The sequence below is a fragment of the Acomys minous genome (genome assembly GCF_964271855.1).
Source record: "Acomys minous genome assembly, chromosome: 17".
Lineage (NCBI taxonomy): Eukaryota > Metazoa > Chordata > Mammalia > Rodentia > Muridae > Acomys > Acomys minous.
The window spans coordinates 19,560,496-19,682,391 of NC_140500.1; the positions used below are offsets into that span (position 1 = coordinate 19,560,496).

At 44.4% G+C, this 121,896-nt stretch overlaps 4 protein-coding genes across 7 annotated transcripts; 1 reads left to right on the top strand and 3 right to left on the bottom strand.

Moving 5' to 3' along the window:
• Positions 1-21,222: 21,222 nt before the first annotated feature.
• Positions 21,223-30,136, bottom strand: FGF6 (fibroblast growth factor 6; the record flags this gene model as incomplete). Its single annotated transcript, XM_084766674.1, has 3 exons — positions 21,223-21,417; positions 28,656-28,759; positions 29,791-30,136. The coding sequence occupies 3 exons, from the start codon at positions 30,134-30,136 to the stop codon at positions 21,241-21,243; spliced, it is 627 nt and encodes a 208-aa protein (XP_084622800.1). The 3' UTR covers positions 21,223-21,240.
• A 22,533-nt stretch (positions 30,137-52,669) lies between these two features.
• On the bottom strand, positions 52,670-59,614 carry LOC311588117 (small ribosomal subunit protein eS10-like). The gene has a single exon (XM_084765597.1). The coding sequence runs from the start codon at positions 56,956-56,958 to the stop codon at positions 56,488-56,490; it is 471 nt and encodes a 156-aa protein (XP_084621723.1). The 5' UTR covers positions 56,959-59,614; the 3' UTR covers positions 52,670-56,487.
• A 10,194-nt stretch (positions 59,615-69,808) lies between these two features.
• Positions 69,809-105,349, bottom strand: FERRY3 (FERRY endosomal RAB5 effector complex subunit 3). Of its 3 annotated transcripts, none has more exons than XM_084765585.1 (14): positions 105,216-105,349; positions 102,802-102,996; positions 99,281-99,426; positions 97,320-97,501; positions 94,113-94,212; positions 93,892-94,013; positions 89,949-90,055; positions 89,448-89,645; positions 88,553-88,681; positions 85,650-85,724; positions 80,571-80,773; positions 71,847-71,904; positions 70,900-70,967; positions 69,809-70,141 (listed from the first exon to the last, which is right to left on the bottom strand). In XM_084765585.1, exons 2-14 carry the CDS (start codon positions 102,977-102,979, stop codon positions 70,049-70,051), a joined length of 1,659 nt encoding a protein of 552 aa, XP_084621711.1. In that variant the 5' UTR covers positions 102,980-102,996; positions 105,216-105,349; the 3' UTR covers positions 69,809-70,048. The 3 variants fall into 3 exon arrangements, with proteins under 3 accessions (XP_084621711.1, XP_084621713.1, XP_084621712.1); XM_084765587.1 differs by lacking the exon at positions 105,216-105,349 and adding an exon at positions 105,078-105,209; XM_084765586.1 differs by lacking the exon at positions 105,216-105,349 and adding an exon at positions 105,062-105,201.
• A 208-nt stretch (positions 105,350-105,557) lies between these two features.
• RAD51AP1 (RAD51 associated protein 1) lies at positions 105,558-120,534 on the top strand. 2 transcript variants are annotated; one of them, XM_084765596.1, is made up of 9 exons: positions 105,558-105,749; positions 109,244-109,299; positions 110,319-110,457; positions 113,278-113,387; positions 115,691-115,777; positions 116,194-116,349; positions 117,385-117,549; positions 119,116-119,268; positions 119,856-120,534. In XM_084765596.1, exons 1-9 carry the CDS (start codon positions 105,733-105,735, stop codon positions 119,999-120,001), a joined length of 1,029 nt encoding a protein of 342 aa, XP_084621722.1. In that variant the 5' UTR covers positions 105,558-105,732; the 3' UTR covers positions 120,002-120,534. The 2 variants fall into 2 exon arrangements, with proteins under 2 accessions (XP_084621722.1, XP_084621721.1); XM_084765595.1 differs by having other exon boundaries at positions 105,559-105,749; positions 116,191-116,349.
• The last annotated feature ends 1,362 nt before the right edge of the window (positions 120,535-121,896 follow it).

Genomic DNA, 121,896 nt, shown 5'->3' on the forward strand with positions numbered 1-121,896 from the left:
AGGAGCATTCCAGCAGTCCCTTGAGCTCAGAGGGAAAGTTGAAACTCATTATGGTGTAATTACGGGAATATTGAGGGCCTTTCCAATGCAGCCTTGGAGTCCACATATGGGGACCAGATGGACCTCCTGCAAGCCTGAAAAACAGCATTGTCCCCTCACAGCTGGAAGTCATGTCAAGTGGTATGCCCTGCCCCCAGCACAGATAGGTGCTCAGTTTTCCTGCTTGTAGAATGAGGCTATTGGCAAAGATGATCAGTTCTCTGTGCAGGCGCTGGATCGTGTTCCCTGGGCAGTTGCTAAGCCTAACAGAACTCAGGACCAGCTAGGAAAAGCCCTTGCTATACTATGCACTTTGAATGTCTCTAAAGACCCACATGCTGGTGGATTGAGCTTCAGAGTGGTAGAGCCTTTAAGAGGCGGGGCCTTGTGAGTCCCGCTGGTGGAATGCTCTTGAAGGGGACTGTGGGACTCCAGCCTCTTTTCTCCTTTGGGAGCTCAAGAGTGAGATGACTTGCCTCCATCATGGGACACTGCCTCATCACAGCCCCCAGAGCATTGGGTTGACCAACTACTGACTGAAACTTCTAAACCCATGTGCCCAGTAAACCTTTTCTATCTATCTATCTATCTATCTATCTATCTATCTATCTATCTATCTATCTATCATGTACAGTGTTCTGCCTGCATTTACACCTGCACGCCAGAAGATGGCACTAGGTCTCATTATAGATGGTTGTGAGCCACCATGTGGATGCTGGGAATTGAACTCAGGACGTTTGGAAGAACAGCTAATGCTCTTAACCTCTGAGCCATCTCTCCAGCCCACCTTTTCTATTTATAAGTTGATTGTCTCCGTTATTTGATACAGGGATGGAAACCTGACGAACACATCCTCAGGGGTGGCAGACATGCAGTTGAGGTTGACACAGTAACCTCAGAACATGTCAGCAGTGTGCTGTCACTGGAGCTTACCGGGGATGGATGCATGGCAGTGCACACATACACTTCTTTCTCTCCAGCCTGTATGAGGCTGCTGATGGATATTTGTTTATTTCATAATTGTCAATTGTTACTGGCATCAGTTATTCAGCTTGGTGCTATAACAAAAATACATGACAGAAGTAGCTTCAGGTGAGGACAGTTGATTGTGAGGCAAGTTTACAAAGATTTCCGTCTGCAGTCTTGGGAGCTCCATTGGCCCTCAGCTCATGGTGAAGCAGACAATCATGGTGAAGGGAAAAAGTGAAGGGCAAGAGGCAGTGAGAGTAAAAAAGAGGGGCCTGGGAAGAGATTCTGGCCCCAGTGGCATGCTCCTAATGACCTCCTTTCTTCGATTAGGCTCCACATTATGAACATCCCAAAATAGTGGCACCAGGTAAGGACTGAACCTTTAAACACAAAAGCTTATTTGGGAAGAGGCTATAATAACAATCAAGGATGTTTTTTTTTCCGTTTTAGCTTTTACTAGTTCAGTAAGTATAAGTGACCCTTGTGCGCACACACACACACACACACACACACACACACTGTGGCTGTAAGTATCATTCTTCCCTGGGTTTCTACACCTTCTAGTCCCATTCCCCCTCTTCATCAGGCCTTTCTGGATTGTTGGAAAACCAGCCTGCTCTACCTCAGCATCCACATTCACAACACCCAACGATGGTATCTTTTTGTTCAAGACCACATGTGAGTTGCTCTTTCTAAAAAAGACTGGGGCAGGGGCAGGTCTGGATTTCAAGATCCAAGACCTAGCTGCCATTCCCAATCAATACCCCCACAGGCAAGCCTTGGGCCCTGTTTCCATGAGGGTTGTTTCTCATGTGGGGATGTACATGTGAACATTCTTCCTGTGACTCTGGAAATTATTTTAAACAGAAAAGCATAATCCAATTAAGAAATGTGGAGGCTGGAGAGATGGCTTAGAGACTAAGAACACTGACTATTCTTTCAAAGGTCCTGAGTTCAATTCCCAGCAACCACATGGCGGCTCATTACCATCTATAATGAGACCTGGTGCCCTTTTCTGGCCTACTATATACTCTATAAATGATAAATAAACAAATCTTAAAGGAAAAGAAAGGTTTGGTAATTTAGTTAATGGGGTAAACAAGAAACTTCTAGGAACAGCTTCGTAGACCACCCAATTGACCATCTACCACATTTACTAAATAATTACCCTTTATGTGGGACGCTGGCCCCATCACTTTCTTTGGGCATCAAAGAGAGACTAGTGAGCAGAAACAGCCATGTCTCAGGGATAGCCTAGATGTCCTGCTCTTTGGCACTGTCCCTATTTTCCAGAGAGGAGGGCACAGCTCCACCTTTGACCCATACAAGCATCTCTGCCTGTGAAACTGGTAGTGCTTGGACATGCTCAGTGTATGTCTTAGTTAGGTTTACTGTTGTTGTGAGGAAACACCATGACCAAAAGCAGCACGGCAGGGAAGGGTTTCTTTGGTTTATGCTTCCATATCACAGTCTATCACTGAAGAAAGTTAGGACAGGAACTCAAACAGAGCAGGAACCTGGAGGCAGGAGCTGATGTAGAGGCCATAGACTGATGTTGCTTTCTGGTGTGTTCTACCTGCTTTCTTACAGAACCCAGGACTACCAGCCGAGGGGTGGCACCATCCACAGTAGACTAGACCCTTCCCCATCAATCACTAATTAGGAAAAGGTTGTAAAGTTTTGTGTAAAGCTTGATCAAGTGAGCCCCACCCCCGCCCCCACCTGCATGACTCTAGCTTGTGTCCAGTTAACATAAAAGTAGCCAACACAGTGTGTATGTGTGTTGGGCTTCACATGGCTGGCGTCTGTGTCTTCCCAGTCACTCCAGCAAACAGTCTTGGTTACTGTTGTGTGACACACACTTGTATCTCACTTCCAAATCCACATATTAACCAGATCTCCCATGTGATGTGCATCTGAAGATTGAGTTTGAGGAAGGAGATTAGGGTTCAATGATGAAACCTTTACAATGGGATGAATGCTTTTACTACAGAGGAAGAGAAGACTCAAGGTCTCTCTGAAGACACAACCAAGAAGAAAGTCCATGCCAAGACCCTTACTATGGCGGCATCCTCATCTCAGCTCTCCAGCTTTCAGAATTCCATTATATAAACCATCAGTCCGTGACATTAGAGTCCGTGACATTATATGGATAGTCTCCATATAAGTGAGAAACTAAGGCTTGGAGATGGTCATTATAATAACTTGCCAAAGCCAGCCTGCTGCTTTCCTCCTGCATTCTGCATGCAACACAGCTGAACCTTGTTCTGAGCCCTGTCCTTAGTGCCATTCACTCTACGTGTGGCTGATTGATCTACTCGGTCATGGCTTTTTTCCCATCCCTATGCTATAAGCTCCTTGAGGGTTGCCCTTTGTTTTATACTGCCTTCCATTATATCCAGGTGAAGACCTGTGAACAGATATTCTAGCTCCCTGATTCCAGAGAAAGAATCAAAACACCAGATGCTACCTTGACCCTCATTCATTTGTCCTTACGTGATGCACATTATGCTGGTAAACTGTCATCTTCTGCTGTGCTTGGGCTCACTAAGAAGCTGTCCCTGGAAATGGGGCCACCTCCTCACACTTGAGACCCCAGTATATTTGTGTCAAGTATCCTTCAAGATCCCTTATCTGGGGATGAGCCTCTGACTCAGTGACAGGAAGGGAAGAAAATAACAAAACAGCTCAAGAGTAAGGACACCACGCCTTACTCCATCTCCACCAGATGTTACTGTGGTTTACCCAGTGATGGAAACGGGCTGCGGGGAGAGTGAGAAGCCACCAGTCCAGCCAAGGCTCAGCCAGGAATTCCAGTAACTGCCTCGACTTCTCTGGTTGGTGCTTGATGAATTTTGCAAGTGCCCAGTTGGGTGATTTCATCTTCTTGCTATTGTTTATTCTTTTCTTTGGAAGGCTTGCTTGAGAAGACATTGCTTCACTACGTCGTATGGATTGGGAACATCAGCTGACTGCCTTAAAGAGGCTTCCCCAGTTGATTTCTGCTGGGTGTTCAAAGTGCAGGATTTGATATATTGCACGGTTTCCCCCATCTTCCTCTTGATATTTATTCTTTAACTTTTGCTTGTTAAGCTTTCCATAAACTTACTCATTCAAAACCAAAAGTATGGCTATGGTAGATCATCCTGAGGACCGCACAGCACACTGTGTCATTTGAACGCTTACGTACGGAAAAGTGAGTATTCTCAAAAGATACTAAGCATCGTAATCTTTACCAACTGTGGGTTTTTTAATTAGAATATTCCATTCTACGTATATGGGTGTTTTGCCTGTATGTATGTCTGTGCACCACATGTGAACAGAGACCTTGGAACTGTCACCGAGTTGGAGCTGGGAATCACACCTGGGTCCTCTGGAAGTGTGATTAGGGTCCAAAACCGGTGAGCTACTTCTCCAGCTTTGTTCACCACTTGTTTTTACATGGTTCAAACTGTATCTTCCCATCTCATGACATCACAGGAATAATAAAAGGCAGATCTGTTTCCTGAAACTTGCCGTTTCTGTCAGAAAGAAGATGAGTATCTTTGACTAGATACATAAAAACTGAGAGCCAAGGGAGTGGCTAAAATGCCCAGAGTCTGACAGCCGACACCTGTCAAGGTCAAGACTATGAGTTGGGCCTCCCAACAAAGCTAAAGCCTTTCAAACCTGGGTAATTGAGACAGAAGTATCTCGGCAGAGCAAAGCCTTTCCTCTGTTTGGGGCCTGCGTTATTGTAGTGTCTCCCCAGGCCCTATGTGACAGACAGCACTTCACCTCAAATTTCTACCCCCACCGATGACAAAACAGTAAGAACAAACATTTTCACAGTGCATTTTTTTTTTTGGTGTTAGGAATGAACTTGGGGCACACCCTAACCCACACCTTACAAGCAAGGCCAGTGCTCTACCACTGAACTACACCTCCCATTTCCCCAATTGGATGCCTCGATCTCTTCTTCTGTGAGATGAACGTTCGTGTGTGTGTGTGTGTGTGTGTGTGTGTGTGTGTGTGTGTGTGTCCGTGTATGTATGCATTCTGATAGGGAAACAGGGCACTGCATGGGAGAGCAGGGGGCCCAGTGACCTAACCCTAACCTCAATTGTTAGTAAGGTGTTGGACGAGGAGAAGATTCTCTCTGCCCTCAGCTCAAACAGCTATCTTTATTGCTTATTCTTTTTATATGAGATACACAGCAAGCAATGATTCTGAAATGTAGGATATGCATTGTGCCACTGGTGTTATTGGGGACCAGTTTGCACTTACTTGAATTCCATAAAGGGTTGCATCGATGGCTGACCTGATCTGACTGTTGCTTATGGGCCACGGTCTGTTCTAAGAAATTCAGTTTTAATTCATAGGACGGGTCCATGAGGAAGCTACTTAATGAACACATCCATCTTACAGATAGGGAAACAGAGTCTCGTAATGAAGAGACTTGTCCAAGAGCATATATATCTAAGAAAGGATATTGCTGGGACTTGGACCCAAGGGGTCCGTGCCTGACACCTGTACTCTGTTCTCCTCTGTGCCTGGTTCCCCTGGACACTGGGACTGCGAGTGCATGGTATTCCCTGCCCCCTCCCCTCCCATCATAGGAAGACAACAAAGGAATGGTAAAAGGTGACAGCTTTGAGTGAACCTCTTTGCTTAGAAACTTCCAGAACAGATGCTTCACGGCAACTCTCAGGAACACCCTAACGACCACGATCTCAGAAGGCAGTGGTGTTTGGCTTGGGTTCAGACTGAAGGGAACATTTCAGCTTGCTAGCCCCTGTCAGTCCCGCCTCCCCCAAGCCATAAGGATTCAATGTTCCCCCTGATTCCTAGAACTGTTTGTTGGCTGAAAGAGAGATACTTACCATAAACCACAGCAGAGGGACCAAAGGTGACAGGAACCCTGTGTTATCTTGTGGCCCAGCCAACATCAGGCACCTAGTTACTAGGCTCCCACAGCTGTGCAAGGCTTCCCCCCAATAGCTTCCTTTTGTATTACTCACAGCTCCTGTAAGCAGGGGGCGGGGCCTGTGGGGAAGGGATGGTCTGTGTCTGGAGTGCCTCTGCGGCAGAAAGCCAAAGGGGTCTTAGGACTTCTGAGCTTTGCTGCCTGGACGAGAAAACTTGGCAGTCCACAGAGGCAGCTCAGAACCCGAAGTTGACTTACCCATCGTCATTCATGGACCTTATTCACGGATTGGCTCAACAAATGAAAAGGGTTCTTTCATGCCCTGGTTGGGAGCATTGGTTTTCCAATCTTTTTTTTTTTTTTTTTTTTTTTTTTTTTTTTTTTAGCTAAGTCCTATAGACTCTCAACGTATCTGCCTGTTCATCTAGCCTTCCCGTGCAGGTTTTTCAGTGAGCACCTGTCAGTACCAGCCATAGCTTGGGGATGGCATGATACCCAGAGAACTCCTGCCCCGGAGAGACAAGCAGAAGAAAGTGTGGGCAGGCATATGAAAATCAAGAAGGTTGCTCATCTTGATTTAAAATCTAGACTTTCTATTATGCAATATTATGCACCTATATTTTTTTTATAATTCACTTTAAAATGTATTTATATTGATTGTGGAGGCTTCAGAGGTCCTTTTTAATTTTTGGCCCTCAGGGATAAAATTTCTCTCTCTTCTTGTCCATCCTGGTCTTGACTCCCTCCACAGGATGCGGCTGGACTAGCACACCCCTGTGGCCTGGGAAAAGGGCCCAGATGCAAGGTTGGCCCCTCCTTGTAGCGATCTATTACTAAAAGGCAATGGCTGTGGGCATATTGGATAGTCAGTGGAGAATGACTCCTCACAAGGGACAGTTCCTGTTTTTAATATATCTGTCTGTGTATGTAAAGGGTGAATTCCCATACAGAAGTGGAATGTTTCTGTAAGCACCCGTGCTTATTTGTGGGGAGGGTGGCTAATGAACTTTTATGTCTGAGCAGGACTTGCGTTTATTTAGTATATTTGGAATCCAGTGATAAGAGTCAGGTGACTCCTCAAGATGCTATGACAGCCCCCCCCCCCCACCCTGCACAGGTGTTGGCTAGAGCTCCTCTCTCACCTGGGGAAAGGCAAGTGCACGCCCCACTGAGGACCCTTGGCTTGAAGCAGATTCTAGTACGCTGAGGTCCAGAAATCCTGCCCTTCCCATGGGGCAGAGCTCAGCAGAGATGCCGAGAACCCCTTCCTGGAGATGCTTCCAGCAAGCAACCTAGCCTCAGGGTAATGACGTAAGGCTCCTACAGTGCCTCCCTCTGCCAGGAACCCAGGAGGGCTGGGTTGGTGGAGGCTTAAGGATGGGTCAGGATGACAGAGGGAAATGCTTTGAGGGCATTCTCTGAGTCCTGCCCGACTCTCAAACTGGGTTTCCATGACTTGAAATTCTGGGTACTAAGCCAAGCAGGGATCATTTCAATGGTGTGTGAGAAAACCCTCAGAGCCCCTCTCTAGCTGCCCCTTGCCAGCATTCCAAAGTGGCCATCACAGAAGCGGCAGGAGGCTGCCAGTATGGTTATGATTCCGGGGCTCTCAAGAGCATGTTAGTCTAGTCTCCCTCCCATCATTCACGCAGCAGATAATTTCTGTAAATGCTGGTGACACGGGGTGGGGGGGGGGGTACACAGAACCTAGGACAAAGGTACCAGGAATGTTACATCTTCTCCTTCCTTCCTTCCTTCCTTCCTTCCTTCCTTCCTTCCATTCTTCCCTCCCTCCCTCCTTCCTTCCCTCCTTTCTTCCTTTCTCTGTCCCCCTCTCCCCCCCCCTCTCTCTACACACACACACACATACACACACACACACACCAGGCTAGCCTTGAGCTCACAGAGATCCTCCTACCTTGCATCCAGAGTGCTGGGATTAAAGGAGTGCATCACCACACCTGATTCTTCAAAAGATAATTTAAAAAATTAATGTGTATATATGTCTATGTGTGAGTGCAGGTGACTGTGGAGGTCAAAAGAGAGCACAGGATTCCCTGAAACTGAAGTTATGAGCCAACCAGCATCGGTGCCGGGAACCAAACTCAGGTTTTGTGCCACAGCAGCAAACACTCTTGACCACTGAGCTGCCTCTCCAGCCCCATGTTTACCAATTTCATGGTTTCTCTTCTCAGTCTCAATGAAGCTGAGGGACTAGTTGACTGTCCACCAGCTGTGCACAGAGCTGAGATTTGCATTGAGAGCGGCTTGCTTTCACATAGACTGAAGTAGGAAAAGCTAGCAGAGGGCGAGAGACTGCTGATGACATGAGGAGACACTGAGAGGTCTTGGGGAAGACACAAGCCTCCAGGTGGATTAGGATTCTGGATAAAGAGTGAATGGTTTCAGGCCCTTTGGGTGACTCAGCAGATAAGGACATGTGCCATGAAGCTTGACCATCTGAGTTTGATCCCTGGGACCCACATAGTAGAAGGAGAGAATTGACTCTGGAAAGCTGTCCTTTGACTTCCACATGTGCACTGTGCCATGCATGTACCTAATGTACCAATACCCACACCCAGATAGATAGATAGATAGATAGATAGATAGATAGATAGATAGATAGATGCAACAACAATTTCTAAAAATAATGACTAATTTATTTTATCATTAATGATAATAATAAATAATAATAATTGCTATTGTCATAAGTGACATGCTCTTAAGTAGCCCAGGCTGGCCTAAATACATGGCAGTAACTTATTGGTGGCCTTGAGTCTCCTCTTCTCTTTTCTGCATCTAGCAACCTGACACGAGCAGCAGGAAAGGCTGCACGGTAGGTGAGACCAGGGATCCTGAAGATGACGATGGTGAGGTTCTAAGTACGGAGTCTGCTTCCCACTTCACCAGCGTCATGTGTGAGGAAGGAAGCTACCAGCCGGGTGTGAGGGTGGCTTTGTTGGATGTGAGAAGAGGGCTTTGGATTCCGTCTGCAGCTACATTGGTGGATGGGCCTTGCCATCACAATGGAAAAATCAGACAAGGAAGTACAGATGTGGTAGGATCCTCCCTCCAGCGGCCGCTTAGAATAGGCAGGCAGTTTACAGAGACAGGAAGTGGAATGCTGGTTGCCAGGGACTGGGGAGAGAGGAGCCATTAGGATGACTTAGAGGGCACAGAGTTTAGTATGTGGTGGTAAAAGAGTCATGAGAAGGAACGGTGATGGTGTCTACACATGGTAAGTATCTACCCGATGTCACCGCCAACTTGTTGCATATATAAGTATTGCATTACTACAACAAAATACCCGAAGTGGTTAACTTACATAGATAAAAAGGTTTTGTAGATCATTGTCTTTGGGTTTCAAAGTCTAAGGCTGGGCAGAGTTGGAGTCTCTGTTGGTTTGGCCTCTTGTGAGGACGATGGATAATGGTGGAAGCCAATGGGAGCGTGAGGCCACACGTCAAACAAGAGCCTGGAGAGGGACAATGTGTAGGACTGGATTTTCCAGAAAAGTCCTCTAACAAGAAGGTCTACTTTAGGATTTCTTGCTAAATCCCACTTCCCAAAGGTCCTACTGTCACCTGCAGAATCACCATGATGATCAAGCCTCCAATGACACTGGCCCCTTGGCAGACACTTACCAAACCATTGCTGCCTTAAGTACATATTTTACCCAGGCATGGTGGAAGCACCTAAAGTTTCACCCACATCTAGGAGCTCAGGACCAGCCTGGGTAGCACAGGAAGATCCAATTTCTGTTTTAAAAAGGGAATCCTGTCTTGTATGTATCTATCCAGAGCAAAATAGAAAGCTCCAGACGGGGCTGCAGCCAGCTTGCATCAGGTTGCCGTGGTTGTGAGAAATACAGGATCACAGAAGCAGACGTCTTCCCTGTAGCTTCATATCCCTGTCACTGGGCTAAGAGCTCAGTGCAGCCAGGACGAGAGATGCTGATGGGACTCAGTGGAGGCCACACTGCAGACAGAGGCTCAGGGAGTCTCCGGTCTCCACCCCAGCTCATTCTTCTGCCTTACAGGGATGAGAGCATCAGCCTCTGGCTCCCTCACCCCCCTCCACCCCTGCTGCGATGAGCTAATCTCCAAAAAAAGCCTTCAGGCTTCCCAGCAAGATGGTTTATAAATACAGCATCTTCTTGCACTCCAGGATTCCAAGGTGATGGGCAGATCACCAGACATATCCAGATGGCGTACAAAGGGTCCCAGTATACTTATATTTAGTCCCGGTCATATAGCTCAGATCACTGGCTCCCTCCCTCCTGATTGCACAGGAGGAATCTATGCATTGTCTGTGACTCAGGGATCCATCCTAGGTCTCAAGGCAGAAGCCTCATGGATTAACGTGGGGCTTGGATTAAGTAACGATTTTTTTTTTAATCAGCACTCTTGGTACATCCCCAGGTCCCTACTTTGGGCACTCCATCTCTGCTAAATTCAGACCAGACACAGTTAACTGCTGATCAGACAAAACCTTACAAGGAAGCATCAGGAACAGACCCGGGAGGGCGGTGAGTCACGTGGTGACGGGTCTCCATTTTCTCTAGTAACAAGATCTGACTCATCAGCTTTCTCCCCTGACACCGCAGCAGCACTTTGAATAACAAAAATCCTATGTGCGATGAAACTCACAGCCGACACAGCTCACCTACACATTTATAAATGCTTCAACTGTGGGAGAAAGAAAAAGCAAGGAGCTCAACACGCTCTAGTTCAGTGCCCTACATGCTTGAGCACAGCTACATTTCAGGACAACGGAAGCTGTGAGCGGTGGCACACGTCGGTAATGCCAGTCTGGAGACTGGGTCCTCAAGATCTGGAGGTCCAGGACAACAAGGGCTACAGGAGAAGGTTGTCTCAACCAACAAGGACAAGAAGACCTTGGCTTTCACAGATACGCACATGGAATTACATGGATCCTTCTGGTGATAGGAAAAACAAGACAGTTTTCTGCTGAAAATTATCTACATTTTTTTGAAATAAAGGTTAAATAAAAGTGTGTGTGTGTGTGTGTGTGTGTGTGTGTGTGTGTGTAAGAGAGAGAGAGAGAGAGAGAGAGAGAGAGAGAGAGAGAGAGAGAGAGAGAGAGAGAGAGAGAGCCTCTGTTAGTTTGACACTATGGTTGATATATAAATATAATTTTTATAAAATTGTAAACGATTTGAGAGTCTTGAGTAAGACCAACGATCGTTCCCCCTCCATTCAAGATCTAGTTAGAAAGTTCTGTGTGCAGTGACTTGAGGGTGCCTCATGTGGGGCGGATTTGACCCTGTCTCAGATTCATAAGCAGGTGGTTCAGTCATGTGACCTTCTGAATGCTGAGCAGAGTGATTCTTCATCACGGAGACTGAACTATCCTGCAAGAAGACAAGTTATTTTCAGCCTCTGTCACTGACCATCGCTGTCCCCAGTTGCTGTGACACCCAAACACCTTCCTCAGAGCACCTAAGGGCTCCTTTGAGTGTAACACGTCTGTAAGCACCCAGCACTCACAGCGTGATCTCGTCTCTCTACCCTCACTTGGGTTTCTTTACTTTGGAGCAATGAATGCAGGTAGAACCATCCTATCTTGCTGTGCTGAAAGGACCAAGTCAGCCAGAGTCCACTGTGAGGCGACTTCAGATCATCACACCATGAGCCTACTCTCATTCTTGCTCCTCCAGTGGCTGAGGTTTCTAGAAACATTTTTTTTTTTAAAAAGCATGTGGTCTCATCAGATCCGCTTATTGATTCTGCAAGGCGGTGGGGTAAGGATCCAAGCCATGCGGAAGAGATGACACCCAGAGAGCTCGAGCTCATATGAGATTCCGGGGCTTGTCTCCTTGGCAGCCTCTCGTGATGTATAACCATGTTGTGCCAGGAGGTGGACCAATGGATGTGCCTACTTTGTTAGAATGGAAGTTCCAAGAGCACAGGCTTCTTGGCGACTCTCTTGTTCAGCGTTCTTCATGAGCACTTTGTCATTATTTTAGAAGAGTAGGTGGGAAAAAAGGTAAACATTTGCTAAATGAGTTAGCACCTTCTGATCTTTTGTTCTCTTCGGGTCATGTTGCTCGATGACAAACACCCACAGCAGCTCCCCGCTGTCTAAAAAGTAACTCGAGGCCTCCGAGCTCTGTCTTCACCCCACATTGCTTGTACATTTATCCACACGTATCGCTCATTCTCTAAGGCAGGGCTTCCTAAGCTGAGTCTCATGACCCAACATGGAGTCATATAACTGAATGGGGAGTTATGAAAAAAAATTTAGAATAAACAAATTCTCAACACACAGCGACTAAAAAAAATAATAATAATTCAAACTCAAGCACGGGAGCAATCTGAAGTGGGCATGGGAGCACTTACTTGTGAATCATGAGCCTTCACCACAGCCTTGGTACCAAAACACAATCTCCATATGTTGAACTGCTCATGCTTGTGAGTGCTACCTGAATGCCCCTTGGCTTAGATTCCAGATTGCTATATATTATAGATTGCTTTTTTTTCCCAGCACATACAGCTCTGTACCTTATATAAGCATAAAGGTTTAATGGCAGAGAACAGACTTGTAGTTTCTTACTATCAATACTCAGCAGCACATATCAACACTTTTGAGATTGGATTGAGTGAGACAGGCAAGAACAGTCATCTCATTAGCGTGAAAATTAGCTCTCAGCCCTAATAAATGGTAAAGTCATATCTATGCCTGTGCTAGTTTGATTTCTGTTGCTGTGATTAAAACCCGTTCTGATCAGAATCAACTTAGGGCAAGAAAGGGTTTAGTCAACTTCAGGTCACAGCCCATCACTGAGAGAGAAGTTAGGCAGGACCTTGAAGCTGAGAGTGTAGAGGAACAGGATGCTGGCTCGGTCCACTCGTGGCTCATCCTTAACTATCTTTTCTAAACAGCCCAGGACCACATAGGGACAGCGCTGCCCACCATGGGCTGGGTCCTCCTGCATCAAAACTCAGTAGTCAAGGCAATATCCACTGGCACACTCACAGACCAATCTGAATAGGCAGTTCCCCAGTGGAAGCTTTCCGATCAGATAATTTTAGGCTGTGTCAGGTTGGCACTTAAAGCTAACTAGGACAATATCAATGGGTCATTTTAAAATAAATGCCCTTATGAGTCATCCTCATGGAACGTTTTATCTGAACACCTATTTTATCTATCCTTCTCTGAACTACGCTATGCCACTTGCCAAGTATAATATGGAATTCTCAACATGTGACCTTCACATGGACTTATGAGGCGGGCACCATGATCATCCCCATTGAAGAGGAAACTGAAGCTTGCATAGCTTGCCTAGGACCAGGTATCTCTAGAATAGTCCCTCAAGTCTCTTACCACTGGTGTCTTTCAGCCTTTCCTTGAGCCTGAACGCCCCTTTGCTGGGCCTGCCGCACAGGTTAGGGTCCTTTCGTCTAGAATGCTTCCTCTTCCTCCCAGCTCCGTGCCGTATACAAGTCACGTCACCATCTCCTACCAGCGAGTGCCCTTTTCTTCAGCGAGTTGAAGCGGACTCTTATTTTAAGCACCCCTGAGCTCTTTCTAGGTGACAATCAAGCCCGCCACTCACTTTTGTGGCCGCGTAGGCGCCAGCCAGAAGGATTAGTTAGGAAACGGCCACTAGGGGGCAGAACCAGCGGCTAAGGAGGTGAATTGCCCTGACTGGGGCAAAGGAAGTGAGGCTTGGAGAATTAAAATGCATTTATTCAGGAAAAATAAATGTGTTTATTCACAGCAGTCCTGTGAACTTATGAGGAAGAAGGTTAGGGGAAAAACACACTTTGGTGGAAGTTTTTGGAATTTCTAAAACGCTTGAAAAGCATGGGTGAATTCAGTATTTTCTTATGGACAGCCTTTTATACTTCATAAGATGCTTACGTTTTCAGTTTTTCAAGTAGGATTTTATCAACCAACTAAGGAACTCACAACCCTTTTAGTATGTGTATGGAAAACATACATTTATATCTGTATGGATGGTTAAAAAGAATCAACAGTCTTTTCCACAATTCTCCCCCTATTTTGGTTACCTCTCTTATTTCTTATTTCTTCCCAGTTGCTGCGTATGAATTTAAAATGTTTTAAATCTAGAATTATATGAGTTGGGGCTTCACGGAGAAGGCTACAGAAGAACCACAAACAGTATTCAGTGGCCCTATGGATCCACCCTTAAGAATTCACAGGATTTACCTATTGCGAGAGTCAGACAAGCATTGTAAAAGAAGACGTTTTTAGAAGAAATTGTTTTAGGAACTTAAGAGCCTTGGAATCCCTTCAGGAAAGAGATTTCGGCAGAGCTTGTTGGCCGGGGAGTGGGGATGGGGTGGGGGAGGGGGTGGGCTTGACAGGCATCCCCCACCCCAGGGGGATGAGTGCTGTTGGCTGCTCTGAAATCCCTACCTGTGAAATCCCACTGCTCCAGGCTACACTCATTCATGGAGTTGGTTGGAGGAGTTTCTGCCTATTTCCTGGAACCTAGCTTGGATTTCTGCTAGTGAGCATGACGGAGGCCCTGCCCAATACCTTTGCCTAGGGAAGTACCACACACGGCAGAGAAACATCAGTTGAAGTGGATTCTGATTTTAAGCGTCCCTGAGCTCTTTCTAAGGAGGCAGAGTGAGGGGAAAGGTCCCACGGACAGTAGAGCAACTGGGTCATAGATGTTGTAAGCAAGGGATTGCCAGAGCCGGGAGCCTCTGAGTAATCTAAAGCTGCTCTTAATGATAGAGTGAGGTTTAAGCATTTCTGTAGCCCAGAAAGCACATGCTCATCTTCCAACAGGCCTGCTCAAGTGAGGGCCTCTCTCTCACATGCTTTCCTTTCCTCCCAGACAGTATCGATTGGTCCAGGGGAGGAGACTGGAGGAGATGGAAGAAAGCAGCCACAATCTCCCTTCCTCCTGGGGGAGTCTTGCTGTAAACGAAGACCAACGTGCATCGCTGCACTCTGTTACCTGGATTTATTATTTCTGACTTTCTACTGCATTTTGTAGCTTGGAGGATGCCACAGCTTTCCAGATAGCCACGAGGGAACAGACAGTTTGCCAGGCTGCCTACTTTCGCATCCATGAACACTAACTTCACTGGCTGAAAAAAAAAAAAAGGAGTGAGGAGAGACAGAAATAAAATTGTTCCACAACAGCACTCTTCAGCTGTGCCTGTCCACGTGCTAAATCTGTTTTATGTATGGAAGGGTGAAGGGAGCTGTGACTTCTGAGCCACAGTGGCCCTTGGGAGAGGAGATTATGAGTGGATATTAATTCTTAATTTCTGAGAGTTTTAGCCAGCTTTCCGGCTTGGTGACAAACGACCTGAGATAAAACAACAACAACAACAACAAAAAGTGTACTTTGACAGAGTCTTCAGTCCATCACATATATGGGGGAAGTGTGACAACAGGGTCTGCTCCCTTTGTGGTGGCCAAAAACAGAGAAAAGGACAGAACACACCATTACCTTCAAAGGCACACTCTTCAATCCTAAATGTTCTCTCCCACTAAGCCCCCTAACTATTTATACCAGAGAAAGAAGCCAGGGCCTTGCGCACTCTACTCAAGTGTTCTACCAGGAAGTCACGTTTCCAGCCCAGGTCCCATCCCAATGGTACCACAGGCTGGTGGGCGAGCCTTTAGCAGAGTGACTTTGGGGGACATCTAAGAGTCAAGACATCAATAAATGGAGCTTTCTACATTTTTGACCAAGGACATGTCTTAATTTTATAATCAGGACAACAGTGGGCACAGAGGGCTGGATTTACTGGCTGCTCTTGCAGAGGGACCATAGCAGCTCCCAGCTGTCTGTGACTACAGTTCCAGGGCACCCAGTGCCCTCTTCTGGCCTCCAAGGGCACCAGGCATGCACATGGTACATAGATACACATGTAGGAAAAAATACCCATAAGCATAAAATTAAAAAAATAATCTTCTTAGAGGACACTCCCTCTCTCTTGCTTTCCAGGCTCCTGCCCTCAGTCTAACACCCTGAGACTTCAGCTTTCTCCAGGATGGATTCTTGGATTCACTTGCGTGAGGTCAGGGCCTTGCTCTAAGCTCCTTACAACACTGGAACGTCTTTCATACCCTCATTACTGTTTGCTGGAATTGTTTCACATCTGCCTGCCTTGTCAGTCTGTAAGCCCACATAAAATGTGTCAGAATGACATTCCAAGAGTCCAGCGTGGCTTCTGGAGCACAGTAGGAGGTTAGAAATATGAGTTGCATGAATAAATGCAGGAACATGCCAGCTACCATGGGGTTCTTCCAAGAGTGTCTACGTGTATTCAGAATTCAGTATTGCTCAAACAAAGGCATATGTTCTTCTCCCCATGTGATGAGCACAGGATGACGCAGGCCAGAGAGGGCATCGCTGGCACAAGAACATGCAAGGGACACAATGGGACTGATGACAGGAGGCCCAGGAAAGGCATGTGTGGGTAGAGGGGCTTACTGTCATTGGTCTTCCTTGTGTTTGTCTAATACTATGAAAGGACTTTATAACAGAGGATGGCTCCCCTTGCTCAAATGCACGACAGTTCCATTCCTCCCAATAGATAATAATTTTCCATGCCAGACCTGCCTGGGGTCATGTACTAAGTATGGGCTCCTGAACCCCCTTCAGGAACCGTCAGAGTCTGTGGAGTGGATTTGGGGCTCTACAAGGCAATGTGTTATTTGGGGCTTTTTTTTTTCTCCTCATCCAAAATATTTTTAGTTGTCGCAATATTTTTTGAATGACTTGGTGGGTGGGGGAATGGAAAAAATTGGGGAGAAAAGAAGGATTTTCTTATTTCCTCTTCCATCTCTTCTCCCTACCTCCTCCCATCCTCCTTACCAAATGAGGTTTTATAAAAAATATATATCTATTTTTATTTTATGTGTATGGACATTTTGCCTTTATCTATGCCAGTGCACCGTGTGCATGCAATGCCCTTGGGGCAGGAGAGGATGTTATCTTCCCTGAAATTGGTGTTACAGACAGCTGTGACGTGTGCATGCTAGAAACTGAACCCAGGTCCTGCTGGAAGAGCAAGCAGCAAGTTCTCTTAACCAATAAGCCATCTCTCCACCCTGACATGAGTGGTTCTAGGTGGGTGAGTGTGTGGGAATGGAGTCAAGGCACAAAAATACTCATAACTTAGATGAAGGTAGGGAAGGGGCTATTGCCTCCTTCTCGGCTTGGTCATCTTCTTTCACCTTCTTGGACCACTACACTATTAGTAGTAAGAGCAATGGGCTCCCCGCAAGCTCATCTACCTTGATCATCCACAGCACCTGGAACCTGAATCTGCCTCCCCACCCCCACCCCCTCATTCTGGCTCCCAGTAAAGAGTAGACAATTGACACAAAACTCAACTACAACCCAGAGATTCGTTGTCAGTTTTAATAGGAGGGGAGGAGTCAAACAGTTTAGAGAAACGTATAAAAAGACCTTTAACTTCTTGCTGGAACATGTTCTGGTTTGTGCATAGCACATACATATTTTACAAAAAAAAAAAATAGAAGCATCACATTTCACAAGCACATGACTGAAGAGCTTCCGGGTTTCCCCCCTACTGTCCCTGCGGACAGTTCTGCACCAGGACCCAGCCCGAGGTCCTTAGCAACGAAGACAATGAGAACCGTGTCTGAGGCTGGGGTTTCAGTAGTTCGTGAGGTATACAAACATGGGTCCGTATTGGCTTGTCTGCATGCTGCCCTGGAGTCGGGACCTGGCTGGGTGTAGCCGCTCTCCTCCTGTTGAAGGAAGAGGCTCTGTCCACTCAGACACAAGCGGAGTCTGGAGATTGCAGGTTTTAGACAACATTCCTGTCTTTGGTGTTTCTCAGTGACCTGAGTGACTGGTTCATTGTGGGGAAAGATGGTAGATGTAAGAGTCATACAGAGCCACTGTGCAGAGGCCTCGTCACCTGTTCTGTGACAAGCGCCTTGGAGCTTTCTTTAGGGGAAATCGTAAGGACAGATGGTTGCAGGAGTTTTCTGGATTAGCTATGTTCGAAAAAGGGACAGAAGAGAATCTCAGCAGAGATGCTATCCCGGAGTCTTGGGGACCACCAGCCACACATGGCGACTGGGTTTGCCCCAGGGACCACAGCACTACTGACAAAGGGAATGGGCGTCATGGACTCTTCGACGCCCTCCCTTCCCCAGAACTCACAGAGTGAGAGCCTGGAGAATCTGTAGTCTTAGGGGAGAAGAGCGGGCTGGAGGCCATGTGGGAAGAATGCCGAACTTCTCAAGCTAGGACTGGGGACAGGATCAGATTTCAGGTCTGGGCCGTACTCTGATGCAGATGACAAGAAAAGCCCCTTTCTTCCTAAAGCATAGAGGGGTTGTGACCAAGGGCTGGGAGCACTGTGCGAGGGTGAGTTTGTATGTTGGAGAAACTTTGGGATGTGGCAAAGCAGAAGTCCGGGAACGTTAATGACTGGGCATTAGTTATCAGAGTGCCTACCGTCTTCCAAGGGAAGGCCAAAATATATCGGAAGTAGGAAGCAAAAAGGTGTCAGAAGGCTGCGGAACAAGGAAATGATCTGCCTGCATGTCTGTGTACCACACGTAGTGCGCAGTGCCCTGGAACCAGGCGAGAGAGGGAGGAAGACGTGAGGGAATTACAGATGATTGCGGCCATCTTGTGAGTGCTAGGGACTTAGCCCGGGCTTTCTGGAAGAGCTTCAAGGGCTCTTAATCACTGAGCCAGCTCTCCAGCCCCACCCGCATGGGTTTCCATAACACACACCTGTGAGAGGATTATAAGCAACAGCCTCAAGGAGGGCAGATGACCAGATGGGATGTAACATACCATCCCACCTCACCCCCCCGCAGCCCCTGACACCCCACCACCCCAGGCATAACAGGAGAGAAGGGATCAGCAGCACCCTATCACTGACTTTTCTTTTCTGCTCTTGTCCCTTACCTTGCCCGTGGATTGGGTTTGACTTGTGTAAAGCCTAAGTCACTTCGGGTCAAAGAGCAACCTCCTAAGAGAATTTCTTTACATAAAAAGTACCAACCATGCATTGAACTGTTACGGCATAATCCCAGGGCCCTAGAGACCCCAGCTTCTTGCGACTGATGTCACCCAGAAAGTCCTTGTGCCCGTGTTGTTCCCAGGCAGGTGAACACCCGGCCAGCTCCATCCAGGCATTCTGTAGCTTCTCTTTCTTACCCTGAACATAAAAAATGGGAGTGGACAGCTGATGAAACTCCTTGTCGAGTTTTGAGCAACTTCACGAGCCTCAACAAAGAGACGGGAAAGCGCTAGCAGCCGGCGGTCTTGTAGTCTTTCTAGATTGCGTTGGCTCAAGGGATGTGAGCGTGAAGATCTAGAAAGGAAGACAGGAAGGGAGGGAGGGAAAGGAGCAAGGGAGGCTGGGGATTGGCTGTCTTGAGCCTTAACATGTTTTCTCCTATCCCCTATAACCGTCCCCCTGGGCCCAGCCACCCTGCCCTTACAGTTCCATCAGGAATGAACACACATGAAATTCCGAGGACCTCATTTCTGACAAGCCTTGTCACACAGTTAACAGCTGGCAAAGATGTCTTAAAAGGAGTGTGGCTTTCTCCTCCCCAGATGACGTGAACTTCAACATCCCAGCAGGTAAGATGGACCAATTTTTCTTCCCCTTATGCCTGATCCAAGACTTGGTTCTTTCTAGTTTCCGTTCAAAGCTTGAGGATGTCCACACGGCTGAGCTCATACCATCCCATGAACTCCTGTCTCTTCAAGCTCTGGCCTTGTCCTCCTCATCTCCCACAGGTCCGTCCTGACACTTTCAGGGTAAAGGAGGGAGGCAGAATGGAGTCTGTCTCTTGCATTGCCAACCCCTGTCTTCAGCTCAGAGTCCCTGAGTCCAGATCTGTCTTTAGGGAGCGAATCTACGAATAGAGAGGTATGTTGAAGACAGAGGTATTTGCAACAGGTGAGGGATTGTCTTGCAGGTCAGGGCTCCCAAGAGTAGCAGAGGGTGTCAGGTCATTTTGTAACATATGCTGAAAATATTTGTGCACTGATACGGCTCTCTCTGGTGTCAGATTTAGGAGCATTCCAACAGTTGAGGAATCTGCGGGCTCTAGGCAGACCACATTTATAGTCTCTCAGGGAACCACGGTTTTAAAATACTCTCAAAGGACAAGAGGCAAGAAGGCATTGTAGAGCAAGGAGCCACTTCAGCTTGGCTGCCTGAAATCCCGGGATTATCGCGCCTTTCCTACTGTAGTGAGAAGAGGGGCACACACTGGAGGTCAGAGCGCCCATTCTACTGCATCCAGGTGGCATTGTGTCTGTAAGATTAGGAGGGGCGAGGAGGAAGTGAGAGTATCGGGTGAGAACTTGGGCGAGTTTCCTGGACATAGTTGGAGAGGGATCACCGTGGCGAGTCCAAAGCCTCTGGACTTCCTTCATGCCCTAATTTGCACACTGCCCTTCCTTGCCAGGGAGGTTGCCATTATTAGGATCCTTGTCATCCGAGGTTAAAATAAGACCTGGTTCAAAGCGAGGAAACGTTGTGGGCAGGCAGCCTGGTGCTGGCCCGTTCTTGGAGCCACACACAGCTTGAAGCCCTTCAGGCAGAATGGCTCTCTACAGAACACCCAGTCCCTCTGCCTCCACAGATCTCCCTAGTGCCCCCAGACACTGTTCTATTACTTTCTTCCAAGGAGGGGGTCCCCTCTCCAAGCTCCCCTAACAATGCATTGTAGTGTCCCCAGAGCCCCAATGGGCATGGCGTTCAGGGTGCCTGGTTACTTTTTTTTTTTTTCTCCTGGTAGCAACTAGATTTTCCACTCCACCTTCCTCCCTACACATAAAAGACAGCCGCTCACTGTCACTCAGACCACTGGAGCGATTCAATGCCTCTGGATGGATAGATTATCAGAAAAAGGCAGAATGGGGCACACCTCAGTCCTGCTGACTTGACGGGTGATGTTCAGGTAGATTCCTGCAGCAATGATGTCAGGAGAAAGAAACTCACTATTCTGTTCTGAGAATCGACACAAAGATGTATGGGTATGCATTGACACATGCATACTTCCGTCTTGGCTTTTACTTAGGCACAAGGCCACGTGCCTCAAGTATCATCTGTACTGTCTCTTCTCCGGTGAGGTAAAAGCACAGGATCCATTCTGGGATGTCAACTGCAACCCCCTCAGCCATGTGGGTTACAGGCCGTGCCGTCCAGTGGCCAAGGAAACCAATTCATCTCTTCCGGCACGAGATGAGCCAGACTCAGAAGTCACAGGGTACGAGCATAACTGTTCTCTTGTGTAAGATGCCAACAGAAAAGATGCCGCTGCCAGCCTGTGTGTGAGCCTTCATCCTTGGGTCCTTATATCCTGGGGAGGAAGTGAGTGACAGTCATGATTGGGGAGACCTTGCTGCCCCGCTTTACCCGTCCATGTTTGCTCAGTGCAATGTAGGTCCCTCTGTACAGGTCTGACTCGTAGGCGTTGTAATTGTTTGGGAGGAGGGTCTCTCTGAACTTGCATTCCTCTTGGAAGCTGGGCTGTGAAGATGAACAGACAGCAGAGACCCAGTGATGATTAGGAAGTGCCAATACGTCAGCTGAGCCCCTCAGAAGGGGGCCTTTCTGCCACGTCCCCTCCCTTCCCTTTGTAAAAACATTACGGGGGGGGGGAGGGCAGGGAGGGAGGAGGAATATGCTGTAAGGAGGGGAAAATGAGAGAATTTAGAATGCAAACTGTGTGAGCGCTGGGGGAGCTGGTGGGATAGTGGGCGGAGGGGCAGAAGATTGGATGAGCTCTTGAGTCTTTCTTTCCTGTGTTGCCTCTCTTTACCTGTAGCTCCTCTACCCAATGTCTGGAACCCCTTTAAAAAAAATAAAGGTTCCTTCTCAGCTTCGACTTTGAGCCCAGAAGGTGAGTGGAGCTTCGTCACCCACACCATTCTCCAGAGCCACGTGGGATCTGAGATAGTAGCTTTTTTTTTTTTTAAATAGAGAAAAAGAACCTGGCTCCCAAGGGAATTAGAGAGCTATAGTGCAAGTTGGCTTGTCCCTCTCTGGCTACCATGTGGGCATATACATGTGCACCTGAGTGTATACACACACACACACACACACACACACACACACACACACACACACCAGCAACCACAGCTCAATGGCTTCTCCCTGGTAGCAGAGATAGTGTCCTTTGACTCCTGAAAGAAATCTATGCGCCTCCCCTCACCAGCAACAGGGACACACAGGTGTCCCTCCAGGTTGCTCTTATGGGTTGATAGAGAGTCCGTCATTGGTACTCTAGAGCCCTTTGGGCAGATGCCTCTCACAGGACTTAAACGGCATCTGGATCCTACGGACATGTATTTCTTTCCTAGCAGACTCCAAGCCCTCCTTGGATGAAAATCCCAGGGATCAATGGTCAGACTGAGACAGAAAGGTATTTGATATTTTAACTGATGATGCTTCAAAGTGCAGGGACCCTCAATGTTCTTTGGTGTATAACATTATTATTTCTATATAGAGCAATCCACAGTGTCTCCTAGGATTTTTTTTTAAATGAGGATAGCATGATCAACAATTCTTTTAACATCAAGGTTCTGATGTAATTTGCCATATGTGTACAAAAGTTTCTAATAGCAAAAATCCCCCAAAGTAAGTCTCTATTAAGAGGGGAGCATTTCAAACTAAGGCACCAGCCAAGGACAATACAGGTGGTAAACCTTAAGCCCCTACCCAGATCTAGCCAATGGACAGAACACTCTCCACAGTAGAGTGGAGAGTGGGATATTACTTTCTCACATACTCTGGTGCCTCACTTTTGACCATGTCCCCTGGACGGGGAGACCTGGTGGCAATCAGAGGAAGGACAGCAGGTTACCAAGAAGAGACTTGATACCCTATGATCATATAGAGGGGGAGGTAATCCCCCTCAGGAACAGTCATAGGGGAGGGGAATAAGGGGAAATTGGGAGGGAGGGAAGAATGGGAGGATACAAGGGATGGGATAACCATTGAGATGTAACAAGAATAAATTAATAAAAGAGGAAAAAAATGTAAAAAAAAAAAAAAGAGGGGAGCATTTGCCTCCATTGTGACCAAGGTACACTATAGGGGTGCTTTAAGCTATGCAAATAAAACCTTTTGCACATTTGACACTGAATTGTCTTGAAGACATATTACCAAGCAGAGATGTTCAGTTTGGACCCATGTCTTGCAGAGGATTGGGGTTTGATTCCCAGCACCCACAGGGTAGCTCACAACTGTCTAACTCCAGTCCCAGCAGCCCTAACACCCTCTCCTGGCCTTGGAGGGCATCAGGCACACAGGTAGTGCACAGACATATATGCAGGCAAAATACTCACGCACAGAAAATTTAAAAACACCTTGAACCTCTATAGTGTGACCTTTTTAAAGCTACCAGTACATACACTCATGCCATACAGATTAGTCCCTGAATGATCCACAAGGAACTGGTCACACAGGCTGCCTCTCAGGAGGAACTCACGGGCATCAAGACAATAGCGGGGTAAGATTTAGGTCCTGTGGGGATCTTCTGTGCTTTTCCCTCCCTCCTTCTTAAGTCATTCTCATGAGTTATCTACCCACATAAACAATTTATTTAAAGTGGGAAAAGAGTTCAGGGTACAAAACGGGCCAGGAAGTGGAGGGAAGAGCTTTATCAGGAGTGCTGGTCTCTCGCCATGACGCAGCCCCTTTCCACCCACCTGCTTTCCCTCTGTTCTAACTTTGTATGTCCCCGGAGAGGAGCTCGCCCAGCCAGTTTCCAGGAGGATTTATTTCTGATCTGGATGGTGGTTAAGGGAGAGGTTTCTGGGTGTTGTTTGCAAACTGGTGAGAGGAAATCAAACCTTTGGGTGGAGAGCAGGGCAGAGGAAGAGGAAGGGGGCGGCTGAGCCACTGGTTGAGGACTATGGGCACTGCCCACATCCCACTATCTAGAACGAGTCCAGCTAAGAAGCAGCATTTTCGAAAACATCTGCATCAAGTGTGGATGCGTATACAGATTGCCATGCACTTCCGGAGGTTCTGTGCCCTTAAAGTCAGCTGATTGCAAACCAAAAACATTTTAAAAGAAGATTGCATCTGTATCGGACATGCCCAGACTTTTTATTCCCTAATAAACTGCTCCCTAAGAGCCCTAGAACAATATGTATTTATGTAGCCTTTGCATTAAGTATTAAAAGCAATCAAATGGTGGGTTAAATGTGTAAGAAGATGCACACAGGCCATACAGAGATGTTATGGCATTTTTTTTTAATGAGGCACATGAACACCTGGAGATTTGGGGATTCAGGGGGCTACTGGAACCAACTCTTGGAGAATAATCCAGAGAGGCTACAATTTACTTTGTCCTCTGCTCAGCAGACATTTTGGCAGGGGCATGCTGGGAATGGAACCCAGAGTTTTGTGTGCTAGACCAACTCCCAGCCACACCCAAGCACCGCTCAGCAGATTTTGTTCAGTCAAGTCTGTCCCATTCCCCCTGGTTGGTTTGTTTGTTTTCGTAGATTGTTTTTGTTTTTGTTTTTTTCTGGGTTTGTTGCTGTTTTTGTTTTTTAGTTGACTGCTTTTGTTTTCATTCTGTGCTTTCTGTCAGCCTGTCTTCTCTCCTTGGCTTCCCAGAACTCTCTACAAACATGAAACAGGAACAGAGAGCTCAATTTCTTTAGGAGCCTCCTGACTGCCCCAGCTCCTGTCAGTCCCCACCCTCCAAGACATTCAGGTAGTTTGGGGGCTTGGGGTATGACATCACCATGGTGCAGTTCACTGACCGCATGGATGGATCACCTCCTGGCTTCTGGCTGATGGCACTTTCCACAGCACTGTGGGGGTGCTTAGGGCCCAGCCTCTGTGTCTCCCCCATCACACTCCTGGGCTTTGGGTTCTCATGGCTCAGGAACACTGGTTCTTTGGCTTGGTGAGGAAGGCCCCCAGCCAAGCGAACACCGTGTTAATAAAAGCACTACCGTATATTATTACTTGAACAAATGAAAATAATTCCACCAGATCACATTTCCTGAGCCTGCCACTCTCAAGCACCAGCGTGACAATGCCTTGAATTCCACGTAGGGCTAAGCGCAACCAAATCCATTTAAAAAGAAATAGCCTTCATCTCTCCCCTAGTGCAAAGGCATTGTGCAAAGTAAAAGCATCCCTGGGGGGCTGGAGTAAAATACCTCTGGTAGAAATGGTCCCAAAGCTTGGAGGGGCAGCTGCCACACCCATCCCGTTGTCTACATGCAGAGCTAAGCTGTCTGTCTTTAACAATCTTCATCCCCTATGTACTTTGGCCACATGTCCTTATTACTCCCAAGCATACGAGGAAAGGGAACAGGAGTGTGTGTGTGTGTGGGGGGGGTGAAGTCAGCTTCATGGTCTGTATGCCACTGTGCTTCTATTGATTAGAAGTATATAAACATGGTATAACCGTGTGCAACGTGTATTTTTCTAAGTCAATGGATGGCCACAGAACCACCCCCAGGAGGGGCTCCTTGGTGGCTTTCTGGACTTTAAGGGGAGTGAGAATGTTGGGTTCCCTCATTCTGCTCCAGCCTAAGCACAAGATAGCAAAAATCCAGGCTGAGAGAAGAAACTCCAGTGAACTTGCCCAAAGTAAGACCAGCCGCTAGAGCGCAGGACAAGGCAAGCACTGGGAACTCACTCTGGAGAGCAGGGCGGGGCAGCAATAGGAGGTCTGGTCCCTGTCTGCCCTGCCAAATGCACTTTCCCCCAGGCTTTCCGTGAACCATCTGCAGAGCCTAGAGATGCACATAGCTGCAATTAGAAATGATCATAATGAGTGAGTTAACCCAGAAGCAGAAAGACTCAAATGGTATATACTCACTTACATCTGGACACTAGCCCAAGGGGCATGTCCCATGAAAGTCTTCACCTACCAGGAAAGTGGGACAGAGGGGAGGACATCCTATTGGGACTCTAGGTGAAAGAAGTATGGAAGAATGGGGAAATAGAAGGATCCAGAGGGTCCTAGAAACCTACAAGAACACTATGACGGGCAGATTTGGGCCCAGGGGTCCTGCTCAAACTATGGCACCAACCAAGGACAATACGTGCAGTAAACTTCGAACCCATACCTAGATCTAGTTTATAGCCAATCAGCACTCTGCAGGCTTCCAAGAAGCTTTGCCAGTGCAGTAGCAGGGCTGCTTAGTTCATCTGTGGAGAGAGCCTAAAACTGCCTCTGGGTTCTGGTGCCCCTCTCTCTCTGAAAGAAGGAAGACCACTTCTAGGTAGCTCGTCTTTGCCCTTATTATCCCGCCACACACGATGGCTGCCTTTTTTTCCTCCTCAGCCCCTTTCCCCTCCCACCCCATGAGAAATGCCATTTAGAGGTTATAGCAGCTGATCTACTGAGGGAGGAGGCAGCTCAGGGGGGCTTAAAGGGAAATAGTGTGAATGAAATCACCACCCAGCAGGAGTCTTCCTGGCTCCTGGGATCAGTTGGCAATTGTTTTTTTAGACTGTGATAACTGCTGCCCTCGGTGGAGGCCAGAGAGGGGATGGTTCAGGAGCATCTGGTCCCCAGCCACACACAAAGCATCAGGTGCCCTAGCTGGGGCACTGCTGTCCAACCAACCCCACTCTCTGGCCCTGGGGTCTAGGAAGATTTCCCACTGGAGCACGTGCTCCCAGGCTCCTGGATATGGAAACAAGAGCGTCTTCTCTCAGAGAAATCCCCCTTCTCCCCAGCAACTGCTGTTTAGCGAGCACCCCAGATCCCCTTAGAACCACTTGCCTGATGAGCCTGGGTATTGCACACTTCAGAGAGATTTGCTACAGTGAGAGGGTCTACCCCATGGGAGCATTTTCTCTGATAGTCAAAATTTATGTTTCCAGTCCTCAGCCTTTTTAGAAGCAGAGAGTCCAAGGGGGGAGCAGATGTATTTACTCTGTGCTTGTGACTCTCTCCCTTGTCATAACTGAATTATTTTCTAATTGAGAAACAAAATCTGTTAATTACGGTGACACAAGTAAGTGTTCATATCATTTGGGCTTCTGGCAGATTTGCCTGCTAAAACACCTCATAATGAGTCCTAGAGCCAGCTGTCTCAGATCTCCTGGCCGGTGGGGTTCTGGGTGCTACCGGAAGAAGCTCTTTGGAAGACTCGCTCCGTAGAAGGATTGAGCATCCTGTTCCACCAAAGCCTTGGGTGCTTGGTGCTTGGTGCTCGCAGGCTGCTTCCTGCCCCGCCACTTTCCCAGAGAGCCATACAACCTGAAGGCCTTGTCTTCTCTGGCTGCTCACTGGGCACAACTAACTTGCTTCTATGTTCTTCATAGGCCATAGAGCCTGGTAGCACACCCACACCTACCTGTGCCTCAAAAAACAAAACAAAACAAAAAACAAAACAAAAAACCCAAAACAATAAAAAACAAAACCCAAAAACCAAACAAACAAAAACCCAAAACAACAACAAAAAACAAAAAACAAAAAACCATCCCACAACCTAAAATCAAAGCAAAGCAAAAAAAGAACTCTGAGCCAGACAGAGTGACAAGTCTGTCTGCACCCCGGCCAGGCTGAGTCCCTGAAACAGATCCTGTAAATCCATGCATCTAACAGGTTGCAAAGTGAGGGGTTCAAGGGGGTGTCCACAGAACTGTGCTGGAGACACACTGAGTTTAGCCCACACCATAAGGCAACTTTGAGACCCTTGCTCTAAAAGTTGGGAGGCAGAGGCTCTCTCATGATCCCGCTCTTGTATTTCCCAGACTCCTTTGCTGGAAGATGTCTCCAGGAAAGCAGCACTTGTAGTTCTTCGGATTGGCTGTTCCCTTTCTAACCCTCATTTTGTCCCACGCAAGGGACAGGAGTAACAGGCTCTACACTCTCCTCTAGTGTATCTGAGGCTCCTTTTCCCTGTACGCACTGCCCCTTCGCTTCTTTTTTAGTGCTAGCGGTTGAACCCAGGGTGTAGCACACGCTAGGGAAGCATTCTACCACCTAGCTAGATCTGGCTTTCTTGTTTCTGTCAAAAGACCTCTTGGTTCTATCAACTTCATAGAATATTTTCCTAACAGATTTTTGAAATAGGCCCAGAGCCCTGGAAGTGAGTGGCTCAGAGAAAGCAGATGCTTTTGGCAAACACAGTCAATGCTCGCCCTTCCATCAGAGGGCCAGCATTTGCCTCTCAGCGTTCACCCTCTGCTGGGAAGTATGACTGTGGAATATCAGAAAGGCCGGGGGGGGGGGGGGGGGTAGGCCCGGTGCCTGCTGGGAAGGGTGACCTAGGAAGTTACTAGCATAGGTAATGAGGTCAGAGACCAGAGGATGTAAAACTCAGGTGAAAGTCTCTCAAGGCAGCAATGAAGAGGCAGGCCTCCTGCAGCACTCCATCCGAGTGTCTCCTGGAGAGCTGTCATGGTGGCAGCTCACCCAGGCTGACCCATAGCCCTGCCTTTCTGGGCCTCTCCAGTTCAGTGGCTCAGACCTGACAGTGAGTTTGAATGACAGCTTTATGTCAGAATGTAGGCTTTCCTACCTGAGAGCTCTCTGAACCCTGGCTTCTTTAAGGGCAAATGTCCTGGTAGGTAGGGTTGGGAGACCTGCAGGCCTGTACAGAGGCTTCACTGGGAAACAGAGGAAGCACCTTGCCAGCAAGAGTGTCGTTCACAGCCCTACTTTCTTCTTAAAAAAAAAAAAAAAGACTCAACTCTGAGTGTTGTGTGTGTTATTTTCAATGGCATGAACTCCCAGCTTTGCGCAGCCCAGAACTTTCCCTCCCTGAGGAACTCACCGTTGTGTATAGCCTTCCTTTACTATTCATGGCAACGAAGAGGGCGCTTTTCACACCAAAGAGGCTTACCACACCTCGTTCTACCGTGGAAATTTCCAGCAGGCCTGGCAAAGAAACAGAGGACACACACTCATGCTCATGTAAGCTAGAGAGGTACCCAGTTGTCCCCCTTCTAGAAGCTCATCATCCTCTCCATCACTTCTGTCCTTCATCTCTCTAATCTTGCAACATCCCTTCACCACACCAGGACATCCTGCCACATCCTGGTGGCACATTCAGTTCGGCGTGGAAGAGTTTGACATGGCAGTCCAGGGTCACAGTGGGCACTGAAACACCTCTTTAAGGCTCAGCTTTGAATCTGGGCTTTCCGTGAATCTGTCACTTGAGGTCCTTGACTGGGGTGAAAAGGAATGGAGGTTGGGCAGGGGCTGGAGATGTAGCTCAGTGGTAGAGTTCTTGTATGGTATTCCCTGGGTCCCTTGGTTTAATTCTCAGCAACACACACACACACACACACACACACACCAATCAATCAATCAATCAACCAATCAATTTTGATTATCATTATTTAATGTCAGTTCTACATGCTTCAGTTCAGTTCTCAAACACCGAGGGGGAGCCGGATGGCTTGCCTGGAACCCTACAGCCCTTACCCTGCCTTGGCTGGAAGACTGCCCGTGCAGGCACCTGAAGTTAGAGGAAGGCACGGTGAAAAAGATGTGTTTCAGATGGGCATTTTCCAGACCACTTGCCCTTCCCTTTCAAAGAGGACAGCTGAATAGAAACGTGTGGGTTTAACTAGGATGGAACATCATAACTTATCTCCCCTGCCAGTGCAGTTCTGGCTTTCCAGGCTGGTGGTTCTCGGTGGTCTTTCAGGGCCATAGGTAGGATCACTAGTACTGGGACCACTGGAGTGGTTATCTGGGATGACTGGTAAAGACACCAAGATGCCTAGGTCTGGACCTACTGAGCCTGCAGGACAGGGTGGGATCAAGTCATCTAAACATTGCCCAGCACGCGTCCCCTTTAGAGTGCAGCCCCACCCACCAGCGCAAAGGCCCCCTCATCTTTTAACTCTGCTTGTGCCCAAGCCAGCAAGCACCCCAACTGTCTGTCTGCTAGTGACACTCACTGTAGGGGTTCTCCTCGTGCGTCCCACTGATCCGGCCGTCGGGGGGCACCTGGAGGTGGAAGCCAATGCCCACGTTGCAGTAGAGTCTCCGCTGCCGTTTGATGCCCACCAAATAGCCACTTTCCCAATTCACACCCGAAATCTCTCCAGCTAGCCCAGCTCGAGATCTGGACAAGAGGGTGCCCCAGCCTCTGGAGTCCAGTAGTGTGCCGTTGGCGCGGGCGCCAGCAGGTGAGGGCACCACCATGCCCACTAGGACGCCTAAGAAGACGAGAGCCTGCAGCGTGCCCTGAACACGTCCTGCTCCCCGGGACATAGTGATGAACAGCCTCTGTCCCAGGGCCATCCACCTTGCCTCTCAGGCACGTGGTCAGAATTAATGGCCCTAAAAATACCGCCCTTCTTGTTTTTCTCCCCTCGGCATGGCGGCAGGGGCTTATTTTTGGAAGGCAGATGAAGGCTGCTGACATGAAACCAAAGCCTGCTGCTTCAGGCACTGAGGTTGAGAGCAGAGGGACCCAGGCTGAGCTGCGGCCGGTAGGGACCATGGCTTGGGAACGCTCTCTAACCGGTCCCAAGGTGATTCTATTTGCTTTGACCTATCTTTACAGTTCGGTAACCCGGCCCTCCCCTCCACCCATCATCACCCTGACGTCAGCCGGCCCAGCTCACTTACCCGGGCCTGTAACTTTAACCTGCTCCTGGGCCTGGCTGCCTCCCCAGACCCCCACCACCCTCCCCACTCCCCAGGGATTCTGTGAGCCACTGTCATCCCAACTATGAGGCAGGAATGAAGTTAGCAGAGAGCATCTCTGTGGGAGGGTGGAGCTGGCTGGAGGCCCAGGGAAGAGGGAGGCAGAGGCCACCCAGGACCCAAATTGGGCAGCAGTCCTTGGCCCCACCGCACTGGCTTCCTTATTTAGAGGGCAAAGGGTAAAGAAAGATAGGGAAGGCGTGGTGGCAGGTGACGATGGTGGCCTACAAGTGACTCTCCAGACCTATTCATGGAAAGAGCTCATGGCTAAGGAGGGCCCACCTATCAGAATGGTGCATATTGTGTACTGGGCGTATAGGAGAGGGGTTGGCCAGCAAAATGAGGGCTGTGGGGGGAAAGGAGGGATGAAATTTCCCTCTCTTGCTCACAGTTCTGGCCATGGCTTTCATCTGGAGGTGACAGTGCTGTCAGGCCACCCTCCTGCTTCAGCTCACCTTTGGCCTCTCATTGATACCATTCCCACTTGACAGTTGCAAAAGTCGAGTCGTAGAGAAGTTACGTGGCTTGCTTGAGTTACCATGGGCAGAGAGTAAGTGGCAGGACCAGAGCTCACAGATTGTGCACAGGTCCAAAGCCTGTTCATGACATTGCTCATGAATAGATTTTTTTAGTGACCACCACTTATTTTCCTTGTTATATACCAAGTAGACATTGAATGATTATTCCAGTAAGACAAAATGATTTTTTTTTTTTGGCTTTTTGGTTTGTGTTTGTTTTTGTTTTAGACAAAGCCTCATCTATCCCAAAAAATAGCCTGAAATTCATAGTGTAGTCAAAGATGACCCGGTCTTCATTTCCCCCAGAACTTGTATTACAGAGGTGTGCTAACAAGCCTGGTTTTCTGTGGAGCTGGGAATTAAACTTGGGCCTTCATGCATGTAAACAAGCAGCCTGTCAGCTGACCTGTATCTCCAGCTACAAAATGATCTCTCTGTTTAAAAAGTACTTATCAAATGTCTCGGAGAATTTCTGTATTTTCAGCCAACTTGAAATGATCAAAGCATTTAAATTCTGCATGTGGGGGGGGGGGCGGAATCTGTGTGTAAGCATGTGCATATGTGTGTGGGTGCCCAAGGAGTCCAGAAAAGAGTGTTGGATCCCCTGGAGCTGAAGTTACAGGTGATTGTGAATTCCCCAACATGGGTTCTGGGAACCAAATCTGAGTCCTCTGAAAGAGCGGTAAGTGCTTCTAATGGTCGAGTCATCTCTCCAGCTCTCACAGTTAACTTTTATAAGGCTAATATTACACTAAAAACATTCACATAGTTACTCCTACATTCAATTTATTTTCCCATATAACATTTAGGTAGAATGTGTGTATTACTTGAGGTTAAAAATCATTTAAACAGGGATATAGAAAGAACCCTGGGCTGGTGAGATGGTTTAGTTAAAACAAAAACAAACAAACAAACAAACAAACAAACAGGGCTTGCAACCAAACCTCATGACTTAAGTGTGATCCCTGGGCCCCACATGATAGATGAGGACCATGGCACATGTGGGAGTGCACACATACACACACCACTACACTAAATGAATATATGCAACAAAATGAAATGCTTACAAGTGGCTATAAGAAGGACTCACATCTCTGAGAGTGAACTAAGTTAACAAGGGTCAGATGAAGAGACAACTTGAGTTTAAAATCTAGTTTCCTTCTACACCTCGTCCTACAATCCAGTTCTTAATCTGTTGGTGGAATGCCAGTGCAAGAATAGCAAGGGATATGTCTTGGGGAGGGAATTGGTACCAAGGATAGTTTTGCACGTAGGTAGCATCTGATCCAAGATCCTGTCCTGTGTAGGTCAGGCCTGGATGCCACTTCACTTACATGCGCCCTAATCTGCGTGCCACGTTCTCACTGAAGGCCGCTGGAAGCCTGGACACGCTCCTCTGCACGTTCCATGGTTTAGAGACAGCGGAGTACCTTCCCTGTGGTCCTGAGTCTCCTACCCATGTGTGGGGCTAAGCCTCCTGCACATGGTTGTCTCTGTCCTGTTCAGTTGATTGATGCTTTGGTTAGCATGGTGTTTACTGCCGCCTACATTTGCCTTCTTAGAGCCCTTGAAGCCTTTGTTTACCACGTATGCCTTCACAGGAAGAAATTAAGGAAGGGCTTTTGGGACTATCCTTCTGCAGAACAGGAGGGTTTCAGTAACCCAGAGATTGAAGAACTTCACTTTGGACTCCCAGCTTGATCTCATAGATTGATCTTCGGCATGTGTAAGAACAGAGGCACACTCTTGCTGAAGATCAGCTTGGAATCCTGTGTTAACTACACTCCTACCACCTTGGAACCAGCATCCTGGTTGCTTGCTGGATGGTTCAGAGAACGCTATGGTTTGCACATAGCATGACCTCTAAAGCCTGTGACGCCATTGGAAGATGGAGGAATCTTTAAGAGGTAGGGTTCAAGAGGAGGAAGTTAGGTCACTAAAGATGTGTTCTTGAAGGAGACATTGGGATGACAGTGTCTTCCTGCCTCCCTTTCCCTACCTGTACCCTGGACACCATGAGGTGAACAGACCTTCTCCACGGTGTGCCCCCACCATATGAAGCATCACGGCCTAAAACAACAGAGACCATGAGCAAAACCAAAGCTTTCCTTATTTTAAGCTGACCAGCCCAGGTATTTTGTTATAGTAACAGAAAGCTGAGAAAGGCAGAGAAGTTGGTTTGAAACGAACTTCCTATAATTACTGAGGTGCTATTTAGTGAGGGCTAGTCAGAACCCCTGGGGTATTCCTTAGAACGCATCCACTCTCAAAATGAAACAAAAATACTGAAAAGCCCACACTGTCGCCCAGTCACATGGGTGCCCCTCCTTGGGTCTACCTCATTCCTCGTTCCTTTCTGTTCAGATGTTGCATTGTAACGCCATTTTATAAAGCAGTGGGCTTCGTTACAGGGAGCCCTGAATGTAAATTCTAATGGCACCCTTTATTGGCTGTGTGATCTTGGGTAGGTTTTGGACCTCTCTGAGCCTCGTTTATTCTGATCTGAGGAATTAGGTGTTTTTTTTTAAATAGTGACTAGAGTGGCACATGCAGGGAGCATTGCTGAGCAGTGTAGCTCTCAGCCGACCACTCTCTGAAACGCATTGAAAATCTCTCACCCAATTAAGGATGGACAAACTCCATCTCTCATCTCAGGGCATGGGATGGAGTAATACATCGGCACCCAGTGCTTAACTGCTGCCCTCCAGGCCACATGCAGTGATGTCTGTTAACATATGCAGGGGCAGGCCGTCCAGATTCCTAAAATATTCTGAAAACCAGTAATAGCCTTGGTGTCGTTCCCCTGTTAAATATAAAACTTAAGTAACCCATTCTATTAAAAAGCCTCAGTCTTATTTTTATCGGGTGATGTGATGGGGCCCCCCGCTGTAAATGCACCTCCTGTGCCTGTCTCTATAGAAACCCCACTCTGCTCAGATAGCCACATAATTTTCCTTAAGGCTAATTAACCTGACAACTGCTAGGGCGGCTTGGTTTACCAGATTTGCACTTGACCCTTCACTCGGGCTTAGGGACCCCTCTGGATAAGAAGTGATAAAGAAAAGAGCAACAGGTGGAGGAGGCCTCTCCTGGACCCCTCTTTCACATAGTTGCTCAGCAGCCTTTGGGGGCTGTCAATCACTCTTGCTTGATGAGGCAAGACTTAGTAGGATTGAGTGGGAAAATGTCCATGCGTCTCTTCTTCTGTGAGCGGGGAGCAGCACGGGACCACGGGGAGGCTCAGATCAAGAGCTGGCCTACACCAACCTGTCATACCAGCTGCTCAGGGGACTACCTCTGCGTAGCGTGCTGGCTGCCCTGAGGACTCTGGTTTATTACATAATATGAGTCAACAACTCCCCACCCCAGGAGTGTCCAACTAGGGAAAGCACAAGCTGCTTCTGAGAGCCGTGCGTGCGGACTGCAGAGAAGTCAGCTTATTTTGTTTCCCACAGTTCCCTCTGAGAAAGCAGCATTACCTCTTCAAATGTCTGCTTGGAGAATTCAGGAAACTGGCAGGTAGAGAACAAAAGAGCGGTTTGCGCTTTCTGCCTCTCTACCTTCCGCCTTGGTCTCTGGGTTTGTTCTGTTAGGCCCCCTCTTTGCTCTCCCCACTTCTGCTCAGAGAGACACGTATCCCCTGCTGTAGGTTGCTCACAGTCTGGACACACACGTAGAGGTGAGGGTTGAGGAAGGAGCCCTGTTTTTATGGCTGAATAGAGGTGGGCACTTGGGGACTCGTGAAACTGGTGACAGGAGACTTTAGGAGAAGGGTCTGTTGTCCTGCGGCAATTCTATTCCACTACGCTCTTCAGTTTTCTGGCAGAGCTCAACCAGCCCCGGGCTTCCAGGTTACAGCCTTCACCTAAATCCCCTGATTGCTGTTACCAATTCACGTGTGATGTCACCCATTGCAGATCAGTTCTAAGGGATTTCTGGAGGTGTGCCAAGCTGGCCTCACGTGTGCACCTGAGCCAATGACTGCTCTTGCCTGGGGCCTGTCATGGGGCTTCTGTTTGGACCGCACACACCCAAGATCTGACCACAGCTCCATCCTTGAAGCTCCCTGAGGCCCGTGAGCAGGTACAAGGCATCCTTGAGCCACGGCGGCTGGTCTGTGTCTCCTTTCTAGGCAAGTAAACACAAATGGGCCGTTCCTCGTGTTGCTCCTACAAGAGGTGGTACAGAGCGGAATTTGATTTTCTGACCTCTTCCTGCCCATCAGAGGGCTGTCTTTCAATGGGCCGGACTCATCGGCGTGAGATCCCTTTCTCTCTATGATGCCTTTTATTTTATTTTAGTTTTTAATCTCAATAGGTCCCGCAGTCCCTAAACACGGGGTCATTGTCCTGACATGTCAAAATATTGATGGACAGTCAACTGGAAACGCTGCTCTACCCATCATTCCCTGAACTTGGGGACGTGCCAAGGAAGAAGACCTGGGTGTTCCCCTCCGTGGTGCGGCTGACCACATTGTTTCCCCTGCTCCACCTCGGAAATCATCTGCTTGGGTTTGCATGCTGCGGGATGCATTCCTTCAGCCGGAGTCTCCATCTGGTTGTGTCTCTCAGGGTGATTGACATCCAGCGCCCGGTTCTCCGATCTGATCTCTGCTATGGTATGTTTCTCTCCCCTCGCCCACTGTCCCCCTCCTCACTATGCCCCGGATATAATTCGCCGATGTGAACGGGTCATCCGGTGCGGCTGGGGGCAGCGTGTAAGGCGCAGCGCCATGATTGCGCTCCTCAGCTGAATCTGCAAAGGGGCCAGAGGAGTCAGATGACTTTCTGGAGCTACACAACATAAGGGACCTTGGCTCCGCTCAGAGTTCGCGATTTCTCAGGTTTGCCTTTCGTGGTCATCATCATCTATTAATACCTCATGCGTGCTGAGGCGGGCATGCCCCCTGCCAGCCGCCACGAAGAGTTATGTAAAAACCCTCGTCCCTCAGTGGCAGGCTCCCCAGTGTGGCACAGAAGACTCTCATGCCCTGACCTCCCCTGGCCTCTCTGGCTCTATCTCCTGCTCCCCTCCTCTGGGAACGTTTCCTTCACCCACCTAAAATGGCCTTCTGCTCTCAGGCCCACTTTACGCTGTTCCCGCCTCATGGCTCTGCTCAAACTAGTCTCTTTTTGCTGACGGTTGGGGTCCTATCCTGAAAGGCATGGCAAACAGTACCTTCGGAAGCAATCCTTGCCATTCCCCCATGTGCCTCTAGCTGTTCTGTGCGTGTTCTGTTCCTGTTCCCCTTAATCTCACCTTGTGAGTGGTTTGTGTACCTCTCTGCTGTTGCCTTTACCTGACTGACGGTAATCACGTGAAGTGTTCTCTTTGAGAGTGAACTCCAGCAGCCAGGGTGTACTCATCCTGTGGATACGCAGGACCACAAAAAAAAAAAAAAAAAAAAAAAGGCTCATGAGCCACCTGCATAACTTGAAGGCTTGAAGGATTGAAACTATGGATTTATTTAGATCAGTAATACCAAATAGTGGAGAAGCCCTCTATAGGAGGGAGATTGGAATTTGGGGGCTGGGGGACACATTAATTTGAAAAGCACATTTTCAACTATAGTTATTTGCATTTTTGTCATTAAACATGACGCTGGGAATGAGAAGAGTCAAGATAATCAAGAATACATGATCGCTTTTTTTTTTTTTTTTTTTTTTTTTAGTAAATGGATTTTTTTTTCAGGCACATGTGCACAAGGCCATGCCAACCACAACTCTGATATGGATGGGGCATGGGGTCACAGAGTCCCACCCCTAGGTGAGGAGCTGTTGGCTATTGCTGGCTTCTTGGGGTGGGAGAATCCATTTTCTTCAGAGATGTGGCCCCAGAGAGGCTTCTTCACGTTTCAGTAGCTGGCCACATACCTGATACACACGGGCAGCACTAAATGGCTTCAATGGGTTTTGGGGGGACCCAAGAAGGAAAAAAGTATTAGATCAATAGAGAAGAATTTTGGGAAAAATAAGGAGTAGATATTATTTTTTTAAAAAAAAAAAGACATGTACAATATCCTCAGTAAAATTCTCTGTGGAGGGGTGATTGGAATGTTGGCGTTGGTGGGAGACATCAATATGAAGAACCTCACTCTCACTAACAGTATTATTTGTACTTTGCCATCAAAAATAGTTGCACTAGGATTGAGAAGAGTCAGGATGGTCAAGAACAGAGCATTCCCAAGACAGGAAGAGAGGAGGAACACCGGAAATCATAGAGTGGGTGACAGGACAGGTGACACTGCAGAGAAACAGAAGGGCAACTCAGCAAAGAGAAGGGACACAGAGCTCCCTGCAGAAGGCTTATCCCCAAAGTGCATCAGATAGCCCCTGTGAAAAAGGCCTCTCCGCTGGTTAATCCATCCACTCTCAAAGCCTCAAATCACTGTTAAGATAGTAAGTCCTCTGGTGGGAGGGGTCAGCATTGGGGGAGGGGAGTCTCCCAGCTCAGAGGGCTGTGGCTAGCTGGGTCATGAGAGAAAACGTACTGTTTAAAAGTGAGTTCATCTGAAAGCCTGAGCAAGGGGGGAAAGTCAGAGAGCCAGAAGTCAACCCACCACAGCCCCAGGGTGACAGGAAGCAGTTAGAGTGAGCAGGAGGGGAAGTAGCTGGCAAGCCAAATGGTGCAGGTGTCAGGAGGCTCAGCCCAGGCAATGAAGTTTCCAGAAGGAGGAAAACTTGCCCTCAGAGGCTGAGTACTGACCTCATTCACTTGAGAATACATTTGGAATCGGATAGCCTTGAACATAAGTGGTCGGCAGGCAACCAAACCTCCGGGACCACTTATCTGCCACAGGGCTCTCTGAGGACTGTAAACTCTCTGCCAGCTTCTTGACATTCATGATGTCAGCCCTCCAGCAGGATGCTTTAATGCCCAGTGGGTAGTGAGAGCACAGAGACAGGTCTGCCTGCAGGTCTCCGTACTGTGGTTGCTTCCCTGAACCCCAACATATTTGACGTTCTATCCTCAGTCCGGATAGAACATTCGCCACCCTAAGGTGTATATCCTGGGAAATCTCATGAGGTTGGGGAGACCAGCCCAGCCAACAGACGACAAAGTGTGCCAACAGAGGTCCCTGGTACACAGAGCAGGGATGTTTTAGAAGTGCAGACAGCTCTGGAGGACATTGGTACTTGTCCAGCACAGACTTAGCAACAACAGAAAATGCAGGAAAGACAGAGGCTGAAGGTTTAACTGGCCACGACACCCATCCACCTGGTAGGCTTCCCTTTCAGAGGACTGAGAAAAAAAAGGTCATCTCAACCCCACATCTTTCTCTTTTTAACCCCTTACATAGCCTCATTTTTTTGTTTGTTTGTTGTTATGCTTTTAATAGTACTTGATTTTTTTCTTACTGTTCTAGAAAAGCCTTTAGGGCAAGGATGATGGCCTGATGGATAGAGTGCTTGCTGTCCAAGCACTCATATCTGATTTTGGATGCCCAGAACCCATGAAAAACAAAAGAAAACAAACAAACAAATCAAAACCCAACAAACCCACCAGGTGTGGCAGTGTACAGCTGTAACCCCAGGTCTGGGGAGATGGGCAGACACAGGCAGAACCCGGGGGTTTAGCTAGCCAGAAAGCCTAACTAAATAGGTGAGCTCAGCTTCACAAGAGACCCTATCTCAAAACATAAGGTGGAGAGTGAGAAAGAAAACTACCTGACAAACTGTGTAGAGGGCATGTGCTCCCACATACACATGTGGACATTCAGGCATGTGCACCCACATACACCACACAGAGACACAGTTTTGAATTTGAATTTCTTGTAGTCAACGATTTTTTTGTTGCATCTACATTTTTTCATTACTAGAGGTGGTGGTTTGAGTGAGAGTGGCTCCCATGGGCTCATAGATTTGAAAGACTGGTCACCAGGGAGTGGCACTATTTGAAAGGATTAGGAGGTGTGGCCTTGTTGGAGGAAGTGAGTCACTGGAGTAGGCTTTGAAGTTTCAGAAACTCAAGTCAGGCTCAGTGGCCCTGTCTTCCTGCTGCCTGTGAGTTCTGATGTAGAACTCTTGGCTACCATGTCTGCCCTCGTGCGGCCATGCTTCCTGGTCATGAGAATAATGGACTAACCCTTGGAAGCTATAAGCCAGCCCCAATTAAAGGCATCTTTCCTTTATAAGAGCTGCTGTGTCTCTTCATAGTAATAAAACACTGGGAATACATTTTTTCCTCTTTAAAAAAGTTATTCTTCATAGCACTCTCCACTCTTATTTTTCTTTCTTAAGCTAGTTCTTGGATAACTCCATATATGTATATACTGCATGATGATTACCGTCTTCCAACTCTCTTTAACCTCCCTCCCATCCTTATCAACATCTTTACCTCCTTACCTGTCCCTTTCCTCAGAATCATGACTTTGGTTTTGCTGTGTGATGCATCTAGTTTAACCAGCATCATCTCTGTGACCCCTGGATTGGGACTATCCACTGGAGCTGGTAGAGTCATCAATGGGTCCACGAGTAAGGCAATGATTGTCTCTTGCCCTGTATCTTTCTGTAGGAACTGGTTTATCTCTGAGAAATAGGGTTCTCTGAGTCCCTCCTTCAATCTTACCTGGCTGTTGATGGGCCCACTCTTGTACAGACCCAGTGTAGGCATCCACAACTGCTGGGTGTTCATGGTTGCAATGGATGTGTGTTGCCCGGAAGATGGCATTTCAGTGTTCCTCTGTGGGTCCTGCCTCCAGGTTCCTGTTTTGAGCGCCTGCTATGAGTTCCCTTAATGACAGATTGTGACCTGGAAGTGCAAGCCTTTACATTTTCCTCCCTAAGTGGCTTCCAGTCATAGTGTTTCATCAGAGCAATAGAATAAAAACCAGAACACTATATATGGCTGAAAAGGCTCAACCTTAAATCCAATGTGAGATAGCCCTAGAGACCCCTAAAACAATACAGACTCTTACGTCTTTCTTCCCACCCTTACATCATTGACATCCTCTTTCACAGGGTTCTCTGAATTTTGGAGGGAATGATGCAAAGGTCTTGCTCAGGGCTGAGCTCTCAACCACCATTTATTCTCAGTGTTTTGTGCAGCCATAACTGCATTCATTATAGTTTACTTGAAAGCAGCTATTCTGATTAAGGTTGAGAGAGGTAATTCTCTATTGGCTTAAATACACACACACACATACACACACACACACACACACACACACACACACACACACACAGGAGAGAGAGAGAGAGAGAGAGAGAGAGAGAGAGAGAGAGAGAGAGAGAGAGAGAGAGAGAGAGAGGTGGTTTAAAACTAAGTCAATTTATAAACACAACAGAATGAAGTTACCTCCTAGGTCTTATCATGTGCTTTTAAGTGGTTTTACAGACAAGATAGATTCCCTTCTGTGAGTGGGCCTTAAATCCAATCAGAGAGTGGTTGGTTAACTCTTAAACACTGGTGCCGTTAATCATTAATCAGGGAGGCACATCTTTCCTGCCACGTTGGTACCCATAGTTCACAGGGTTCACAGCTGAGTAATACCATTGATGCTATTTCTCTACCAGCAGGCTATACAGCACCTTCAGACACTATGAAGACGAACTGGCATAGAAGAGGCCTCAATCTCACTTCTAGCTTGATTTCTGTATCTCATGCAACCAAGGGGTCTTTCATGTAGTTCTAGTGAACATCAAAGAGGAACAGTGAGAGTCCAGATTGTCTTATGGGTCTCTAGGGCCCCCTTGGCCAACAACTCATAAGGCTATCCCACACCTGGATTTTTCAGCCATACCAAGTGTTCTGGTTTTTATTCTACTGCTCTGATAAAAAACTCTGACCTGAAGGAAAGAAAATGTGAGGAGGAAAATGTAAAGGCTTTCACTTCCAGGTCACAATCTATCATCAAGGGAACTCAAGGTAGGTGTCCAAGACAGGAACCTGGAGGCAGGAACCATGGGGGAACACGGCTTACTGGCTCACTCATATGCTTTTGCTTAGCTGCCTTTCTTAGATAGCTCAGGACCACCTGCGCAAGGAGTGGTGCCATCCACAGAGGGCTGGGTTCTCCTACACCGATGTAGGCAATCAAGACACGCCCCCATAGGCATGTCCATAGACCAACCCAATAAAGACAATTACTCAATCAAGACTTTTTCAGAGGATTCTAGGCTGGATCAAACTGACAGTTAACACTAACTAGAACACAGGGTATCTTACTTCCAACCCTTTTCAGGATGGGAATGGGAGTGGAGGTATAGCTACTAGATTATAGTTTTCTAAATGGATGTTTCATGCCCTTTTCAATTTGGTTGGCCCTCCCCAAATATTCTGTCTTCTTTATTCTCCCACCAACTCCCTACTTATACCGTTCCACACCATGACTGTGGCAACTCTTATAAAGAAAACATTTAGTTGGGTCTGGCTTACAGTTTCAGAGATTCAGCCCATTGTTATCACGGCAGGAAGCATGGCAGCCAGCAGGCAGACATGGTGCCAGAGAAGGAGCTGAGAGTTCTACATCCTCATCAGCAGGCAGCAAGGAGGAAACAGTTTCCTCGGGCATGGCTTGAGCATATATGAGACCTCAAAGCCCTCCTCCACAGTGACACACTTCCTCCAACATGGCCATGTGTCCTAATAGTGCCACTCCCTGTGGCCAAGCATTTAAACACATGAATCTATGGGGGGTGGGGGTGGGGACCAAACCTATTCAATCCATCAATACTCTCCCTGGCTATCCTCTTTTGAGTCCTCCCCACTCCCAGTGGCTTCTCCCTATGTTTCTGGACACTTTGGGAACTCTAACTTGAGTACACAGAATTAGAGATTCAGAACTAGGATCCACATATAAAGGAGAGCACATGGCATTTGATCTTTATGCCTGGATCACCTCACTCAGTATATGCTTTTCAATTTCATTCATTTAAATGTACACTTCATAGCTTCACTTTTTCCTTACAAGTTTAATAAAATCCCATTGTGTATAGTTACCATATATTTCTTAATTAACCTTTACCACTTGATGGACTTTCAGCCTTATTTCCTGTCTAGGATGTGAAGTTCTTTGGGTATATGCCCAGGAGTGTTATAAGTGGGATTCTAAAAAGTGCTGAACATTATTAGCTATCAGAGAAAACTAGAGTTGCTTTTGAGATTTGGTAAGATTGAAGAAGAAGAAGAAGAAGAAGAAGAAGAAGAAGAAGAAGAAGAAGAAGAAGAAGAAGAAGAAGAAGAGGTGCTCGTGACAATGTGAGAAAAGAGAAACTCATTATTTATGGTGGTGCAGACTGGAGAAGCCAGTATAGAAAGGTTTATAAGAATTTCTTTTAAAATCTATGAATAAAACTACCCATATTCTATTGTTGGCTTCATGACAGGCTTGTGAATATTCCTTATGTTTCTATTATGTAGAATAATCTGAGGAGCATTGATTATAGTTTTTATTTTAAAATCTTATAGAATTCTGCTATGAATCCATCTGAAATTTTCTTTCTCTGTATGTGTGTGGGGTGAGGTTTTTTGTTATTTCTTTAATATCCTTGCTTGTTAAGGGTCTATTTAAATTATTTATGCTATCTTGGTTTAACTTTGGTGGGTTAGATGTATCTAGAAACTCAAACATTTAGTTTAGACTTTCAAACTTAGTGCAGTATAGGTTTTTAAAAAAAGGACCTTAAACTGAGCATGGTGGTGCATGCCTGTAATCCTAGCCCACAGGAGGCAGAGACAGGTGTATCTCTGTGACTTTGAGGCCAGCCTGGTCTACAAAGTGAGTCCAGGACAGCCAAGGCTGTCAACAAAGAAACATCAGAGTTAAGTATCACCACAGGGTGAATGGACAACTTGAACAGGGATCTATAGACTATTCTTTTCAATAGCAACAGAGTATCCATTCTTCTTCATGGGCCATGGAACTTTTTCTAAAATAGGTCACATTTTACCTCATGAATCAAGTTTTAGCAAATAAAAAGCAGCTGGAATACTTTCCCATGTCTCATCAGATCATAGTAGAATAAACTGGGAAGACAAGCGTTGGGGAGATACTCAGTCAGCCCAGTGCTTGCTGCACAAGCATGAGGTCCTGAGCTTGACCTGCAGCATCTCTCTGTAAAGGCTAAACGCAGCAGCACATGCCCTTATTCCCTGGAGCTAGGGAAGAGGAGACAAGCAGGTCTCTGGAGAACTCTTGCTGAATTGGTGAGCTCCTGGCTCAGTGACAGACCCTATCTCAAAAAGTAGGGTGGAGAGTGACAAAGGAAACAAGTCAATATAAACCTCTGGCTTCTGTGCTCACTGGAACATATACACGTACCTCCACTGCACACAGAAGAAACAACCCAGACGTACCATATTTCAACAATAAGAGAAGTCACAGAAACAATACACATACTTTAAGATTTAACAATACACCTTTGAATAGTCAGGTCACCGAAGAAACCAAGGAGGAAATGAAATGTGAATTGATAGATTATTTGATTAATCCTCACAGATTAAAAGAAAAATGAAAGCTTGGCTTATGCGATCCTTCAGAATGCAGGGAAAGCAGTTCTGAGAGGAAGCCTTCGAGCTGTGATACTTGCACTGGAAATCAGAGACTCCAGATAAATAAGTTAAAGGTACATCTTAGCAAAGGTCTCAAAACAACAACAACAACAACAACAACAACAACAACAACAACAACAAGCCTACATCAGAGCACCAAGCAGAGAGAAATTATGAACAAGACATTAGTGGAAGGGAAACTAAAAAACAACACAAAAGCCAATGAAACAGTTCTTTGAAAAAGAAACAAGATTAACAATATTCACCCAAACTAACCAAACGACAAAGTGAGACGGTCTAGATCAATAAGTGACAAATGAAAAAGTTAACATTACGACAGATACCATCAACACAGCAATTGTTAAGAAATGCTTGGAAAATCTTCCGCATCCTGCAAAGTCCAGAAGAAATGGACAAATACACACACACACACACACACACACACACACACACACACACACACCTATCAAAATTAAACCATGAGGGTAAATACAACGTAAACAGATCCACAAGGGGCAACACATAGTAATAAAAAGCCTTCTAACGAAAGAACGCCCAGGCTACACAGGAACTTATTATAATTTTTAAAAAATATTTTGAGACAGGGTCTCACTGTGCAGCTCCACTAGCCTCCAACTTGCTATATTGACCTGGCCTCCAATTCACAGAGCTCTGCCTAACTCTTCCTTACTCTGCCTCAAGAGTGTTGGCATCATGGAATATTTTGTTTTCTCCGTCAATGGTTATTGATAGTTTTGCTAGGTAAAGTAAGAGAGACTTGATACCCTATGAGCATATACAGGGGGAGGAGGTCCCCTCAGTCACAGTCATAGGGGAGGGAAATAAGGGGAAAATGGAAGGGAGGGAGGAATGGGAGGATACAAGGGATGGGATAACAATTGAGATGTAATATAAATAAATTAATAAATATATTTTTTAAAAAGAGTGTTGGCATCTTTAACAAACAGGCAAACAAACAAACAGTCCCAAAGTCAGGACTGACAACACTGAGTACTGGTGAGGCTGTGGAGCCACGGCGAATCTTGTCACTGCCAATAAGAATGCATAGAATCTGGCAATGAACCCAAATGAATTGAAAACATGCCCGCACAAAACCTCAGTGTGGACTATTATCTCACCTTCATTAAAAAATTTTCAAGACTTGAAAGTGGCAGCATGCCCTTTAGTAGGTGCACGGATATAAATCATGTCACATCCAGGCGATGGACTGTTAACTGAGAAGAAAAGGACACCTGGCTGTAGAAATACATGGGAGAGATGCAAAGGAATACTACTGCGTGAGAAGGTGATTATTCAGAGCCACACACCGTACTATTCCACTAGATGACATTCAGAAAAGGCAAAACCATGACGGTGCTCACAAATCAGCAGTTTGTAGGGGAGCGGGAGGAACGCGTGACTAGAGAGAGACCAGACCAGACCTATAGACAGTGAAGCTGTTGGGCACGATGACGGAAGGGTAGACGCATCTCTTCACTCTCTGTTGAAGGTCATAGTACACACAAGAGGGAACCCCAGTGCACACCATGGCTAGGCTTCAGGGAGTAAAGTGCCGGTGATGTCCTCATCAGCTGCAATAAATGTTCCCCCTCTGGGATAGGAGGAGGATGGGCAGCACGCGAGCAAGGGATTCTGTACTTTCCAGGGAGTTTTGTAGTCAACCTTAAACTATTATTAAAAACAAACACCACATTTATAGCCTAGGTGTGATGTCTCATGTCTGTCATGCTAGCACTTGAGAGGCTAGTGCGTGTGAATTGCATGGATTTGAGGCCACCTGGGCTACATTGTGTGTGTGTGTGTGTGTGTGTGTGTGTGTGTGTGTGTGTGTGTGTACATATATGTGTACAAGGTACATCGAATGGCTTTTAAAAAGTGGCAACAAACAAAAAAACTTAAAAACAACTGAAATAGTCTCTTATATACAGAAACACAAAGATGAAGCTGAAACTGGACTTTCAGGGCTACACAGAGAAGGATTTTGGACATCAGTTTATAGGTACAAATTGTCGTATTTGATTTTAAAACGTATGCTTCTTAGAAGAAAGTCACTAGCCAGTGTTGTCTAATTGGTGAGTTCCAGGCCAGTAGGAGACTGTCCCAGAGGAGCTGGAGAGCGTATCTGAAGACAAAGTCCTCAGATTGCCTTCTGGCCCTCACACCCGTGGGCACTCCCACACGCAACAGCCATTGCTGAGCAAAAATGAATAAATAAGACCATGTTGTAATGAAAAAAGGTCGAATAACCAAGAGGTTAGTTACACTTGAAAGTAGAACTACAAAGCACATGAAACAAAATCTGACACAGTTGCAAGAAGAAATTGACGGCCCCACACGTAGAGTGACAGATTTCCATGGACTCAGAGACCTACTGCACGAGCAGACTGAAAATTGGTAAGGTTGGAGACAGCCGAAAGGTTAGCATCAGCCAGCATTCAAGGGCGCATAGAGTGCCCCACCCAACAACAGCAGGTGAGGCATTACTCTCACTTACCCAGGCCAGATGAAGTTAGTGTGTCTTTGCCTCTAATATCTGTACCTTGTTTTTGTTTTGTTTTTTCTTTCTTTCTTTCTTTCTTTCTTTCTTTCTTTCTTTCTTTCTTTCTTTCTTTGGATGCTACTGTGAATGGAATTATTTTCTTACTTCAGGTCATTCTTTGCTAGTGCATAGAAATCCAACTGCATTTTGTGTATTGATATTGTATGCTATGTGAGCTCATTTGTTGTTCTAATCGACTGCAGCACTCTCCTGCAGAGTCACATCCTCTCCATAAAAAAACAGGCATTCCTCTTCCTATCCAAACTGGGTGGAGTTCTTTTTCTTGCCTCAGGACTGGTTACCCTTGGCTGCAATGATGTCTGGAAGTGGTGGGAGCAAACAAGCTGGTCTTGCTCCCAGTACAAGTGTGAACACATTCAATCTTGCATGTTAAAAAAGCAGTATTAGTACAGGCTTTACATGGATGCCCTTTGTGTGTTAAAAAAAACTGTATTAGTACAGATTTTACATGGATTAGTACAGATTCTGCAGAGCTAAGTTAGTTCTAGTGGCTTTTGAGTATTTATTAACAGCTGGTATTAGAACTGATTTCTTCCTAAATTATTGCTAAGATAGGTGTGCTGGTTCAGTTCACACCTTTATTCCCAGCACTCAGAGTACAAATTGGCTTTGCATACAGGATTTGTGGCTGCAGGCCTTACACAGCACGGGGAGATCCTGAGTCAAGGCAGCATCAGCGTTGTTAAGAATGTCTAAATCTGTGATTATGAGGAATGTTGGTCTGCAATCGTGATTATTGTCATAACAGGTTTCCAGGAAGTTCTAAAATGGTTTTCCTGAAGGTAGACATACAGATCAATGGAGTACTGGCAGGGGTCCAAAAATAACCAAATATTTATAGCCAGTAAATGTTAGACAAATGTTAAACATGCAATTTCAACAGAGTAAGTGTAATCCTTTTAAAAAAGTGATTCTGAGACAATTGCCGTTAGTAATAATATAGATTTAACCCTTAACTCAAAACATGCATAAAAATTTGATGAAGTAGACTTTATCACAGCCAAGCTTTTGTGTTTCAGAGGGAATTATTAGGAAAGCAGAAGATGTGGGCCACAGTGGAGCACACTTGTTACATCATTGTCGGGAAAAACAAAACAGAAGCAGCTTGGGGGTAAGGCCAGCCTGGGCTACAAAACAATCCCCTGGGCTGTTTCAACAACCCCCACTCCAGCTGCCAATCATGACATATTTGTCTGGGTGTTTACCATGGTGACAGGAAAATAAAGACTCATATGAAGGAAGATATATAAGTGACCAAAAAGGAAATAGAAAGATGTTCGGCATCATTAGTCATTAGAGAAATACAGATTAAAACCACAGATGGATACCTATTCTCATCCATTGAGACAGCTTTATAAAAAAGATAGATATTATAAGGTTTGTGAGGTTATGAAAAAGTTAGAACTCAATACACTGCTGGTGGGGATGTGAAATTATGCAGACTTGAAAAATACTCTCGTATCTTTAGTGGTTCCTTAAAAAATTAAATACCAATTTACCACGTGGCCTAGCAATTCTACACTTATATTTGCCAATTAGAAGTGAAATGTATGGGCCACACAGGACTTGTGCTTCTCTGCACTTGACAGCACTCACAGTCAGCTCACAGTGGAGACAAAATAACTAGCAATAGGTAAATGAACATGGCAGATGCTGAGAATACAAGTTTTTCCCAAAAAACTATTATGAGATATCGATGGACATGAAATAGTGGAAACATCTAAAAATCATGATAAGTGGGAAAAGCTAGGCCACAGTCTCAAAAAATCGCAATAAAAATGGAATAATTTTGTTTACATGAAACATCCTTAAAAGGGTGATGCGGTGATAGGAAGTGGAGAGTGACTATCAGGGACAAGGACAGGAGGAAGCGCAGCTACAGTAATGGGCCGTGAAACATCTTCGGAGGATAAGAATTATTTGAAAATGGAGTTGTGAGTGAGGAAGGTGACATGGCTGTGGAGAAAGTGTTCACACACAAAGGGCAACCTGTTTGGTCCCTGGAATCCATATGACCATGAAAGGAGAGAACCCGCTCCGTATTGTTGCCTCCTGACTACAATATCACTGCATGCAGACCTCCCACATGTATTACATACACACACATAATAATAATAAATTATAATATAATGCAATGTATTAAATATAGATTTCTTAATTATATAAATATATAATTAATATGTAAAAGTATATAATATAATATATTAATAAATAATAATAAATATTGTTAAGCATTAAAATTGAATTGTGGGGATTGTGGCATAATTATGAATTCACTAAAACCCCAACTTTTACACTTAAACAAGTAAACCCTGTAACATGAAAATTAGATTGCATTAAAACTATTTTTAAAAGTCCAAAAGGGTTTAGTAAAAACATTAACAATAAATTATTTTAAAAGGGAGAAATCAAAACAGTCATGCCAACTCTGAAAGAAAACAAAACTGAGTTCAAGACTTCTATGAAGCCATAAAAATGAAGAGTCCATTTTATTGGTGCAGGACATACAAATAGGCATCTAGAAAGATGGCTTGGCAGGAAGAGTGCTTGTTGCTTTTGCAGAGAACTGGAGTTTAATTCCCAGCACACACAGGGGCAGCTCACAACTGTCTGTCACCCCAGCTTCAAGGGATCCAACGCCCTCTTCTGGTCTCTGTGGGAATATACATACATACACACACACACACACACACACACACACACACACACACACACCACCACCACCACCACCACACCACACTAAAACATAAAATAAAAATACTGGAATGTCCGGTAGAGCAATGAATGCAGCTAGATGCAGTTCAGCAACAGGCACTCAAGTCTAGACAACTGGTTCCAACAACGATCTCAAAGTAATCCAGTGAATGATGTCAGGATAATACATGTGTATGGCAGGCACAATACTGCACCAATATCCTTTCCAAAGATGGTGGTGCTTTACTCCTAGAACTGGAAATTTGTTACATTGCATTGCCCAGAAAGAGGGAGAGCATGTATCAGGACTGGTGAGAGCTAAGTTAGTTTTTACCTCTCCCTGTTATGATGCTATAAGTCAACTTCTAATATTGTGTCTGCTGATCACTACCACCTCATGGCTATCTCTTGATTAGTCTCTCCTAAGTGCAGAATTAGGGCTGAGTTAGGTGACGAATAGAATCTGGTAAAGATGATGACAGATGACTTCCCAGGGCAGCTCATGAAGGGTGTTTCAGTGTCTATCTTGCCTCCTTGGATTGCTTCTCTGGGGGAAGTAAGCATCACGTTGTAAGGACACCCAAGCATCCTGGAAAGGCTCATGTGTAGTGGTGCTGAGGCATCTGGTCCATAGCTCTGGCCGTCAGGCAGGCGAAGTGGAGCATCTAGGTCCTGAGGAGCCGCGGGGAGGGGTGGGGACTGTAGTCTGTCTGACCTACAACTGTTCTGTATGAGAACCTATGAACAGGACCACATGACAAAAGTATTATTGAATTTCTGACCCTCAGAACCAGTAGAGACAATAGACATTTAAGAATCTGATGATGGAATTTAAGTCATGAGGTTTGGGATTAATTCACTACACAGAAACAGCCACTAGAGGTTTGGATTTCTTTTATGTTAGGGTTCCAGTTTTACTCATCAGTTCATGATCAGAATTGCTTTTCTTACACATATCCATGGTTCTAAATTTAGGAAAGGCCCCTAAATTTGTCCACAAATTAAGATGTTTACCCATGTCACAGACATAGATGAGGGGAGTAGAGGGGGAAGCGGGAGGGAGGGAGGAATGGGAGGATACAAGGGATGGGCTAACAATTGAGATGTAATATGAATAAATTAATAAAAATTTAAAAAAAGATGTTTACCCATGTCTTCCATGGCCATGAACCCAAATACCTCAAGTTGTTTCTTTCTCGGAACAGCATTTGTGTGTCTCTACCTCCGCCTATTATTCCTCTGTCCTCTATGACTCAGAACTTATTCTAAAAGCCTCAAGATTTTTCAGAACAGTCCTAATATTACGTACCTTGAAGCAGAATTTAGAAAACTATGGCCCACCAGCCAAACCCTACTGATCGGCAGAACTGAGTAACTGTAATAGAAGCCATAGGGCGTGTGAAATAAAAACGGCTGACTACCTGATCCCCTACTGAAATAACTTACACCCCCAGATTAAGGTTTCTAGTATTTAATACTGCATGCTACTCCCACTTGGGATGTCTACTACAAAATTCTTGGAGATGACCAGTCTGAGGTGTTCCCGCACAGTAGCATTCACCACCATCATCACCTGGAGAGGCTTTTTATCCTCCAACCTCTCCCAATCACCAGTCCACCTTAGCCCAGCTCACTGACATTTTTCTGTTTCAGTCATTCGTGCCTTTTCTATCTACATTGGACATTATGTCAGTAGGAGGGTGTAGTTTTCTATTTTTTCCTTCTTCTCCCCCCTCCCTCCCTCCTTCACTTCTTTCCACAAAGAATGAGTGACATGACAAAACATTTAAATTTTATTTCTTATGGACAGTGCAAAGAGAGCATTTGGATTCTAAACACACACACACACACACACACACACACACACACACAGAGAGAATCACAACGCAAAACCAGAGCCAAGCAAGTTTGGCATGGAGCTGTCATCCCCTGCTACATAATCACGGAGCACTCTCGGCTCTGGCCCTGCAAAGAGGAAGAGGAACAAGGGCAATTCCGGCTATTACAGGCTCCTGGGCACCAAATGAAACATTGCTGTAAATTGTATATAATCAGCAAGGAAGGCTTGTTTCTCTGTGGTTCTGAATGGGACTTTTCCTTCCTCTTGTCTCAGAGGGAAAGAACTGGTTTAGGCCATTCTGGGGGAGTTTCATCTGGCAGAGATGACCAGAAGTCTCTCTGGATCTTAGCAAGGCCCTTGTTCTATAATCAGGATCTGTGCAATGGAAATTCTGTGTCTCTTCTCTTATACCCAAATCTCCTTTCTCCCAACCACACAATTTTGGTCCCTAGAACTTAGCACACCAGCCATGAAATGATAGAGATTTTCAGACGGTTGAAAGTGATGCGTACACAATACGAACACCTGCTCATCCCACACCACTTTTACAATGGTGCCTACATAGTCTCTGCCCCGAGAGCTCACCACTTTGCAGGGAAGTCCAATTACCTATAGGAAAATGCAGTTGTAAGGGTATATATCTTTAAGAAGCATGGAGTTGAGGAAGATGTATGACTGAGTTCTAAAAATATTCTATTTGTACCAAAGCTTGTACCTCGAAGTTATGCTCCTAGCAACGACCCTTCTAGGGGTAACTAGATGTTCTACAGGGTAGTGACAGTGGCAACTGGAGGTTGCTGAGCTCTTGCAAGTCCAAAGTACATGGCAGGAGTCTTCAGCAAATCTTGATAGCCCTATAGAGGTGGGATGCTAAGAGCAGACTGGGAATCCCACTTTCCCTGTGGACACTGCCTTTCAGAATAAAGAAGAGAGCTACATCCACCAAGCAGCTAGAAAGCCAGACAGGGTAAAATAGACTTACGAACTGTTAAAGACAGTGAGCAGAAAGATGGAGCCACTGTCTGGACATGAGCGAGAGACAAGAACTGAGGCGCACAGACAGGGTGTCTGGAGGAAGGAGAGCGGGCCTAGGACAGCAACCTCTTCCGCTTCCAAGACTGGGAATGACTTAATACATATTTTATGCTCTTTTCCTTATTAAGTATATATATATATTTAAATTTTTTGTTCTGATCTTATTATAGATGTGTATTATTTGATCTATCAATTATATAATTTCATTGGTTATTTTTGGTCATCATTTTTATCTCTATAATGTTCTCATTATGGAATCTACTTACTTCTCAAATTCTTTCCACTATATCCTTCCCTATTGCCCCTCAGTCATTTATTTTTAATCTCTATATAATCATAAAATATCTGTGTTTATTTCGAATTTCATACCTTTTAAAAGAATTCTTCGATCACTATTTCCCTTTAGTTGTCACGATTGCCTCAGAAACAAAATCCTAAAGGCTCTACCTAAACCTGTTAGAATGAGTAAGCGAATCCAGCAAAATTGTAGGATATAAAACTCACTCATGAAATTAGAAAGACAGCTATACACAAATAATGAACCATTTTAAGAGGCAATCAAGAAAATAATGCTTTACTGGCCGCATCAAGGAATGTAAATTAGTACCACCATATGGAAGGCAGTGTGAGTCCCCAAAGAACTGCAAACAAGACCTGCTGCAAGGGTCACCAATTCTACTTCTGGGCAGATATCAAAGGAGATGAAACAGTGTGTCCAGGAGAGACCACGCCTATTGCAACACTATTCATAATAGCCAATGCAATAAAATCTCCCAAAGTATTCATCAAGAGATAAACTAGAGTAAATAGTACACACACACACACACACACACACACACACACACACACACACACACACACACACACAGAGTGGGATAATCAACAGCTTAAAAGAGAAAGTGTCTGAGTTACTTTTTTATTGCTGTGGTAAAATACTACGGGCAAGGCAAATTACAGAAGGAAGTGTTTGGGTTTAGGGCTCCAGAAGAGTAAGACCCCACCACCATCCATCCCAGCGGGGAGATGAGGAGCCAGATGGGCACCCCAGCTGGAGCGTTTAGCTGTGGTCACATCTTGAACTGTGTGCATAAAGCAACAGGGACAGCTGGAAAAGGCACAAGTCTTTAAATTTTGACCACCTCCAGTGACACATTTCCTCTAATAAGGCCACACCTCCTAATCTTCCTCAAACAGGGACCACCTGTTCAAATACACAGACTTATTTGGGGGGGACATTTGCATTCAAATCACTATGGAAGGATTTTTTTTACACCATCTAGAGGATGTTATACCAAGTTAAATAAAACAGGGAGGAAAGACAAACATCACATCGTTCCATTTACATTTAGGATCTAAAACGTGTTAAACTCATAGATGCACAGAATAGAACGGCGGTTACCATGGGCTGGAGAACAGTGGAGGATTAAGAAGATGTCAAAGAAAGGATGTAAATTTTAAGCTAGACGAGAGGAGTAAGTTTCTACCCACTGTACAGTGTGATGGCTGCTGTTAACAAAGGGGCATTGACAATTTGGGGTGCCGCTCAGTGGCAGAGCACTCAGCTGGCATAGCTGGGCAGTAAAGTCAGGCACCGAAAGACTAGAAAGTGCCAAGAGTAGTTTTAAAATATTCTCATCACAAAAGAAGGCAAATTAATTGCATATTAGTCAACTTGGTTTGGCTTCTACAGGGTTTGCATATATTAAAACATCACATTGTACATTATAAATACTTGTAATTTCATCATTAAAATAATTTTTTAAAAGTTTTCATTTTTTACCATTTCCCCTTGCTTTCTGTTGTTTTGTTTTTGTTTTTGTTTCCAGACAGCATTTCTCTGTGTAGCCCTGGCCGTCCTGGACTTGCTTTGTAGACCAGGCTGGCCTCGAACTCACAGAGATCTGCCTGCCTCTGCCTATCTACTTTCTGCCTTTATAGTCTGAAACCCTTTCCTAACATTGTTTCCACCTGAGTTCCTCTTTGCTACAGGATTACACTCCACCTCTCTCTCTCTCTCTCTGTGTCTCTGTCTCTGTCTCTGTCTCTCTCTCTCTCTCTTTCTCTCTCTCTCATGTATTTCCTTCTTGTTCATTCAAGCAAGCAAGCACTTTGTGTTGGTTGATCCTATCAGTTTGATGGTATTTAGAATAACCTAGGAGACGTGCCTTAGGCACATCTGGGAGGGTATTTCAAGGCAAGTTTAAGAATGGGAAGACCCCTTCTGAATTAGGGTTGCACTGTCCATCCTGTGAGCTGAGACTCCAAACTGAATATAAAAGAAGAGAAAGTAAGTGAGGTGCTAGCATTCATCTCCCTTTGGATATGATATGACCCGTGGCCTCAGGTTACACAACTACGCCTTCTTCATGATGAATGGTAGAGCCAAAATAAGCCCTTCCTCCCTTAAGCTGTTATTGTCAGATATTCTGTCACACAAAGGAGAAACATAATTAATATATGCCATGTCAGTTAGGGTTACTATTGCTGTGATGGAACACCATGACCAAAGCAATTTTGGGAAGAAATGGTTTATTTTGTTCACAATTCCATATATACAGTTCACCACCAGGAGCAACAAGGGAAGCAACTAACACAGGGCAGAAACCCAGAGGCAGGAGCTGATGCAAAGGCCATGGAGGAGTGCTGCCTATTAGCTTGCTCCCCATGCCTTGCTTGCTTTCTCAGAGAACCCAGGACCATGAGTCCAGGCATGGTACCCCCAACAAAGGGCTGGGCCCTCCCATATTAATCATTACTTAAGAAACTGCCTTCCAGGCTTGCCTACAACCTGATATTATGAAGGCATTTTCTTTGTTGGGGTTCCTGACCCTCAGATAACCTTAGCTTGTGTCAAGCTGACGTAAAACTATTTGGCAAATGGACCCCTTGGCAACTTGATCATGAACACATCACACTGTTAAGCCACAACATTTCCTTTCTCATTCATACCCAAGCTCTGACATTAAAAATATAAATAACTTTTAAAACTCAAAGTCTCTTAACTGTGGGTCCCTGTAAAATAAAAAATAAATCCAATAATTTCCTACTTCAAGAGGGAAGAACCATGGCACAGTCACATTCAGATCAAAGCAAAATCAAACTCCAAAAGTACATACAAATAACTCAATGTTCACTGTCTGGGATTTTTCTCATAATCTGGGCTCCTCCAAGGGGCTTGTGTCTCCCACCCAGATCTGCCCTCTGCAGCACACACAGCCTGTCTTCTGGGCTCCGGCTGCCTCTACTCCATCGCTGCTTCTCATGTTGGTGGTCATCCATGGTCCCAGCATCTCCCAAATGCTTGGGTCTTCTGCTGAATTGGGCTGCACTCTCACCAACAGCTTCTCATAGGCTCTTTTCATGGTACCAAACCTCAACTTCTTTGCACAGTCCCTTCAGTCCTGGGCTTTCAACTGCCACTGAGGCTGCACCTTCACCAGTGCCTCTCCTAACCTGTTACAGCGCCAACTCTCAGTTGTTCTCCATGACCCTTTCATGCCTTCAAAACCAGAACCACCTGTGGGACTCTTACACTACCAAGTTCAGCTGTCAGCAACAGAGTCTCTGTGTGCTCTCAGGAAACACTTCTCAGATTCCATCTCAATGGTACTGGTCTCTCCTCTTCCTCCTCCACTTTCTCCTCCTCCTCCTCCTCCTTACTCCCACCTCCTCTTCCTCCTCTGTTTTTTCAAGATAGAGTTTTTCTGTGTAGTAGCTCTGGCTATCCTGGATTCAGTTTGTAGACCAGGCTGGCCTCGAACTCATTAAGACCCGCCTACCTCTGCCTCCCAAGTGCTGGGATTAAAGGTGTACACCACTATGTCCAACTGCTGGTCTCTTCTTAATCACAACTAATTTCTCAGCTCCAACCAGCCAATCAAGTGTCACAGCAAAGCAAAGGTTTCACTTTAGTAATTCTAATATCTCGTCAGTCACAGCTGATGCTTCAGCTCCAGCTAACCAGAACCACAGACTCTTAATTCAAAATAACAAACAGCCCCGATCGTCTTTAAATTTCACAAGGCGGGCCTCCATCTTCTGCATCGCCCTCAACATTCTGATCTTCCAAGCTCCTACAGAGCAGCTCACCGAGCACTGAACATTCAGTGGCTTTTCTTGAATAAAATCCCCCAAATCCTTCCACAATCATCCCCAAAACAACAAGGTCAGGTCTGCCACAGCAATACCCTTCTATCCTAGTACCAACTTGTTAAGGTTCCTGTGGCTGTGATGAAATTTTGGAAGGAAAGGGCTTGCTTTGCTCACAGTTCCATATAACAGTTCCCATCAAAAGCAGTGAGGGCAAGAGGAACGCACACAGGGCAGGAACCTGGAGCAGGAGCAGATGCAGAGGCCACAGAACGGTGCTGCTTACTGGCTTGCTCCCCATGGCTTGCTCAGACTGCTAGAGAACCCAGGACCATGATCCCAGGCATGAGACCACCCACAATTGGCTGGACCCTCCCACCTCAATCACTAGTTAAGAACTAAACTAAGAACCTGAAGGCACATCTTTTCTTGAGCAGTTCCTGTTTGATGCCACTTCCGGCAATCTCTTACACTAGCTTTAAAAATAAGCCTCAGTGATTTCCACAGTGGCTGCACCGCTTTGCACTCCCAGCATGAGGCATAACCTTGGCCAGTTCTGGAACACAGTCTGTGTATGCTCTCAGGAAACACTCTGTTTCCTGTTCCTTTCCCAACCTCACCAGCACTTGTCTTTTGTTTTGTTTTCTTTTTTTTTTTTCTTTAAAGTTTACTCGACACAACACATTCTCCAAGTTCACTGAAGTGGCTGACTATGTCCACGACCAAAGCCACCTCTAAACTGAAATTCTGTCGCTGAGCCAGTCCCAGCCTTGGCTTTCTTGTCAGCACCAGGGGGCATAGCATTGCTTCTGTAGGTGTCTCTGTCTGCCTCCCCTCTTGTGAATCCTGCAGGATGCTCACCCTCTGGACCTTTCAGCCAAGGCCTGCCAGTCTCAGGATGGCTACGGCACCGGGTGGTGGGCAAGATCTCCAGAGGTAGGTGGAGGTAATCTTGAAGATACTGGAGTCCCTCATTTGTAAGGTACCAATAGAAATGTCTCCAGGCAAATCTCCAGCCTTGAGATTTGGCCTTCATAATGTGAAGGTTGGGCATATTCTTGTCTGCCAGTTCAGGGTGTTTGGGTATATGAACATCTTTCTTGGCAAGCATCACTTCTTCCTTAAAAAGGAGTTCATAGATGGCAATCTGATTCTTCTTAGTCATCTACATCATGGCGGCTCATCTTTTGTGTTCTTAATCTTAACCATTCTGTGCATAAGAAAAAAAAACTCAAGTGATAGCACATGCTAGCGAGGATGTGGAAAAAGGGGAACACTCCTCCATTGCTGGTGGGAGTGTAAACTTCTACAACCACTTTGGAAATCAATCTGGTGCTTTCTCAGAAAATTGGGAATAGTGCTACCTCAGGACCCAGCTATACCACTCCTGGGCATATACCCAAAAGATGTTCCACCATTGAACAGGGACATTTACTCAACTATGTTCATAGCAGCTTTATTTATAGTAGCCAGAATCTGGAAACAACCTAGATGTCCCTCAACTGAAGAATGGATAAAGAAACTGTGGTACATTTACATAATGGAATACTATTCAGCTATTGAAAACAGGGAAATCTTGAAATTTGCAGGCAAATGGATGGAACTAGAAACGATCCTCCTAAGTGAAGTAATCCAGACCCAGAAAGACACACACGATATATACTCACTTACAAGTGGATATTAGCCCAACATAGATGTCCTCTGAAAGACTCCACCCAGCGGGGGATCAGGACAGACTTTGGGCAAGCGCTGAGAGTTGTAAGAAAGAGTAGGGGAAATGGAAGGTCCAGGAGAGAGCAGGAGCTCCACAGGAGACATCAAGGCCTGCGGATCTGGACACAGAGGCCTGCACAAGCTGATACACCAGCCAAGGACAATGCATGCACAGAACCTAGACCCCCTGTTCAGATGTAACCGTTGGACTGCTGATTCTCCACGTGGGGGGGAGGACTGCTGCTGAACCTCTGACATGCACTCTGGTGACTGCCCCTTGGCAACAAAGCCTAGGGGGCACACAGAGGAAGGGGATGCAAGCTATCCAGACAGCTGGGGTAGGAGCTCCCCCCATCAGAGATCTAGGGGAGAGGAACAGGCAGAAGGAGAGAGGATGGGAATGGGAAGAGCGAGGGGATAACAATCGGGATGTGAATAAATTATAATTAATAAAATATATATTTTTAAAACCTTAACAATTCTGACTGAGATAAGATCTCAAAGTTATTTTAATTTATATTTCCCCGGTGGCTGAGGATGATGAACATTTTAGAAATATTTCTTATCCATTTGTATCTTTTCTTCTGAGAACTTACTGTATGGGTCTGTAGCATGCTGTTTCATTGGGTTGTCTGCTTTCTTAGTGTTTAGTTCTTTGAGTTGTTTGTGTATTGAAGACATTACTCCTCTGTCAGAGGTACACCTGGCAAAAATTTTGCTCCTATTCTGTAGGCTGGCTCTTGTGACAATTAACAGTTTCCTTTGCAGTTACAGATGCTTTTTAATGTCGCAAAGTTCCTCTTGGTGACTGTTGGTCTTATTTCCTGGGCAACCAGATTCCTGTCTAGGAAGTCCTTACACAAGCCTATATCCTGAGGTGCACTTCCCGCTCTCTATTAGAAACTTCAGAATTTCACCTCTAACGTTTCATGTCTTTGGATCTACTTAGGATTGATTTGTATAAAGGGTGAGAGAGAATGCTTGGGTTTCATTCTTCTACATGTAGATATCTAGTTTCCCAAATACAGTTTGTTAAAGATGACCAGACTAGAGCTTTATAAGACTACAGGCTTTGATTCAGTCCACTGGGGAATGGGGCCTTATCTCCAAGGCAACCAAGTTTGTTTCTGGCCATGCATTTCTGGTTTCAGTGCTGGAAGTTTCAATGATTTCAGTGTCACTTGAATGTATGTCACGTATGTGCCATTCAGTAGAGCCTGGAGTCTGGTGGTGGCCTATCCCATTGGCTCAGGTCTGAACACCTTTGGCAGGGTGTTTAGGAAGACTCATGTTGGTGCAGCCCTGGGACAAGCAAAAGATTCATAAACAGTGTAAGGGATGTCACCCAGTGGCTCCTTCCTGAGATTTCCTGCTACTTTGCTTGAATCTCCCTTTTTATTCTTCTAGACAGATGCCAGGGGTCTTTCCCTAGTCAGTTGTGTCTATCTTGTGGCTGCTGATTTCTTGCTTTTCTTTGCTCCTTGTCTCACTTTTTTTTCCTTGGTATAAGAAAGCATCTTCTATTCATTGGATAGTCACTAGAAATATTTTAGGTCTTAGATTAAATGCCATTTCCTCATATCCTCATATCTTCATATCAATTACATTACTTCTGTTATTTTCTCATGTAATAGGTCATAACTATAACTATATATGTAAGCATTTATTAATTTACTATGTCTCTTCTACTAGATAGAGGTAAAATATGTCCATGTTTCTACTACCTACCTTAGTCATCCTTATGTAATTTTTTTACATAGTACCCAACAGACACTCAATGAATATTTATTTAATGCATAATGCTATTCTTTCTTCTACCCACACATGTTTGCCCTATCCCCACAAAGATATGGAGATCCTCAGGTTAAAATATCTCTGCTCGGAAGAATTAAATCCATTATTTTGTAACTTCATCTTTGCAAAGCATTTGCATATATGTTTTATCCTTCTGTGGTTCTATGAAACAGAGGACAGGAAAAGATAGTAGTCATACCTTGTAGACTTGGTCAACTGAGATTCAAAGAAATAACATAAGTTGTCCAAGGTCATAGGTAGCCCTAAACAGAGTTGACGGGGAGAAACAGAATGGCTGCCTAGCTAGGTAAAATGTAAGCTGTTGGCTGTCTGAAAACTGATTGTTTTCTGGTGTCTATTTGAGAAGATGTCATTACTTTTCAACCTATTACTCAGGAATCACCATACTTTATTTGATTTAATACAACTTTTTAGAGATATTTCTTCAAGTTTTATCATAAAGGATCTACTTGTAGATTTAGGTTTTATTTTCTTTTTGGGTTTCTACCATTTTCTGAACCTAAAGACAGAAGTCCATCAGTTCTAGACAACACTTAGCCACAGTAGCTTGTCTAAATCCTCTTCCTGGACCCAAATATAATAAGATACATAACTCAAAATATGTAATGGGGAATACCAGATGTTTTAAAGAGCTGTACAGTAAAAAAAAAAAAAAAAAAGATGTTAAACGTCATTAGGGAAACACATGAGAACATGTCTATCATCCTGGGTATAATAAAAAATATCTTAACTAAGAATTTAGACTGTAAGGGAATGGTAAAATATATCCCACTAAAATGTAAAACCTCTGTGTAAAACAAAACCTAGCATAAACTGAAAAAACAACACATAACTTATGAAGAGGGGTTTGCAAGGATGATTACAAAAACTTAACCTTCCAGGTACAGAAAAGTGGCGATAAAGGCAATTAGAACAACACCCTCCAAGAAAAAATAAGTACCAAAGACTCACTCATCAATCCTCAGAAGTAAAGATTTCTAAGTGCCCAATAAGCATGCTTTGTGCTGCTCGGCTCACCAGGACCCAGAGAAATGCAAAGCTGACTATCAGGGAATACGGTTTTATATCCTCAGAATAATAAAACTCAAAACTCCTACTTACTTCACACAAAGATTTATGAAATGGGAGAGTGATTTGGTGCCATCCCTTGAGTTTAATTTAGAACATATATACCAGATTTGAAGATGCCGATACTCTACAATCCAGAAAACCTCCTTATAGGCCCTGGAGAGACTCTAACATACGTATAACACAGCTGTTGTAGCACAGGGCAAAGTGGCACAAAAGTAGACACAACCTCATGGTCCTCATGGCCAAAGAATAGAATAAATGAAGACGTCAGTTGGGCCATAGGCCTGTAATTCAGAGTACTCAAAAATAACACCTCAGGCTGAGGATAAACCTCAGTGATAGACTGCTTGCCTGCCTAGCATGTGTGAGGCCCTGGGATTCCTCACCAGTACCCTCCTCATCCAAAATAGCTGCAACCGAGATTAATAAAGCTGCTAAACCTAATTATACATTGGGACTTAATAAAGCAAACAGGGTAATGTGAAGACAACGGAGCTCTCAACTGCCCTTCTCACAGCGACATGTGATAGCGCTCCACTGCTACAGCACACCCATGAATATGAAGAGTGACAAAATCGAGACAGTTCTGAGGAGAGAGGCTATAACCCAATGACGTAAAACTACTCCTGGCTCCTCTCTTCATCTTATGTTCTTGGCTTTTTTGTTTGTTTGTTTGTTTTGTTTGTTTCGTTTTTGTCATGTGATTATCCAGATACGGAGCCTGCTAGTCCACCTCTTAAAACATGCTTTAATCAACAGAATGTGGTAACAAGCAATCGTGTGTCAGTTCTCTCTTTTTCGTCCCAACTTCCACTACATGATTAAACTGAAGGCTGAGACTTAGTGCAGGAAAGCTGGGTACGTCAGAAAGTCAGCCGTATATCCCCACTAGCCAACCCCAAATGCCAAGCCAAGGTCATCAGTTGTCCACAGAATCTGTGGCTGACTAGACTCATAAATAAGCCAAGGAGAAGCCTAGAAAAACTACTAATGTGACCCACGGAACCATAAATCATAAATGCTTATCAATATCTGATACAAGAAGAAGGGAAGAGGGCCAGCCTGGATCTATGCTACTTTGTGTGCTTTAAAAGGGTCATTGTCAAGTGCAGTGGTGGTGCACATCTGCAATTCTACCACTTGTGACGTCCAGGCAGGAGGATTATGAGTTCTAGGCAAGCCTTGGCTACACAGCGAGACCCTTAGCAGCCAACCAATGAAACGAATGAACATACAGCATAAAGGGGACCTTTACACAAACACAGCATAGCATTATGGTTTAACAGAGGGGCGCGGTTTAACGGTATGGTTTAACAGTAGAAGCGTGGACATGGGTAGGTAGGTAGGCTGACAACTCCGATGAACTTTTCTACATTTTGGAAGCATTTTATAATAAAGTAAATTCTACCAGAAAATGCTACACTAGGGGCTGGAGAGGTGGCTCAGTGGTTAAGAGCACTGGCTGCTCTTCCAAAGGACCTGGGTTCAAATCCAAGCATCCAACATGGCAGCTCACAACTGTCTATAACTCCAGTTCCAAAGGATCTGACAACCCTCACACAGGCAGACAGACATGGGGGCAAAACACAAACATAAATAAAATAAAATAATTTTAAAAAGAAAAAGAAAATGCTGCATTCATCAAGATGATCCAGATGACTCTTGGAAAGAACCAAGAGCAGTTACCCAGTCTCTGATCAGCTTGCCACCACACAAAAAGCAGTCTAGGACTAGGTTCCTGCTCTCACCCCAGGATACCCTGTCTCTTCCTCCCTAGCACTTAATTTTCCTGTTTCAGCTGCTCATCTGCAAGGCAGGAAACATCCAATCAGCTCACCAACAAGAGAACTGCAAGAGACAGCCAGGGCTGTGTGTCAGGACAGCTTCATTATAGCAGTTACGTGGAGAGACTTTAAACCCCCTAACTACTTCATCCTATTGTTATGTCTAAAATTTAGATTCACCTGACAGAACTATGCCAGTCCTTCCTGCTCCACTCAAATACAAAGTTAGTCACCTACCCTGTGACTTCCTCCTGACATTCTAACCTGACCGACCCTTTGTATCTGAAACTTTCCATTACTGACACAGGTGGTGCTCTGTGTGCCTGCCAAGAGGATTTGGGCTTGACCCACTGAGAATAACAAGGGCTTTCAGAGGATGCCCACTCGGTGCCAGAGAAAGGCAGGGCTAAGCCCACTGCTCTCAATGGATTTGACATCTCTTTTGGGCCATGTGTTGCTAATGTTTCTATTTTGACTCCCACAGCACTCTTGTGTTTTACTCTGCACTGGTTGTCTATCTTGGTCATATGTTGGCTGGTACTTTGAATTACCATGTGTTCTTTCACCAACTCCTTGAGGACATAGTGTTTTCAGCGACTTAGTAGCCCTCCTATCTAGTGAGAGGAAGGAAGGAAAGGAGAAAGGTCAGACAGGAAGGCAGATAGGAAAGAGGAGGCAGGCAGGCAGGAAGGAAGGATAATAGCAAACATTTATAGAATGACTATATGCCAGGTACTTTGCTCATATTTGATCCTTCCAACTACTCAATGAGGTGGATACTATTATTAATTTCCATCCAGCTCACCAATGAAAATGCATGCTTAGGAAGGGTAGGTAATAGGCCTAATGCAACAAGCCACGGTGCAAAAATTGGACCCAGCCTTTGAACTAGGTTTGGGAGCTCTTCAGGCAACGTTCCTGATTTCTGACGCTATACTGTTGCTTGGATTAGAGACTTTTGAATGTGATGAGCTAACAGGAAAAGAGGATTCATTATAAAGGGAAAACGAGAGAACTCTAGAAAGGATGAGAGAAAGACAGAGAGATACCAATCAATACATCTTCTTCCCGTGTCTCATCTATGACAACACCATTCCTGCCGGATACCTAAACATCTCCTGAGAGGAGCCGTTGGCTACGTCAGTGATGAGTCCTAAGTGTCCGTTTCTGTATGATAAATGTGGTGGGTTGAATGTTTAAGAAGCAGCAGTATTTGAAAGGATTAGAAGGTACGGCTCTGTTAGGGGAAGTGTGCCACTGGGAGTTGAGGGTTCAAAAGCTCAAGCCAGGCTCAGTGGCTTTCTCTTCCTGCTGCCTGTGGATCGGGTAGAGGACACTCAGCTCCTCAGCACCATGTCTGCCTGCATGCCCCCATGCTGAGAACGGATTAAACCTTTGAAACAGTAAGCAAGCTTCAATTAAATGCTTTCTTTTTATAAGATTTGCCGTAGTCAAGCTCTCTTGACAGAGAACCTTGGCTAAGACAATAAAGGTCCACAGATGGCTTTTATGTGTCCCTTGCCTCTGAGAGTTTCATTATTCATAGAAATCACCCTCACCTTCCACGGTTGCTGCAAGCACTGCATTAGTGAATGCCCACCACTACTTCTTACAGAAATACCAAATTATGTTCCTGCGAGCATCTGGCCACATTTCCATCGCACACACCTTCATTGGTGTATCTGTTTAAATTCACTTTATTTATTATGTACTGTTGATTCATTAACATTGAACTCTTGGCCAGCATTCTATGCCATGCCTTGTAAAGCATATTTGACATATGGTCTTCATAGGGCAGGTAACAACTTTCTTATGCTTAGGAACACTGGACAGCACTTTAGCACTGTGCTTTTGGGCCACTTAAAATAGCAAACTAATGGAAAGCACAAAAATGCAAAAACCACAGCACTAAACAGACCACAAAAGAAGCTTTTCTTTATATTATGAACTGAAACAAGGTAGCAAAGTGTCACTCGGCCCATAAGGACTAGGAGTGTGTATATTGAGCAACCTAATTTGTTTGCTCCTCTGTGAATGTTCACAAGTGACTGAAAGTGCTGCCAAAGGTCGTGTATTTCACTCCACTGGGATTTTACCTCACGTGTATTAATTACTTTTCTATTGCTGTCATGAAACATCAAGACCAAAAGCAACTTGGCTACAATCTATCATTAAGGGAAGTAGAGACAGGAACCTGGAGGCAGAAACTGAAGCAGAAGCCATGAAGGAACACTGCTTACTGACTTGTTCTCTGTGCCTTGTTCAGCTAGATTTCCTACATAACCCAGTACCACACGCTCAGGGGTGTCGTCACCCACAGTGGGCTGAGTCCTCCCACATCAATGACTGATCTAGAAAATGCCCCACAGCCCAATCAGATGGAGGCAATTTCTCAACGGAAGCTCAGTCTTCTCAGATGACCCTGGCCTGTGTCAACTTGACAAAAAACCCTAACAGACAAAATCCAAAAAACCAAAATACCACCATCACCAAAACCTAGCCAGCAGAGTTTATAATCTTGCTTTGATAAAACTATTACCTTTGTTATCTCTGTCTCTCTCTTCCCATATGTTGTGTCCATACCGTATGCACCTGTCCATTCGAGAGGTTTCCCTGCAGTGGGTACAATGATTTGTCATTCTCTGCCATATTCCATTGAGACACGGTCTCTCAGTGAACTTGGATCTAGCGTAATAGCCAGCAAGTCTCAGAAATCCTCGTCTCTACTCTCCCTGGGTTAAGGCCACACCCAGCTTCCAACTCAGGTGCTCGAGCCTGGCCGGCCTGAGCCTCCACCCATTGAGCCACTCCCCAGTCTCTGCCATTAGAGACTCTCGCAGGTCCCCAACACTGAAGTGAGTAGGTAGGTTCACAAATGTGGGCTCTGTGATTAGTGAGAACGGACTGTATGTGGCACGAGGTTCAGTCAGCTCTGAGACTGATGCACCAGGAAGTGCTTTCCTATGGGAAAACAGGAAAAGCACATCTAGAGCAACCCCAAGTGTGTGGTACTAACCTGAGCTGTGTGTCTTCGAGAATGATGCCACAAGCACATACTGGATCTGGAGGGAACCCCAAAAGAGAAGACACTCATCTGTTCCCCAACCCCTTCTGTCTGCAGCTGTGATGCCCATTTGGGGTTCTGTGTATTAGCTATGCTTTAGGGTGCCACCGACATGTTAGTTTCTGATTGAGCAAAATTTCCTTGAATTCTATAATGACAAACCTATTTTATAATAGTACGTGTGACAATGACACAAAGACAGCCTTATGATAATACCATGTCAGCCAGCAATCAGAACTTCAGTCTCACAGACTGCTTAAGCAATTTCAGCTGTGTGCTAAGCCTCCACATTTCAGAGCTCTGTGGGGACCCTAGCAGGAAGGTTGCTGAGTGGTTAAGAGACAGAAAACCATTTATTTAAATGGTTCTGAAGACAATGGGTTTTTTTTTTTTTTGAAGACAAGTGTAAAACAATCCTACAATCCATGTTTCACACTCATGATAATGATTTTTACCTTGCTGTGGTTACTTTGGGGCAAGGAAGTACAATGGAACAGGAGAGAAGCCACAGAAAAGCCAGTGTCCCCGCTGTCTTCTCTCTCAGGACCCCGGAGACAAGAGTGTTCCTGTGCTGACGAGATTCCTGCCTGTGAGAAGTGGATGCAGCTGAAGTGACATAATTGATGGCTCGTGCTGTGTCAACAACAGAACTGCAAACTCCTGGGCCAACAAGAGTCTTCTGCTGAAATTCCTTTTCCATGTGTTTCTTCCATTTTGGTCCCAGTGTCCTGCTGAGCCCCAGCTGGCGCCACACTTGTAGATCAATGGAAAGGTTATAGCCTCCTTTGCTCCACTTGGGAACAGGTGGGGAGGGCAGGGAGGAGCGATGAGGAATGGAGGCCTGGGGCTCGGCATTCTGGCCTCAGTTCCAAAGCAGTCTGAAGGCCTTGAGGACCTCAGCCATCTATCTTAGGAACATTCAACTGTTTATACAAACAGAAAACTATGTTCACGGGACATTCCTTACCCGTGCTGTGTTAAGCACACCACCGCCACACAAGACTTGACGTCACTTTCTCAACACAGTGCACTGTCTGCAATTCCACCCAGAATGTTTGATATCCTTTCTGTTATCAGAACTGCAGATGATTTGAATCTGGAATGCGGTACAACTGGGTGGAAGAAAATTTAAGAGCTGTGGCCTAGTCGAAGAAGTTAGGGCTGCTGGGGCACCTTTTGAGAATACTCGCCCCGTTTTTTCCTTCCTTTGCTCTGTATCTGCCATGGTGTGAACAGGCATCTGTGACCACACACCCCCACCTTAATGTTCTGTGCTACCACAGAGCCAAAGCACTAGAGCCAAGTGACCATGGCTTACTAAGCTGGTTGTCTCATATACTCTGTCACAGTGACAGAAGATAACACATCTTTCATGAAGTGCTCCCCTCAAAGAAGCCTATTAGAAGGCTTGGTTCATGACTCAAATACAAAATTCCAGGCTCCCCTGATCACAGCATGATTAAAATCCTCACCATTTAACTCCATGGATTTGTGTCTAAGTTGCAGTTGTGATGTATTTTGTGTGTGTTTTCATCACTGATATATAACACTGTAGGAACGGTTTCCCCCAATCTTATTGCCAACATATGTTGGCAACTATGTAACAGCACAAACTGAAAACCTGATACTCAATCCACAGGTCAAGCTGCACTCTATATTGCCATTAAGTGGAAGTCCCAGTTTATAGGTGTCTTAGTAAGACAGCCTTGAGGTGATAAAGAAAACCGGTCAGTAGCATTCACCAAATTTCTTTGGATGCAACACCTCCAGCATCCTGACAGATGGATGTTCCACCTTCAAGCTGCCAGCATACCCTTAAATGTTTTCAGTCGTGCAACACCTGTAGAAAAGACCTTAAGGCCTTTTTGAATGCTCCCACTCCTGGCTGGGATTCACACATGCTAGAAAAGCCTCCTACCACAGAGCTACACCCCAGGCTCCGAATGCCTTTTCTTGATCCCATTAGTCTACACCCCAGCTAGAACTGTCAGTTTAATAACAGAACTAGTCTTTGATCCTGATCTGTCCATCTCTGGTTTCTGTCTGTCTGCCCTGCATCAGAATCAATTACAATGAGAACAATGGTGCTTGAACAACCAGTTTTTCCAAGGAAATGGGGAATCTCCATATGTGGTACCAAGCCCCTTGGCAAAGATCCTGGAAAAATTAATGTCTAGTGGTCACAGTGTGGACTACGTCTTCCATCTCTTCCTTGAATAGAAAACCAAGAGACATTCCTCCATGGAAAGCATTCTATCTACCAACAGAGCATCTGCCATAGTTCTGACATTCTGGCATACTAGGAGAACACTGTTTTTGTTTTCATGAAATCAAGAAATATCACTTTATCATGACACCAAAGACTCCACATTCTATCTTACTGACCAGTTTAAAGAGTCATAATACCTAGAAAGAAGAAGCGTCTGCTTTTATGGATCTCTTTGTGTAGATGTCTGTGTGTAGATGCCTGTGTGTAGATTCCTGTGTGTAGATTCCTGTGTGTTGATTCCTGTGTGTTGATTCCTGTGTGTAGATGTCTGTGTGTGGATGTCTGTGTGTAGATGTCTGTGTGCTGATTCCTGTGTGTGGATGTCTGTGTGTAAATGTCTATGTGTTGATTCCTGTGTGTGGATGTCTGTGTGTAGATGCCTGTGTGTGGACGTCTGTGTGTGGATGTCTGTGTGTGGACGTCTGTGTGTAGATGCCTGTGTGTGGATGTCTGTGTGTGGATGTCTGTGTGTGGATGTCTGTGTGTGGATGTCTGTGTGTGGATGCCTGTGTGTGGATGTCTGTGTGTAGATGCCTGTGTGTGGATGTCTGTGTGTGGATGTCTGTGTGTGGATGTCTGTGTGTGGATGTCTGTGTGTAGATGTCTGTGTGTGGATGCCTGTGTGTGGATGCCTGTGTGTGGATGTCTGTGTGTGGATGTCTGTGTGTAGATGTCTGTGTGTGGATGCCTGTGTGTGGATGCCTGTGTGTGGATGCCTGTGTGTGGATGCCTGTGTGTGGATGCCTGTGTGTGGATGCCTGTGTGTGGATGTCTGTGTGTGGATGCCTGTGTGTGGATGTCTGTGTGTGGATGCCTGTGTGTGGATGTCTGTGTGTAGATGCCTGTGTGTGGATGTCTGTGTGTGGATGTCTGTGTGTGGATGTCTGTGTGTGGATGCCTGTGTGTGGATGTCTGTGTGTGGATGCCTATGTGTGGATGCCTGTGTGTGGATGCCTGTGTGTGGATGCCTGTGTGTGGATGTCTGTGTGTGGATGTCTGTGTGTGGATGTCTGTGTGTGGATGTCTGTGTGTGGATGTCTGTGTGTGGATGTCTGTGTGTGGATGTCTGTGTGTGGATGCCTGTGTGTGGATGCCTGTGTGTGGATGTCTGTGTGTGGACGTCTGTGTGTGGACGTCTGTGTGTGGACGTCTGTGTGTGGACGTCTGTGTGTGGATGTCTGTGTGTGGATGTCTGTGTGTGGATGCCTGTGTGTGGATGCCTGTGTGTGGATGTCTGTGTGTGGACGTCTGTGTGTGGACGTCTGTGTGTGGATGTCTGTGTGTGGACGTCTGTGTGTGGATGTCTGTGTGTGGATGTCTGTGTGTGGATGTCTGTGTGTAGATGTCTGTGTGTTGATTCCTGTGTGTGGACGTCTGTGTGTTGATTCCTGTGTGTGGACGTCTGTGTGTTGATTCCTGTGTGTGGACGTCTGTGTGTTGATTCCTGTGTGTGGACGTCTGTGTGTTGATTCCTGTGTGTGGATGTCGTGTGTAGACGCCTGTGTGTTGATTCCTGGTTTTAGATGCCTTTGTGTGGATGCCTGTGTTTAGATGTCTGTGTGTTGATATCTGTGTGATATTGTAAACACCTTTTTAGAAAATGTAGTCACTACTGTTAGCAAATATCTTACATACTGGATACATGACCAGCAGCCTCTGAGGAATGAGCACCCCAAAGCCAATTTTGAAAAAGGAGGATAAACACCAGAGAGAGAAATTTGAATGTAGCTTCTGCCATCAAAACGGGTGGAGAGGAATGGTGAAACAGAGAAGGTAGGGGAACGGAGAAATGAAAACGATCCTGGTTGTCAGTGCTGCTAAGGTCTATAGTGATGCCAGGTGCGGGTTTAGACTAAGTTACATCAGGCCGGCAGAAAAGAACACTCTTTTCCCAGCCCATGAAATGTTATTAATAGTCATGGGCAAGGTCACAGAGGGGAGGTGAGACAGCAGTAAGGAATTCAAAGCCTTCTCTGCCTTTAACTTATACAACCTTAGAAAGAGTAGGTTAAAAGCCAGAGTTGGAAACAAGAGAATCTAAGACCCCCAGCACATTTGTCTGGTGTGCTTGTATTGCTACAAAACACTGTCACAAGAAACTTACACTTACAATGTACACTCACATTCTGACTTGACAAAGTAGAAGGAAGATTTTACTTGTCTGCCTAATTATGCTTGTAGCTCATATAGGACTTGTGCCTGGGAAACGTCGGCAGTCTCCATGGAGATGTAATGAAATGTAAGTGGCTGTGTTCTATGAACACTCTGTTTTAACATTACCATCCACTGACAGGAGACATAAGAAGAAAAAGGAGGTGTTATTTCATGAAGGGATCGAGTAAACGCTCTGGATGGGAGCTGTTCTCTGGGTTGTGCAGTACAGAGAGTTCTGGAACGTGTGATAATGTACACATCATTTAACAGGTGGCTTGGGGTGTGAGTCCCACTGGGCACCTTTTGCTTGACAGGCTCCCAGCACAGTCGTCTCTTCTGGAGAGTTGGGAAACCCTCTTCTGTCAGTGCACCAGTGTGTGAGGCTTTAGTGCTTGGAGGTCAGTGTGAGTGTTGAGGAGACCCGGAAGATCTGGGGGAGCATGTTACTCAGCTGATAAAACATTTCTTCAGAAATACTCTGTAAGAGGGAAAAAGGGGAAAAGGTTTGCACTTGTTAGATCATCATTGACATTTTCAGTTTTTCAAAGTCTTTTGAAACCTAGATCTTGTTCTAGATAGGGAACATAATATGTAAAAATTATCTTTCATGATTGATTCAATTTCATAACTATAGATTAGGCTGCTTTTCTGGTTCCAACCCTCTGGGAACTTACATTCTATCACGTAACGATTCTGATTACTAGAGAAACCCCTAGTTGACAGCAGTGTGAGTAGAAATAAACTTCGCTAGTTTTGCTAAGTTCTCAATAGAATTCAAAATCATTGAGAGTAGCAGCACATGCCCCAATCAAAGCACAAGGCAGGGGCAGCACTGGGCAGGGGCAGCACTGGGCAGGGCAGCACTGGGCAGGGGCAGGCAAATCTCTTGAGGCCAGTCTGGTCTACACGGTGAGACTGTCTTAAAAAATGGAAGACTGCACCATCTGCTTCTGTTCTTCCTGTGTCCCTCTACAGTCTTTATAGCAGAAGGGAAGATGAATCAGTCACGTTCAGCTTGGAGGTTAAAGATCTGCAGAGCAATGGGTGCTCACGTGCTTGACAGTACACCAAGTGCCTGGATGGCATCCAAATATATTTCTCCCCTTAAAGTCAGGGAACTATACTCTGTTATATAGAAGAGTTTAGCATGACACACTCGGCTGTGCCTTTGAGGACGTGGGATCTACTGAGACAACACAGCCATGGGCTGGGCTGGGGTCTGCTCAGATAACACACCTGTGGTACCAGAAACTGCACTGTCCTAGAAATTCCTCCATCCCACGAAGCCATCTCCATCATGAAACCTGAAACAGAACAACAGGCTGTTGTGATGTGAGCTCTGGCCTTGGGTCCCACAACTCCCTTACTAAGATGACAGGGAACTTAATTATGGGCCTCATGTCTTGACCTCTTAGGTAGCCACATGTCCACAGGAAAGGCTAAGCCTCTGGGGCAGATAAAGATCCACACTCCCATTCTCTGTGTCAGAGAGGTTTAACAGTCTTGTCAACACTCTCAAAGGCCTACATGACCTTCATAGAATGCGGATAAACCAGATGATGAAAAATTAGTTCAGCACATGGCTCTATTTTTTTTTTTAAAGAAACTAAAAGACAATCAAGAGCAGCCAGGATCTGCAGTGTGTAAGGAGCATGCCTCTGTGGTGGTTTACATGAACCATCAATCTGATAAGCTCTAGAACCACCCTGGAGACTCTCTGCATGCCTGTGGGGCTCACTGGGTGGGATGACCTGCTCTCAGTGTGGGTGGCATCGTACCATGGGCTGGAGTTCTAGACTGCATACATAGAAGAGAGCTACCTGAGAACCAGCATTCACTGCTCAGTTTCTTGCCTGAAGATGCAGTGTGGCTAGACTCCGTTCCCGCTGCCAAGTCTTCCCTACTGTGACAGACTGTAACCTCAGTCTGAGCCAAAAGAAGCCTTTCTTCCTTAAGTTGATTTTGTCAGGCACTTTGTTTCAGCACCATTTGCAGTAACTTATGTTTCAAGACAACTAGAGGTATGTTTATTTGTAATTGGTAAGAGATAAAATGATAAAGTCTATTATGAAATATTTGACTGAAGCAACAGGAACAGAAGCAACTTCTCTCTTTCCTTTGCTCTTCTTTCAATAACTGGGATGAGATTTACACAGTAGCTGCTAAGCAGAGCCTATGCTCACCTTTGACACACTTAAATACAAGTTCTGCTCTTCTTAAGCACCAGGGGATAGTCATTTCCTAAAAACAAAAACAAAACATATATATAAATGTTTTCAACATAATTACATATAAAAACAAAAACAAAACCCATATCATCACAAACGTTTTTTATAATGTCAGATCTTTACCTGCAATGTTGTGTGTACATATTTTGGAAAAATCCAGGCTAATCATCCCAGCTGGATTCCCTTGGTTTTTAGACATACAACTCTTCCAGCCAATATCAAAATTCCACCAGAGAACTCCTACAGCTGATAAACACCTTCAGCAAATTGGTTGGATACAAAATTAACTCAAAAAAGTCTGTAGCCTTCCTATACACAGATGACAAGCTTGCAGAGGAAGAAATTAGGAAAACTACACCCTTCACATTAGCCACAAGCAATATAAAGTACTTAGGAGTTACTCTAACTAAGCAAGTGAAGGACTTGTTTGAAAAAAATTTCAAAACTCTAAAGAAAGAGATTGAAGATGACATGAGAAGATGGAAGGATCTTCCTTGCTCATGGATCGGGAGAATTAACATAATAAAAATGGCCATCCTACCAAAGGCAATCTACAGATTCAATGCAATCCCTATCAAAATACCTACACAATTTTTTAAAGACATTGAAAGTTCAATTCTGAACTTCATATGGAAAAACAAAAAACCCAGAATAGCTAAAACAATCTTGTACAATAAAAGATACTCCGGAGGGGTCTCCATACCTGATCTCAAACTGTACTATAAAGCAATAGTAATTAAAACAGCATGGTACTGGCACAGCAACAGGCTGGTTGATCAGTGGAATCGAATCGAAGACCCAGATATGAATCCACACACATATGGTCACTTGATTTTCGACAAAGAAGCCAAATCCATTCGATGGAAAAGGGATAGCATCTTTAACAAATGGTGCTGGTCTAACTGGATGTCTATGTGTAAAAAAATGCAACTGGACCCATATTTGTCACCTTGTACAAAACTCAAATCCAAGTGGATTAAAGACCTCAACATAAAACCAGAGACACTAAGTCACTTAGAAGAAAAAGTGGGGAAGAGCCTGGAACATATTGGCACAGGAGACAACTTCCTGAACAGAACACCAACAGCCCAGACATTATTGTCAACAATTAATAAATGGGACCTCATGAGGCTGAGAAGCTTCTGTAAGGCAGGAGACCCTGTCAAGAGAACAAAGCGACAGCCTACAAACTGGGAAAAGATCTTCACCAACCCTACATCTGACAAAGGTCTAATATCCAAAATATATAAAGAACTCAAGAAATTAAACACCACCAAAACAAATAACCCAATTGAGAAATGGGGCTTGGAACTAAACAGAGAATTCTCAACAGAGGAATATCAAATGGCTGAGAAACACTTAAAGAAATGCTCAACCTCCTTAATCATCAGGGAAATGCAAATCAAAACAACGCTGAGATTCCAGCTTACACCCATCAGAATGGCTAAGATAAAAAATTCAAGTGACACCACATGCTGGCGAGGATGTGGGGAGAGAGGAACACTCCTTCATTGCTCGTGGGAATGCAAACTAGTACAACCACTTTGGAAATCTATCTGGTGCTATCTCAGAAAAATGGGAATAGGGCTTCCTCAAGACCCAGCTATTCCACTCCTTGGAATATACCCAGAAGATGCTCCAGCACACAGCAAGAAAATTTGCTCAACCATGCTCAATAGACTATACTTATGGGATGCAAGTTGATTTAATGAGCCTAGCAAAGAGGACTTAAAAAAAAAATCAAACGTATCTGTGAAATCTTAGTCAACTCGTGATACAAGAACTTCACTAAGCATTCACTGTTAGCACGGGAAATTCAACTGAACTGCACAATAACTACTGCAAGGGAAATAAAATGCTTAATTTACCATATAACAGATTATCACTAAAGTATGGCAATAAACAAGTAGCTCTCTGCAGACACCTGTTGGACCAACTCATTGTCTTCATTTTAACTTTTAGTCTTTGGCCAGAACACTCATGGACATACCAGACTATGCCCACACGGTTTCTACTTTACACGGCATGTTAGTGAGCATACCACTTTAAAGTCTATTTCTTTGCACCATCACCAGAAGTATCTTCTCATTCTGTTATCCTTTTGTAACTATAAAAGATATTTATTATTTTATTATAGTGTCCTGGACTCACTTTGTAGACCAGGCTGGCCTCAAACTCACAGCGATCTGCCTGCCTCTGCCTCCCGAGCGATGGGATTAAAGGCGTGCGCCACCACGCCCGGCCATTATAGTGTTTCTTAAACTTTTAGCATTCAGAATATTTTATACTTTAAAAATTACCAGACCTTTGTTTATGTCGATTATATATCCTCACATTTATTTTGTTACACTTAAGTCTGAGTTTAAAATATGGATTTAACTGAAAACCAGTGATAAACCTGTTTATGTTGCTATACAACATAAAACACATTTTAATGGAAAATAGCTACAACAATTTAGAAGAGAAGGTTGTTTCTGGAACTCAGCTGTCTGTCACTTTGGTCTCATGGTCCCTGTGTCCTGAGTCTCTGTGGGTCTGTCCTTAAGCTCAGTTCTTTTGTGGGTTCTTACTCAATGTCTCATTTCCTTAAGTGCACATTTTTACTTATGATAAAGTTACTAAAAATCACATGCATGAATCAAAGTCATAACTGAGTTTTTTGCAGAAGAATGAATTATTATTACATGATTTTTAACAAAGCACTTGCTTTACATATCTACATATGTGTATGTAACAGTATCACCTGAGAGTAATTTGCTTTATAATCTACAGAAGAACTTATTAACACCCGGTAAAGGTCAGAAAACAATTAATTGTGAGTTGTGAGGAAAGAGCTCTGAACAACGCCAACATAAAGCACGTGTTAACCGCCTGCATCATCGGTAGCGCTGGTAACCATGGAGGACTGCAGAGCAGCTGAGCGGAGAGGGCCTAGTGGGCTGAGTGGGAGTATATGGGAACGCATTCACAGCTTCTCACTGCTCTTCTCATCCAAAGAGCATCACATTTTATCCACTAATGCCATGTTTCCTTGCTGCTTTTTATGAGCGATTAATATATGGCCCAAAGCAAATATCTGTGAGACAAATTAAGAACTTCACACTCTTCAGAATGCTGCAAATTAAGTTTCATCAATGCTACTGAGAAGACATAACAAATACCAACCCATGATCCCAGCATGGATATAAAGTGTGAGCCAGTCTACAACACAGTCTAATGTGCAAATGATCCACACTGTCATACACAACTTATTTTAACCCATTGTTGTTTAGCAAAACGAGTCTGAAAAGAAATGCTAGGCAGTTACTCATTTCCCCCAAATCTTTCATTTATCTATATAGCAATTCCATCTCATAAATAAGGTTGATGTTTGCCAGCTTTATTCTGTCATTTATTTTTTCTGATTAAAACTAGTACCTAAGCTGGGTGCAGTGGTGCACTCTTGTAACCCCAGCACTCGGGAGGCAGAGGCAGGCAGATCTCTGTGAGTACAAGGCCAGCCTGGTCTACAAAGCAAGTCCAGGACAGTAAAAAATACAGAGAATCCCTGTCTCAAAAAACAAAACAAAATAAAACAAAAACAAAAAACAAAAACTAATATCTAAGGGCAATGGACAGATGACTCAGCACTTAAGACACTTGCTGTTCTTGTAGTGGACACAGGTTCAAGTTCCAGCTCACGGCCATCTGCAGCTCCAGTTCCAGGTGTCTGACACCTGCTTTTGACCTCAGGTGACAAGCATGCACATGGTGCGCATATACACATGCAGGCAAACGCTCACATACACAACATCTCTCTCTCTCTCTCTCTCTCTCTCTCTCTCTCTCTCTCTCTCTCTGTGTGTGTGTGTGTGTGTGTGTGTGTATGAGAGAGAGAGAGAGAGAGAGAGAGAGAGAGAGAGAGAGAGAGAGAGAAAGAGAGAGAGAGAGAGACATGCTCACTGCTTGTGATCATGGCATGTGCAGTAGTTACACAAGAAGCTCACTCCCAGGAACACAATTTAGACCATACTGTAGGTGGGACAGGCCTAGCAGGACAAGCAGCAGTATCAGATCGGCAAAGTGACTAAGTCTTGGCAACAAGTCTTAGTGACTACACCAAAAACCAAATGGATCAAATGATACACTTTGAAATTTGGAACCAAGTCAGAAAACTGGGCCATGCTACTATACTATATATCAAAAATAGACATTGTACTCAGAATAGATACTAAAGATCTAAAACTAAAATTATTTCTCAATTTAGATTTTAATGCAAAAAATATCTTCTACCTAAAAGTTATGACCATACACGGACACTTGCATCTTTGGATGAGGGTTAAAGTTGAACTACTGGAGATTTTGTTTGTTTATTTTTTGATTTTTTGAGACAGTATCTTGCTACATAGTCCAGGCTGGTCTCAAACTTTTGGCAATCCTCCTGTGTCAGCCTATTGAAGGTTATAATTACAGGTGTGTGGAACCAAGCCTAAGTCTCAATATGTCATGCTAGGTTTCTACTTTATGTCTCCAAAGTAAGATACAAGATTTTCCGTGTTCATGCACCAGTGGGAAGGATTACAAGATTATTCTTTACTTTTCATGCATGTGCCTTTAAGAAATTTGAAACATTTTTATAACTAAGTTTTATAGCCATCACAGAGGGTGAAAACATTGCTTTGGTTTTTTGGGGGAGGGCCAGGGGGCAAGATCTCACTATGTAGGCCTGGCTGGCCTTGAACTCATAAAGATCCAGTGTTGGGGTTGATCTGTGGCTACTGAGTATTCAAATGTTAATCATTTGACCCCTAGATCTTCACTGTCCTATGAGCAAATTCTCACATATCCAAAATAACATGGTGTAAACCGTGCATCCCAAATTATCCCTGATTGGCAATGAAAGTTGCCCACACCTGAGCTGGGTAGAGGAGAGATAGGCAGAGCCAAGGTTCTTGGGCTTTGGGGGTCGCAGAGAGACCACGAGGAGGAGAGAGAGGAGGAAGAGAAAAGCAGGTTGCCATAGGTTAACGTGAACTAGCGTGGCCAGGAGGAGCTTGCTCTGAGGATTGGCATGACGGAGAGAAGCAGCCCAAATGGAAAACACGCGCAAATATCTTATGGGGATTTTGGTTGCGAAGTAGAGAAGATATCTTAGAGGGTTGATATCTGCCCAGCTGCAGTGCATTGAGGCTTATTAAAAATCTAACAGGTTTCTGTGCCTTTTATTTATATACTAGCAGGTTAAAAATTAACTGCTGCCTCAATAATTATATACATCAATATTAAATATTAATAATCATTCAACCATCCAACTGCCTTTGCTTCCTGAGTCCTGGGACTAAAGATCTTGAGTTTGTTTCTTATTTCTTAACATTAAAAAACAAGGCTATTACAACTACTTTGGAAAATGATTTGGCCGGATCTGTCAAAGCTACTTATAAACATACCCAATACTCAATAGTCCATCTCTAAGTTTATTTATAATAGAATCGTCCAAAACACTGTTCACAGCAGCATTATTTAGTAATAACCAGAGATTCAAGAACCTGCACAACTCACACTTCTATATCCTTGGCTCTGCCATCTGGGTTTGTAGAATAAACTTCTTGACCTTGAATGGATGTTTAACTTTAACAAAGAAAATCTAGAAACCACCCAAACGTACTTAAACAGTAGAATGGTTAAATAATTGTCATCAAGCCATACCATGTTATATACAGGAATGAGAAAGCAGAATCCACGAGCACAGCAGGAAGACAAGGACGGGCCTCTCAGACAATATGGAACGACAGGAGCCAGAGCCAAGGCACTGCCCCGCACATGCGCTGATAAACAATCAGTTCTTTCTGTGCAGGGTGGCTCCTGGAGGTCAGACTCAAGTTTTTAGGCTTGGCAGCAGGCACCTCTATCCAAAGAGCCATCTCCCCAGCCCTCAGTCCTCACTTTTAAGTGAACGTCACAGATACTCTTGTACAGAAAAGGGTTTAAGTAGCTGGGATTACATAAGCAGCTTCCAGGGTACAGGAAACCTTCTGTTCTGGGTATGATTTGGGCACGAGTTGCAAGGATGTTCAGACAGATAAAAGCCATAGGCCCCCAGCCCCACCCGAGGCTGGTTTTGCTTTTCATATCTTCTTTCTTTTCAAGGTGCAAACAATTCCACAGTTACCCTGCCTGTCATGGTTCTCAAGGAACACTTCAGACCTCACCATTACTCTGACACCTTAACGTGTGGCAAGCACGTCCAGAAATCCTGGATGAAAAACACCATCTGAAAACATTTTGGGATCCCTGCACAAAGCCTCTATACCCTGGGCTGTAAGCCTAGGACACACACCTCTATACCTCGGGCTGTGCCATCTGAGTTTGTCAAATAAACTTCTTGACCTTGAGGCTGTTTAAATACAGCAAATGGGAGGCCTGTGGCTCAATCTACTTTTGTGAATTAAATTGGACACTTCCGAAGCAAACTTAATGTCCTGCAGCTGGCTCTCGCAATTTGAAGGGCAGCTTTTGTAATGCCATGGGAGAGGGAACACTGTCGGATCAGATGTCTGCAAGTCAATCTGAACTGAGTGACTTTTGGAAACAGTGTTTTTGAGGTTGTTTCCCACCTACGTATAACCATTTTTATAAGCTGGTTAACCAGGAATCCAGCTGCAGGAATGTCTGGATGTTTCCTTGTGGCAGAAACTCATCACAGTTGTCACTCCCTAGAGACCCTTTTATAGATGACTAGTTAGTGAGGACCACTGAAACATTTGCCACAGAACTGAAAGTTTACAAAGCGTTGTCCGCCTCTCCTGATGGAGAGAGTGGAGCTGGAGGAGTGAGTGAGTGAGAAACAGGCAAGTGTGGGGCTGCCCCCACAAGGTGCTAACACAATCCTCTTGACTTAAACAGTAATGTGCTCTCTGAGCGAAGACCCCAGACTGGAGTGTGAGCTGGAAATCACCTAGCACCCCCACTTAAATGGAATGAGTACAAGAGTAAAGTGAGCCCTTTGTAATACGCTTAGTGCTGGGGGTGGGGAGGCTTAGTTCTTTATACTCTCTTCTATAATACAGCATTTAAGCACATTTTTATTTTGGTAGTAACTTTTGGTGAGGGATGATTTTATGTCAACTTGACACAAGCTAAATTCATCTGAGTAGAGGGAACTTCAATTTAGACATTGCCTCCATAAGGTCTTGCTATACTCAAGCCTGTAGCGAATTTTCTTAATTCATGATTGATGGGGGAGGGCCCAGCCCATTGTGGGTAGTACAACCCCTGGGCCCGTGGTTCTGGGTTCTGTAAGAGAGCAGGCTGAGTAAGCCAGGGGGAGTCGGCTAGTAAGCATCACCCCTCCATGACCTCTGCATCAGCTCCTGCCTCCAAGTTTCTGCCTCCTTTCCTGTCTTCCTTCAATGGTGAACAGGGCTGTGGAAGTGTAAGCCACATAAACCCTTTCCTCAAACCCTTTCCTCTCCACGATGCATTGGGCCTGGTGTTTTGTCACAGCAACGGTAACCCTAGCTAGGACAGTCATCAATGGCAAGCTTCCTTCCAAGCATTCGATCTGCAGAGCTGACAACAACTTTTTATAAACGCCTCTGGCCAGGATAGTGGTTCACATGTGTGATCTTGGCACTCTGGAAGCAGAGGCAGAGGTTCTAGGCCTTGTCATGAGTTTGAGGTCAGCCTGGGCTACATAATGAGTACCAGGCCAGCCAAGGCTACAGAGCCTTGTCTCAAATAAACAAAGGAATGAAAATATATAAATACCCACACTTCCTTCACCCCTCCCCCAAATAAGACAAAACAGTGCCCACGCTGAGAGGCTGACCGGCAACTCTGTATCTGCTTGTTTTGTGGAAGGGCTTATTTACTTATGAGAGGAAGTCCCCCAAAGGGATTTATTTGCCCATACTGGATTGCAGCTCATTTGTCCCTTTAGCTTACTGAAGTTGAATTTTAGCCTTTGTTTAATTTTTACAACTTATTCCCTATACTTAGTTTTCACAGGAGTGAGGAAAGCCAGCAGAAGGGAAGCAGCCACAGTAGGTGAATGATTGTGCCACATCTTAACTGTACATCAACAAGACATCCTTGAGAAGGTGCTAAGGCGAAGCTGGCTTCTTCTTGCCATCTAGAGTGCCTGTCTATTGCCTACTGGTGCATATTCAGAAAATGCAAACCTATCTTAGCACTGGCCAAAGCCAAGTGTAGATGTGAAGGTAAACGAACTGGTTCTTAAAGTAAAACCAGAGAAGGAAGAGGGCATGGAGGGGAAGGGTGGGGAGGCAAGAGGCAGGGAGGCACATTTCTTATGCAAAGTAAAAGATTCTCTAGAATTCCTTCTTTACTGATATCAAGCAACACTATTCTTTTCTGAGCATTACTCAACATATCATATGTCACTCAATTCAACTGACCCAACAGGAGATACAAAAGTCCACCAGTTAAAAGTCACAGCTGGCGTGATGGCACGTGCCTTGAATGCCAGGACTCAGGGAGGCAGAGGCAGGTAGATCATTGTGAGTTCGAGGCCAGCCTGGTCTACAGAGAGTCTAGAACAGCCTAGACTACACCTTGTCTTGAAAAACAGAAACAAAACAAAAACAAAAACAAACAAATAAGAAAGTCACCCTCTGAAATGTACTTGTTAGCAGTGTTGCCATGCACCACGTTCACTAACGGCCAGGGATCTCTGCCTACCTCTGACATGTCATGCACCAGCAGGAGAGGGATGCTTATCGTTGTGATGTCATGGGTACAGCAAACCTTGAGGATATTTCGGAGTCCCATGATAGCAGGATCCCGAGCAGTGATATTTCCCGATTTCACGTTGTCATCCACACAGAGATGGAAAGCCACGTGGATTTCCGAGAGATTAGAATGACGTGTAATATAAAATTCTCCTGTGAACAACAAATGCAGCCATGATTTTCAAAAACTCGAGTCACGCTCACCCGAAGCTTTATAAGTAGCCATGGGGGAAGCCAGTGTGTTGACTTCATCTCAAGAAGCAACTGTGATCATGGCTCCTCATTCTCAAAGAAAAGCAATTAAAATAAGAGATAATAGCTAGTTTGTCAAGAGAGTTACAAAGTGACATGAGGTGACCCCTGGATTATAGATAAATGAGAGTTTATAATCTCTATTCAACATAAATGCTTAAAATGTGAAATTTTATGTGTCCAAAAGTTGCCTTCCTGCATCCTGTTTGCTCTCACATCTCAGCCAATTGGCCAATCTCTGCTTATCAGTTTCTGAGATCAGAAATACAGAAATTGCACTCAACCCCCTTCTTAATTATCTAACCCCCCCCCCCTGAGCTCTTTGCTCTTATTCCTGCATGACTGTAAACCTACTTCTTCACGGACCCAGATGACTCAAACACACCGTGTATCACCCTCTCACTCAAGCACATTCAGCAGGTAAAAAAAGCCAGCTCTTTATGATGGCCTACCGGCCTTCCCAGCTCAGACAAGGCCTGTTCCTGCAGCGCCCTTGCCTCACCTCTCCTCTTTGACCAGCTCTTCAAACCCACGGAGACTTTTTGCCAATTCAGGCTGATGCCTACAAGGCTTTGCTCCAAGCTCTCCAAGATGTGACTCCATCAGTCACATCTCAGACCAAATTTCACCCCTTAGAAAAGCCTTCCTCGGCCATCCTGATACAGGGCTCCTCCACCTGTCACACACTTCTTATTTCCATTCTGTTTTATTTTCTCCTTAACAATGACACCCTGTCATTTACATAAATTATGCTAAAGGGAGTAATGTTTATGGTTTGTGGCTAATGAGAGCTTTTTCTAACTCTAATAATCCATCTCTAGCACACAGAAAATTCTCAATAGAGATTTGTTGAATGCATGAATGAGTGATCTGCCCTCCCAGAAGTTTATGGTAAAGCTTCTACAATTAGCCCTTACCTTCAATTTCATTCATCCTTGCCTCTAATTATACTGGAGATTTATTTTTTAAATCTAATATATTTGTATTTAAACATTCTTACTAGGCCCCTCCCAAGAGCCAGTGTGGAACAGTGGCATGGCTATGAAGTTGAGCCTGCTGGAGAAGTCCCTGGACTGATGAAGGGAACACACAGGGAGCTCTAGGCAAATGACAGACTGTATAGTTCTTCAAAGCAAGAATGGCCCATGCCTTACGGTACTGCCATCTACAGCAACCCATCTGGTCAAACAATTCCATATGGGGTATTCACTGGAGTACCACAGAAGGAAAAGCAATGTTACTGACAGCTGGACTACATGACCACTTGAGCAGATGGACACACCCATAGACAGGGATGTTAATTCACATGCGAAGATAGTCTACCTTGCAGTATGTGACTTCACCTTGGGAAATATCCTACTGTACTGTGACTGCCACTGCCTTAGAGTTGTTGACCTGACAATTCAGGTAAAGGAGAAATATCTTGCTGGCTTTGTCACATCCAGACATTAGGTAACACATGTCTAGTATTGTCTTCATCAAGAACAGACCATAGATGAACTCCCATCGGAAGTTGCTCATGTGTATAGAAGCATGGCCTGAAGTATTTAAGAGATGTATACTCTGTACTAATACGCTAGACTGCAGTGTAATAGTAGTCATTGTGCAATTGGTAGACTTTTTTAAAGTATAAACTCATATCTGAATGTTTTACTTGCCTTTTCATTGAAATTTTGCAGGGGTGTAAAAATTCAATTATGAAAAACAGTTAAAACAAGTTATATATTGCCTTGCTTATATAGATGAAATTTACCTTAAAAGTTACAACTCAGTGGCTTAATATTACAAAATAAGTTCATCTATCTGGCTACTTATTAGCCACTTCAAGTCTTAACATTCATTTTCCTTTTATAAACACTGATGGTATTTGGTTTATTAAAATCAGTGGTCTGGGCTGCCCACCTGAGGCCAATGTTAATGTCTATGGTCCATGCTGCCCCCAAGGGTCATGTGATGTCTGTGGCCCTGCTGTGCTTGGAGGCCGTGTTGATGTCTGTGGCCCATGTTACCACTAAAGGCCATGGGAATGCCCACGTTCTGTGGAATGCCAATGCTCTGTGCTGCCACCTGAGGCCATGTGATGGCCGTGGCCCATGCTGTAGACAGAACCCAGGTGGAATCCATGAACCATGCTGCCACTGACTGTAAAGGGCAAGGAAGCTTCTTTTGCAGTAGTGTCAATGACTGCAGACTCACAGTTGAGAATGAGAGACATGAAAGGGCTTCAGTGACAGCTCCCACAAACAAACAAACAGTCTAGACAGGAAGCCATGGAGGGGAACTCTAAAAATTGTGATAAGGACGCTGAAGTGTAGCTGTTCACAGTTGATGGCTTCTGGGGGTGGGGAGGGACTCAGTTTTCATTAAGGGGCTGGGCCATTGGGAGTTTGACTATGCTCCAGTGTATATGGGCAATAAAATTTGGACTTGGTAACATTTTTCTCTTCTTTTTTCTTCCTCTTGTTTTGGGGGAGGTCACAAGAGTCAGGTTGGACCTGGGAGGACTGGAAAGTGAATGTGATGGGTGCATTATGTGAAACTTCCAAATAGTCAATAAAAATATTTTATTAAAAAAAACTAAAAAGAAATCAAGAATACAAGAAGGGAAGCCAGATGTACTACTTTTCAATATTTGTATGAGATAGCAAATGTTTTTTGGGAAAATATAAAAGTACTTTGGCCAGGTGAGTGTCTCAGTGGATAAAGGCATTTACTGCCAACACTGATGACATGTTTGGTCCCCAGGATCCACGTGGTAGAAGGAGAAAACTAACAACCACAAAAATCCTCTGGCCTTTCCATGTGGCACCGTGGCATGTACACACACATGAACACAGACAGAATGCAGACAAATATCTAAATAAATATAAAGCACTTAGTAGGCTTCTGCACTTTAGCATCTTTTGTTACCAGTGTGTATGAGCTGTACTTAAAGATGCCTCTCACAGGATGTGGCAAAGACTTCCCTCTAGACACAAACCAGCTAACAAACTAGAGGAACACAAACAAAGGCCAGGGACAGAGCTTGAAATAAGCTGGCCAAAGAGAAAGTGAAAAGGAACCCGTGTGGTGGGATGGCAACGAGAGACGCAGGCTGCTCGTCAGAATGGAGCAGACCGTACGAGGCAGGGATCCTCAGGGCGTCCTAACTGCCTGCAGATGCCCAGCGGAGGGACTCCCAGCACTGGGCTTGGGCTGCGGCCAGCACTGAGGGAGGACGACTTAGTGAGCCAGTCAGGTGCTCCTAATCCCCAAGCTGGCACGGCTTTGTCCGTCCTCAAATGACTTGCCTCTTGGTCTCACTTTACCCATTAATAAAATGGGGGCCAATTCAGGTGCTGGCAGTAGTAACAAGTTACTAAGCTACCGTGGAGAAGGGTCGGGGTTGGAAGTGAAGCAGACCTGCTGCTCTCTCCAGCACTGTAGGTGAGGCTGCGAGCTCACTTCAACTTTCTCAGCCGGCACCTTGTGCAGGAAACGTGGGAGTCAGGCCTAACTGCTTTTCTACGAGGTTCCTGTGAGAACCGGATGACCTAATTGTTAAGTACCTAGAGCATAATAAAGCAACAACTATTCCTGGGTTAAGGGGAAAGAAATAGGATAAAAACATACTGTATGAAAAAACATTTTTAATTAAAAAATGGAGATATTTTTCACCTCCCGTCATTATAGTTACTATGTTGGCTATGGAAATTCAGACGCTGTCAATATAACAGACAGTTTAATATCTCTTTCCTAACTCAGACTTAAGGCATATCATTCCTTGTTCAGTGGTAAAGACACTAACTCATAGGCTTTTTAAAAGGAAGGAAATAAATAGAACAATAACAAGATGTAGGCACTTCCAAAGCAGTAACAGCCAGCACACGCCTCAGAAGCCACAGTGTGGTGGCTCGGGTCCACAGAGAACAATAGATAAATGGGCTCCTGGTCCACATGGGGAGGAAATGGCTGTGGTGATTCTAACATTATCCACGAGGGCAGGAGATGCGAAGGTGGGAGGAAACATGGAGGCTGACGACCACAATCGGATGGGCTATGCCTTCTAAGATGAATACAGAAATGGGAATGGCTTTTCCTTAAATTAGTGACATGGCCTGCATGTTCAAGATCTGAGGAAGGAAATGTGAGGAACTACCTAAAAGAGACTAGGAAGCTATCAAGGAAGGGCTATTTTTGAGACTATAAAACCTACCATTATGTTTAAGAGTTCACTTTACAAAGCACAGTCAGGGCTCCCATGTGGTGCCTGGGCATGGGAATGGCCATAAGAACCAGCAAGTGAATTCAGCCAGACGGAGGACTGAGAGCTTGCGCTCCAGCTGTTAAGCGTGTTCAATAAAACAGCGTGGGAAGACACAGAGGCAGAAAGGTGTGAGGAGAGATGTGAACAGACGTCTACATCAATGGCCCTGCTACAAGTTCAACCACCTTCATCTCTGTGCACTACTGCTTATATTTTAGAGTAAAATCGCCTCTTTGTTCATTCCTAAGTAACTAAGAATCTGTGACTAGGAGATGATTAGAAACATAATCATGAAACTTTTATGTGACTTTGTGGGTTTTCTACATGGATCGAGAAGTCATTTCCAGTATAAAGATGAGGCCTTGCATTAAAGGTCTGTGACCATTTGTTACACAGATACAAGTGCTGTTTCAATGGGACATCTGGGAAAACATTTTAGACATGAATATAATAAAAATGCATGTTTCAAATCTACTATTTTAATGTGTGTGAGTATAAGAAAGCTGCAATTTAGAACAAAACAATACTTACCAGGTAAAATATTTAAAAAATTTCTCTCAGTGTTCTTAGATTTATCATCACTTCCTCCATTTTGGTTTCCAGAATCTATTCATAAAGAAAATATGACATGAAGAAATATTGCCATGTATGAACTTATATTACCCCTACTCTTCTAAAACAATCACAATAACAAAAGTGTGGTATATGTCTCGCTGTTCCTGGCATTCTGCTCCAGGCTTCACATGCAAGCCACAATTCCTGAGCTCCATGACCTGGCCTACTCCCCTCCTCTGCTCTCTTCTCCCCTCCTCTGCTCTCTTCTCCCCTCATATTCTTTTTTCTTACCTGGAAGTGGACTCGGGGACTTGCAAACACTAAGTATGTGCACTAGAATTTAGCTACATCTCTTAGTTTCATATACAAGAGAAGAAAGGCTTCGGTAAGTTGTTCCCTAAGTAGGGGTGCACAGGGAAGAGGTGGGGCCAGCCTCGACCCCACATGGTTCGACCACAGTGGAGTTGCCAACACTCTAGTTTTCTTCTGAGAGGTCAGGGCACTAAGTTAGCTGCACATAAAATAACTTCATTAGATAGCTGTGGTGTGGCCATCTTTATTTTTAGCCTCTGACTCACTGTTGTTGATATAACCTGCTCTGGACTACACAGACAGCTAGCAACACCAAGGCTCATTTTATATTCAGCACATTCTTCAAATTCACTGCTTCATCTGACACTATATACAACTGATTTCAGCAGATGGGTGATACTGTTTCAAGCAGAACTTTTTCAGCCAATGGTTTTTGTGGTTGTTGTTTTTGGTTTTTCAAGACAGGATTTCTCAGTGTAACAGCTCTGGCTTTCCTTGGACTCTCTTTGTAGACCAGGCTGACCTTAAACTCACAGTGATCTGCCTGTCTCTACCTAGATTTTTTGGTTTTTGAAGCATGATTTTTTTCTTAGAAGGATAAATGTTGGGTAATGAGAGGCATTTTAATTAACATACATTATTAAGGCTGAACACATTATTTATGTGAATGTACATATCTTAATAGAAAATACATCTGGATTTTATAAGAATTCTCTTGTCACAAATACAAAATGAGTACTACCTTTCAAAGTAGCTATCTTCTAGGGGCTATTTATTTACTCCAGATGAATAAAAAACTGTTTTGGAATCTATTTTGAAATGGCATGCCATATTAGAAAACAGTCAGACCTTTAAATTACTGAACAGTATACACCAAAACATTAACTCTAATATAGTATCTGAATGCTGACAAGTTGATGTACTTTACTACATCACATAAGCACACACATTTTATGAACTAGTAGAGAATCATAGATAGAAGGCTCGGAACTGTTTGTGTGCTCATTTTGTGTAACAGAACAGAGCCTGGCTGTTGACATGCATTGGATAAGCAGTGGGTTACAGCACAGACTGCAAGGAACAACTCCCCCAATTCTGGCTACACAGGAAATGAACAAACAGTCCCCATCAAAGAAACAAGACCCAGTGCATTGCACACCAACTGGTTGTCGAGTGCCAGTCAGCCCTGAAAACATCCACACAAGTAACATTACATGGCCTCAACAAGTTATATTTGGAAATATATATGTATATACAAATGCAATATATGCGTGCAATAACAACTTATGGAGACCATGGATTTAAAGGAGAGTGGGGAAAGGTAGACGGGAGGATTTGGAGGAAGGGAAGGGAAGGGAAGAGAAGGGAGAAATGTTTTAAATACTGTCTCAAGGTAAACGAAAGAAGAGAAACAAGTGAGAACAGCTCACAGTCGCCCTTTGTCCGTGTTTAATGAGTAACACCTTGCTTAGGAACATAAAGAGGTGATAGTCATTAAAAAACATAATGTCCACATATCAGAACTGTAGAAATATAACAACCACAGTAAAAAAAATAAACAAAACACCTTAGAATAAACAAGTATTTGTACATCAGGATGCAAACATGATAAATATGTAGTCATGAGAAGAAAAAGAAAACTCAGAAAGTGTTTTCCCAAGACTTTTCTATAACATACAAGTGCCTTTAAGAGGCTGAAGGAGGAAGATCACAAGTTCAAGGTTAGCCTGGGCTACACAGTGAGTTCTGGGAAAGCTGGGGACAAACTAAGACCTCATCTCTAAATAAACAAAAAAGGAAAGTTGTCTCTTCTACAGTGACTTATCCGACTGCTTCATTTAGATCACAGTGGAGTTGCTCTAGCCGGAACAACATGCCATGCCACACACATGCCTTCACTACAGGTGCTTTAAAAACGTTCTGCCATGTACTGCATGCTATCTCTCACAAACAGACTTCAAATCCTCCTCCTTCTCTCATATGTGTCATGATCTCAACCTTTAATACTAATGATATTAAAATAGTCATGGAAGGAGCTGGAGGGAGGAAAGAGAAGGGGAAAGTTATATGATTATATTTTAATTAAATTTATTATAATTTAAAAAATATGTGAAAAATATTTCTGATTATATCATCACTAGCTTGAGTGAGGTGGAGGAAGAGGATACCTGAGTAAGAGGTCAGTCACACTGAAATATTCTATAAAGTCCTTTGCTAGGATTACCTCCATACTGACTTCCTGCTCCTTGGCTTGGCTCTGAATGTAATACACTCTGCTACAGCAGAGACACATTGTAAATATTAAATGGAGCATATGTGCCACTGACCACAGACATACTTACTTCTTATACACGTGCACCATGATTGATGCACAATGTTATGTATGCACTGCTACTTACAATTAAATAATGAAGATAAATACCTGCTAATAGCGGACTGACTACTACCAGGTACCCTGTAATGCACTACTACACAACTTCTACGTGCTTTAGTGCTCACCTCCAGGCCAGCAGTATGGCTGGGGGCTAGAGTAAGCATGCTAGCTTTAGGGATGCTGTTTTACTGACCACGAGCCTCCTTGCACTTGCTCCTGCGCTGGGTTCTTGCGTACAGTGCCACCTGCTGGACAACCTCCAGTTGCTCTTCAATCCGTGGGAAGTGGAAGTCTGTGCATTCTTGGCAAACCGTGGCAAAATCTAAGGGATCCAAAGTATCAACAAGCTTCTAAATGTGAACCATCAAATACTCTACCAATGGCTTATTGGAAATGAGATCTAAGAGACAGAATGACGTATGTAAACATGATTTCTTCTTGTTCATAAGAACTATGCATTAAGTTAGGGTACAGCAATACCGACATTTCACTCTCAGGAGTAAACAATCACCATCCAAGAACATTCTAATACAACTCCATGTCTTCTTTAAATAACAGACACTTTGATTGTAATATATCCCCAATATCTACCAATTATAAAAAAGCTGTTTTGTTTTTGTTTTTTTTTTAACTTGGAAGGAATGGGAGATCACTCGGCAGAACATGATTCTAAAATGAAAATGCACTTATAGCTGGATTATTATTTTTTACTTCAGCCTGAAACAAGAGTCTTCTTCTATACGAGTATTATGCATGGCACCTTAGGAAGAACCAGATATCCCTGAGCTCCTTATGAATGTTAAGGTAGCTGGGGCTGCACCGTTTCTTTGCCTGTCCTCTTACTTGGCATGGCCAGGACTTGTCATGTTTGTGATGTACTGACATACTGCTGAGTTTCTCATAATTCCTTTATGAAAATGGTTTCATCTGGAAGCTGGTATAGTGGCTCATGTCTGTCATTCCAGCACTCCGGAAGCAGAGGCAGGACTGCTTTGAGTTCAAGATCAGCATGGGCTACAGTGTGAGACTCCTCTACAGGAATGGTGTTACTGAGAGAAAGTCAAGGAATATGCTTGGTGTCTACTTACCTCTTTTGATGCCACTGTATGAATTAATTCGGTTATCTACTAGTAAGACTAGGCCGCAGAGTGATGTGGAGTAAAGCGACAATGCTGTCTGTAGCCGGTGCAGTTTCACACCGCTCCCATGAGTTCTTTTATGCTTACAGAAGTCCAGCATGTCTGCTCTTAGCAATCGCAGATTGTGCATGGTCTTCAGCTGGGCTCCTAGGGGTGGACAGCATAACAGAGAGACACTGAGGCAGTGACAGAAATCCTGCAGCAGATGCAAACTTCCATGGCAGGACTCTAGGTAAAGGCGTGTTCCGAATAATAACTAGAAGTGGGCTCTTCGGCTTCCCATCTTAATAGCTATCAGAATTTATCTGCAAATAGAAAAGCTAAAACACAGGACACATGGTACACAGGCCTTCATGAGAGGGATCTTACGTGCCCCTCCTCACAGCAGGCGTTTGTACTCCTGAGGAAGAGTCCAGCCGCTCCTGGCGGCAGTTAAAAGAGCTTCCATACCCAAGTGAATGGTGAAGCTCTCCTCCAGCTTCCGCTGCTCCTCGTAAATCCTTCCAATGGCCTCTGCAGATTCTCGGAACTGACTCGGCTGAACTTTAATTTCCTCACTGAAATTAAGACAGTAATTGTTAGGCTCTCACTGCATATTCACCAGAATTTTTTTCTTAGAGGAAAATAAGTTCACCATGAAATGGGAGAGAACTGAACAGCTGACAGCAGAGCTTAATTTATTCCGAAACTCATCCTTAATCCATGGTGACAAGTAAAACCATAAGAAGCAACAGGTTTAAAGGCCCCACTTGTCCTTCCACTTCCTCCCAGTAAGCAATGCGGATTATTCTTTTCAATCATTACAATATCAGCTAACACATTGCCACTTAATATTTCCTAGTGGCTTAAAGCGATTCAGGGATTGGCTGATAAACTAATATGTATTATCTTTAAAAAGCCATATTGGACATATTTTAAACTTCTCATGACAGGGCTAAACAAAACTATAAAGTAGATGCGGTGACAGCAATGAAGACTAAAAATTAAAAAGTTAGGCTACTGAAATGGCTCAGCAGGTAAAAGCCCTTGCTTCACAAGCCTGACAACATTAAGTTCAATGTCCAGACTCATTGTGGAAGGAGAAACTGACTTCTGAAAGTTGTCCTCTACTTTCCAGATGCTTGCTCACATACACGTCGCACACACACACACACAATGATGATGATGACAATGATGATGATTATAGTAATAATCAAAGAAATTTTAATTTTTGAAAATTAAAAGGTCAGAAAAAGAATAAAACTGTGAGGTTCACGTTGGCACTACCTTGTCTGGCTGCATTTCCACCAGCACTCTCCTCTCAGTAGACAAGCTCTCTCTTTGCTGTCCTCAAAACTGAGAAAGTTGCCTCAGAGAAGCTATGACCACATAATTGCTCAATTCAAATCCACGGCGCAAGGCAATGAAGGAATAAGAATGGCAAAGGGTGGCGCGCTCCTCCAAAGAGGGCTAGGACATGAGGACAGCCTGCTTTCGTCAGTGCACGCTTGACAAAGGATGTTGTCAAACCAGGAAATCAATGGAAATCAGCTGAAAATCAGCAGAGTTCAGAAAGTCATGGGCAGGGTAGCAAGTCACTTTAGAACCTCTAGGAGCACAGACTGGCCACCTGAACTCTCCCGTCAGCCTTCACTGTGTCCATGGAAACACGGGAACAGCAGATGAGGGAAGCCTCTCTGCATGACTGACCCAAGGCTTGCTCCAGACTGGAGCTGGACTGACAGGCAGCAGCAGAGCTAGACAACTGGTAGACAAGGGCTGGGAGTGTAGCTCAGTGGTAAATGGCTTGGCCCATAGTAAGTGACAAAGACCCAAGATCCCATCGCTGGAAGAAAAGCAACAGCCTAGCAACCCACTCCACGGCAAGGTGTGCAAAGACTGCGGATGCCACGGGTACCAAGCTCCAAGTTCCACCCAGGTAGAGCAACATCTGCTGCTACCACAGAAAGTGGAGCCTATTGGGCACTGAGGGTTAGAGGACAGACCTGTTGCCTTCTGACAAGATGTGAACAACCTTGACAGTGATGGCCTGTAACTTCTGTGCGTAATCGCTATCTGGATAGTATCGCTCCCTTTGACAGGCTCTTACTGTGTAGCAGCTCACTATATAGAGCAGACTGGCCTCAAACTCAGAGGTCAACTTGTCTCTGCTCAAGTTCCGGGATGAAAGGCTTGTGCTGCCACCCCCAGCCAAAGCCTCCCAACTCTGTCCCTTCAATATGAGGCAGGAGGAGGGATAGTTGGCTATGGCAGCACACACCCATAATTTCAGCACAGAGAAGGCACAGGAAGGAAGATTGCTGCTAGCTCAAGGACAGGCTGGTCTATGTAAATGACAAAGTCTGCTTTTAAAATATGTGAGTAGGAAAATGAAAAAATAAGACACAGGCCAGGAGCAAGTATCTACAAAACACTACAAACTATTTATCTGATGATAAACATGCATCCAGAGTTTAAATGCCCATAAACACACATACACAAACATCCATAATTTTTATATAAAGAAGAGATACAGATATAAAATTATCACATTAGCCATCAGAGAAACATAAAGTGAATTTGGAATGAGAGGTTACAGCCATCAGAATGGCTTAAGAGCACTGAAAGTGCTGGTGGAGGCTGAAGCACAGCTGCCACTCTCAGAGAGGTTGACAGGGATGGCAAGAGGGTAGAGTGCTGAATATGAAGAGCAAAGAGAAATGCCATGTCTTGACTGTGGTGACAGTTTTATGATGGTCACACTTCCTTAATCTGTGTTTCATTAAAATAGGTGAAGAAACTCTAGCCAGGGTCCCCTGACAACAATGCCCCATGTCAGCAGGAAGCAGCCAGAAAGGATGCCCACTTACCCAACACCCAGTGACCCAATAGTAAAACAAAAGGTGGAATGAAGGGACTCTGGCCAGCCCAAGTATGACAAACATGGTGCTCGTAGGCCTTGCTTGCCCTTTTCCTCGGCCTTGCAAAAACCGTTAGAGTACATTTCTAAAGCCAGCCCTTAAGGTCTACTCCCTTATTTGGCCACTTCCTCTTCCTGAGGATGACCACCAAGGTCCAGTTATTAAAGTATTGAAGTCCAGCAATCAAAAGCCCCCTTTGGCTCACCAAATTAACTTGCCCAGTTAAAATTAAATACCTCATCCAAACATGGGGTTTTCCCTTTTATCTTTAAAAACTGCCATTTGTCTATGGGCCATGTCTGTCTCCTGTCTATCCAGCGGCAGCCCCTTGTTCCTCTCGGACAAATACCCTTCCCTCCTCCTTGTTCCCCTCCCCCTCTCCCTCATCCTCTATCTCCTACTGCTGTCTCTTATTCCCTGACCTTTGTGCCTCTGGGGCAAATAAATCTTCTTTGTGCTGAGAAGTTGGTCTTGGGGGTCCTGAGCTGATACCACCCCCTCAATAGGCAGACTTTACTTCATATCATTTATCCCTCAATAAACTTAGGGTTCCAAGAGTCAAAAACAGAATTTTGGTTGCTCATGGAAACACCTACCAAAGATAGCAATAGTAAAAGCATTTTCCCTGGTGTATAACAATTTCAGAAACAGCAGCTAGAGGCCAGGAATTACGCAGTGAGTCAACCTACACACTGAGCCAGAAAGCACAGCAGCAAAGGGATGGGTGGCTTTTGTAGCAAGAACTTCTTAGCTTCCTTAAATCTGTGGCTTTCGATACCTCTGCCCACAGCATGGCATGTGCTCTACATGTGACGACATATACTCATGCACAGAAAGCCCAATGCACAGCACGCTCTGACCCCGGAACCCCACTGCTCTCAAAATTCTGGCTGGGAAATAAAGTTCCTGGGTTGTCTCTAGAAGACAGGAGCAATTTGGGAAAACAGTGAAGCAAATGAAAGCTTGGGAAGCAGTTGTCGAGATGTACAAAACAAACTAACAGCCCCCTCCCCTCCAAACGAAGATTGAAAGAAAAGAGTGAGCAGACATATTTCTTATCCTTGAGGTAAGACTAGTGGAGACTGACGTTACATAAAGACATTGCTCATGCAGAGGCAGCCTGGGCTGTACACCAATGCTTACGACATGTGTGGCATACTATGGAAAGAGGGCTACTGTACTTAGAGATCTTTTATCTTTCTGCTTAGTGAGTGTTGGGCATTCATCTAGTCACGCCAACTGGAATACAATGTAATGAAACAAAAGAAAAAAGTAGGATATGAGGCTGGAGGATTTCCCGAAGTCAAGGCCAACCTAGGCTAAATGCCAAGTTTGAGGTCAGCAGAGCTACATAAAAAGCCTTGTTTCAAAAAATAAAAGTATAAAATCTTGGATTTTCATCGCCAAACATATACAACCAACAAGGCCTCAATTTTAGAAGAAATACTGGTAGGGATGGACATCTACACATAGGAACAGCTGGGGGTCAGTACCTGAGGGAGCTGTTGTTGGGGTTTTTGAGGTCCTGATGGAGTTTTATCACCCACTCCTGATACTCCTGCTTCTGGATAGCTGTAGATTGTTTCAATTCATTTGACCATTTATTCTCTAGGTCCTAAGGAGAGAGTATGCCAACTGGTCAATTTTTTTTTTCACAAGAAAAAAACAACCCATATATCTAAAGCCATTAATTATAATATCTCATCTCACTTACTTGCTGGGATTCAAAGTGCTGGGCAGCCAGTGAATTCACATCTTGATCTGTGAGTGACTTCCCCAATTCCTGCATCACTTTCTCCATTTCAATCCCTTGTCTAAGACACAAATTGACAAATAGGAAATAGGATACTTATCAAACTTTGAGAGTATACAGCCACTTTAGTTCACTGAATAAAGTGAAAACATAATTTTATTATATGATGGATAATGTATCTAAGAATTAAAGCTCCAACACATTGACAATACACCGAGTCTTGAAAATGAGTCTGTGAGTACGGATGGCTCTGTCTTCCAGGGCCAACCGTATCACATATGCGGCCAAATCGTGACTCTGAGCTTGACGCCTAAGTGACGACAGTCAACATCCAAGCAATCTTTCAATGACTGCAATAGTCTAACCCCTTCTCATCTGCAGAGTTCCTCAAGGAAAATTCTCTAGAATCCCGGCCTAAGCAGATTTCCATGCAAGCATACGAGAACTGACATGAGCTCAATGCTGAAAGCTAGTCTACACTGCACCCAGAAACTGCCAGTTTGGTTTGAAAAGACAAACTGTTAAGTCACACAATTACTTCTAAGGAGCAATATAAAATAGAACCTGAAGATGCAGCCTAGGGCTACTGTCTTCATTTACCCAAAGAAACAATGTTCAGAATTGGTTTCCCTGCAGGAGAAGGTAACCAGTGGTGTTGGGAGTATAGACAGAGGTTACTCAGGGTAAAAGTAAGTGGTGACTATGAGGGCATGAGGGAGGCTTCTGTATTGCTGAAAACATCTATTTCTGGATTGGATGGTGGCTACAGAGTCAGCTTGTTCTGAGAAAATTTAACTGAGCTGTAGTTCTATAATTTATTGTCTGTTCTGGCTGCCCCAATAAATTAGTTTATGAAAATCTCAAATAAAAAGTATCTTTTAATACAAATGCATGAAAATCTGTTCTAAGATATTTTGAGGAATTGGGAGATAGCTCAGTTGAGTGACTAGTATTTACAGAACAGCTTAAAGTGGTGGCTCCCATTTGTACCCCTAGTGCTGGGGAGGAAGAGACAGGCAGATCCCAGGAAGCACATTGGTCACACAGCCTGGCCAAATAGATAAGCTCCAAGCTCAGTGAGAGACCTTGTCTCAAGAAATATGGTGAACAGAGACCGAGGAAGACGCTCAATATTGACCTTGGCCTTCACATACATACAGATAGACACATATATTACACCTACCTACACATAAGAAGACACCCACATAAATATGTACACACTCCATACACATACATATGCAAATAAGTAAATCATAAATAAAAATTTAAAATATATACTAAACAGGATAGAACACAGTTTTACTGTCATTCTGGTTAAGTAAATTGTTCTTCAAACTGAGTTTATACTTACTCATAACAATTAAGTACAACAGATAGATGTGATACACAATGTAGACACATGAACAGTACAACATCTGGGAGTAAATATTCAGTGTCATTTTGCTCCCACTTCTCTATATACAATGCAAATGATCCCATGAGCCTTTTGTTTCGTTTGCTTTCTTGAGATAGGGTTTCACTATGTCACCCTGGCTGGCCTCGGGCCTCTGCCTCTTGAGAACTGGGATTACAGATGTGCACCACACTGCTGGTTGTTAATATTCAGAAAGTACTAGGTGTCCAATGACGATTGTGCTTATATGTGAGATTCATTGAGAAACAAACATGTCTGCATAAAGTTTAGATACATATTTGTATTAATATTTTACAAGTATCCCCTCTAGTAGATAAAAGTATTATTGCCATTCCTTCTAAAGTTTAAAGAACTATCTAGAATATGGTTCCATAAAAGCAATAAATTTCTTATAAGAAAAAAAAGGACAAAAGAATTCAACAAATAAAATTTCATAAACATTTATGTCATCCTCAATGTATCTAAACTGTTAACAGTTAATTATACAGTTAGTGATTTGAGATATTGCCTAGAATAAGTTCAAAGGGAAGTCTATTCTATCTCAGATAAGATGCTAACTATAGACTGCCTCAGAATACCAAGCATGACAATAACTCTTAATGTCATGAGATAAAATGATGTAATTTCTCCTTAAAAAAACACAACTGCCTCACAATAAAAAATAGCATCAAGTTCCAGAAAGAGTAAACGATTGGTAAGTTAATTCATTGTCTCTGGTAAGATAGGAACTGTCTCAAAAAATAATAAACAAACAGAACAGGAATAACCTCTGAGTTAGAAAAAAGAACAGCCCAACCATAGGTGCTCAAACAGGGACTTTTCAGGGAGGAGCAGGCAGGAGTGAAAGAAGTCCTTGGCTGGGTGACAGCACTAGTCAGGGACACACATGAGACAAGAAGGGAACTGAGCATACAGTTAGCCCTTGGGACACACAGGCCACTGGTTCCAAGCAGAGTTCTTACACACAACCTACGTGCACCCTCCAGCATGTTGTAAATGATCTCTAGACCACTTACAATACTGAGTGCACCAATGTAAGTAGCTGCTATATTATATACTTAGCAATAACTACCACTATACACCAGTGATATTACAATTCATCTTGATGTTACATATACTCATACTCTTAAATAAACACCTTTGAAGTAATAAATGACCTGCTAAATGGTCAAAATGGATTATCTAGAAGGAGGTCACTGTGATTTCCAGCACAGTTGTCAACAGGAGGGTGTAGCCTGAACAGCCACTTTAAGTAGAGAAGGTGGCAATTGTTTACTTACTCTGAGAAGTGTAGCCAAGAAAGCTCTGCTTGCATGCTGCTTAGGTAGATTATACAGAGGGAATCCAAATGCAATTAATTTTCTTGGGACAATTCTAGGGATATTTCTATTTTCTTCCTAATGTGAGAAGCTTACAAGATTATTGAAAGCCACTGTGGGCTAGAGGAAAGCAACGCAGAAGACACTCAGAGCAGGGGCAGAGCAAGGAGGAGTGGGTAACAGTTTTGAAGTCACATCCATTAGGATAAGATTCTAGCTTTGGCCTTGGATAAATTACTGGATTTATGTAAGCCAAGGTTTTCTCACTTGCAAAATGAACACACTAATTGTAGGGCTGAGGTAAAGATCAAAGAGACAGCTCATTCAAAACAGTCTGCGGTGTTTTAATTTTATAAAAGTACAAACAGCCTGCCCTACAGGGTATCATATCTCACAACATAACAGTTAATTTATAACAGAAGAAATGAGTACTACCTCTCTCGTAACTTTTTCAGCTCCACATCTCTTTCACCAATCAGTTCTGAGATGCTAACAAAGTAATTGTGTTCCAGATTCAGGAGAGTTTCCGAGGCCGGCGAATGGATTAGGTCATGGTACACATCTGCAAAGTCTTCATCCCAGTTAGGCTCCTCAGGCCTCGCATGCTCTAAGGTGGTCTGCGAGAGGACACGCATCCAGTCATGGCAGAGCATCTCCTTTAACACACTACTGCCAAAGTGTGGATGGTAGACTGTGCTTCTGCAATCAGACAGGGACACAAAGACTCCCCCCCAACACACACACACACACACACACACACACACACACACACACACACACACACACACGTAGATGTTATTGTAGGATTGTTGGAATATAAAAGATGAGCATGGAGAGCTACAACTTAAGCTGTTAATATGACTGCCTAGGAAAAGGGATGAGGTTACTCCTACAGTGCAAGGGACGAAAGTGCTCACCATAGTAAAAACTCAGTATGCCACGACCCTGTTCCCATACACAAAGCATAGCTGTGCCTGCACAAAGCGGTGAACACAAGCTCACAGCATCTATGTCAGACAGTGGAGCTTCTCACGGCCACTTACTTGAGTGGTAGTTGAACGTATTTTAGGGTAACTATGGCCAGGATGAGACACTATGACCAAAACAACTTGAGGAGGAAAGGGGTCACCGCACTCACAGTTCCAGCTCATAAAAGAATGAGGGCAGGAACTCAAACAGGGCAGGAAGCTGGAGGCAGGGGCAGATGCAGAGGCCATGGAGGGGTGCGGCTTACTGGCTTGCTCTTTATGGCTTGCTCACTCTGCTTTCTTATAGAACCCAGGACCACCAGCCCAGGAACGGCACCACCCACAATAGGCTGGGCCCTCCCCTACCAATCGCTAATTAAGAAAATGCCTTACAGGCTTGGCCACAGGAAGATCTTATGATGGCATTTTCTTTCTTTCTTTCTTTCTTTCTTTTTTTTCTCTTTTTCTTTCCGAGAAAGGGTTTCTCTGTGAGGCCTTGGCTGTCCTGGACTCACTTTGTAGACCAGGCTGGCCTCGAACTCACAGCGATCCGCCTGCCTCTGCCTCCCGAGTGCTGGGATTAAAGGCGTGCACCACCACACCCAGCTGATGGCATTTTCTTAATTGGAGTTCCCTCCTATCAGATGATGTTAGCTTGTAACTATCCAGCACAATAAATATAATTTGCATGTAGTAATCTATAACCAGGAGAAAATTTTATTAAAAATGTATTCTAAAAAGATCCATAGCTTAGAAAATAAAATAATAACGTGTGTGGGATCTTGGACTTCCTGAAACAGGGCATACTAGTTGCACAAGCCTACAGAGAGGCAGCAAGAGCACACAGCAGCGGAGACGAATGAGTGGACAGGAGTACCAGAGATGAAAATGAGCTCTGATCACTGACTTAGGCTGTCAGAGGAGACTCAAGACAGCAGCTCAACTGGAGCTTCAGATAAAGAGAAATAGTTCTTTCATGTAATCATGGTCCAAGGGATATGTAGGATGAAGCCACTCCATGTTGCTAAAGTTACTGTTCCAAACATATTTCATCAAAAAATAAGACAAATTGGTCTTGGGCCCGAGAAATAGTTCATTGGGACCTACATGGTAGAAGGAAAGAGACGATTCCCTTAAATTGTCCTTTGACTTCCATAGGTGCTTGCTGGCACGACACACACACACACACACACACACACACACACACACACGCATGCACACTAAATAAAATTAAAATGTAATAAAAATACTTTGCTTAGGAGCTCACATTGACACAGAACAGTGGTTATAAGCAAGAACCTGTGCAGTATATTACTGGTTTGCAAAGAACAATGGATTCCACACTTTGTTTCATATGACTTCAACAATTAAGACATCTCCATAAAGTCTGGAATGCCCTTGAGGCACACACTCTGGCCTCCATCTTACCTCAGCATAAGCTTTGGCCCACGTACTTGCCAGCTGGTGCAGATCTACTTCACCAGACTTAACAGCCTCCAAGGAAGCTTCCGCGTCTCTGTCATGGTCGCTGAGGGATTCTTCTTCTATAAACCGGCTCAGAGCTTCTTTTAAGTCTGCAAGAGGGACAACAAACAGCATCTTCAGCAATACGTACATACAGTAGAGGATGTTTTAGCTGGTAAAACATTCCAGTGTGATTTTACCTCCAATCAAAATGACGTGAGTCTGGTCCCTGGGACCCATGTGATGGAAGGAGAGAGCTGACTCTCCTGAAAGTTGTTTTCTGACTGCCACACATGTGCCATGGAATGCATACACACAAACACACACACACACACACACACACACACACACACACATGTATATAAATAAAATGAATAAATATGTAATTTTTAAAAATCTAAGAAATAGGCCCGGGTGTGGTGGTGCACATCTTTAATCCCAGCACTCGGGAGGGAGAGGCAGGCAGATTGCTGTGAGTTCGAGGCCGGCCTGGTCTACAAAGTGAGTACAGGACAGCCAAGGCTACACAGAGAAACCCTGTCTTGAAAAGCCAAAAAACAAAAAAAAAAAAAAAAAAACAAAAACAAAAAAAAAAACAAAACAAAACAAAAACAAATTTAAGATATGGAATTCACATTTCTAACCAGTTCCCAGTGACCCTGTTTATCTGGGATGGGGACTACAATGGGCTAAATACTTGCCTTTTTGTGTCCTGATCCCTACGTTGTATAATATGACAGTGCTAGAATGCTTTTAGCTTCCCTTATAACCTGTTTATTGCTCTAGTTGGTCGCATGAACCTGGGAGGATGGAGCCTAAAAATAAAGCAGACTAAAGTCTCATGCAATAGCCAACTTTATTCAGCGTATCAGACAATTTATACTCTGAGGGTTAAGAGCATCACCTAAATATACGATCACAAGGATAAGCCACACATGGCAAAAGATACTTTTCCTTGGAGGCCCATGAATAACAACAACTGAAGTAAACTCACTCTTATCCTCCTACACTTGGAGCACAAAACCACATTTCAAGAAAAATCCTGTGTTTTGAGGAAACTGAAGTGACAAGACTCTCAACTCTGAGTTTTCTCACAAGGTCTCAGAAGTCTCCTCACACGGTTTTGTTCATGAACCCTGTTCTGACAATAAGCCTAGCGCCTCATGATCCAACATTCTCTATTTGAAAGTCCCCCCAGTTTGTGAAAAAGGGGATGGCCCTTTCAAAATAACTTAAAACAGATGACTTCGCATGAAGTCAGACAGACAAAGGTTGTTCAGCGATAAAGGTCTCCTTCTGTTCCTGGCAAATCAAAAACTGATGAGCAAATGAAAAGAGAGACCGGTTTAACACTGACATGTCTCCATGTAAGTGATGCTGCGTCACCTGGTGAATCCCACAACCAAACTCAGAGAGTAAGCACTGCAGCTAAGTTTTTATCATGCCGCTTAATTCAGATACTAAATGACTTTATAAATAACTATAGTACAAGCAAAAGTTTCAAAACTTCTGAGGAACACTTTTTCTTCCTGGAAGCTTAACTCATACTTTACAATTCTATTGCTTTTGGGGGTGTGTGTGCTCTAGACAGGGATTCTTAAATATTTCACACTCACAGCTCCTTTGCACCAGAGAAAGCCTTATACGACCCAGAAAAATAGGTTCCTGATTTGTTCTGTTTTTGTCAGCTTGACACACAAATCAGTCATCTGAGAACCTCAATTGAGAAAACGTTTGCATACGATTGGCATGTGAACAGGCCTGTGGAGTATTTTCCTGATTAATACTGATGTGAGAGGACCTAGCCCACTGTGGGTGGAGTCACCCCTCGGCTGGTGGTCCTGGGTGCTGTAATGAAGCAGGCTGAGCAAGCCATGGAGAGCAAGACAGTAGGCAGGGCTCCTCCACCACCGCAGCTTTAGTCCCGCCTCCAGGTTCCTGCCTTGAGGTTCCGCCCTGCCTTCTCTGATGTAGATTGCAACTGCAACCCTTTTCCCAGGCCGCTCTTAGTCAGGGTCTTTATCACAGCAAAAGAAACTCAACTAACAATAGGTGTGTAAAATAGGTAGACAAACCAAATAGTCACTGTTTTAAAAGCATGAAGAAATGTATGATACCTTGGTGTGTAGACTAAATTAACGGCTGAGGAAATGGCTCAGTGAGTGAAGTGCTCGCCATGTAATTATGATTTCAATCAATCTTGAGGACCCATGTAAAACCCTGGGCATAGCAATGGCACTGATAACTCCAGGCTGCGGAGGCAGAGACTGGGGTATTGGATCCCTGCAGCTCACTAACCAGCAAGTTAGTGAACTGGTGAGCTCTAGGTTCAGTGAGAGGCCAAGTCTCAAAAAAATTAAAAGGTGGACAACAATGGAGGAAGACCTGACAGTGACTTTTGGTCTCCAGCACCCCTTACCACTCCCCACATACACAAGCCCCCACATAAACAACCCCCCACACATACACCTCATAAACATACACTCCACACACATACGTTCCTCCACCTGTACACCATACATAACCCCCACATACACACAATAAGTAAAACTAAGATGAATCCTAATGAAATGGATACGCTTGCTCATTTTTACACAAATAATTAAATCTTGGCTTAATAGTTAATACGGAAAGATGTAGAGTATGTTTAAGTTTTTTCATTTATGATTTTATATTTGTCAATGCCCAGAACACTATTTTTTCATAAATATGTAGTATAAAATGATAAAACACATATTTAGGGCATTTCAGAAATTGTTATCAATTCTCTGTTAATTTCATGCCAAAATTCATTAAACAAATTTTTATAAAACTCAAGTCAGCAATTCAAGCAGCAGTGTTTAAAATCAAACATCCAGGAGCCAAAGAGATGATTCAGTAGCTAACGATGCTTGCTGCCAAGGCTAGCAACCTGAGTTACATCCCCAGGATCCACTTAGTGGAGGGAAAGAACCAACTCTGCAAGTTGTCCTCTGTCTTCATGCAGGCTCGGTGGCATGCAGAGGCTGTGCCTCCACAACAAATAAATGTAATAAGTAATTTAAAAAACTCAAACATTTGAACACAATACAATCTAAAGATACAGTATTTTAAATCTTCAATGATGAGGAATAAGGAGAGGAAAATGCTGAACTCTTTGTTTTCTGTAGTTAAACCATCATTTCTACAAGAACAGAAAGCTGTACATACAATGAAAGCACTGTACTTCCTAACAGCAATCTCGACCCGCAGCCAGGAGGCCTCGGGCAGCGTGAGCAGTACAGAGTGCATATTGCTGCGTGCCCTCTGCATCCACCAGACAGCTGACTCTGAACTAATTTTCCGTCATTCGTACTGAAAACCTTTTCCTGCTGCCATAGTTTTCACAATCCCAACATTCAGTTGTGCAATCCCACGGGTCACATCCCAAGTTCAAGACTCTGTGTTCCACCAAGAAACTTCTAATGACAGAGACTATAGAAAAACGAAAGGAGGCCAGTCCTCACCGTTCTCTATGAAGCAGGGCAAACTGTGCAGCAGCATCAGGCGGCCGTGCAGATGGCTGGCATTCTCGTCCACAGGAAACCTGAGGGGCACTCTCAGCTCTAGGCGCTCATTTCCGACCTTGAACTTGTACACGAATTCTCTTTCCTTGTTATAGAGTCTTTCTCGGTTTTTCTTCATATTCTTCAGCAGGATTTCTGTAGAATGAACAACAACAACAACAAAAAAGACATGAGTCAAATATCACACCTGTAAAACACAGCCCTTCACGCAGAGACTGCACCATGTGCTTCTGAACCAACTACCTTAACCTTTGTTTTACTTCCACTTTATCTGAGACAGGGTCTCACTGTGTAGCCCAGGTTGACTTCAAACCTTTAACCCTCCTGCCTCAGCACACCCCAACCCCTAGGGCTGGGATTATAGGTGTGCACCACCACAGCCAGCCTGGTCTAGTTTTTCTTGCTTATTACTGCACATTAATCTTTGTGACAAAAATCAAATGCTTCTTCTTTTTTTTTTTTTAATGAGAAGTTATTTTAAAGCTAATTTCAGGGCAACAATATGCTCATAAAGTACTTTTATTCCTAGGCAGGAGTAAGAAATACTTAATACAAGGGAAGTGACGGAAATAGGGGCAAGAGGAAACTGAGGAGGAGATGGGGAGGGGATGCAAGTGTAGAGCTCATGGGACTCGCAAAAGCAGCCAGACACAACAGAGACCCAGTGGTAGCTTGAAGATGCTGGATGTTGCAGTCATGAGATATGATGGGAAAACAATATGAGAACACAAGAAAGATCTCCAAGTAGGAAGCCTATACACAGAAGAACACGCCATACAGGACATTGCCCACGAGTCAAACTGGACATTATTCAGAGAAAAGAAAATGTGGTAAAGAGATCATGAACCAACTTTCCTTAAAGATCTGTTCATCACCCTCCTAACTGGGCATCCCATTGCTAGGACCTAAATCGTGGTGATTTTTCTTTTTATCTTTGAAAAGACACATATTTTTCCACATATATGTATTTTTCATATATAAGCCCCCAAACAATACAGATTCTTGTCATTATTCTTGGTCTCTAGATGATAAACTCAATTGCTAAAGACACTGTACAATACAGTTGATGATAAAGGAAAATCAAGCTGGAACACAGGAGAAATGTCATTAATGGTCTAGCTCAGCTGTAGACTCTATGAACTATATTAACCTCCCAGGCAAGGGAGGTGCACTAGTGTACTGTCGTGAAGGTATCAAATTTACTCTGACTAGATCTGAGGTCAGCTCCACATGAACATCTTTGCCTGGTGCTGTTATCCTGGTTAAAAAACCCAAGGCAGAGAAGATCACAGACCCTAGGAGGAACCTAAATACTGTTGTTCAGTTAAATTGACAGTGTCAAACCACCTTCTAAACAGTTAGTTTATACCCACAGACAAGTGCTATTCTCAGCTTAATCAGAGAAGTGTTTCTTTCTGGTGAACAGCAGTGAACACAGAGACTCCTGGTGACGCAAGGTGCTAAGAACAAGTGGTGGGTGAGTGCTCAGCCCTAAACGAGACATTTATACCATCCCTTTGAAGGCTCAGAGAACACTGCAGAAGAGGGATTGGAAAATACAGGAACCAGAAAATAGGGAGGACGACAAAATGCCATCTTCTGGACAAGACACTGCCATTGCGGCCATAAACTCACTGCAGCTTCAGGTGTGGGCACTGGGTCTGCATAAGAATGGCCCGAGGGAGGATTGAGGAAAGACTCAGAGAGACCCTTGCCTCACTAAGGAAGGAACTGTTTTCTATGGACATATTCAGGGAAAGGGAAGTCATTGTTTTCTGTTGTGTGTCCACTGCTGCCCCCAACAGGCTCCAACGAGTAGCTGCAATCCAATGCTCGCACATCAGGTCTGGCTAAGTTATTGCGGCACAAAACAAAACCGAAAGTCACAAATCTGTAAAAGGGACTGGTAGGGATGCGGGGATTAGTAGGGATGGGGAAGTTAGGGTCGGGGGGTGGGGAGAGAGGGGGGGGGGAGGGAGGGAAGGAGGGAGGGAGGAAGGGGGAAGGTGAGGAAGACAGTAATCAGAAGACATTATATACATGTGGTAGAGCAAAAATCAATAAACACGCATACATCTTCATGTTATTCATTTGCTAGTGCAATCTATTGCTTTCAGGATAAAAATTAATCTAAACCCAGTTTACATGTCCGGATTCTTTGGGTGTGTCTACACCCTTCCACACCAACATGCAAACCTACAAACTTAGCTATCCACCGTTGTCAACGCCAAGCTGCACCTCCCGCACTTCAGATAGCTCCCATGAGGGCTCCTCCGGTGCTTTAAGCCTGTACCAGATACCCTCGTTGGGATCTCTCCACTGAAGGGGCTTCCTCGCGGCGGGCTCGAGCTCACCTCTTTCTCAGAAGCCAAGGCACACTTGGAGCTGTCAAGGCAGAACGGCCCAGTAAGTCAGCTGACTTCTTGCTTGTTTTTACAGCCAGCAAATTTGCTTCGGCAGATTCGGTCCCATCTCTTTCTTTTTCCTCAACCCCTAAGGAAATCTCAGATCCAAGAGCCCCTTTAGTCCAGTCATCTTTAAGTTAGTCATTAGAAGAGTTGAAGACGTGTTACTACTTTTATATTGTATTTTAGAGAGGGTACCCGATCTCTGTGGTGACGAAAGTGGAGAAACAAAACAAACATTGGGTCCTGGCCGAAAGGACCCGGAATGGCGTGCCCAGGGCAAAGGTGTGTGAGCGCAGGCGCGCTCTTCTCAGCACGCAGGCGCCGCCTCAGGCAGGCGAGCGGTGATTGGCGGGCTGGAACTTTGGGGCGTGGAGAGCGACGTCCAGTTTTGGGCGGGAACTGAAACTGCCACAGCAACTCTCGAGCTTCTGAGCGCTGTAGCTGTAAGCAAAGGAAGGGCACCATGGTGCGCCCTACCAGGTGAGTAGTTGGTGACATCGCGCGGGTCAGGAAGGAAGGACGGGAGGACGCTGGGAGGCCACTGTCAAACATGGTTGGGTGGTGGTGCCGCGGGATCTGGTGCTCCTTGCCATGCCCGCTGCTCAGAGTCGCCTAGCATGCTGCTTTTCCACCTCTCGGCCTCCCTTTGCAGCTGTTGCCCGCTGACCCACCCGATTTCAGAGAGCCCTGGCAGGTTAGCATTACGTTACAGCGAGCGACCACGTATGCTGCAATCATGTGTTCAGCACTGCAGCCCTGCGTAGCCGGAGAAGGCAGACGTGCCCATTTTATAGCCCTCAAACCCCTAGACTGAAAGGCCGCCTACCCAGCTGAAGCACCACTGACCTGTCTTGTGACTACAGTTCCTCTCAGCTGTCAAGTATACAGTTGGAATCTATTCTCCGCGATCACAGCTGGGATGCTGGCCCATAGTAGAATCACTGATTATAGCTGAGGCTATGGCTCAGGGGTGGAGTGATTGCCTAACATAGGAGAGGCTCCTGGTTCAATCCCCAGTACTGAAAAACCAAACAAAACCACACTTACCGAATTCACTTGGTCCTGTACCGCTCAAGATCTGGAAGTTACACTCTAGTGGAAGATGGGGGAAGGGGGAGCAAAGTAAACACCACAATGTAACATAGTAGGAAGGAGAAAAGCATTACTTTAAATAGACTGAGAGGGTGATCTAAGCAAGGCATAAAGGGGCACTCTCAGTAGATGAAATAGAAGCCAAGGCCCGGAGCTTAACCATGTTTGAGAGACTGATTGAAGGTGCGGCAGTAACAAGCATGGGGGAGAATTGTTGAGGGTTAAGTCGGAAAAGTCGTTAGATGACAAGGCGGGCAAGTCCTTTGTAGGCCTTAAGTGTTTGACTTTTATTATAGACCAATGGGAAATCAGTAGGTTTAGTGGAGGTGGATGGGAGTAGTAGTCCCTGAGTGGGAGCTGGAATGGCCAGAGTGGAAAGGGAAGGTGGGGGAGGGGGAATAATTGGAAGATTATCAGTTGTGTGATTTGGCACAGTGTGTGGGCCTGGAGACGGAGCAGGTGAGTTTAGGCACTTCTCTGGCTGTGGAGGTGAGGACACAGGGAAAGAATGAAGGTTGGCTGTCCATGGACTAAGCCACACAGTGGAAGCTCTTTGTCTTGACTGAGATGGGGAAGTTTGAGTTAAAGAGGTTTAGTGGGCAGGACTAGGCTTCTGTCGCTTACACGGTGACATTGAAAGGGGATAGGCAGGCTGACAGCGAAGATGTAGTGCTGTCATTTGGGACGCAGTAGTCACAGTGTAGCCTGCAGAACTCTAGAGTCCCCTGAGTCCTCAGGAGGCCTGGGAGATCATGACTGTGGTTTCATTGTTGTTGTTGTTGCTGTTTTTTTGTGGGCTTTTTTTGGTAAATTATTATTGTGTGTGAATGACCGGGGTGGGAGCCGTGGGACACGTGCCATGTCTTGATGCAGTGGATAACTGAGTCGTTTCTCTCCTTCTACCTTTTCATGGATTCCAGGAGTCAGCTGGCCCATGGGGGGGGGGGGGTGCACGGCGGTTAACTTCCCCAGCGAGTCTCACTAGCAGAACTACAATATTTGTTGTTTAAGCTCTTCTGACACTTACACTGCAATGGTTATAGGACTGGCGGCACCTCAACACAAACTGAGGCAGTGACGGCAAACTGGTGGCTGTAGTCCTTCCCATTTCTGTCGCCGCATACTCAGATTTTTTTTTTTTTAAATAAAACAGAAGCATTTATGGGTGCTTAGTGAAAAGAGTGCTCGCTGCTCTTCCAGAGGACCCAGGTTCAGTTGCCAACCACTTCAGACAGTTCACAACTCTTCCAGCTCCAGGGACCGAGTGCCCTCTTCTGGCCTTCACAGATATTGCATATACCCCCCTCCCCAAACACACACGTAATTAAAAAAAATTTTAATTTCCTTTAAATTTTAAAGGAAACTGCTAAGTTCCTAAAATACAATAGCTCACTTAGTTTAATGAATCAATAAGAATTAAGTACTGGCTGTACTTACCATTTTAGTAGGCTTTTGGTGTTATTTACTAATTTTTAATCCCAGAATTTCTAAAGATGCTTTCATATTTTATGTAACTGTCAAATTCTTTTTTAAAAAATATGTATATTTTAACTGTCAAATTCTTAAACTGAGAAGAGTGGGAGAGTGCCGAGAGCACCTTCCCTCTTATTGTGTGCTCTCTCCAGGAAACACTTGCAAGGCTGGGTTGTGAGCTGGACAGGCCTCTTTCACACAACTCCATTTTATGCTTGAAAGAACAGGCGACTGATAAATGAGCTTGTTGGTGGGGGCATTTAGTAGACGGCAGGGAAAACTGGGCAGCTTTGCTTTTCTTTCCCAGGGGAGGGAAAGTAACTTTTCTCTTAAATGTCCTTTACCTCTGCCTCCTTTACTTCCTACAGAGATGGAGGGGACAAACGATTTTAAAGTGTTCACTCCATTCAAAAAGCATTATGTGGTATTGTAAAGAGATTTCCTTTAAAGATTTATTTTATTTTTAGGTGTGTGTGTGTGTGTGTGTGTGTGTGTGTGCGCGCGCGCGCGCAATGAAGCCAGAGAGTTTTTAATCCCCCTGGAGCTGGAGTTACAAGTGGCTGTGGGCTGCCTGGCCTGGGTGCTGGGAGCCAGATCCAGTCCTCAGAAGAAGCAGTGCACACTCTTAACCACTGAGCCATGACTCTAGCTCTGAGGGATTTTTAAAAATATGGTTAAAACCAAAGAGGTCTTTGTAATGTAAGCAAAGACCGGGCACACTGGAGTTTATAAATGCCCAGTAGCCACTAAACAGAAAACAAGTTTTAGTTGACGAAGATTTGTATTCTTACTTTGGGGTTTTCTGAGAATGATTTATATTCTCCTCAGTTTAGAGGTTTCCTGAATTAATTTTTTTTTTTTTTTTTTTTTTTTTTTTTTAGCATTCTGGGTATTAGGTATGGTTTTGGTTTCTCAGATAATGACAAGTTCTTGGGGTTAAAATGCAAATACTGTTTTGGATTGAAGTGCTTTTTTTTTTTAATTGGTTTTTTGAGACAGGGTTTCCCTGTCCTGGACTTTGTAGACCAGGCTGGCCTCGAACACATAGTGATCCACCTGCCTCTGCCTCCCAAGTGCTAGGATTAAAGGCGTGCGCCACCACTGCCTGGCTGGATTGAAGTGTTTTTAAGGAGACTCCAAACACATTCTTTCTTCAAGAATATTTTTTTAAAATACTTAATTAATTACTTGGTTTTTCAAGATAGGGGTTCTCTGTGTAGCCTTGGCTGCCCTGGACTCACTTTGTAGGCCAGGCTGGCCTCGAACTCACAGATATCCACCTGCCTCTGCCTCCCTGAGTACTGGGATTACAGGCATCTGCTACTACACCGAGCTCTTTAAAACTATTAATAACTTTAAGGTGAAAGTAAAAAATTTATATTAATGAAAATTTTCTGTCTTGATCCTAGAAATAAAAAACCAGTCAATTACTCAGAGTTTGAGGGGTCTGGTGGTGAGTCTGATGGTAAGTAAAGCTTTTTACCTTTCCTTAACATACTGAGAAGTTTATTTCCTCAGAGTTAACTGTGCATGAGTTAGATATGAAAATTAAACCGGAAGCTTAGGGTTAAGCTGTGTTGTATTGTTTTTATGTTGGTCTTCGATGTTAGAACTTGGATCAAAGTTTGAGAAAAATCTCATTAGATTACAGTGCATTTTTAGTGTTTGCTGGGGATCAGGCCCGAGGCCTCCCTCATGCTGTGTAAATCCTGTGCCACTGAGCTTTAGTCTCATCCAAGAAGTAAGTTTTACATTTCCTTCCCAGACCACCATGGCTTTCTTTAAGTCAAATACTTCAGAGAAATCTGTTTTGCACTAAGATAGTCCAGCAGATAACCGGTAGCTTCCTATTACTGTCAGAGGTGTGTGACCAGGTAGTTAGAGGTTGCCAGTTGTGTTCATGATATCGGGTCGGGTAGAATGTGCAGAAAGTTCTAAGTTATGTTTCTGTCTATGGAAGCATGAAAAATACATGTTAACAAATTCTTTAAAAGTATGCAATAAATAGTACTTATATCCTGAAAGTATACTTTCATGTGCATATATGGGTTTTTTTAGTATCCCAAGAAGGGCCTCGGGAGTTTTGAGGATTTGTAGGTCTGATAAAGCTGAGAAGAGCAGCAGTGCCGCAGCAGGTGCTTGTTTCTTCCTAGTGATGCCCTTGCACTGGGCCGCACCGTGACGATCAGTTAAAAATCATTCCCTTCTACTTAGTAAGGTAGAATTAACTGTTATGTCTGACATTCATGTACTGTCTTAATTTGCCTTTGTAGTTTTCAGTGAAGTGGTTTTTGATAAGTTGATATTCTTAAAAAACAGGCCACCATTCATCTTGAGATTAGTAAGGGAAAATAGAGACAAATTATCTTTATTGATTTTTATGATATAAAAGTTAAACTTGATTATGTATAAAATGTGGGTACATTTAATGAAATTTAGCTGCAAGAAAATAATTTTTCTTCTTTTTAATTTATAAAAAAATAGATGATTTTATTTCTGCAACCACACCTATAAACAAAAAGGCCAAAACGGTGCCAAAGGAGTTAAAGCAGAACAAACCAAAGCCTAACTTGAAGAATCTCCAAAAAGAAGACATCTTACCAACAGAACCCCCTAAAAAAAGGTGAGAGGTAAGACCCAGAAAACATATGGCATCAGATTTGCTCATTTAAAAGATACGCGGCTTCAAAATCTCAGTTTAAATGGAGAATTTGAGCAGGTGGCGAATGCTATTTCAAGCACAGGGAAATGCCATTAAGTGCTTTCTGACTTTCTCACTTGAGAATTAAATTCACATCCATAAAAGAAAAAAGGAGAAAAAAAAATCTTTTAATGTTACTGACCCTTCACCTATTTCTGCTGCTTCAGATCTCACTAAGCTACTTTGTTAAAAGTCAGGGCAAGTATAAGGCCAGCTTTAAAATATTTTAAACCATTTATTTTACCCTATAGATAAAAAGTATTTTCTTTCTCTCCTGCTGTGATTTGTCCAACAAAGAGAAGTATCCTATAGTGTCTAGACTAATCCTGACATCATTTGGTACCAAGAGGAGAAGACAATCCCAAGAGACCCAAAAAATGTAGTGCAGAAAGGATGGGTAGGTGGGATGCGTAATGTTTTATTGCCGTGGGTCCCTCTGTGAAAGCTAATCAGCACTGAGAAACATAGCATGTCATAGTTCACCTTTTGAGAGTCATGGGTGGGGTTTTAAATATAAACAGGACCCATAAGTGGGAAACAGTATTTGTAAATACAACTTAAGTAACTTGCATCCACAGTATTTAAAGGATACTTAAGCTCTACAGTAAAAGGCGGACGGTCTATTTTCAGCGTCTCCAGAGGTACAGGGGTAATCAGCAAACATAGAAAAAGATGCACAGCATCTTTAGGGAAGCACAAGTGGAAAACAGGGTGTGACGATTCTCACTGCTAAGTGATGTTAATAAGTATTAATGAAAATGTGGCAAAACTGAAACCTTCAGACATTGCTTTGCTGATGGGATTGTAAAATGAAACAGACTAGCAGGCTTCATAATGTTAAACAAAGGCCTGTACTGTGCATGGCTTAGGTAGAACCCAAGGGAACTGAAAATATATCTACCTCATGTCCATGTTTATAGCAGTGTTGGTAGTATTAAAAACAGAAAAGCAATTGGATGTCTGCCAGCCAACGACTGGTTAAAAATGTGTCCTCTGTAGTGGATTGTTACCAACAAAAAACAAGCTAGTGATACATGCGGGAATGTGAATGAGCCTGGGAAAAGTCATGCTTTCTACAGCAGACACAAAGCCACATATTCTATAGTATTGCATTTGTATGAAGTGTCTGGAATAAACTAATGCGTGCAAACAGCAAATGGACTACTGGTTGTCTGGGACTGAGAGACAGTGATGATGTTGGGGTTTCTACTGCCATGACAAAACACCATGGCCAAAAGCTGCATGGGGAGGAAAGGGTTTCAGCTTACTGTTGTACAACGTGGCCCATCACCGAGAGAAGTTGGGATAGGAACCTGGAGGCAGGAGCTGACACAGAGGCTGTGGAGGAAGGCTGCTTACTGGCTTGCTCTTCATGAGTTGCCCAGCCTCCTTTCTTATAGTACCCAGGATCACCAGCCCAGGAATGGCACCGCCCATAGTGGGCTGGCCCTCTCACTTCAGTCAAGAAAATGCACCATGGGCCTACTAACAGGTCAGTCTGTTGGCATTTTCTCAATTAAGGTTCCTTCTCCCAAACTGACTCTAGCTTGTGTCAAGTTGATATAAAACCAGCAAACACAGGGTAATCAGGAGTGGGTGCTGATAGGTGTGGATAATGCAGTGTTCTAAAATTAGATAGTACTGATGCTTCCAATACTCTGAAGATACGAAACCCTGCTGAATTATCTACTTTAAGAGGATAGATTTTATGGGCTGTGGATGTAGCTTCAGTGGTAGAGTGCTTGCCTTCTGTGCAAGAATTCCTGGCTTTTATTCAGTCACAGAAGCTCAAGGTTAGCCTTTGCTGCATGTAGAGTGAGTTTTGAGGGCAAGTTAGGTACATGATTCCCTATCTCGAGGAGGAAGAGGAGGAAGTAGGAAATTATTTTATAATACATGAACTATACCTCAATAAAACTTAAAATTTTTGACAGTTTTATAGAGTTATTGAGACTATATTTATCCCCACCAGTAAAGTTACTTTAAAAAATTAGTTCTACAGGTACATTTCAATAGTGGATGTAAACATGTTTTGTCTTGATCCCAAGTGTGGGATGTGAAACAGACTTGTGTAAGGGTGTCCAGTGTTTTTCCAAATGAAGTAAGTTTGAAAAAGTTCAAAGCCTACACATTTCAGTTTTCTTCCTTTTTGTAATTTTTCTTCATCTGTCTTTGCATTTTCCTGTTACAATCATTACAACTATTGGTCAGCTTGAGCAGGAAGGCACTGCAGTCTGTCTTGTATGGGCTGTTGTTGGTACGGCTTATTTCCCCACCTTCTTAATTCACCATCAAGGATAGTTTTTACACAGTATGTAGTGAAATCTTTGTTAAAATATAGATTGGGAGGAGCAGAGGTAAAAATACATTTATTGTAGGAGTTAGCTCTGCAACAGAGATGAATGAGATCAAGAGAGCTCTGGGTAGGAGTGATGTTTGAACTGAGTCTGCTTTAGTTAAACCTGAGCTTTGTAGGCAGAGCTGACAGTAAAGAGAAAGGACAGTTGCAGGAGCAGGAGCCAGCTGAGGTGCAAGCTGCTCCTGCCACACAGGTACACTGCAAATAACAGCCTTGCTTCATCTCAAGGATCCCAGTCAGTTAAGGACGCTTTCGGGACATTTTTGGGAGGTAGCTGCTCTTCAGTACTAACACAGGGAAATCTGAAACATTGCTCTCTAGAGGAAATGCCCTTAGCGCTCTAATTGAGACTGAACCCCAGGGTTGTTCACGGTCTGTTTTAGGGTGGCTCTAGACGACAAGGTCTTCCAGCGAGGCCTCGAGGTTGCCCTGGCTTTGTCCGTGAAGGAACTCCCCGCACTCGCCAGCCAAGTGAAGACATCTCAAGAGAAAAGTAACTCGATTTCCTGTGTGTTTGTCTTTAAAAGCTTCTTACTGTTTTTCTAACCATTTCTTAAGGTAGCCCTTCACAGAGGAAAGAATAAAATTCGACGGCAGAGGGCAGCCCTGGATTCGATTCTTTATCCAGCTGCGTCAGTGTTTTTGCTTCATACATAAAGGGGCCTGGATTTTACTCTGTGGTGGGCTGCCTGACAGCATGGCGCTGTGCAGTAAGAGTCCAGTCCTGATGAAATGATCTGTACCATCCTAGCAGTCCACTTCTTATCCTTTACACCCAGATTCTTGAGCATGACCTCATAGCAGTAATTTGTGAGATCCATTAAGATTGGAGGCACTAACCTTCTGAACAAACTCAGTAGACTTCAGAGTGTGACTTCTAGATTTCTGTGATTTTTCACCTTTGAATTTTTTTCTGTAATCTTGTACATGTGATATGTGTGAGGCTTTTAATTTTTTTAAGTTATATTTTGCCTCTTTAAAAATAAGCCATTTGAGTATATACCATTTAACTCTTTTTGCTTCTGGGTTAACTCACTCATTATGATCATTTCTAGTTCAATCCATTTGTCCACAAATTTCGGAAATTCCTTGTTTTTAATAGCTGAGTAGTATTCCATAGTGTAACTGTACCATAGTTTCTTATCCATTCTTCTACTGAGGGACACCCATTCTTCTACTGAGGGACACGTAGGCTGTTTCCATGTTCTGGCTATTATGAATAAGGCAGCTATGAACATGGTTGAGCATATGTCCCTGTTGTGTGGTAGTGCATCTTCTGGTTATATACTCACTTATATCAAGACACTAGTCCAAGGGGTACATCCCCATGAAAAACTTTACATACCAGGAAAGTGGGTCAGAGGGGAGGACATCCTATTGAGACTTTAGGTGCGAGAAGCCTGGGAGAATGAGGAAATAGAAGGGTCCAGAGGGCCCTGGAAAACTACAGGCGGGTCTGGGCCCTGGGGTCCTCCTCAAACTATGGCACTAGCCAAGGAAAATATAGGCAGTAAACTTCGAACCCCTACCCAGACTAGCCGATGGACAGGACATTCTCCACCGTTAAGTGGAGAAGGAGATCTGACTTTCACACAAACTCTGGTGCCCCATATTTGACCATGTCCCTTGGATGGGGACGCCTGGTGGCACTCAGAGGAAGGATAATAGGTCACCAAGAAGAGACTCGATACCCTATGAGCATATACGGGGGAGGAGGTCCCCCTCAGTCACAGACATAGGAGAGGGGAATAGGGGGAGAAGCAGGAGGGAGGGAGGATTGGGAGGATACAAGGGATGGGCTAACAACTGAGATGTAATATGAATAAATTAATAATAAAAAAGGAAAAAATAAAAATAAATAAATAAAAGAAAGAAAAAGATAATAATGTGAAAAAATAAGCCATTTGATTAGGAAGACTTTATTATTCAGGAATCAGAAGTTTCAAGAGTATTGTCATGCACTGCATCTAAAATTAGGGGAATAGAATTCATCACAGAAGACACTGGGGTGTGTAGCAGGAATTTTCCTTGCAATGGCACTCCTCAGTGGGTAAGGCTCTTAAGCACAGGGACTGAATGCTGTCAGCAGCAGCATTTAAAAGTCTCCTAAATGCTTGAAATGGATTTTGTTTTATTTTATGGCGCTAGGGCTAAAATCCAGGGCCTCACACATTTTATGCAAGAGTTCTAGCACTTTATCATTTTTCAATTGTAATGATTGGGAAAAGTTTGTATGAGCTGCGTTTCTGTTGCTGTGATACAGTCCCACAACCAAGAAGACAGTTGATTTTGTCTTGGGGTTCCAGCGAGTTGGAGTCTATAATGGCAGGGGGGACATGGCATCAGGTGCAGGAGCAGGAAGCTGGCTGATCATATTTCTGACTGGAAAGGGGACCGAGTCTATAAACTCAAGGCCTCCAGTGGCTGCCTTCCTTCAGCATGGCTCCACATCCCAGAAGTTTCATAAATTTCTCAAACATCACTGCCACTGGCGCTCAAGTGTTCACATTTGTGAGCTTACAGGGACATTGAAGCCATCATATTGTCTTCATATTATAGACAAAGCAATTACATTTAGGGAAGATAAGCACATTTACATATGGAGTCTGACTGAGAACCTGATCCTATTTTAGAGCTCAGACTCCTAATATGTGCAAGCTTTCCCAAGTAGAACCACTGGGCTGGCATGAGTTTGCATTCTTCATCCCAATGTGTGTTGCGTGTTTCAGTGGCCATCTTGCTTTTTAGACCCTGATTAGGATTCATCTGAAGTTCTCCCCTTACTTCCTGTGTTAGGCACCAACCAACAAGGCAATGGGAAAACAGAGATAATGGATAAGTCTCCCCGTGTCTCTAATGGCAGTGTAGCCAGTGATGGTTTAGGTAAGTTTTGATGTTACTAACAGTTCCTTTCATTCACAGTGCTAATTTCTAACCTAAGTTTCTACACCCATAGCTAGAACAAAATATTTCATGTCCCAAGGATCTCTCTATCTCCTGGCCTTGTTTCTTTATGATTTAGCCTTGTTCTATCTGACTGCAGACCTACTTTCTTTCCTACTGGACAGTCATGACTACTCAGGCCCCCCCATTCCAGTAGATGACCACTTAAGAAGGGGCTACATCTTTCCAGGACCATCTCGAGAGTTCTGTGGTTACACTTAAAACCAGAGTCTATTGCTGGGAGACTGACGACTTCGTCCCAGCACAGCCTGTGTTGGTAGTATTGTGAGCAGAGGAAGACAACTGTGGTAATAGACTCTGCTAAGAGTTCTCACTGACGTTCATGTCTCCAGAAGATTTGGATAAGATCGTGGAGGAGGGGGATGCCAACGGTGCTGACAGGGAGAGGACAACAGCATCTAAAGCCGACACTCAGCGGAGGAGGAGGAGGGTGCTTTCTGAAAGCAGCAATGGCAGTGGTGCTGATGACACTGAGCCAGACACTGCAACTGGTGAGTTGCATCCTGCTTCAAGTTAATTCTGTAGGAACTCAGTAAAAACTTCTTGGAGACCCTTTGAAGTTCGTAAACTTGAGAACTCAGAGATCAGTTAAATTGAGCGTGGCCACATAGAGAGAAACTGTGTAACCTTTAAGCCATTTCTAGACCAACAAACAGCATTAGTAAAACCAAAGGGATGAAGTCACATTTCTGACTGAGGGAAAGGCATAAACAATGGGACAGACTAGCACATGAAGACTCAGCTCAATAAGACTTGGGGAAGAAGAAGCTGGAGAGGCAGGCTGGGCTGTCACTAACTGTGGAGTAACTCTTAACCTGTTCTAACAGGTTTCAGCCTTTTCCAGAACTAATAGAAATGTATGAAGTATTTTGAGTCGAAAGTGGTATGAAGCTATTTTATTACCAGTTGTTTTCAGACTTAAAATAAATTAGGGCAAAGGAAATATATGATGACTTTGACAACATTGTAATGCATTAAAAATGTAAAGGAATAAGTCTGTACATTAATACCAATCAGATACAGTGTTTGAGATTTTAACATGCTGTCAGCAAATAACAGACCTATTTGATGCTTATGATGTATGCTATATTGTAGGCGCTAGGGAGATAGTAATGAGCAAAAACAGTTCAGATTCTAATGAGCAGTCACAGACAGTAAGCACATGATGTTTTTAGAGGGATGTGTGCACATGAAGAGCCTCATGCAGCTCAGCGGTAGCGCACTTGTTAGCAAGTGTGGATTCCAGGGTTTGAGCTCTAGGGCTAGAAAATAAAGCCACCATGAAGAAGAAGGAAGTGTGGGGATTATAAAAGGCTGGTGGGGATGAAGGGGGGGGTGTTATTTCAGGTCAGAAGCCGGCATTTGAGGTCATGCCTTGCTTTCATGGAGGCAAAAGCATATAGAAAGGTCCTGAGGCAGGCGTATGCTTAGTGTGCCCCGTGACAGTGAGGCCATTGCAGATGGGGCAATAGAAGTCTCACCTTTAGAACCAAGACAGAATATGGAATTTTCTGTTTTGGGTGAAGATTCAGAAGGTGATTCTGATTTTGATGAAAGTGAAGAAAGCGATGAAGACTTTTCTGTGAGAAAAAGTAAAGTTAAAGAAAAGAAGAAAACAGTGCAGAAAAAGCCTGCAGTGGAAAAGGTGGAAAAGAAGGAAAAGAAATCAAAACCCAAATGTGAAGAATCAGGTAAGCCTGCTCATAAGCTCTTTATTTTAGTGAGTCGGGTTTGCTATTTCCAGATCTTCGCCTTTGTTCTCTGTAACATTTTGCCAATGCTCATCTCTAGTAAAAGGAATTATGGGTAGGGAGAAAAGCTGAGAACACTGAGCCCTAGATGCCACAAGAACACTGAGTATGGACTGCTGATAGCATGTAGCCATCCCTACAAGTACCCTGCCTCTTACCAGCAGAGCACTGACGTTCAGAGCATCTCAGCACAGGCTGGACTCTGTACACGTCAGGAAGGGTTTGCCCGTTAGAGGCTGGACCTTGCTGTCTGCCTGTTTAAACAGTGAGGCCCATGTGAGCTGTGTCCTTGCTTTCCCGCACAACCTAATCTCTGTCTTAAGGACCCATTTGCAACATGCTTAGTCTCAGTTTTACAGTGAGAACTTGTGACAACTTAGACGTGGAACACCTGTTTCTTGTGTTCAAAAGTTAGACTGTTTTTGAGCCTGTATTATATAATAGATTATTATAAAATGTAATTTTTATTAACAAAATTTGTTTTATTCATAAGTTTTTTCCCTTACTTTCTCAATCCTCCTGCTTCAGCCTTCTAACAGGTGTCTTGTCACCATGACCCAGTAAGTAAGAAGTTTCTAACATGGAGATCACTCCTGAGAAAAGTTAATGTATTTGTGAGCAGTCAGACTCCTGTACAGGGCCTGTGGGACATGACAGTACCCTGGTTGTACGCCCCACCTTTCTCACCCTTCATATTCCTTTCCATCCATATTAAGCCAGTAGGGGAACTTGTGGTCTGGCGTTGCATGCTCTCCTCTCTGTGCCAAGAAAACTTTCCTCCACTCACCTTCCCCCAGCCATGATTTGCCTCAGCCCCCTCTACACCTCCTAAACACATAAGAGGTTCCTGGGTCCCTTCCTCCTGTGCATCCTGGGATCTCAGCCCGTTGCAGTAGATACAGCTCTTCACTTTGCTGTTCCCCCACTGAAGTGCAGTGCAGGACAGTAAGTGTCTTAGAGCAGGATGCCCATGTTAGATGCCACGTTGTGTATTCTTTATAGCCCTAGGTTCTTCTACAGGACTCTGTGACACACACAGAGGAGGCACTGTTTGTGAAATGGCTCTAAGTATGACCTTTGAAGTCAAACCTGGTTTCTACTGTGAGCTGTCAAACTACAGACAAATTACTTAACCTCCCTGTTCTCTTACCTGACGGTAGGGCAGTGATCCAGAGGTGGGAGTTGTCATGAAGGGTGAAGTTCATGTCTGAACACTGCTTGGCACAGAAATGCTCATCCAAAGTCATGGTCCTTAGGCTTGCTATAAGTGTGTGTGGTCTTTTGTAACCATCTCTCTCTGTAGTCCAGGCTGGCTGTGAGTGTGAGAGCCTCCTGCCTCAGCTTCTGGAGTGCTGGGATTTCAGGCAGGTGCAACCTCACCTGGATAGTAAATGTTTTCAAATTTGTAATCTTTGCCCTTTGAATTTTTTGCAAGATATGAGACTTCACCGCTTTAAACTATATGACCTTTTTTTTTTTTTTTTTTTTTAATGTTTTTCAATTAAGTGCCTTCAGTAGACCCGGCTCCAGCTTCCATCAACTTAGGATCTCCATCCTTACCCAAGGCAGTTGTTGGTCTTTCTTCTGAGGCCTCTAGGAATCCAGCAAGAATGTGCAGCCCTTCAGCTGAAGGCAAGAGGCCCAAGTGGGTCCCACCAGGTATGGTAGCATGCTGTGGAGGCCACCCGCTTAAAAAGCTGCCATCGGTAGCTCTTTCCTAGTCACAGGAGTTATGTGTGAGCAGGTTCCAAATTATTGTTTTTGGTGCTTCAGTTTACTGACTTATCTTTTCCTTATTAGGCACCGTGGCTATGTATGATTTGATTTCATTGCTGTAAATAAAACTTCAGTAAATGGCGGCATTCTTATTTCAAAAAACCTGTGGACACATCCTTGACAATCACAGAGTCAAGGAACACTAATGAATATTTTTTTCTGGCAATGAAGTTTTGCCCAAGACTTGCTGACCTCCAGTTTCAGAGTCCTCGGGCCTGGGCACACATGAACTTTAAAACATGTAACAAACACAACTGCCTTGGCAAACTTGTCTTTGTTTTGCTCCATAGCTAGAAAAGCTGGAGACTTTGAAGGTTTTGGAGTTAGGGTTTCAGATTACGGTGCTCAGCCTGGCCTGTGCTCTTCCTGAGCGTCCATGTGGATCTTTCTTCTGATCCGGAGCAGCACTTGGCGGGCTCTGTAGAGCAGAGCAGTACCTCACCGTTTGTCTGCCCTGTGTTCTCTTGCAGCCGCCTCCGGGAGCAGAAGCTCCAGCAGCCGTACACTGGCAGGAGCACCCACCAAGTCCCCAAGTCAGAGCCTCCGCCTAGGCCTCTCCCGATTAGCACCAGTTAAGCATTTGCACCCAAGTGCCACAAGTAGCCAAGTGCGGTAGCAGGAAAGGACCGCTGGGACCCTCAGCCCTGCACGCGGTTGCCCAGCTTGCACATGGAGGAACCTTTAATGGATCACATGAAGGATCTCTGCCTGTTTTGTGACTCTGGTCCCATCAAAGCCCTTCTATCCTTCAGCAAAGGGTTCTCAGGGGCTCTCCTTGTGTCACTTCTGAAGAAGGGGTGTGTTTTCTCATGTTTCATAAGTCACTGTCACTTGGGGTTCCGCAGCACTTCTGTAGTCACATGATATGTCTCCCAGCTCTGTCTGGCAAGAGGGCATCCTGGGTTTCTTCAGGAGGCATTTCTGAAATGTTTCCCACTGCCTTTTCTTTAGGTTTACTACAAGCTTGCTGTCTTTATCTGGATCTTTCTTCATAGGAATTCCGCTTTTGTACATATTAGAAGGATTACTGTACTGCAGCATGTGTCCTTACGTGGGAACAGATGGTTCTTGTACAGCAGATAGAATTTAATAACACTTTATGAACCTTTCATTGTCCAAACTTTTAATAAAAGTGAAAAGATCTAAAAATGTGTTCTTTGATACCATGTATCCACCTGTCTGTCTACAGTTTGGTAAAATGAGTCTTGTGTGATCAGCATAAGCAAGGGAAAGCGGTGTCTTCATCACTCCTGTCATATTAGCTAAGGCAGCTTTTTGAGAAGCTTCGATATGGTCAATAAAAGTAACTTTTTATGGTGAGAATATCAACCTGTTTCTGATCACTCTTTAATTAAAAACTTAATGATTACCATGAAATGCAGTGCTTCGCCTAGTTCTCAGCCGTGAGCCGTCTGTGTTACCATGAGAAGCAGTTGATTTACGATTAAAGTGAGCATTTGACTATTACTTTTGTCCCTTTTCTTATTCTGTATGTATGCGTACACTACCACTCTCCACCTTACCTGCTCCACCGCTCTCCTTCCTTACAACCCAGTCTTCAGTCAGGGCTCTGTGGGGCTGGTTCTCAGTTTTGAGACCAGCCTTCCTGTGTAGCCCAGGATGTCCTTGAACTCCAGATCCTCCCGCCACAGCCGCCCTAGTGCTGGGTGCCCCCACACCCTCCTAGTTAACCTGGTATCGCGCTGATCTGTACGCTTTGAGCAATAACTATTGTTAACTGATATTAAATACTCAGCAGAGGGACTTGGGTTTTCTTGTGATTCACATTATTATCATCTTTGTATTTTAACGTTCCCTCGGAGGCCGGAGAGATGACTCAGTGCTCCAGAGCACTTGCTGCTCGTGCAGAGGACTCAGGTTTGATTTCCAGCAACCATGTCCAGGGGCTTAAAAACCACCTGTAAATCCAGTTCCAGCGGGTCTAATGCCCTCTTCTGGACTCCATGGGCATGTGCATTCCAGTGCTGCATGTACATACATACATACATACATACATACATACAAACAGACACACAGAGTTAGACACACATTGAATAAAAATTTCCCTTAAGGTGTGTTAAAACTACCTAGCTGCAAGCATAACTACCCATCAGTTGCCAACCCTGGTCTTACCTTTTCTTCACCCATCTCACACCCTGGAGACAGTGTACTCCTTTGGCTCATGTGACGCCTCCCTGCCTACTGCTGCTCTTGTCTATTGCCGCAGTATCATGTCTGTGCTTTAGTGTGCTTCTTGCTTGTCATGCTTTACCCGTTGGTAATCTGATCAGTCTCTGGAGCACTGGGTATCAACCTTCCGAGTGCTGCGACCCTTTAGTACAGCTCCTCATGTTGTGCTGACGAACCATTACATTACGTTTGTCACTACTTCATAACTAATTTTATACTGCCATGAATCATAATGTAAAGGTCTGTTTCCCAGTGGTCTCAGGAGACCTCTCTGAAAGGGTTGTTTGACCCCCCCACACAGGGGTTGCCACCTCCAGGTTG

Bases quoted from the DNA above. Each gene is read 5' to 3' on its own strand.
- FERRY3 (XM_084765585.1), bottom strand. From the start codon at position 102,979: ATGAAGAAAAACCGAGAAAGACTCTATAACAAGGAAAGAGAATTCGTG. The intron at 94,213-97,319 runs GTAGTACTCATT...TTTGTGTCTTAG, and splicing joins CTGAAAAAGTTACGAGAGAG to ACAAGGGATTGAAATGGAGA. The intron at 94,014-94,112 runs GTAAGTGAGATG...CTCTCTCCTTAG, and splicing joins AGCACTTTGAATCCCAGCAA to GACCTAGAGAATAAATGGTC.
- LOC311588117 (XM_084765597.1), bottom strand. From the start codon at position 56,958: ATGACTAAGAAGAATCAGATTGCCATCTATGAACTCCTTTTTAAGGAA.
- RAD51AP1 (XM_084765595.1), top strand. The intron at 116,350-117,384 runs GTGAGTTGCATC...TTTTGGGTGAAG, and splicing joins TGAGCCAGACACTGCAACTG to ATTCAGAAGGTGATTCTGAT. The intron at 117,550-119,115 runs GTAAGCCTGCTC...TTTTCAATTAAG, and splicing joins ACCCAAATGTGAAGAATCAG to TGCCTTCAGTAGACCCGGCT.